This window comes from Sus scrofa, chromosome X (assembly GCF_054392235.1).
Source record: "Sus scrofa isolate SSC_HxYL_T2T_F1_AM1 chromosome X, Sscrofa_HxYL_maternal_Yorkshire_Landrace_v2.0, whole genome shotgun sequence".
NCBI classification, from domain to species: domain Eukaryota; kingdom Metazoa; phylum Chordata; class Mammalia; order Artiodactyla; family Suidae; genus Sus; species Sus scrofa.
This window is the reverse complement of record NC_139401.1, coordinates 108,088,500-108,231,532: the sequence shown is the minus strand read 5'-3', so window position 1 is coordinate 108,231,532 and position 143,033 is coordinate 108,088,500. Positions and strand designations below refer to the sequence as shown.

The 143,033-nt window shown below is 46.5% G+C and overlaps 3 protein-coding genes across 7 annotated transcripts; 1 reads left to right on the top strand and 2 right to left on the bottom strand.

Annotated features, from left to right (window-relative positions):
• Positions 1 to 43,155: 43,155 nt before the first annotated feature.
• SLC25A5 (solute carrier family 25 member 5) lies at positions 43,156 to 46,018 on the bottom strand. Its single transcript, XM_001927440.6, has 4 exons — positions 45,838 to 46,018; positions 44,309 to 44,795; positions 43,929 to 44,069; positions 43,156 to 43,573 (listed from the first exon to the last, which is right to left on the bottom strand). The coding sequence occupies exons 1-4, from the start codon at positions 45,946 to 45,948 to the stop codon at positions 43,416 to 43,418; spliced, it is 897 nt and encodes a 298-aa protein (XP_001927475.1). The 5' UTR covers positions 45,949 to 46,018; the 3' UTR covers positions 43,156 to 43,415.
• A 12,678-nt stretch (positions 46,019 to 58,696) lies between these two features.
• SLC25A43 (solute carrier family 25 member 43) lies at positions 58,697 to 97,041 on the bottom strand. Its single transcript, XM_001927589.5, has 5 exons — positions 96,682 to 97,041; positions 88,212 to 88,453; positions 84,132 to 84,304; positions 61,153 to 61,287; positions 58,697 to 60,290 (listed from the first exon to the last, which is right to left on the bottom strand). The coding sequence occupies exons 1-5, from the start codon at positions 96,954 to 96,956 to the stop codon at positions 60,090 to 60,092; spliced, it is 1,026 nt and encodes a 341-aa protein (XP_001927624.1). The 5' UTR covers positions 96,957 to 97,041; the 3' UTR covers positions 58,697 to 60,089.
• On the top strand, positions 73,655 to 122,383 carry LOC146394767 (large ribosomal subunit protein eL42-like). 5 transcript variants are annotated; one of them, XM_085008316.1, is made up of 4 exons: positions 84,530 to 84,718; positions 91,547 to 91,984; positions 98,615 to 98,680; positions 122,141 to 122,383. In XM_085008316.1, the coding sequence occupies exons 2-4, from the start codon at positions 91,692 to 91,694 to the stop codon at positions 122,247 to 122,249; spliced, it is 468 nt and encodes a 155-aa protein (XP_084864442.1). In that variant the 5' UTR covers positions 84,530 to 84,718; positions 91,547 to 91,691; the 3' UTR covers positions 122,250 to 122,383. The 5 variants fall into 5 exon arrangements, 1 of the variants encoding a protein (XP_084864442.1); XR_014835561.1 differs by lacking the exons at positions 84,530 to 84,718; positions 98,615 to 98,680; positions 122,141 to 122,383 and adding an exon at positions 73,655 to 73,758 and having other exon boundaries at positions 91,547 to 91,682; XR_014835559.1 differs by lacking the exons at positions 84,530 to 84,718; positions 98,615 to 98,680; positions 122,141 to 122,383 and adding an exon at positions 73,656 to 75,761 and having other exon boundaries at positions 91,547 to 92,230.
• The last annotated feature ends 20,650 nt before the right edge of the window (positions 122,384 to 143,033 follow it).

Below are 143,033 nucleotides of genomic sequence, written 5' to 3'. Positions count from 1 at the left end.
CACAATGGGAACTCCCCTATATATTTTTGTTGCTCATTTTGTTTACTGTCTGGCACCCCCACAGTGAGGACAGGGATTTGGGGGGAGGGGACCACTGTTATATCCCAGAGCCTAGTAGTTCCTGGTAACATAGGAGATGCTCAGTAAATACTGGTTGAATGAATGAATGAGATAGACATTTCCTGAGTGCTGACTAGGTCCCAGCCTGTGCCGGACCCTGAGGGTATGATGGAGAAAGATGCAGACCTTGGCCTTGCTCCTCAGGGAGCCCGTTCTCTCTGCAGGAAAAGAGGGACAAGGGAACAGGTCTGTAGGGAGCCCCTGCTGTAATACCCCAGACAGGAGGGAGAACCCTTGCTTGGTCCCTGTGCTCCTGAAACTCCTGATGGCAGCCTCACTCACAGTGGTTTGGTTTCCAACCTTCAGAATAGGAGCTGAAGGACGCCTCACAACCAGAAATGGTTCCCCTCCTGTTTGGCTCCTTTGAACCTGGGCCGGAGGGAGCAACCTGTTGGCTGCTGCTCTGGAGCCCAGCCCTCCCCAGGGAGGGGGGCCGCTCTGGAGCACAGTTCCAGAGTCCCCACCGAGACGGTTGAACTTATCCCCATGGGCTGGAATTGCCTGTCCACAGCCCTGAGGCCATTCTAGAGGGGAAGCACCTTGGAGGCGGGGACCAACCCTGCACTGCTCACTGCTCCATGGCCCAGTCCCTGGACCACGATTGCCACAAAGCGTGGGTGCTTCGGGCCAGACTGAGTTTGAGTCCCAGCTCCACCAGTAACTAGCTGTATAGCTTCAGCCAAGTCATTTAATGTCACTTGTGCTTCAAGCTTTCTGGAAAATGGAGGCAATAGCAGTATCATTCTCATCATGATGGTACAAGAATGGGGTGTGTGTGTGTGTGTGTGTGTGTGTGTGTATTTTTTTTTTTAGGGCAGCACTTGTGGCCTATGGAAGTTCCCAGGCTAGGAGTCAAATTGGAGCTGCAGCTGAGGCCTGCACCACAGCCACAGCAACTCGGGATTTGAGCCACGTCTGTGGCCTGCACCACAGCTCACGGCAGTGCCAGATCCTTAACCCACGGAGCCAGGCCAGGGATCGACTCTATGTCCTCACGGATACTAGTCAGGTTCTTAACCCACTAAGCCACAGTGGGAACTCCCGAAGTGAGTTACTATTTGTAAAGTGCTCAGAACGGTGCCTGGCCTACAGTAAATGCTTGGTAAAATAGATGTATACCAGATACTAGCTGTTGCTCAAAAGAATGAACTGTGGCCGTAGTGGCCGCCACCTGTCCTGGGCTCAAACGTGAATCCCACACCTCTTTGCTGAGAGCTCTGAGCTCTGGGGCAGCGGTAACTGACTGAATCTTGGATAGTGCAGGCCAAACCGCCGCACCCAGCCTGGATGCCCTCAGAGCAGGTTTCCGTCTGTGTCCCCTCGTGTCCTTTCCTGACTCAATCCCCAGTTCTGACCTGTAGCAGTGCTTACAGCACCCTTGGCATCCCTGGTTTTCATCTGCTGTGCAGGGAGCTTGATTTCCCTCCTGCTGTTTTTACATTTAGAACACAGTGCCCTGATTGCTTTGTGAAAAAAATCTTTGAAAAAAATTAAAAAAATTTTAAAAAGCAGTACCTAAAAAAAAAAAAAAAAAAATCTCAGCGCTTTCTTATCACCTCTGGGACAGGGCTGGGCTTGCCCATCAGACGCCTCACTGTGGTGCAGCAGGAGATGACACTGGGCATGATACGGGGAAAATGTGAGGTCACAAGTGTCGGGTCACAGAGCCAGATCTTTCTGAACTTCGGCTGTGAGAGTGTCCCCGGAGCCGCGGACACACCCTCTCCAGAGGAGGCTGGGGGTCTGCGAGCCAGGTGGGGGTCTAGGCCAAGCTACTTCCTGGGAGAAGACTGGCCTATAGCAGAGGTTCTTACCCCAGACTCCACAGGATTCAGGTTGACCTTTAGAGGGCCCTTGAACTCTTTGAAAGTAACAGGTGTACATACATAAGCAGACGGGCACTTTTCTGCATTGGTTTCACTAGATTTTCAGGGGGGACCGTGAGGAGAGAACAAATAGAAATCACTGGTCTAGTCCTCAAGACACGGGAGGCATCATAGCATTTTGGGAAGGGCACAACCTTGCCATCAGACTGCCTATGTTTAGGTGCTGGCTCTCACTGCCTGTGACCTTGGCAAGTCACTTTAGCTCTCTGTGCCTCAACCGCCTCATCTATAAAGTGGGGATAATAGCAGTATAGACACACTTCAGGATATTGTAGGTTTAGATCCACCACCATGAGAAAGCAAATATTGCAATAAAGCAAGTCACATGAATTTTTTGGTTTCCCAGTGCATGTAACAGTTATGTTTACAGCCTATTAAGTGTGCAGTAGCATTACTTCTTAAAAAAAAAAATGTACAGGGAGTTCCCATCATGGCTCAGCGGAAACAAACCTGACTAGTATCCGTGAGGATGCAGGTTTGACCCCTGGCCTCGCTCAGTGGGTTAAGGATCCGGTGTTTCCCTGAGCTGTGGTGTAGGTTGCAGACACGGCTTGGACCCCGAGTTGCTGTGGCTGTGGTTTAGGCCTGTGGCTGCAGCTCCAATGTAACCCCTAACCTGGGAACTTCCATGTGCTGTGTGTGCGGCTCTAAATAAATAATAAAACAATGGTACATACCTTAATGTAAAGACTTTATTGCTAAGAAATCCTATCACCTGAACTTCTAGTGAGTCATAATCTTTTTACAATGGTGACATCAAAGATCACTGATCAGAGATCACCATCACAAATATAATAATAATGAAAAATTTTGGAATATTATGAGTTACCAAAACATGACACAGAGACACGAAGTGAACAAGTACTGTTGGAAAAATGGCACGGATAGACTTGCTTCATTAAGGGTGGCCGCAGACCTTCGATTTCTAAAAAGCAGTGTCTGCAAAGTGCAGTGAAGTGAAGCAGAATAAAATGAGGTCTGCCTGTATGTACTTTATAGGGTTCTTCATAGGAAAAAAATGAGGTCATGAGGGCAAATCCCTCAGTAGACTGTCCGGAGCATGATGAAGCAGGCATTCTCGTCGTACTCTGCACAGGTGTATACTCTGCACCTGCGCATGTGCACCTGAGACTAGAGGCTGAAGGATGGTGAACAGTAGTTGGAGCTCCTGGGATCTGTGCTGATGTCCAGCAGGCTGCTGGAAGGAGCTGTAGGATGATATTTGCGGGAGTGAACCACCCCTGGAGGCTGTGGGCAGCCCCATCTCTCTCCCTAAGTACAGCTGAAATGAGTTCCCTGGTGGCCTAGTGGATAAGGATCTGGCATCACTGCTGTGGCTTCGGTCACTGCTGTGGTGTGGGTTCCATTCCTGGCCCAGGAACTTCTGCATGCTGCAGATGTCGCCAAAACAGGCAAAAAAGTACAGCTGGAAGCAGGACCGACTCCCTTTGTATCTAGAATGATTTTAGGGAGCAGCAAAGCAATGCTGCCCTATTCGTCTGCCATTCTCTGTGTCCTAAAATTTCTACAATTAGAGTCACTAATAGCTTGGGCCAAGGATGTATGCTCAGTGGCAAATCTGTGCAGGGAAGCAGGGTGAGGCCCTGTCACAAATGTTGACTTTGTTCTTAAATTGGGGGTCATTTATTTCCTAGGAACCATATTGCTACTGCCAGTTATAAAAATTGTTGCTACTCACTCATAAGTACTCATGGATGACAAGCTGGTTTCCTGAGTGAGGCATGGTTAGCAGAGTAGCCCGCACTCGAAGCCGAGTGAATTCTCATCCTACCCACTCCCCCTGCTGACGGTACCCTCTCTTTTCTGAGCAGCAAAGCATTGTTTTTGAATGACTATCCATATCATTCCTGTGCGGATTTTAAAAGCCCATTTAATTGGAAAGTGTAATTGTTTTTTTTATTTTTTCCACTCCAGTACCCAACGAGACACCTGTTCTATATTTCATCATTACAGCCACAGTTTTTCCTTTGTTGCTTCATAATTAATTTTCTTTTGAAATGTCCTATATTTTGGATTTGCATACTAATTAGGTTTCATCCTGACGCCTGCCATTTTCATTCATCTGCTCATAGATTAGGGTGGTTTCTTTTCTTTTTCTTTCTTTTTTTTTTTTTTTTTTTTTGTCTCTCTCTCTTTTTAGGGCCACACCTGAGGCAATTGGCCAGAGGTCCAATTGGAGCGGTAGCTGCCAGCCTACGCCAGGGCCACAACAACACGGGATCTGAGCCCATCTGCAACCTACACCACAGCTCACAGCAATGCATCCTTAACCCACTAAGTGAAGCTAGGGATCGAACCTATGTCCTCATGGATGCCAGTCAGGTTCGTTAACTGCTGAGCCACGACAGGAACTCGCAGGGTTTGTTTTCTTTATTGTCAATGCTGAAATAATTTTCTGGTTGGTTTATAATGTTTAAGGTCCACATTGTTTTATTTGCCATTAGCCAGATTATTGCCATTTGCCAGATTTTTGTCATTAGCAGAAGTAACTATTGTAACAAAAATAAGACTTATATACTGAAGTCCTTGAATTTAGGTCTTGTTTAGGAAATAGTTTAGGTAAAGAATTTGTGAATTTAGGAATATAGTTGCATAAAATGTTCCTAAGTAATATAGACGTTTCTTGGTACAAAGTAAATCCGAGGGAAGGAAGACACATAGCTGAGGATGAGAGATCTTGAAATCTGAATGCTATTGAACCTGCCAAAATGATTCCTTCTCTACTTTCCTTTTTTTTTTTTTTAGGGCTGCACCTGCAGCATATGGAGATTCCCAGGCTAGGGGTCGAATTGGAGCTGTAGCCGCCGGCCTACACCACAGCCACAGCAACTCGGGATCCAAACCTTGTCTGCAACCTACGCCACAGCTCATGGCAACACAGGATCCTTAACCCACTGAGCGAGGCCAGGGATAGGACCTGTGTCCTCATGGATACTAGTCAGATTCGTTTCCACTGTGCCACAATGGGAACTCCCTCTGCTTTCTTTTTTCTTCTTCCTTTTTTTTTTTGTTTGTTTGTTTGTTTTTTTAGGGCTGCACCCGCAGCATATGGAGGTTCCCAGGCTAGGGGTCAAATTGGAGCTGTAGCTGCCGGCCCACACCACAGTCGAAGTATCGTGTGATCCACAGCTCATGGCAATGCCGGATCCTTAACCCACTGAGTGAGGCCAAGGATCAAACCTGCGTCCTCATGGATACTAGTCAGATTGGTTTCCACTGAGCCAGGAAGGGAACTCCAAGAGCTCCCTCTACTTTCAACTAAGACTCCACCACCACCTGGCAATCCTACCCTATGTCCCTGGGCAGCTCCTCTTCAGGGTCCGGAAGCAGCCATCCCACCTCCATTCCACTTGCCTTCAGCACCGGACCCCCGCCCACCCCTCTTTTGAGCAGAAGGGCCTGTTTGCATTTTCACAGAGCAAAATTCAGGCCAACAGTGTGAACTCTCCATGAATCCCACTCACAGATCCAACTCAAATGCAATGGCGCCCCCTTCCTCTCTGTAGCGGGCACTGTATGTGCTTCCCTGATCTGTGCCTGCAGCCAGCGGCCCTCAGCTGTCAGACCCCTTTGGGGACTGCCTGAGCTGAAGAGAGCTGCTTTGCCCAAAGGCGCGCCCACTCCCAGGGCAGCCTGTGTCCAATGAATGGCTGATGCGGGGCATAAGGGCCCAGCCCTTGGTCCCAACTCCTGGCTCCAGAGCTTCCCGTGGGCCTGGGTGAGGCCTTCGTCAAACCTGCGTTGCAACCCAAAGTCTTCCTCCTCCAGTACCGCTTCCATTCCTTCCCTTCCGCAGGTGGTGATCCCAAAAGTACCCCCTCAGCATCCTCCTGTGCACGCTGATCTCCAGGCTTCTCAGCAGCCCCAACCAGCAGCGCCCCTACCCCCAACTCCCTCCTCCTGCCCACGGCCGAGACCCGCCTCCCCCGTGTGCTCAGGTCCAGTCCCCTCGCCTCCGTCACCTACACCCTCTCTCTCTCCTCTAGCGTCAGCCTCTCCCTCTCTCTCCATCTTTCCCCTCAGTGTGGACATTTGAACAAACACCCTCAAAAAAACCCTCCTTTGCCACAGGTCTAGCTTCTGTTGTTTCTTCCCCTTCACACTCCAAGCTTCTGGACCCAGCCCATATTTCCACTCTATCTTCTCTCTCTCTCTCTCTCTCTCTCTCTCTCTCTCTCTCTTTCGGCCCCAGCCAAGGCACATGGAAGTTCCCAGGCCAGGCATCCAATCTGAGCTGCAGCTGAGACCTATGCCACAGCAGCAGCAACACCAGATCCTTAACCCACTGGGGATCGAACCAGGGCCTCCCAAGAGACAAGCCGGATCATTAACTCACTGCACCACAGTGGGAACTCCTCCACTCTATCCTATTTGCCTTCTCTGGTGCATCTGGCTCTGTGGGCCATTCTCTCCTCCCTTCATTCCTGGACACGTGGCTCCCCCCGCACTTTCTCTACATTTTTTTTTTTTTTTTGGCTGTGCCCACCACATGTGGAAGTTCCTGGGCCAGGGATCGAACCTGTGCCACAGCTGTAGCCAGAGCCACAGCAATGACAACACTGGTTCCTTAACCTCATGAGCCGCAAGGGAATGCCTCTTTACATTTCTTAAATGCCTGTGAGCTCGAGTCCCATCCTGAGCCCTCTTATTTATCATCCCATTCATCATCTCACTCGTGACCACAACTTCAGCTACCGCTTACATGCTGAAGACGTCCAAATTCATATCTCCAGCCCAGACCTCAGCTGCTGAGTGACAGCACCTTTGTAGCCAACAGGCTGCCAGACATCCCCACCTCCATGTCCCACGAGTACCTCAAACCCAGCGTATCCACAGTGGCATTCGTCTCCCTCCCCTGCCCCAGCCTGGGCCTTCCCTGAGGCCCCGAGCTCAGTGAATGGCACATACCCAGTGATTCAAGCCAGAAACCTGGCCATTCCTTTGGCACGACCTCTCTCCCTTATCACCCAGGCACACTAGCTTCCTTTCTGTTTCTTTTCTCTTTTTTTCTTTTTCTTTTCTTTTTTTTTTTTTTCTTCTTAGGGCTACACCCACGGCATTTGGAAGTTCCCGGGCTAGGGGTTGAATTGGAGCTGGAGCCGCTGGCATAGGCCACAGCAACATGGGATCCGAGCCGCGTCTGTGACCTACACCACAGCTCACGGCAACACTGGATCCTCAACCCGCGGAGCGGGGCCAGGGATCAAACCTGCGTCCTCATGGATAGTAGTCAGATTCATTACTGCTGAGCCCCGACGGAAACTCCAGCCACGTTCTGTTGATTCCGCTTGTTCAAGGGCTCTTGAATCTCTCCCTTATACCCTCCCTGACATCATCCTAGTTCAGGCTCTGAGCTCATATAACCCAAATGACAGCAGCGGCCTCGTCAGCAGTCTCGCTGCCTGGACACCCGGCCCTTCCCTGTGCCACCAGAGCAGCATTGCTTAACGGTGATTCGGATCACGAGCATGACTCTCTGCTGCTAAATGCCCCAGCGGCCCCCATGGCCTTCGGAACGAAGGTAAAAGCTCCTTTAACTGGCATCTCTCTGATCTGGCTGCAGCCTACCCGGCACCCTCAGCCTCCGCCCCACTCCCACACAGCACTTCATTGTTTTGTTTTGTTTTGTTTTGTTTTTCATCTTTTTGTCTTTTCTAGGGCTGCACCCACAGCATATGGAGGTTCCCAGGCTAGGGGAACCTACACCACAGCCACAGCAACGTGGGATCCGAGCCGTGTCTGCTACCTACACCTCAGCTCACGGCAATGCCAGATCCTCAACCCACTGAGCGAGGCCAGGAATCGAACCTGCAACCTCGTGGTTCCTAGTCTGATTCGTTAACCACTGCACCACGACGGGAACTCCCAAGCACTTCATATTCTAACAGCACTGGACCCCTTGAAGAGCTTGGACCATGCCTCCCCCGCTCATCTCCCGGCCTCCTTTGTACATGTCCTTCTGTCTGGAAAGCTGTTTTTACTCTTCCCTCCTCACTCCCCATTTATCCTTCAAGGGTCCTTGCCAGCTTTCCTGACACCCCAAGATGTCTTAGACCCTCTCGCCTTCCCTCCTCTTCGCAGACACCCACTGGACTTCTCACACCTTATTCCGCGCCCCTCTTGCCATGTCTGTCTTTCTACCAGACTAAGTGCCTGGAAGCCAGCAGTTCCAGCCTGTCGTCCCAGTGCACGGCGTGGGGTTTGGCAGTTGGGTGCCCCTCATGAAGGGCTTTGGGGATGAACGCATCAATGAGGCGGGAGGGGGTGGCAGGAGGAGAAAAGAAGCTTCTGGGGAGACAGATGGCAGATGCCCCGTCCCACATTTTGCTCTGACCGAACACCCCGTCTTTGGTCTCTGATGGACCCAGATTATCCCTAGATGCAGGCTGCTTTGGTCCAGAGGCCTGCGGGGTGGCCGTGATCTCTTCGGCTGTCTGTGCCAAGGAAGGAGCACAAGGCAGGCCCATGAGGCCCTTGCCCGCTGCTCAGTAGCCAATCCCACCTGTGTCTGTGGTCCCTGTGGGTCTCTGAGAAGCAGGGCCCCCCACCAAACCCTTTGCTGGCTGACTCTTCCAGAAAGAGGGGAAAGAGAATCCTGACCAGGCTCCCCACTGCTTCTGTGACTATGTTGACACAGAGCAGCGCTTGCCGCCCCAGGATTCCAGGCATGCTGGGACGTCCATGCCTCAGGCTCTGGGGGAGCGGGGCCGAGCCCGGAGCAGCTCTTCCTTTTTATCCCTGTGTGCTAGACAAGTGTGCTCTGTGTGGGCTGTGACATGAAAAAGGTTGCGTCACACTGTTAAACTGTAATCATTCCGGTCAGGGACTGAAAATGTCAGAGTGCCCCCCTGGGGCCATCTGGAATTTATCCATCCACTTCCCCCCAGTTACAGCTTTTATTTATTTATTTATTTATTTGGGTCTCTTTCGGGCCGCACCCGCAGCATATGGAAGTTCCCAGGCTAGGGGTCAAATCAGCGCTGCAGCTGCCGGTCTATACCACGGCCACAGCAACACCGGATGCAAGCTGCATCCCATGATGGGAACGCCTCCTCCAGTTAAAGCTTTTTCTCCAGGTTTAAGTAGGGCGGGTATCTTTGTTTTCTTTCTTTTTTTAAATTTATTTATTTTTTTCCCCGCTGTACAGCATGAGGATCAAGTTATCCCTGTTTTACAGATGAAGAAACTGAGGCACAATGAGGCACGCCTACCTGCTCTAGCACTGGCATAGACAGATCTACCTGGAAGGGGTAGATGGCTTCCCCCAAACAGGAAGATGGGGGAGCACAGCTTGGCTGAGGGCCAAGCCCTCTAAGGCTGCCCAGCAGCTGTGCATTTACACTTTGCCCACCAGAGGTCAGTAGGTTCCATAAGAGCAGAGAGGGGACCTGGAGGTGCCCTGCCATCCAGTGGCAGGTGGAGCCATCGTTCTCCATGAGAGCAGCTCCCTAAAAGGAAAGGCTTCTATTCCCTAAAAGGAAAGACTTCTACCATGGGACTTCCGGGGTGTGCCTTCTCCCTATCAGAGGTTGTGCTGGGCCAAGGGTGTGCCTATCCCAGGAAGGCTGTGAAGTTCCCAGGGGCAGTGGCCTTATCACATGGCTCACCCTCAGGATATGATGAGCCATTGGTAGTGGGTAGTGCCTGTTGGTGGGCCAGGTGACATTATGTGCCATCTGTCATGAAGGCTGCAGCCATCTCCACAGGAATAACTGGGACCAAAAATATCACAAATGTGATATTTGGTGTCTGCTGGGCCAGAAGCTTCCTGGGTGAGGGAGTTTGAGGGTGGGGGAGACTTGAAGACTCACATATAAAGCATCTCCAGGATTTAGAATCAGACAGACTGGGTTTGAATTCTGATCCGTCCTCTTATTAATCATGACCAATGCCACACAACAGAAATTGAAGGAACACTGTAAATCAACTATGATTTAAAAAAATCTTAACACCCAGCAATCCCACTCTTGGGCATATATCCAGACAAAACTTTCCTTGAAAAAGACACATGCACCCACATGTTCATTGCAACACTATTCACAATAGCCAAGATGTGGAAACAACCTAAATGTCCATCGACAGATGAATGGATGAAGAAGATGTGGTACATATATACAACGGAATACTAGTCAGCCATAAAAAAGAACAAAACAATGCCATTTGCAGCAACATGGATGCAACCAGAGACTCTCATACTAAGTGAAGTAAGTCAGAAAGAGAAAGACAAATACCATGTGATACCATTTCTATCTGGAATCTAATATACACCACAAATGAACCTTTCCACCGAAAAGAAACTCATGGACTTGGAGAAGAGACTTGTGGTTGCCAAGGGGGAGGGGGAGGGAGTGGGATGGACTGAGAATTTGGGGTTAGTAGACACAAACTATTGCCTTTGGAATGGATAAGCAATGAGATCCTGCTATACAGCACTGGGAACTATATCTAGTCACTTATGGTGGAGCCTGATAATGTGAGAAAAAGGAATGTATGTGTGTGTGTAAAACTGGGTCACCTTTGTGTACAGTAGAAAATTGACAGAACACTGCATGTAAACCAGTTACGATGGAAAAAATAAAAGTCATTAAAAAATCTTGATTAAAAAAATCATGACCTTGGGCAAGTTATTTAACTTCCCTAAGCCTCGGTCTCATAATTGGTAGCATGGGAAATAATAATACCTGCTTTGCAGGGTTGTTCTGGTGAGTTATTCATTCATTCATTCATTCATTTGACAAATAGCGGAGGTCCTGTCCTAGACTTGCTACGAGGGTCAGGGGATACGGCACTTGGGTTCAATGCCTGGCACATTGTTAGGGTCGAATTAATGATAACTTCCCTCTGAAAGTCAGGCCATGAATTTAGACTCATGGTAGCAGGCAGTTGGAGGCATTCTGAACAGAAGCGTAGCAGGAGAAAACACTATTAGGGAAGCCTCCACTCATCACTGCAGTGCGGAGGCAGGATTGAAAAAGGCCAAGCTTATCATTTCCACAGGGTTATTTTTATTTTATTTTTATTTTTTGCTTTTTTAGTGCCACACCCGCAGCATATGGAGGTTCCCAGGCTAGGGGTCGAATTGGAGCTGTAGCCGCCGGCCTACACCAGAGCCACAGCAACCCCAGATCCGAGCCTCGTCTGCCACCTACACCACAGCTCATGGCAACGCCGGATCCTTAATCCACTGAGCGAGGCCAGGGATCGAAGCTGAGTCTTCATGGATACTAGTCAGATTCATTTTTCCTGCACCACGACAGGAACTCCCATTTCCACAGGGTTATTATGAGCATCATAAAGTACAGGCAGAGCAAGAGGCCAAGGGCTAACTGTCAGGAGTCGAGCCCACATTGCAGTTGGGGACTGGAGGTAGCAGGGGGGCCGGGCTGGGAGGAGGCCTCCTGCCTGCGCTCTGGAAGCTGCAGGGCTTCGTTTTCAGATCACCTTGCCTGTCTTGGGCCAGTGGTTTCAGGATGTGGGCAGAAGGTGTGGGCACACATGTGCAGCAGCAGGGATGGGAACCAGGGTGTTTGAAGGACATGAGAACACGAGGGTAGCAAAAGGCCACCCTGTGGGTGAAGCCCGCATTCCTCTAAGTCAGATGAGGACATCGTGGGATGTAAAGACCCAAACGTCGTCCTTGCGTCCTTCAGTAAACTGTCAGCCATGAATGTATCCAAGCCTTTCAGAAGCTGATGTATTTTTCTTCAGCCTGCCTCACCTACTGGGGTGTTTTCTACACGTTTACTTTCTCCTAAAAAGAATTGCTTTGCTTAAAACCAGACCTCGCCCTTTTTCTGATCTATGAGCCTTCTGCCGCCCTCTCGGTCCCAGGGGAGTGTGTCAGCAGTAGCCCCCAACACAGTGAGGCTGGAGGAGACCCAGGTGACCATCTAGAGTAGCCCCTGTAGGTCATTTTTTACATAAGCCAGCTCACGATCAGAGGTGAAGTGACCCGTCGAAAGTCTCAGGGCTACTAAGTGGCAGGTAGACCTGGAAATCTCCATAGGCTTCTGGTTGGGAGACAGGCCTGTACTTTTCTTCCCACGCTAAGTGGTTTGCCATTTGGGTTGTAATTTTCTTTTTTTTTGTTGTTGTTGTTGTTGTTGCTATTTCTTGGGCCGCTCCCGCGGCATATGGAGGTTCCCAGGCTAGGGGTTGAATCGGAGCTGTAGCCACCGGCCTACGCCAGAGCCACAGCAACGCGGGATCCGAGCCGCGTCTGCAACCTACACCACAGCTCACGGCAACGCCGGATCGTTAACCCACTGAGCAAGGGCAGGGACCGAACCCGCAACCTCATGGTTCCTAGTCGGATTCGTTAACCACTGCGCCACGACGGGAACTCCCGGGTTGTAATTTTCTGAACTTCCCTCGTGGCATGGCCCCTGTTCTCCCCAACCCATCCCTCAGTTTCTTCTCATTCTGTCCATTTGTCAGGTGAAGGCATCAAGCTGGCCAAGGCCAACTTCTGGAGGGTCAGCATCCGGGAAGTAAAGCCCTGAGCCTTCCTATCAGGCACCGACTTGACACGCTGGAGCCGGAGTCCTCTCGGAGCCGGACTCTGGGTGAAGCAAGGAACCAGTGGAGAGGGGAACGTCCAGGCGAAGCAGGGCAGGCCTGGGTCTCCAGTTGGGGCCCTCTCTGGGTGACAGCTCAAGGAAGAAGCTAAGTCAAAGTTAGTTGGCATAGAAGAACCATTCCTTTGTTTTCAAGAACTGACTGAGCCACCTCCTATGTGCCAGGCACTGACCCAGCTCCAAAGAGACCACAGTGAGTGAAAGAGGCAAAGTCTCTACTTTCATGGAGTTTAAAGCCTAGTGAGGTTTTTTGCTTTTTGGGGCTTTTTTTTTTTTTTTTTTTTTTTTGCTTTTTTTTTTAGGGCCACACCCGTGGCATATAGAAGTTCCCAGGCTGGGGGTGGGGGGTATCGAATAGATCGCTGACCCACTGAGCGAGGCCAGGGATGGACCCCACATCCTCAGGGATACTAGTCAGATTTGTTTCCACTGCACCACAGTGGGAACTCCAAGATTTTTTTAAAAGGGTATTTGATTGCATTTTAAAAAAAATACATAGATGTTTTTAGTCATGTGTCTGTCCTCTACCGGGTTTTTGTCAAGGTTAGAGTACCTCTTGGACCTTTGAACCTTGTGTTTCTGGTGCCAAAGTAATTCTGAACCTTGGGCCGAACCAGTGGTATGTTGGTAAATGTTTAACAACCTGCTCTCTGGGGGTGGAATGAGGTGTGTGTGTGTTAATTATAAATTTTACTGATATAAAGGATGTATAGAACACAGATTACACATAGTAAATGATACAGGAGCTCCCACTGTGGCTCAGTGGCTAATGAACACGACTAGCATCCATGAGGACATGGGTTTGATCCCTGGCCTTGCTCAGTGGGTTAAGGATCCAGCATTGCTGTGAGCTGTGGTGTAGGCCAGCGACACAGCTCTGATTGGATCCCTAGCCTGGGAACCTCCATATGCCATGGGTATGGCCCTAAAAAGAAAAAAACCAAACAAACAATAAATGATACAATCTAAAAATGAATTATATTGTTGATATTAATAATATTAACATTATTAATCAGTAGCCAACTGATTTGCACAGAATTCTTTCACTGATTTTTGCCAGACTCTCATATCTGTAACCATCCTGTAGTTGCAAGAGACCAACAAATGTAGTTTTGACATGAAAGTTGGTTGGTATTTTCATTTATGTGTGAAAGAACAAAGATGTGTCAGAACTTCATTAATTTGTCAATAATGTGAATGACTTATTTGCTGAATAGGATAATGGCTTTCAAACACCAGCTCCTGGTTTTTTGGTGATGTTCATAAGGTGACAGTTACAGATGTGGCTGACAGTTGAGTTTAATTTGCATTAGAACCTTTTCTTCCCCTCACTCTCTTAGGTTTAGATAATCAGCAAAATAATAACTCAAACCCTGATTCACAGCATTTACTGATTTCTGAGTTGTAAATACTCCCACCTTGCCTGATTTCTAGCTGCCAACTTCACTGTGGTGTTGTGAAGAGGTGAGACTGCATATCGTTATACTGGATTTCGACCACACAGATGTGATGATAAATAACCTCAAAGGCACAGATAACAGTAATATACTAAAATGATTAGGAAGTGATGAGTTTGGAGGAATTTGTTACCTTAGTTTTTTTTTTTTTTTTTTTAGGGCCACACCCGTGGCATATGGAAGTTTCCAGGCTAGGGGTTGAATCAGAGCTACAGCTGCTGGCCTACACCACAGCCACAGCAACTCAGGGGTCTGAGCTGCATCTGCGACCTACACCATAGTTCCAGGCAATGCTGGAGCTCACAGCAATGCCAGATCCTTAACCCACCGAGTGGGGCCAGGAATCAAACCTTCATCCTCATGGATACTAGTCGGGTTCGTTACTGCTGAGCCACAATGGGAACTCCTACCTTAGTTGTCTTTTTTTTTTTTTTTTGTCTTTTGCCTTTTCTAGGGCTGCTTCTGCGGCATATGGAGGTTCCCAGGCTAGAGGTTGAATCGGAGCTGTAGCCACCGGCCTACACCAGAGCCACAGCGACAAGGGATCCAAGCCTCGTCTGCAACCTACACCACAGCTCACAGCAACGCCAGATCCTTAACCCACTGAGCAAGGGCAGGGACTGAACCCGCAACCTCATGGTTCCTAGTCGGATTCGTTAACCACTGAGCCATGACGGGAACTCCCCTACCTTAGTTTTTAATAGAATTTATTCCATTATAAGTATATATGTCTCTCAACAATAGCTGTGTTTAGCCAGCAGTCCACATTCTGAAAAGGCAGCATTTGCCTCTCACGGACCAGAAGGCGGCGGCTCCAGCATCCCCCAGGCCTGACTGTACTTTCAGGTCCTGAACAACCCTCATTCCTACTCCCACTCTCCTCTGCCATTAAATCAGTCACCCCCAGCCTACAGCTCTGGATTGGGAGCTCCTGGATTCTAGAGCTAACCCTAGCTGCCACCCTGAACGAGGGCCCTGGGGACAGGATTGACAACTGTGACTTTTTCATGGGTGGGTGACCTCTTTCTGCCTGGAAAAGGCATGGAAGAGCGCCAGGGACTCTGGCAGGGACGCTGGAAGGGCTATCTGGCAAGCGCTCAAGCCTCAGGGGAAGAGGAAGGATGCGGGAACGAGGGCAGGGGAACCATGGCCCAGCTTCTGTGTCCTTGGCCCTGCTCCTGGCTGGGCTGTAATTTGCTGTTGAAGGCTTTCCAGAAAGGCTGGGGACCCTGGAGACTGTGGGCTGGGGGGGAGGGGGGCAACCTTTCTCTCCGGCCTCTAGGATGTCAGCCAGAGTCCTGGAAGCGACTCCCGAGGGTGACCCGGGGCTCTCCCTTGGGGTCAACACTCAGAGCTGTTTCCTTTACAGCAGAAGGAAGGGGTGACAGGGGGACTTTGGGTGTGGGGTTGGGCCTCTTGCTGACTGGCTCCGTCTGCTTTGGAATATGAGCCTCTCTCCGGAAAGCCCGCCCCAGCCCTCAGAACCACCCTCTGCCCGCAGGCCACGAACACTCCGTGTCTCCTTTCGGGGCCCATGCACTGGTCGCCGCTCCCTGGTTCACCCTGGGCAACGTAGCAGGCACGACTGCCTCCAGTTGGCACCGAGTTGGGATATTCTGCTGTGATGTCATTGCACGAGTGAGGGTTCTGTGTTTGCACCTAGGCTGGCGGCTCCCCAAGGGCACAGTCCGCAGCCCCACCCCACCAGCCCTCAGCACAGAGACCAGCCCTCAGTGACTGAATGAATCAGTCAGTACGAGCCTGGCTGCCGGTCAAGATTTCTTCCTGTGTGGAGTCCTTTGTGGGAGCTCTCATCTTGTCATCTTGTACCAGGACTGTCCTTTATTATTCCTCACCCTTGGAGTGAAGGGGGGGGATGCCCCAGTCCCCACCCCCATGCACCCACAAGTTTTTACTAGCTCAGATGTTCTCTAACTAGGAAGTTCAGACACCAATTGTTTTTCTTCCAAAGAAGGGGAGAAGTCACCTCTGCCACACAAACCCCCCCAGCTGCTCTCCCCAGGGGTGGGGACGGGAGGGGGTCAGGCCTACCCAGGCCGGGGGAAGTGCTGACTGGGAGCGATTTGCTCTTGGCATCAGCCTTTGAACATCCTGTGCAGCTGAGAGGGCAGTGCTGCCCTCCCTGTAGTACCAGGGAGAGGAGTTGACCAGGGTGAGGCCCAGACACTGGGGGCTCAGCACAGCCTGGAAGGGGGTGTTCAAACTCAGATTTACAAGTGTCCCACCCCCTGCCGAGCGCCCAAGCCCTGCCCCACGCCCACCCCAGCATTCGCACACATCCTCCAGCAGTGCCCTCCGACAATAGCAGTTTTTATTTTTATTTTTTTAGTCTTTTTGCCATTTCTAGGGCCACTCCCATGGCATATGGAGGTTCCCAGGCTAGGGGTCCAATCGGAGATGTAGCCGCCGGCCTACACCAGAGCCACAGTGACAAGGGATCCAAGCCGCGTCTGCAACCTACACCACAGCTCACAGCAACGCCAGATCCTTAACCCACCGAGCAAGGCCAGGGATCAAACCTGCAACCTCATGGTTCCTAGTCAGATTCGTTAACCGCTGAGCCACGATGGGAACTCCTAGCGGTTTTTAAAAGAGGGGAGGCCTTCTGTGTAGTCTGCAGAGAGGCAGGACTCTGGAGTTTCAGTGCTCAGCTGCCAGGGACAATGACTGTTAAGGACCTCTCCGTGCCATCTTCTGTCAGCTTGCCCTGGGCTCAATGACTTTGAGAGTGTCGTGGGTTGGAAGCTCTGGTATCCGTGTGTGTGTGCGAAAATATCAAAACTTCCTAGGGAGTTTCTGTTGTGGCTCAGGGCTAACAGACCTGACTAGTATCCATGAGGATGAGGGTTCAATCCCCGGCCTTGCTCAGTGGGTTAAGGATCCGGCATTGCCGTGAGCTGTGGTGTAGGTCACATACATGGCTGGGATCCCACATTGCTGTGGCTGTGGTGGAGGCCGGCAGCTTCAGCTCCGATTGGACCCCTATCTTGGGAATTTCCACACGCTGGAGATGCAGCCTTAAAAAAGAAAAAAAAAACAAAAAAACAAAAACACCTTTCTGTTTCCACAAGTTCCTGCTGTGGTGCAACAGGATCAGTGGCGTCTTGGGAGCACTAGGACACAGGTTTGATCCCCGTCCCAGCCCCGTGGGTTAAGGATCCAGCATTGCCACAGCTGCGGCATAGGTTGCAGCTGTGGCTTGGATCTGATCCCTGGCTTGGAAACTCCATATGCCGATGGGTGGCCAAAAAGGAAAAAAAACCAAAAAACAACTTTCTGTTTCTAGGCCAGCTTCTGCTCCTGTGCTTCAGACACACACCGCCCTCTCCATTCAAGGGCCTCATGGGCAGCCCCACTTGGCTGTCCCACGGTCCACTGACATTTGATAGTCCCTGCCACACTATCATTCGCTCCTTCCCCCTCAGACCCACAGTCTGAGACCTTTCTCAATACATGGCGCCACCACTCGTCTACGTGGCCGAGTGGGAGACATGGGCGCGCTATCATCCCACATCTCCATATGTCAGGGCCCCAAGTCAGGCCTGTCTGTCCTACACCTTTTGCCTCATCAGCCTGGCCCTGCCCGGCCTGGCAAGACTTGAGGTCAGGCCACCGTCTTCCAGATGTGCAGACACAGCCTCTTGATGTGCGTTCCTGCCTCCAGAGCCCCCATCATCCCCACCCCTTCGTTCCTCCACCTTGTCCATAAACCGGTCCCCAGGAATGTGCCCGAGGCTGCAGGAAGAAGGCCCCGCCTGACCAAACAGGTCTTCCTCTCCAAGTCTCAGGTCCCTGAATGTCCCCCTATTTCAGTCAAGTCTGGGGACATACGCTGGCTTAACATCTACCTCACTCTGGAACACAACCCAGCGGGTCAGGTTTTATCCGACTGACCTCGGATTTTCCTGGACAGAAAGGAAGGGACATGAGGGGAACAGGAAGTTTGGACAGCCTTGAGGAAGTGGGGGGAGGGGAGAAGCCCAGAGAAGGGTAATGCGCATGTGCAAGGGCCAGAGGGGAGTCCCACGCTTTGAGGCAGTGGCTTCCAGAAAAGGAGTGGCTTGGGTCCTGCAGGGACCGCCCAGAGAGAAGACGGCCCTGAGAAAGGGGCCGCCCTGGGGACAGAGAGGACCCAGGCGGTCAGCTCCTGTGGTCACTAGGGACTGTGTGTCCCTCCCAGGGCCTCTGGGTGGGCAGTGGGGTGGGGGGGGTAGCCAGCAGAGATTGCCCTGGGAGTGTGCAGGGGCTTCCTTCCAGAAGGGAGGGCGAAAGCAGGGAGAGGAAATGGAAGATGAGGTAGGAGAAGCAGCTCCGGGTCTCCCTCCTGAGACCTCTGACCTGAGGAGGTTTCTGCTCTGGGTGGATGGGGCCTGAGGCTCAGAGTCTGAAGGAGGCTTTTCGCCTTACTTTCGTGGTAGTTCTTTCCAGAACACGTCTCCCTTCCCCACCCCCATCCTCCCAGCCAGCTGGAGAGACAGTCCCTTGCAGCCACAGCCCTGCCAGCCCCTCCACAGTCCTGCAAGGCCAGGCTGACAAACCCAGGACACCACCCTGCCAATCTTCCAGCAAGGTGACACTACCGGACTCCTCGGGAAGGGGCTACCGCGCTCGTCATCTTTGTACCTCTAGTGTGAAGTGTCCCCCAAACATAACAGGTGCTCAGAAAATTACCCCATGCCTCCCTCTGCTCAGCCTGCAATGTGCCAGTCTTTTCTCCATCTCACATCTCCTCCAAGGCTGAGCCCTTTCCCTGTACTCTGCTGAGAAAACACAATTTACCATCCTTCCCAGCCTTGTTACACACCGCATGTGACAATGATTCCAAGTCTGTAAACTACTGAAAGCTACAAATTAGAAAACAAAACGTGAGTCAACACTGTGGTGCAAGGTCTTTTTCAAAAACGTTATCTGGGGAGTTCCCATTGTGGCTCAGCGGGTTAGGAACCTGACTAGGATCCATAGCATGCAGGGTCAATCCCTGGCCTTGCTCAGTGGGTTAAAGGATCCCGCGTGGCTGTGGAGTAGGCTGGCAGCTGCAGCTCTGATTTAACCCCTCACCTGGGCACTTCCATAGGCCGCGGGTGCGGCCATAAATAACGAATAAATAAATAAACGAAGTATCTGTTGTGTGCATCTCATCGTCCTCAGGCTAAAGTCCAGATTCCAACCGTGATGTTCAGGTCTCTTCAAGATTTGGCTGCTGCCAAATGGGGAGATGTTGGTCAAAGCGTTCGAACTTCCAGGCATGAGTCAGTTCTGAGGATCTAATGTGACTATGGATCACGGTGACTATGGCTAATAACACTGTGCTATGTACTTGAAAGTTGCTAAGAGAGTAGATCTTAAATGTTTCCAGCACAAAGAAGAAATGGTGATTATGCGACGTGACGGAAGCAGTAGCTAACACTTTACAACGTAGAAGTGTGTCAAACCACCCCTTTGTATACCTTAAACTTACACAATATTATATGTCAATTTTGGAGTTCCCGTTGTGGCTCAGTGGTTAACGAATCCGACTAGGAACCATGAGGTTTCAGGTTCAATCCCTGGCCTTGCTCAGAGGGTTAAAGAGCCAGCGTTGCCCTGAGCTGTGGTGTAGGTCGCAGACATGGCTCAGATCTGGCATTGCTGTGGCTCTGGTGTAGGCCGGTGGCTACGGCTCCGATTCAGCCCCTAGCCTGGGAACCTCCATATGCCGCAGGAGTGGCTCTAGAAAAGGCAAAAAGACAAAAAATAAAAAATAAAAACTATATGTCAATTTTATCTCAGTGAAGTCGGGGGTGGGTGGCAGGGGTGGGGGAGAGATCTGGCTACTGCTTTCTTTTCTTTTTGCTTTTTTTTTTTTTTTGGAGGTTGCCGGGCTAGGGGTCGAATCGAAGCTGTAGCCGCCGGCCTACGCCAGAGCCACAGCAATGCCAGATCAAAGCCACGTCTGCAACCTACACCACAGCTCACGGCAATGCCAGATCCTTAACCCACTGAGCAAGGCCCGGGATCGAACCTGCAACCTCATGGTTCCTAGTCGGATTCGTTCCTGCTGCACCACGACGGGAACTCCTGCTTTCATTTCTCACCATTCCTCCACCTCTCGATCCTTTGTGCCAGACACCTGCTTTTTATTCGAAAGTAATTTCAGGGAATTCCCATGATGGCTGAGCTACTACGGGAACTCCTAGGGTCAGGTATTGAATCTAGTTGCTCCTTCTATTTAGCTGTCACCAAACTGGAACATTCCATAGTGTTTGCGCGGGGGGGGGGGGGTCTTTTATTAACTGGTGATTTCTGAAACATATAATTTCCTCTCCTGCTATCGCTTTTAACAGAATGCTCTTCCTATTGTTTGCCTGCGTTTCCTCATGATTAGATTGGGGATATGGGTCTCTTCTGACACACTGCGTAGGTAATATGGTGCCTCATCTGGAGGCGCTCGATGTATGTCTCTCACTGGTGATGTTTATTCTGATCACCAGTTCAAGATGGTGGCCAATTTCTCTACTCTAGAGCTACTTTTAAAGTTCTCCCTTTGGAGTTCCCATTGTAGCGCAGCGGAAACGAATCTGACTAGGAACCATGAGGTTGCAGGTTCGATCCCTGGCCTCGCTCAGTGGGTTAACGATCCAGTGTTGCCATGAGCAGACTTCGGCTCGGATCTGGCGTCTTTGTGGCTTCTGGCCTAGGCCAGCAGCTTTAGCTCTGATTTGACCCCTAGCCTAGAAACCTCCATATGCCATGGGTGTGGCCCTAAAAAGACAAAACAAAACAAGAGTTCTCCCTTCATGTAAGCGGTCTGTGGGGAAACACTTTAAGACCATGCAAATATCCTGCTTCTCAATAAAATCTCCACTAGAGGAGTTCCTGCTGTGGTGCAGTGGGTTAAGGATCCAGCATTGTCTCTGTGGCGGCACGGGTTCAATCCCTGTCCCCGGGAACTTCCATATGCAGCGGGTGCAGCAAAAACAAGAACAAAAACTCCACTAGATTTAGCATCCATTGATGATTATTTTTTTGGGGGGGGACACCCTGGGCATGAAAAAGTTCCTGGTGCCAGGGATGGAACCTGTGCCACAGCAGTGACAACACCAGATCCTTAACCACTAGGTCACCAGGGAACTCCTCCATGATGATTCTTGTCCGATCTAATCTTTACAGTGATAGCCACAAAATGAAAACTTTCCAACGCCCAAACTTCCTCCATTCACATTTACCAGGGTCAACTGTATATATAAAATGTGTGTGTGTGGAGAGATAACTCAAATGATAAAGGAAACAGGATAAATATTCCGTTTTAAAATTTACCACTCCAGGAGTTCCTGTCGTGGCGCAGTGGTTAACGAATCCGACTAGGAACCATGAGGTTGTGGGTTCGGTCCCTGCCCTTGCTCAGTGGGTTAACGATCCGCGGCGTCGCCGTGAGCTGTGGTGTAGGTCGCAGACGCGGCTCGGATCCTGCATTGCTGTGGCCCTGCTGTAGGCCAACGGCTATAGTTCCGATTCGACCCCTAGCCTGGGAACCTCCATATGCTGCGGGAGCAGCCCAAGAAATAGCAAAAAGACAAAAAAAAAAATTTACCACTCCAAATTTAGCCCTTTTGAGCCACTTTTGGTGCACCACACCTGCATAGTACTCTTGGCTAATTCCTATTTATCCTTCAACCTGGGTTGCTGCAATTGGCAGTGCACAACTCCAGGGGGCGCCATCCACACTGTATCCATGCCGAGTGGCAGCAGTGGGTCTTGGTTTGTTTGGGTTTTTTTCAGCTTTCAAACTTTTTATTTATTTTATTTTTTGTTATTTCCCTAATACAATTTTTTTCTACTGTACAGCATGGTGACCCAGTTACACATACATGTATACATTCTTTTTTCTCACATTATCAAGCTCCATCATAAGTAACTAGACATAGTTCCCAGGTCTTGGTTGATTGGAACTTGCTGTCGGAAGCTTTCCCAGATTCCCCAAGTGTTGCTTAGGCATTCCTGCTCTTTGCTTCCAAAGTCTGTCTGCTGACCCCATCAGCATCCTTATCACATAACAGTCTTCTTACTTCTCTGCCTCCCTCACTGGGATATAAGCTCCTCACGGGTAGGACTTTCGCTTTCTTCTCTGCTGTGCCAGGCCCAGAATATGTATTCAGCAAATATCATATCAGTTAAATAGCTGGATCTCATGGATAGTTACACATATGGCTGGCTTCTCAGGACAAGGTCTTTAAGGGCAGGGACCACATTTAATTCGTTTCTGGGAGTTCCCCTTGTAGCTCAGCAGTAACGAACCTGACTAGTATCCATGAGGATTCGGGTTTGATCCCTGGCCTCACTCAGTGGGTAAAGGATCTGGCGTTGCTGTGAGCGGAGGTGTAGATTACAGATACGGCTCAGATCCTGCATTGTTGCGGCTGTGGTGTAGGCTGGCAGCTGCAGCTCTGATTCAGTCCCTATCTTGGGAACTTCCATATGCTGAGGGTGCCGCCCTAAAAAGGTCAAAAAAAAAAAAAAATCCTCTCTGCATCCTCTTCCCCTCCCCGCAGTCTTTGGCACAGGGCCTTGTTCATAATAGGCACTCAATGAACCTTTGCTGAATGAGTCCATCTGTGTATACTGGTTGTTAAGGAAATGCTTTTATTCCCTTTCCACAGAATTGCACTAAGCTCCATGTGGGCAACACCTGGGAACCAGGTGGTGTGCCCTTTGTCCCCGTGTTGTTCTGGCACAGCTAGGCCCAGCCCCACCTGATCACGGGGCACAGGGAATGCAGGTGTAGGTGCTCAGGGTCATTAAGGTTCCTGTCACTTAGTGATGCCAACACCTGAGCGTGCCTCCGAGCGTGACCAAGGACTGTCCAGGAACCATCCTGAGGCCTGAAGCCTTCCCAGATAACAGGCCCTGGCTCCTCCCCTGGAACCTTCCGAGGAGCCCCTGGCTGGACTCTACACCCTCGGCGAGCTGACTCTGGACATCTTTCTGGTGCTAGGTCACTTGGAAGGTATGTGACTCTGTGTCGGGTTGATGCAGAAGCAGGAGACACCTGGCAAGAAGGCCTAGGAGGAGCTGGGCTGACCACTCTGCCCTTTGAAGAGCACGGGGCACCTCTGCTGTCTGCAGCACAGCTTGCCAGTCTGGCAGAATGACCTCTGATGACAGTCTGGACCTCTTGCTCTGTTGCCAAAACAGCACGCGCATTTTTTTTTTTTTGTCTTTTTAGGGCTGCACCTTCGGCATATGGAGGCTCCCAGGCTAGGGGTCCAATCAGAGATACAGCTGCCAGCCTACGCCACAGCCACAGCCACGCCAGATCCGAGCTGCATCTGTGACCTACACCACAGCTCAAGGCAATGCTGGATCCTTAATATGCTGAGCGATGCCGGGGAACCCGCATCCTCACAGATCCTAGTCGGGTTCGTTAACCGCTGAGCCACGACGGGAACTCCCAACACTCACATCTTTGGGGAGGCTGAGCACTGTGCCCAGCTCAGCAGCCAGAGCAACTCTGCCCAGAAGGCCCTGGCTGGGGAAGCTCTCGCGAGGTCTCTGCTCTGCCCTCTAGAGGCACAGAGGGGGCCCTAGAGCAGCCCCAGGCAAAATTCAGTGTAGTGACACAACCCTGCCTTTATACTGGTCTTTTAACCTGGATCCAGGCCATTCTTTAGGTTGTGCTCCCTGTGTAAGACAGTATTCAGCTTTTTCCCAATAGGAAAAAATATTGCACAAAGGAGCCCCATATCGGTAAGTGAAAGCCTTGGAACATACAAGGAATGGCTAAATCCAGGGAAATGGACCTAACACAGGAACCACTAACATTAAGTTTTATTTATTTATTTATTGCCATGCCCACAGCATGTGGAATTTCCCAAGCAAGGGATCGAACCTGTGCCACAGCAGCGAACTGAGCCGCTGCAGCAAAAATGCCAGATCGTAACCCAGTTGGCTGCAAGAGAACTCCTGAAAGTTTCGTTTTTATTTCAAAAGCACATATATACCATTTACCATATGCCAGGAAGTGTTTTAAATGTTGTACAGTCTAACTCATTAAATTCTCAGAATGATTCTTTAAAGTAGGTACAGTTAGGAGTTCCCGTCGTGGCTCAGTGGCTAGGAATCATGAGGTTGTGGGTTCGATCCCTGGCCTTGCTCAGTGGGTTAAGGATCCAGCATTGCAGTGAGCTATGGTGTGGGTTGCAGACATGGCTCAGATCTGGCATTGCTGTGGCTGTGGTGTAGGCCGGCAGCTTCAGCTCTGATTCGATCCTTAGCCTGGGAACCTCCATATGCCTCAGGTGCAGCCCTAGAAGAGGCAAAAAGACAAAAAAAAAAAAAAAAAACCCCAACAACAAAAAAATAAAGTAGGTACAGTTACCATCCCCATTTCCCAGTTGAAGAAATGTAGGCACAGAGAGCTTAAATAAGTTGCCTAAGGTGACACAGCTGGTAGGTGGCAGAGTCAGGACTCCAGCCCAGGTAGTGTGACCTCAGACTCTTCTCTGTACTCTTCTGCCTTGCTGCTTCCCTGGGTCTGCAAACCTTGTGAGAACAGAGCAGGACAAGGAGTGGTCCTTCTCCTCCCCACTTGCCTTTCTTCCTTAGGTGCTTTCATACAAATCAATTGGAGTCCAACCTGGAGTTCCCTGGAGGCCTAGTGGTTAAGGATCTGGCGTTGTCACTGCTGTAGCTGAAGTCACTGCTGTGGCTGAGGTTCAATCCCTGGCCCAGAGAATTTCTGCAGGCCATGGGCATGGACAAAAAAAACAAAAACAAAAACAAAAAACAACAACACTAAAAAACAAGTCGAGTCCATCCTGTCCCCTAGTCACATGACAAGAGAGAAAGAATTCAAATGAGGGCAGTGTCTGGATGCTTGGATGCTTCTGGAAAAGCCAGCTCTGGCAGCAGCTGAGCAATACCACAGTAGTTCAGACTGCATTTTATTTCCTGAGCCAAAATCCTGAGCTGAATGTGCTTAGAGACTCCCCAAAGATGAGCAAGGCATCACAGCCTCTTTAACCCTAGCCTTAGGCAACAAGCACCACCAAGGAGCAGCCAGAGCTAAGTTTTGGCATGACACCAAACAAAGCAGGGAAGAAAAGGAATGCATCAGGATGGTGTTTCCGAGCTTTAATGTTAAAGATAACGAGGTGTTTATAGTAAGCGTGGCCCCAGTGGCCTCTTTGTAAATCTCAGCCCTGAGAAAACACGGCCAGAGCTGTGAGCCCAAATAGGTAACCTGTTGATGAGCCTGTGGAAATATCAACGAGATGGTACAGACACCCAGGCCTGGGAGGAGGCCCACAAACTTTGGGGCGAACAAACGTGCAACCAATACACTCTTGTGCAGGCCTGTGTGTCTGGCACTCTGCTTGGGCGGGGGGGGGGATGGCAGAACACGGGAACAAACATGACCTGGGGGTGGGAAGGGACCGGCTGTGGGAGGGTGGCCATGTTGCCACTGCAAGTCCTTGATGCCTTGGGAATAATGTCACATCAGAGGCCCATGTGACCTGTACACTACCTCCACAAAAAAGAAATGACTGGAGAGGGAGAGGCAAATATGAAGGTGTGTACATGGACAACACAGCAGGATAAGAGCTCACGAGGGCCTGTTTGAAGAGCTTTGGGTTTGGGACAATGGAAGGACCAGGGCATAAAGACTGAATTTGACCATTCTGTCTTGACTTGGGACACAGGCCAGGCTTTAGCCATGACAGTTATTTCTAAGAGGTCTTTTCACCAGGTCCTAGCTACAAAAAAAGACCTGTCTTTTCTAGTCTTTTTTTCCAAACGTGTCACAGGAGGAAACTGCTAACCTGACAAGAAGGTGGAGGCCTGCCCAAGGCAGAGGGATTTTGTCCTTCCCCAGGCTTTGGCCCCCTCGTCCCCACTTCACAAAGATGACTGCGTGGGTAAGAACCATTAGCCTGGCAAATACACAACTGTCCTCTGCTGGGCCTGCCCCCTGGCCCAGAGAAATGTTTCCCCCCACAGGCTGAGAACAAAGGCTGAGAAAGAAGGTTCCCGGGCTTTTCAGGATAACAAATAGACACAGTCCATTTTCTGGTGTGGAATTTTTTTTTTTTTCTGGATTGTATGTTAGTTTTCAATCCTGGTCTTTCTCTCAAATTCCCCCCCCCCCCGCCCCCCGCAGGCTTCCTTTCTCCCGAGCCCAGCGGGTCTGTTGGGGGAAATATGCAATGATGAGCACCAGCTTTAAGGAATGCTTCTGTGGCCCAGGCGCAGGCTCAGGGCTTTACATGCATTACATTTCATACCGTCCTCACGACACCCAAGGAAGAAGGGACTCTGGCTCTTTTCATGTGACTGTTACAGAAACTCAAGCCTCAGAGAGACAAACAGCTAGTAAGTGGTGGTGACCAGACTGTGTGGTTACGAGCCCATAACCGCTTGCACTATAAAGGCCTTTAGAAGTACTTAGCTGTACCGCCTCTCATAAAGTTAATTTTAATATTAGCCTAATCCAACCCTATTTAGGAAAGGAAATATGCTGCCAAAAAATCACTTACGATATCCTCAAGCTAAATATAAAAGGCTTTTCCATTACCTCTTGTTTGGGACAATTTAGTCCCAGGCTTCCCCCCCACCCACCCACCCCCCTCACACACACACCCAGGGCCTAAGTAACCAAGGGCTGTGTGGTGCCTACCACTTGGGCAGACAGGAAATGAGCCCAGCTCTGCTGGCCCTGAGTCAAGCCCTGAAAAAGATCTCCTTATAAAATCATTATGGAAATGAAAGCCTTAGCCCAGGTCCCGGGATTCAAAATGCCAAGAACCTCTTTCCAGTTCACTGCCCCTGGGGTGGGTGGGGAGAGCATTTTGTAGCTGATAAGCTGAAGGTTTTGTGGGTAGAAGCCGACTTCTAGGTCCCATTGGATCCTCACCTTGGAATTGTAGACATGGCTTCAGTGTCTAGAACAGAGAAACTTTCTTTTTTTCGACGGGGGGCGCACACAGAAGTTCCCAGGTTAGGGATCAGGAATCAAACCCGTGCCACTGCAGCGACAATGCTGGATCCTTAACCCGATGAGCCACCAGGGAACTCTAAGGAAACTTTCTGACTCCCTTATTCCATATTCTTGGTTTAGTCCCATGGGGGCTGCCCCTGTAGAGACAGATCCCTGGGCCCCCTCATCCTTGGCTTGCTGTCATGGTTAATTTTGTGTTGACTAGGCCAAGGGGTGCCCTGGAGAGCTGGTAAAACCTTGTTTCTGGGTGCGTCGGTCAGGGTGTCTCCGGAAGAGATGAGCGCTGGAATTGGGATACCAAGTAAAGAAGGTCACCCTCAGAGTGCCCGTTGTAGCTCAGTGGTAACAAATCTGACTAGTATCCATGAGGATGCAGGTTCGATCCCTGGCCTCGCACAGTGGGTTAAGGATCTGGTGTTGCTGTGGCTGTGGTGCAGGTCGGCAGCTGCAGCTCTGATTGGACCCTTAGCCTGGGAACTTCCATATGCTGCACGTGTGACTCTAAAAAATAAAAAATAAAAAAAGGAGGTAATCCTCCCCAATGTAGGTGGCATTATCCAAACCAATGCACTGAGGGCCCAAATAGAACGAAAAGGCAGAAAAGGGGCAAATTTGCTCTTTTTGCTTGAGCTGGACATCCATCTTGTACTGCTCTCGGACACTGGTGCTCCTGGTTCTTGGGCTCTTAGACTTGGACCTGGGCCTATGCCATTGGCCACCTGGCTCTCAGGCCTTCAGACTCGAACTGAGTTACACCACCAGCTTGCAGATGGCAGGCCGTGGGACTTGTTGGCCTTCAAAATCACTGAGCCAATTCTTATCTCTCTCTCTCTATCTCTCTCACACACACTCACATTCTGTTTCTCTGGAGAACCCTAATACACCTGCTCCCACAGATTTGCCTTCCTCTTCCAAATTGCTGAGGCTTGAGAGTTCCCATTGTGGCTCAGCGGTAATAAACACAACTAGTATCCTTGAGGATGTGGGTTCGATCCCTGGCCTTGCTCAGTGAGTTAAGGATCTGGCATTGCCATGGCTGTGGTGTAGGCTGGCAGCTGTAGCTCTGATTCGACCCCTAGCTTAGGCACTTTCATATGCCTCGCGTGCAGCCATAATAAATAAAATAAAATAAAATAAAATAAAATGCTGAGGCTAGTGACCAAGACACTTGTCCAGCAATAATCACCTGAGATGTGCTTTCCTTCACATCCTTTGACTGGCTTCTTCATCCTGAGGTGAGGAATAAGCTGCCTCCCATGTCTGGCCGGCAGCTCCCGCTGCATGGCCCTGACTCAGCTTCTGTCCTTGCCAGTGCAGACCCAGCTGGTCATCGGCTCTTTCCCTCTGCCTGGAATGCCCTCCCCACTCCGCTCTCACAACTCCTGCCTCTTGGCCTTCAACAATTCAGGGTAAAACCCACCTCCTACTTGCCTGCCTCTGTGTCTTCCAAGTTTTTCCTATATTTAATGTGTAGCCCATTGCTTTGTTACTTTATTGTTACTACTAACAATAACAAGGACTCCAGCTACCATTCATTCAGTGCTGCTTGTTAGGCTCACTCTCATTTACGCAGCATATCCTTGAAACCCTACCCACTGGGCAGTGGGTGCTGTTATTAGTTTCCCCATTTTCCAGATGAGGAAACTGAGGCTCTGGGAGGTTAAGTGACTTGCCCTAGGACCTAGAGTTATGAAATGGTAGAGCTGGAATCTGAACCCAAGCCTCTCTGATCTCAGAGACATTCTCTGAACTAATATGGGGTTACATGTTCTCTTCCATTAGATTCAGTTCGTTAAAGGAGTCTTGTCTTTCTTCTGGACTTTCACCTCCTGACACCCAGTCCTGGGCTCTGCTTGGAGTGGGCAGTTGCCCAACTGATCTCAGTTTGCAGGCGCTCTGCTCTTACCATCAGGCTGGCTGGGCATCAGACTCTGCTTCTCTCCGGCCCTGCTAAGGAGATGCAGACAGTGAGGTGGCCAGGAGCTAGAAGCAAGAGGCAGCGCCAAGTGTGAGCAATAACCAACGTGCCCTGTAGCCAGGCAGGGGCTCTGTGGCTTCCTGCTGCTCACCTCCCAGCCACATCACACTCGCACACCTCTGGCAGGGCAGCTCCCGCTACTGAAGCAAAGGAAATGAATGACACCAACGTCCTGTTCATGCTCCTTTGGACCGCTGGGCCACCTATGCTGGTAGATCGCCTTTTAATATCACCGAATTTCCATGGAAATCAGACTCTGCCAGATATCATCTGCCCCCTTGTGGACTGTGCTTTTCTGACATTTTGGGAGAAGAGAGGAAAATAGATGCAATCTCTAAAATTCCTGGAAAAATACCATTGCTGGAAATCTTTTTTCTTTTTCTTTTTCTTTTTTTTTTTTTTTTTGTCTTTTTTAGGGCTGCACCAGCAGCATATGGAGGTTCCCAGGCTAGGGGTCCAATAGGAGCTACAGCTGCTGGCTTATGTCATAGCCACATCAATGGGGGATCCAAACTGCATCTGCCACCTACAGCACCGCTCACGGCAGTGCCGGATCCTTCATCGAACCCGCGTCCCCATGGATATTGACTAGTCAGGTTTGTTACCGCTGAGCCACAATGGGAACTCCTGCCTGGAAATCTTGAAGAGTCTGGGAACTGGTCACCATGACTTTCATTGGCTAGGGACAGCAGAAGCCCTTGTCCTCTGGGTTCTTCTACTCTGTGACTGGGGCTCCAGAAAGCACGGGCTCCTATCTCTTTGCAGTAAAACCCACCTGGCAGGTCTCTGCATCTTTCCGACCTCATACTTGTCTCCTGTTGAGTTGGCTACCATCTCCCAGCAGTCTCCTTTCAAAAATAACAAGCCCCCTTGCTTCTCCCTTGGCCGTGATCCCTTTCCTTCCATCTCCAGTGCCATCGCCCGAGCCTGTTCTAACCCCTCACAGTTGTGGCTGCCGCTGCACCTGCGCTGCAGCCCGCGCCTCACACCACGACTTCACCAATCAGTTGGCACCCCACTTTGCAAGTGAGGCTCCCCGCTGCCTGAAGGGAAGAAAGTTCACAGTCCCCAACCTTCCTCTCAGCCAAACTACTGACCCGATGGCCTACTGTGTACAAAGCACTCCTCGAAACCTGCTCCAGGAGTTCCCGTCGTGGCGCAGTGGTTAACGAATCCGACTAGGAACCATGAGGTTGCGGGTTTGGTCCCTGCCCTTGCTCAGTGGGTTAACGATCCGGCGTTGCCGTGGGCTGTGGTGTAGGTTGCAGACGCGGCTCGGATCCCACATTGCTGTGGCTCTGGCGTAGGCCGGCGGCTACAGCTCCTATTCGACCCCTAGCCTGGGGACCTCCATATGCCGTGGGAGTGGCCCAAGAAATAGCAAAAAAGACAAAAAAAAAAAAAGAAAGAAAAAGAAACCTGCTCTAGCTGCCGGGCTGTGATCCCAATGGCAACAGCCTTCTCTGAGGGCTGCCGCAGGCATTTCATACCTTTTATGTCTTTGACTCGTCGGGACAATGCTGTGAGGTGGGTATTATTATCTGAAGGGAAAATGCGTCTCAGAAATGTCAGACAGCTCTGTGTCCCTCGGGTCTCCGTCTATCTGCTTGTCCTGACTCTTGTGATTTGTGGGGAGCTTTGGTTTCAACTTGGCCAAATTCATTCATCTCCTTCCCTCCCTTTCTCTCCTCCCTCCCCTCCTCCTGTCCTTCCTCCTCTCCCTCCCTCCCTCCCTCCTTCCCTCCACCAATAGTTATTGAGAGCCTGCTGAAACCAAGCAGGGCCTTGTGGGCACCAGCGTACCCAAGCCTTTCTGTGACCCCCAGTTCTTGTTTTTAGGGTATAAACTGCAGCCTCCATGACCCTGAGTTCCAAAGGGCAGGTTCAAACAGTTGCTAATCGGGGAAGGGAGGGGATGCAGAGACCAGGAGGGGCAGTCGAGAGACAATAGTGCAGCTTTGGAGCAGGGTCCTGGTCCCTCCTCAAGGAATAGAGATAACAGTATCTTTGAATTCTCCTGCAGAACTAAAACCCCCAACAAATTCAAGATGTTAATGAAGTGTTCTTTATTTCAGAAAGATCACCAGACCGCTGAACACTGGCTTTGAAAACCCTGCAAGCTCGCCTCTACCCCATCCTTATCTGCAGCCCTATTTTTCACTCCCCAAACTATACAACCACCTCTCGATCTCTCCTAAGTGGGGCACATTCTTTAAGGCATTAGCCTGCTGTGACCCTCCTTTCCCTGGCAAAGCAATAAAGCTTTTTTTTTACTCAAGCCATCCTCTGTCTAGATGGTCTTCCCTGTGTCTCTTTCTCTTCTTTTTCTCTTCTTTCCCACCTCTTTTTTTTTGCCACATCCAAGGCCTGCCTTTCTTTCTTTCCTTCTTTTTGTCTTTCTTTCTGTCTTTCTCTCTTTTATTTATTTAGTCTTTTGTCTTTTTAGGGCCGCACCCGTGGCATATGGAGGTTCCCAGGCTAGAGGTCTAATTGGAGCTGTAGCCACCGGCCTATACCAGAGCCACAGCAGTGCCAGATTCGAGCCATGTCTGTGACCTACGCCACAGCTCACGGCAATGCCGGATCCTTAACCCGCTGAGCGAGGCCAGGGATTGAACCTGCGACCTCATGGTTCCTAGTCGGATTCATTTCCGCTGAGCCATGAGGGGGACTCCTGCTTTTCTTTAATTAACAGTCATCTTTTGATGTTCTGACTAACTGGTCTTTATTGAGAAAACTCCTATATTTCCTCGTTCCTCCCTTACCCTTTCAGAGCAGTTCCTCTGAGCCATCTGAGATGCTGTGTCCTGGGCTTAAGCCGTTGTTGACCAAATAAAGCATAATTCTTAATTTATAGGTTGTGGGGTTTTTTTTCAGTCGACATGTGGATCTTGTCAACTTGAGTATTCACGTCATCACCTGGAAAACATTTTCATCCTCTTCCAGAAGCATTTGCCAGTGCCTACTATGTATTTTTAGCAGTGAAAAGAGTGAAGAGCCTTTGTGGGGCCTCTTAACAAAAAAGCTTTCTTAAATATTTTATCATTTGATTGTCACAAAACGCTACCACTTCCATTTTATTTTTTTGACATAAAATGTAATATAAATTACTTAATAAACAGATATATTCTCCGCATGAAAGTGGAAACACGGTAGGTTTGGCTACAGTATTTGTTGACCTCCCCTACCCCATCCCCCTCTAGACCCCCGTAGAGATACCAATGAAAACACTGGGGCTCAGAGACGTGACACGATGTGCCCAACGTCACATAGCTAGCGTGCAGGAATTTTCTGACTCTAAATCTCATTTCCACTTTTCCACACTACCTCCCATGAAGTTAAGGACCTTGTTTACACCTGTGTCCAAGGTCCCAGCACAGGGCTACAGCAAACGTTTGCATATCGGTGGCCTCGCAAATGATTTTCCTCTGCACCAAGGCACTGCCTCCCAGGGCGGGCTATGGGGTCCTGCCCTGTTAATGAATTCAGGCTCAGGTGGCAACGGACGCCACGCAGGCATCCTGCTAGGCGCCCTTTTTGCCACCTCTGGGCTCTGTGACATCAGAGACACCACCACCCCCCAGTCTCCCTGGGGAGTCATTACAGCGGGATTTCGTAGAGGCAAGTCGCTATGTGACCACCAGTGTGCCAGGGGCCGCGCGTGATGGGGGAAGAAATACAAGCTATGGTATTGTTGTAGAACCAAGACTTCCCAATACATCCGGCACACTTAGCGAACCAGCCCACATATATCCGAGTTCTAAATTATGCAAGCGCAGATGATGCTTTAGGGGATCAGGGGAGGATGCGTGTGGCCGCAATGGTCAGAGCTGTCTTCTTGGCGGAGGTGGGTTGGCCCGAGTTGGCTGGAGGGCAGCCGGCGTGGAGGGCGCCCCACTCTCGCCGCCGGGCAGCGGCGCCGGCAGAGCAGAGAAGCAGGGCGCCCTCTGCAGGCAGCTGCGAGGAGGCGGCTGAGTCTGGCGAGTCGAGTTCGCCATTGGCCGCGGAGGCGGCCTGGGCGCGGCGGGTCCCCCAGCCTGTATCTCTCATCAGGCCTTTCACTTCCAGCGGCTTTCAGTCGCCATCAGGCACACAGCAGCCGCGGTTTCCCCTCGGGGAGTGCCCAGTCCTCCTCTCTCCTAGTTCGCTGTCTTCAGTTGCACCGTGGCGAGAGAAAGCATCTCCCTCTACTACTGCCCCCCCAGCCCCCATCCACAGCAAAGACTATTGTAACCGACACGTCGAGAGCGCCCCCTACAACGTTTCCCTTGAACCCACCCCCCCCAGCATCTAAAGGGATGAACCTGTCAGTCTCCAGAGAGAGCCCCGTGGTCCTTTAACTCTTAAACACATATTCCATTCCCAGCTCTGTTCCATGTGCCTCGCAAGTACTCTCATTCAGTCTGCACTGCGACTCTGTTCTCGACCCCATTTTACAGTTAGCTACACTGAGGCACTGAGAGCTTAGTACCTTGTCCACCGCCTAGCCACCATGCCTGTTCCTCACAGCTGGAAAGGGGCAGAGCCATCCTCCAGCCAACTGTATCAAGGCCTCTCCTGACGCTGCTGACGTTGGGTCTGTCCCCAAACAGGCCAGTGGTTCCCCTCTCCTTCCTCAGGCCTCCCTAATCATTTTCTGGGGACCACACCATCCTGCGCTGTTTCCTGGCCCTTTCTCATTGGGGGGGGTGGGGGTAGGGTGGCTCTGCTTTCAGGGTTTTCAGCTGCAGGTGCAGTATAAGCCTTGCCTCAGTTATCCTCTTCTGCAAAATGGTAAACATAGCAATTGCATCATAAAACAGCTGAAAGGATTAAAGGAGAATCCATACACAATTAGAAGATTTCTTGAGCTCACAATAAAAAGCTCAAGTCATAACAATGGGTGAGCAGTAAGAGACCAAGCCCCTGCGTACCCCAGGGGCTTCCCACCTACCTTCAAGGGACAGAGCAAACCCACTTGCCTTCAGAGCAGATCAAAGAGGGTCGCATTCACTCTGGGGTCCTCATCAGCTTTCAGTGGCTAGGACCGTCTTAGAAGCTGGGAACATCGGGCCCGGGCACAGGAGTATGTCTGGTCTAATCAGCCCTAATAAGTCACGTGGGTGTGCAGTCGGTACAGCTCTGATGGCGGCGTCCTCAGGTGCCCCAGTAACATGCCTGTTCCTCTCCCCTTGGAGTGGCCTGAGTCATCTTGTGTGACAGTCAGTGTTCAGCATTGTCACCATCACAACCAGATACCCATCAGGTACTTAGCATGTGGGGGGATCCGTGTTTGGGGTTCATGATCAAATGGGCAGCATATGCTCACACGATGCCAGGAGGACTTGCTAGGGAGTCATACCAATTTTTTTCACACAGATTTGGGGAGGGGGGTTCCCAAGGTTCTGGCTCTCTAGTTCTCGAGCATGGACGATAAAGCAGACGTACGGGAATCAGGTGATTTCCAAACCTCTGCTGTATCCACAGTCTCTCTCTAAGCCCAGGGGCTGGGCAAACAATAGATGGCCCAGTGCAATTTATGGCTGCAGAATCGTTCCAGGAAATAAGGGCTGGATCCAGTCAAAATTCACGCTTGCAGATCGATAACCAAAGGAACAAAGTCCACACGTTCTTTCCCTGATCCTCTCATTCATCTCTCCCTCCAACGGGCATTTATCACACATCTGCTACATGTTAAGTTCTCTGCTCAGTTAGGAATGTAAAGAGGAATAAGACATAGCCCCTAATGGAGACAGACAAGTAAATACTTTCGTCACCATACACTTAGTTATTTTTTGAATACCTACTATGTGCCAGGCACTGTTCTAGGCACGGGGCTACCACCATGAATTGAACAAACTTATGGAGCCGACGTAAATAGGTTACGGTTCAAAGGAAAGGGCAGCGAGCATTGGCTAGTGAAGTCTGGTAAGGCTCCCAGAGGTGTGATCATAAGTGGGTCTTTTTTTTTTTTTTTTGGCCCCTGGCTGCACCCACAGCATTTAGAAGTTCCCGCGTTGGGGAGCAAATTCAAGCCACAGCTGTGAGCTATGCCACAAGTGGCAGCAATGCCAGATCCTTTATCCCACTGCGCTGAGCTGGGATCTGAACTCTGCCCCCACAGCCACCCGAGCAGCTGAAGTTGGATTCCCAACTCACTGTGCCACAGCGGGAACTCCTTAATGGGTCTTAAAGGACTGTGCCCTGGTGGAGAGGCAGGGAAGGACAGGCGGGAGAGAGGGTGAGTGGGTGGGAGAGTAGCTGCAGACAAAACTGCCTGCCATTCCAGTAAACAATGAAGGTTGCCTGCCATCAAGCCATCAGCCACTGCAGCCGCCCACAGATGGTGCACCCTGAGGGGAATTCAGGATGGAGAAAAACAGGATACTGGCCCTTGATAGTTAAGATGCATATCTAAAGAATGATTTCAGTGAGCCCAGATTCTTACATCTTCCCATACAAAGAAAAGCTCTAAAATCACTAACCCGAGATGTCGTGTGTGTGTGTGTGTGTGTGTGTGTGTGTGTGTGATTAGCAGTCTTTTTTTTTTTTCTCTTTTTAGGGCTGCATGTGGAAGTCCCTGGGCTAGGGGTCAAATTGGAGCTGCAGCTCAACTATGCCACAGCCGCAGCAACTCAGGATCCAAGCTGCATCTGCGACCTATGCAGCAGCTCGCAGCAATGCCAGATCCTTAAGAATCCAACTAATTAAGATACTAGCGGATTCTTAACCCACTGAGCTGCAATAGGAACTCCAGCAGTAATTTTTTTTTTTTTTTTTGCTTTTTAGGGCTGCACTCCTGGCATATGGAGGTTCCCAGGCTAGGGGTCCAATTGGAGCTACAGCTGCCGGCCTACACCACAGCCACAGCAACGCCAGATCCGAGCCGTGTCTGTGACCTACAGCACAGCTCATGGCAACGCCGGATCCTTAACTCACTAAGCGTTGCCGGGGCTTGAACCTGTGCCCTCAAGGATACTAGTCAGTATCCTTTCCACTGAGCCACGATGGGAACTCCTCAAGTAATTATTCTTGAACAATAATCCTTAAACTGGCCAGAATAGTAAATAACGCATACTCTAAAAATGAACTCTGGGGAGATCCCGCTGTGGCACAATGGGATTGGCAGATCGGCAGTAGCTCTGCTGCACCAGGACGTAGGTTCAATTTCTGGCCCCGTACAGCGGGTTAAAGGATCCAGTGTTGCCACGACTGCGGCATAAGTCACAACTGTGGCAGATCGGATCCCTGGCCCAGGAACTCTATATGCCACAGGGCAGCCAAAAATGAAAGGAAAAAAATAAAAAATAAAAATGAACTCTGTAAACAGTGCTCCAGTTATTACAATTTCTATTTAATATTTACCAAGAGGATTTTGTCTGTGGGTATTGAAACTAGCCGGCTTTCATATTTTAATGTTTCATGACTCAAAAGAAAGAATTGAACAGGATTTCCTTGAAATTCTCTTTGAAACCTTCTGTCAAGTCAGACAGCGTCGAGTATGTTACCTCACCTCTCTAAACCTCAGTTTCATCAGCTGTGAAATGGAGCTGATAGTCATACCTACCTCTCAGGGCTGTTGAGAGGATCTGGAGAGTTAATCCTGTTTAGCACAACATCTGGCACATAGGAGGTCAAAATAATTAGCTATGATCCTGATTCTGTAGTTTTAGAGAAATCCCTGGTACTTGGTTGTATCCATCATTTAATCGGTAGAAGCAGGCTTAACTTAAATCCAGTCTGTATCGCTCTAGAAATTCTGAAGAAGGCCACAGCCCTTGGCAGATTTAAGAAATGATATTGGGAGTTCCCGTTGTGGTGTAGGGGAAACAAATCTGACTAGGAACATGAGGTTTCGGGTTTGATCCCTGGCCTCAATCAGTGGGTTGAGGATCCGGCGCTGCCGTGAGCTGTGGTGTAGGCCAGCAGCTGTAGCTCTGATTAGACCCTTAGTCTGGGAACCTGCATATGTCGTGGGTGCAGCCCTAAAAAGACACACACACACACACACACACACAAAAAAAAAAAAAAAAGGAAAAAAAAGAAAAAGAAATGATATTGTAACCCAAACAGGAGAAGTTGATTTCCAATTTTTCTAGTGGACAAGCTGAGGCACTAACCAATGATGAGGTGTGATATGATACAAGACAGACAGACAGGCAAGCACGGAGCTGATGACCAAACTCACATGTTTCTATCCTAATTGGCAAACAGCATGCTTTTACCCAGAAGTCCAGGCACTTTTACCCCCTGACCTTCATTGCTAGGCTGAGCCCATTACGAGACTCAATTTTTACTAAGGGGCTCCAGAGACCTGACTATAATTGCAAAAGTGAAAGGAGATCTTTTGCTTCCAAAGGCCTCAGTGCATCACCTCTCCCCAGAAGCTTCTTTCCCCAGGGAGTCAAGTCACAAACTTGGGTAAGCAGATCTCATGAATTCCTTGAAATACTACAAGAGCAAAGGGAACCCCAGCAATCACCCAGTGCCCCCGGGCAGGCCAGCAGGCAGTGGGGTCTTGGTGTGGGGTGCGAGGCCGAATGGATTCATTTTTGGCCTTTGTTCCCTTGGATAATGAGTGTGGTAAAGTAAGTGCTCTTAGAGTTCAGAATTATTACTCTCACCACATATTCCTCTGCAGTCCCTTCCCCAATTGTCCTTTTCTTTCTTTACAACCTTTGCTTTGTGGGGGGGGGGATTCATTTTCTCTAGGACATGTGGCACTTTCTTGCGACTGTTTTAGAGATCTGTAGGTCAGGGATCAATCCATTACATCAGTCTCCCATGGATGAAGTGAAAATCATTTAAAGCATTCCAATCAAACCATAACAGTTATAATAAATAGCAAAATTGTGTACTGTGGGTCCTGCATTGTTCTAAGCGCTTTGCCCACATTCACCCCTGGAATCTCCACACTAGTCTTTCGAGGTAGGTATTGTTGTACCTACCAGATGGGGAAACAGAGGCGCAAAGCAGTTAAGCAACAGTTGGATAGTCATCAAGTGAGAGAGTTTGGCTCCAAAAGGTCTCCTGAGCCATTCCCGAGCAGGAAGATGGGGAGCCGAGGGGAGTCCGGGACTGGTCACGCCTCTGCCCTGATGGACGGGGCTGCCTCCACATTCCTTCTAGTCCAGCTCCACCAGCAGGAGGCGATGCAGGTTTTGTGGGGGTAACAGTTTATGAGTAGGTAATTTGGGTGCCCTGTTTAAAAAAACCCAAAGGTATCTTCCTTCCAAAAATTTTGCAAAACTGGATGATCAAATGAATATGTTGCTACGGCACAGGCTGGCTCCGAGGCTGAGGCATCGTAAGGTTCACGGTACCTCTCTCTCTGCGTTGAGATGGCTCTGCTCCCTGCCCCGCAGGGCACTGGAGGCTCGTTTAGCCAGAAGAGTTTTTCCCTTTGCACTCCCAAACACGAGGCCCTCGGAAGCTGATCTGTCAGTAGCCATCCAACCTGTCAATAGCCAGCCAACCGACTTTGCCCTGGTTATGTCTTTACGGCCACAACCATCCCCGTTGTGGGAGTGAAAACATTAAAGACGGCGGAAACGTGTCAGGTGATTAGATAGAGCAATCTCGACATATGTAAATCTCGACAGTGCTAAATTTCCTCCCTGGGTTATGAAAGTTGCCCAGGGAAATGCAATCCGTTTTTCATTTGATGGACCATCAAAATGAGACTCCTCTTCGAGGGACAGTCATGGAAAAGCCAGGGATTAATACTCTTTTCATTTAACTCAGTTGTGTCTCCAAAGAGGGTACAGTGAAAGTACTGCCCAATCTGTCACTTGAACATTGTTTATATTTGTTGCTGGGATACCAAAGGCTCTTTTAAGCCTTTGGCTAAGGAGAGCACCATGCATCTGAACTTGTTCACCTGCACTTAAAGCAAATAATGGCTGAAATGATGGGAAAGCTCCTCCAAACATTTTGAGTGGAAAACAAGGCATTTTTTGTGTGTGTCCAGAAATTGCGGCATCCAATATTTGTTGTTCAAATAAATCTCCGCCTGCATACCGAAGTGCACATTACACATAATAAGACAAAGCTTTGAAAAGATAGATGTTAATTATTTTGAGATAAATCAGATTACCTTTGACCCAAACTCCACGCTGCAATTTTGTTGCTCAGCTTCTTGGTCCCGAAATTAATGTAAATCTTTACATTTGTAATTTTACTTGCCAACTCCAACCCACCCACACAGTCTGCAAATGACTGTTCTGAGTCAGAGACTATTCACTTACGACTGTGTTAGATATTTTAAAATGTTCTCAGGAAAGATTAAACCGCCTAATCCTGGTCCTTTCATAGATTCCACTTTATGTAAAAATGATGGAGTCAGAGAACCTCTAAACTGGAAGGGACTTTGGAGGAGAAACTAAGGCTCCGATATGGGAGGGGACTTGCCCCCAGGTCATTCGGTGACCAAAGCTAAAACTGCACAGGAAAAGACCTGGCTTCCTTTTAAGGTTTTAATAAAGGATCACACTTAGAAATCCTTGCTCAGAGTCCAGAAGCTGCCCCTTCCCCATCCTCCTGCCTCTGACAGCATCCGTGAGTCCTGGTACCCCACAGTCTGACACCGCTCTAAAACAAACATGCCATTTTGAATCCAAGCAGTCAGAATATGAATCAGATAAAAAACAAATCAGCTACTCTTACAACCCTATGCATCACATCGGCGGGGCGGGGGAGCGTGTGGCTAGACAAGAAACTGTTCCTAATGGTTATTTTTGAAGAGGGGGATCTGGGATGAGGGAAGGAGGACCAGGAGATGTTTGCTTTTCAGTTTATATCTTTACTGTTCAACTTTGATTACTATGGATAGGTATTAACGGGTTGAAAACCTCAAAGACAAATTAGAAATATTATGCTCATAAACTTCACAGGAGAAAAGAAATTTACCCCAGGAACCCTGACGCTTGAAAATCTATTATCCGCTATAGCAGTACTTTACAATTGTTGTCGACCGAAGTATCCATAATGGCAGAGGAGGCTGAAAGGTACCCCCCGCCCCCGCCCTGGGTCTGAGGGCAGTGCCAGAAAACGGTCCCCGGTACATAAGAACTCTCTTTGCAGCTTTAAAACGCATTCAAACTGTGCAATAGACTCTCTAACATATCCACATCTCTTTTAATACGAAAATAATGGCTTAAATGACTTACCATCCACGACAACTGCCCCTGTGGGGAGACACCCTTGGTTTCTTTCTCCAGCGGTCGGAGCACCGGGAGCACACTGCCTCCAGTGACTGAGCCGAGTGGCCCCTGGAATGGGGAGCGCGGCTGTGTGTGAGCTGACCTGTATTCCGGCTCTCTCACCTGGAATCAGGCTTCACGGATTCTATTAGGCATTGAATAGTAACAAAACAACGGCATAAATTAGGGGGTTGCTAAGATTGTGTACCATCAATGTTCGCATGAGCATAATGGACATAATGAATTCTATAGCACTATCCTGCACAGCTTGGAGAGATTAAAACCACTTTGTCTTTAAATTAAATTTCAAAAATCATTGAACAACAAGAATAGAAAGAAGAGAGAGAGGGAAAAAAAAAAAAACCCTCATCTATGTCAGCCACCCAATTGTCAGAGGCACCACTTGCTTTCTGATCATTAATGCTCGGTCCTAGGTTTATTTTAATAGCTGCCAGCGCAGTGAGTCCACAGCTATTGTAATAACTATAAAGGGGGCTTGGGCTCTCTTGTACTATGGTTTGCAGCCCTCAGTGGAGAGCCTCTTATCCCCTTTCAGGATCAAATTCTCTGCAAAAGACCGAAGCTGAAGTTTATTTTATATAAATGCTCCACAAAATAGTATGTCTAGGCTGTTGCAGAGAAAGAAAAGTGGGTTTGAATTCATTTTTGAGTAGTTCTCTGCTTGGGCAGATCTTCCTTCAACAAAATGGATGCTTAATTATGAAAAAATTCACAGAATTCACAGTAGGGTGCTTACTAGATGCCAGGCGCCACGATGATTGCTCTTCATGCTTTATGTTACTCAATTCTCACTCCCAACATCCCTAGGAAATAGGGCTAGCACATAAAATATCCCCATTTTACAGACGAGGAAACTGAGACCTGGGATTAAGTGACTCGCCCAACACCGTACAACTGAGCAAGCTGCGGAGTCAGGATTCAAATCCAGGTACTAAGATTTCTGGGAGTTGCCGTTGTGGCTCAGTGGGTTAAGGATCCGGTGTTGCCACAAGCTGCGGCATAGGTCACCTGCCAACGCGGCTCAGATCTCGCGTTGCTGTGGCTGTGGCATAGGCTGGCAGCTGCAGCTCCGATTGGACCCCTAGTCTGGGAACTTCCATATGCCATAGGTGCAGCCCTAAAAAAACCCCCCAAAACCCAAAGATATCTGGAGCCCCTGAAATCTTACGTGTCTTAATAATTATTCTAGTTACCATTTATAAAGTGTTAATTATGTATGTTTTATGATAGATGATTTGCTTTTTTTTTTTTTTTTTTTTTTTGCTTTTTAGGGTCTCACCCATGGCATATGGAAGTTTCCAGGCTAGGGGTCGAATCAGAGCTGCAGCTGCTGGCCTATGCCACAGCCACAGCAGTGTGGAATCTGAGCTGGGTGTGGGACCTACACCACAACTCACAGCAATGCCAGATCCTTAACCCACTGAGGCCAGGGATCGAACCAAAATCCTCATGGATACTAGTTGGGTTGGTTAAGCGCTGAGCCACAACAGGAGTTCCTACATAAATTCTTTAATCCTTGCAACAACCCTAGGAGGCAGGCATTATGATTATCTTCATTTTATAGAAGAGGAAAACGAGGCTTAGAGAAACTAAGTAACTTAGGGGCAGAATCCAGGCTTCTCTGATACCAGTAGAGTTTTGGTTAAGTAACTTTGTGTGTGTGTGTGTGTGTGTGTGTGTGTGTGAAGAATTCTCAACAACTAAGCTACACTGTGATTCAGGTGCTTAGCCAAGGGGCCAATAACAAAAAACTCTAGGATCCCCTGGGCATTAATGACTGCTATGCAGATGCTGGCTGGGAGCAGCACTTAAAACACACCAGCATCCGTGATGTTCCTCAGGAATGAGTTTTACCTGTGCAAGCAGATTCCCTTGCCTGTCATTTTCTACTTGGAATGTTGTGGCTTGACAGCCACGTTGCTTTATTCTTCATACAAATCTCAGGTTACAGGCAAAATCCACTGGATTTCTGAAGCCTTATCAAGAGCTACAGAAACTGCAAACACATTCTCATGTGGATCCCAAATAAGGGTTTATTCAAAAGAAACAAATGTCCTCCATTGACTGGGCTTACTCTTAGCATGTTAGGCAAAATGCGGATGCTCCATTTGCTCTTTGTAAAACAAGTTTTGAGGCTGTAAGATGCTCCCTCCATAATCTTTAACAGCAGTGCCATCTCAGCACTGCATAACTGTGCCAGCTCTAATCCTGTTTTGAATGAGATTAAATTGACTTGAGACAGGTGAAGATGGATGAAGGAAGGCAAGTAGATAAAAATTGGTTAAGAATATTTCACAATTCTCTTATTTAAATGAGATGAAATTCATAGAACCACCACTTCATTTTTGGCTGCAGTATGTAGTATGGGATCTCAGTTTCCAAAACAGGGACTGAACCCAGGCCCACAGTGGTGAAAGCACTGAATCCTAACCACTAGACCACCAGGGAACTCCCTAGAACCACTGTTTTAAAGTGAACAATTCAGTTTGTATTTTTTTCTTTTTGGCTGTACCTGTGGCATATAGAAGTTCCTGGGCCAGGGAAGGAACCTGTGCCACAGTAGTGACCCAAGCCACCGCAATGACAATACCAGATCCTTAAACTGCTGCACCATGAGAAGTCTTCAGCTTGTATTTGATTACTAACCACAAGGTAGGAAAGGTGGGCACGTAGCACTTTTTGGAGACAGTGCATCAGCTATGACTGCCTACAGGCAATGGGCCAATGGTTTTTGGATGCTCTGGGCCTGAATTTCTTTTTGCTAATGTATCCGAATATTGAGGAGTCACAAAACCAAGCTATTCTTTGCTAAGCAGATGGCTAAAGATTGGCTCCAGAAGAAAGCTCTTCATCTCAAAAGCTTCTGTAGCGTTTATTAAATTATAAAATATATTTTATATGGAAATAAACCACAAACAAAATTATATCTCAGATATTTTTTATTTCTTCAAATTTGTCATTTATCAGGAGTGACTGAAATAAAAAATATAATTGGGTCCCATCATTATCATGGAAATGGCTTTAAGAGAAAACTGGTCACGTGAGTATTATTGCTTCCCATTTTCAACCAGTACATAGTTGCCATTGATAAATAGACAGCCAACAGTCTGCCAGGAATGCTCAAGATATGTTATATAATACAACATGCCTGTTCACTGAGGGAGAAAAACTAGGAAATAACTTATGTGAACTTCTTGATTTCATCATACAAGACAAGCACAAAAGCACCACCCATGCCTCTGAGGACATTGGACCAGGCGCCCTTGAAAAAGGCTTTGGCTCCTTCGTCACGAGCAATCTTCCTCCAGCAGTCAAGCGTGCCTGTGTACATGATATCAGCTGCAAAGGACAAAGACAAGGCATTGGTGATCCGAGGCTGATGAAAAGTCCTTACGTTTAACTAGACCAAGCTAGAGCCCTACCTCTAAGAGCTAATGTCAGTTTTTAAAAATCCAACACTTAGACATTAGTGGGGGCAATACTGAAATCTTTATATGGTGACTAGAGAACAGGGATACGAGGACCATCAAGCATCCTCATCATAGGCATCCAAGGGGCCCGCTCCAAGGCAACTGTGGAGTAGACACACTCATCAGTGCCATCCGTGATCTCAACAGACTGCATCTTTCCAAGTCAGGCATCGCTAGGTTATGCCCACGCCTCCAGCTTTATATTCTGCTCAAGTGGAACTTACTTCCTTTGCGTCCTGACTGCATCATCATGCGTCGACGTACAGTGTCAAACGGATAGGAAGTCAACCCAGCAACTGCGGTGACGGACTGAGCGATCATCCAGCTGATGAAGATATGAGTATTCTTGGGATCTGGAAGCATTCCTGAGAATAGGAAAGAGACACTTTGACCAGAAAGCAGAGTTTTCCTGGCTGGTTCTCCACATCCCCTACCATCTCATCTTACACAGGGATTGCCCTGGGTGACCTTGGCTTCCTTCAGCAGTTACTTACTTACTTACACACACACACACACAACTTCTGGCTTCCGGAAAATCAGGATGCACAATGATCTTTTCAACCATCTCAGGAGAAGACGGTTTCAAAGCCCGTGGCAAACTTACCCTTTGCGGTGTCATAGATACCGAAGTAGGCAGCTCGGTAGATGATAATACCCTGCACAGACACGTTAAAGCCTTGGTACAGGCCCCTAATCCCGTCAGATTTGTAGATCTTAACCAGGCAGTCGCCGAGGCCTCTGAATTCCCTTTCAGCTCCAGCTTTGCCCACATCAGCGGCTAGACGAGTACGGGCAAAGTCGAGAGGGTACACAAAACACAAGGATGTGGCCCCAGCAGCACCACCTGAGGCCAGATTCCCTGCAAAGTAGCGCCAAAACTGGGTCCTCTTGTCCACACCGCCCAGGAAGATCTGCTTGTATTTATCTTTGAACGCAAAGTTGAGAGCCTGCGTGGGGAAGTATCTGATGACATTGGCCAGGTTACCACGCCAGAAGGACAGGACTCCCTGCTCCTTGGGGATACGAACCACGCAGTCTATGATGCCCTTGTACTGCTTATCTGCAGTGATTTGCTTGCTGGCATGCTGCACCTGACAGGTGAGAAGGAGGCCAACGGGAAGTTATAACCACGGAGAAGGGGAATGGAAAGAGAATGTATCATCTCAATGGACACCCTTAATGGTTAACTGGTCCGCCCCCTCCCCAAATCTAGTCTTCTATGTCACACAAGCTGGACCCTCCTAAACCTCTGACGCTGTCACAGGTGGAAGAGGTGATCTGCACCCTTGGAGGCATTAAGCTTCTACTCCTTTGGGTGGGGAAGGGGCACCCTCAAGCAGATCTGTGACCTTTAGACCTGGGAGAAAGGTCATTTCCTCAGACCCAGGTTCAGAGGCATTAGGGCGAATCCCACGTCGGGCGCGGTCACCTTGGTGACCGTGGCCTACACCTCAGGTTCCCGGAGCGGCTTCCCTCCTGCTCTGCCCCCTCCCTCCTCCCCGGTCTCCCGCAGGTGACCTGTGGGTCACCAGCTCTACGCCCGTGCGGACGCGCCCTCTAGAGCCCAAGCAGGAGAGCGCGCCGCGCAGGACGCCAGGCCGCGGGGACGCGCCGGCGGCTGCGCGGGGGAGGACGCAGGAGGGACACGCGCTTCCCTGCGCCGGCTTCCGGCCCGGTCAGGTCCGAGCGCGGCTGCTGGGCTGCGAGGCCGCTTCACCGGCCGCATGGCCTCCCCCGGACTATTATCTCCTTGCCGCGACCTTGAGGTCTTCGGTAAGGGCAAGTATCCCTCTTTCCAGCGCCGGCTTTCAGGCTTCGCCCTTGACCCCAAGGCCTGGGAGCCAGCCACTCCCGGGCTGCCCTATCCGAGTTCACTGCCTCCGGGATGCCCAGGCCCGGGTCTCCCTACCCCCATCCTCCGCCCCCGACCCCCTCCTAGATCCTGAACTTCTGGTCACTAAAGCACCTCCCCCAAGTTTATCTTTTGGCCCGACCCTGCGGCCAGCCCTGCCCTCACGCTGTCACTTCCCTGAACAGGTCCGGAGGGTTCGCTCTCGCCAGCCCCTGGAGCACCGCTTCCCGCGCGACCCCCTCCCCCCACTTCCTGGTCGGACTCTCAGGTCCCGGAGGTACCTGCAGCAGCAGCTTGACCCGCTCGATGGGCGCTACGGCAGTCTTGGAGATGGCCGCGGCTACTCCACCTGCCAGGAAGTCCTTGGCGAAGGACACGGCAGCATCTGTCATGTTGGAAGGAAAGAGGAGGCGGGCGACTGCGGGAACGGTAAGGAACCGGCTTGGACTCCGAGGCTGCGGGGCGGAGCGAAGCAAATGGCCGATTTATATACGGGGAGCCGGCGCCCCGGCGGTAGGCGTCGGGGGCGGACGCCGAGGCCCTGCGCGCGGGGCGGCGGGGCAGCTGAATGGCTCAGCGCGCGGAGGGAGGAGCGGTGGAGCCGGGCAGGGGCGGTCCTTCGCGCCGCCCGGGCTCGCCCGCAGCACCTGACCGGGCCCGAGGAAGGGCCAGCCCCAGGGAGTACCAGGTCCCGGGGCCCGGAGAGAGGTGGAGGTCCGGGTGGGCCTAGACGAGGGTGAGGCTCGGTATTTTAAGAGGACTTCAAGGGACAAACAAGCAACATCCCCTCCCTAAACTTGGTAGTCAAGATAAATAATATATAATGCAATACTAAAGGAAAAAAAAATAATAACACGTAGACAAACTACTACTCTTCACTGGCTAGTCTCCTGTTTTTGTAAATAAAGTTTACTTGGAGTTCCAGGGCAGAGAGGAGGGCGAGTCAAGTGAGGCAGGGCCTCGCAAGTGCAAGATGGGAGCCTGTCTTTATTCTAAATTTCAAAACATTGTTCATCATAGATTTTTTGCATTACTTTTGATATTTGAAAATAGTGTATTGGGAGTTCCCCGGTGGCCTAGTAGGTTGAGGACCCGACGTTGTCAGTGTTGTGGCTCAGGTCACTGTGATGCTGTGGATTCCATCCCTGGCTGGGGAATTTTTGTAGGCTGGCAGGTGCAGCCAAATAAAAATGAAAAAATGAAAAAATAGTGTGTTAAAAAATCATTTATCACAGAAGTTTCTGTGTGGTGCAGTGAGGTAAGGATCCTGTGTTGCTGCAGATGTGGCATGGGCTATAACTGAGGCACAGGTTCCGTTCCTGGCACGGGAACTTGCACCTGCCTCAGGTGCCACTGAAAGGGGAAAAAATTATTTATCTTGGTTACAGAGTTGTTTGGCATCTGCTTACATTTGGCGCCAAGGCAAGTGCCTCACTCTCCTCTCCTGGCACTGCCCTGGAGCTTGGTGTGTGAAACTAAAGGAAATCGGGGCACAGCAGAGCTGGGACACTGTGAGCATGCCTCAGACCCTAGTTTGCAAATGCAGTTTACCAAAGATCCTGAGGAGAATTGGCAGAGGAGCGTTCAGAGGACTGGGCTGGGGGTGGGGAAATTATTTTAGCCAGAAGCCAAAGATAGAGGTTATACCAGGAAGGTTAAGAGGCTGTATGAACTAGATTGGTCTTTGGGATTGAGTAGATTACCGAACTCCAGAAAAATTTAGAGGAATCCATAAGTTAGATTGATAGCCATTGTGTCCACGGAAAAGTGCTTACTGGAGTTCTCTTGTGGCACAGTGGGTTAGGGATCAAGCATTGTCACTGCAGTGGCTCAGGTAGCTGTTGTGGCGTGGGTTCCATGCCTGGCCCAGGAACTTCCACGTGTTATGGGCACAGCCAAAAAAGAAAAGTGTTTACTGAGCCCCTTACTCCCTGCACTGGGTAAGCACTTGCCATACATGTCCTTACAAACCTACTTGTTAGTTGAGTGCACTCCCTCAGATTCAGAACAGGAGCTGAGAGTGTCATCAAATCATACACACAGCCGTGTTTATAAGCAGAAGGGTAACTGTTGAAAACTCCAACTGCAGCTGAACCTTAGGTGCCCAGCAAACAGCATACATAGGTGGCATACCTCTCACTTTCCTTTCTTGCCCTCTCCCATCTTTTCCAGACCTGCCTGTTAAAGGGCCCAATTCCAGAATTCCTCCAGGAATGTCAGGTCCTTCCTCCAAGTATACTTTGCCATTCATTAATCTTCCCAAGAACCCCAATAATCCGAAGTGAGGAGCACACAGCAAGTGTTCAAGGAAGTGCAATTTTGACACCAGCTTTGTTGATCCTGGGGGGGGGGGTCCTCTTTGACCTGTGTTCCTGAGAGGCCACTCTGTTCTCATTAGCTGATTATAACAGTAATGCGGCTGGATACCGATGTGGTCTTGCTGCGTGGTTTCAGTGATGAGTGTGGTCTCTGAAAGTGATAAGTCTCTACCTCTACTGGTGACAGAATTAACAGCTAGAACAACAACAACAACAAAATCCACGGAGCATTTTATTTAGAGGGAGCTGGTTTTTAGAATGCATTTCCAAATACAATTCAAACCTTTCTACTTTGACCTCTTGACATTCTGATGAATGCCTTTTTATTCAGTTATCAATTACTCTGATCCACCTCACCATCACTTAAGTACCTTTTTCTGTCTTTCAGTGGCTACATCTGCTCTTCCCTTTGAACATGGTGCCCCCACCAAAGTCTATTCCAAGGCTCTTTTACTGTTTCAGGTACCTCCACATCTACTGTTCTGTCAGATTTATCTTTCTCTGCAAAAAGATGATCAAATAATTACATAGAATTTGTCCCTTTTCCATCTTTGGGTGCTTAAGTGTTGTTTTACTGAAGACGAAATACAAGATGTGTCACTTAAAAGCAACTTCATGGAGTTCCCGTCGTGGCGCAGTGGTTAATGAATCCGACTAGGAACCATGAGGTTGTGGGTTCGATCCCTGGCCTCGATCAGTGGGTTAAGGATCCGGCGTTGCCGTGAGCTGTGGTGTAGGTTGCAGACGTGGCTCAGATCCTGCATTGCTGTGGCTGTGGCATAGGCCTGCGGCTACAGCTCTGATTGGACCCCTAGCCTGGGAACCTCCATATGCCACGGGAAGTGGCCCTAGAAAAGGCAAAAATAAAAATAAAATAAAATAAAATAAAGTAAATAAATAAAAGCAACTTCATGCCATGACTTGGTAGTTCACTAGATCAACTGTGAGCTGGAGCACTTCTGGTTGCCTGTGATCAGGTATACTTCAGGGAGTTGGATGTTCTCGAAAGTGTCAAGGTCATGAAAGACAAAGAAAGACTGAGGAACTGTAACAGATTAAAGGAGACTAAGGAGAATGACAGATTAATGCAATGTGTGATCCTCGATTGGATCTTGGACCAGAAAAAGGACATTGGTGGTACTATTGGTGAAATTTGGATACATATCTATAGATTATTTAATAATATTCTACCAATACAATTCTTAGTTACAGTGGTTATGTAAGATGTTAACATGTGGAAAAGCCAAGAGAAGGATACAGGGAAGCTTTTTTAAAATTTTTTATTCTTTATACTGGTTTGGGGGGGGACATTTTTTTGGCCACACCCACAGCATGTAAAAGTTCCTGGGCCAGGGATCAAACCCATGGCACAGCAGTAGCCCAAGCCACTGCAGTGACAATCTCAGTTCTTTTTGTTTGTTTTGTTTTGCTTATTAGGGCCATACCCGTGGCATATGGAGGTTCCCAGGCTAGGGGTTGAATTGGAGCTACAGCTGCCGGCCTACACCACAGCCATAGCAATGCCAGATCTGAGCCGCCTCGCCTGAGTCTTTGACCTACACCACAGCTCACGGCAACGCTGGATCCTTAACCCACTGAGCGAGACCAGGGATTGAACCTGTGTCCTCATGGATGCTAGTTGGATTCGTTTCCACTGTGCCACAATGGGACTCCACAGTCCCAGTTCTTTAACCCAGTGTGCCACAAGGGAACTCCTGGGGGCAATGTTTTTATGTCTGAAAATTAAAAAAAGTTGGAGTTCCCATGTGGCTCAGAGGTAACAAATCCGACTAAAAACCATGAGGATGCAGTTTCTATCCCTGGCCTGGCTCAGTGGGTTAAGGATCTGGTGTTGCCATGAGCTGTGGTGTAGGTCGCAGATGCGGCTCGGATCTGACGTGGCTGTGGCTGTGGTGTAGGCCAGCGGCTACAGCTCTGATTAGACCCCTAGCCTGGAAATCTCCATATGCCTCGGGTGCAGCCCTAAAAAGACAAAAGGCGAAAAAAAAAAAAAAAAAAAGGAAAGAAAAAGAAACTAAAGCTAAGGCAGTGCCTAGTAACTCCCAGAAAAAACAAGGAGGAGGGTCAGAAATGATACTGAAAGCCTCAATTATCTATGGACTAACACACCCAGAGTATGGGTAATAAAGTGGATGTAAAATGTTAATACAAGCAAGGAAACACAATTTTATAGGTATTGTTCAAACTTGGTAGACTGGCATCAGGAAAAGGAAAGGTAAAACCTGGCTCAGAGAAACAGTATGTAGGAGAGCAGAGTAGTCATACATCAAAAAGGTATAACCAGTAATGCAGTGGTGGGAGGGTGAAAAGCACTCTGTGAAAATGAAAGGGAGAAATGAAAGTGTCATTGTGGAAGCAGTCAGGAGACTGCCCAGCCAGATAAAAGCTATGAATAGGACTTCATAAAACCATCACATCTCGAGAAATGGTGATCAGGGACAAAATCTATCTGAATATTGGAGTTCCCGTCATGGCGGAGCGGAAACGAATCTGACCAGGAACCATGAGGTTGTGGGTTCGATCCCTGGCCTCACTCAGTGGGTTAAGGATCCAGCATTGCCGTGAATTGTAGTGTAGGTTGCAGACGAGGCTCGGATCCTGCATTGCTGTGGCTGTGGCGTAGGCTGGCAGCTGTAGCTCCGATTCGACCCCTCGCCTGGGAACCTTCATATGCCGCAAGTGCGGCCCTAAAAAGCAAAAAAAAAAAAAACTGTCTGAATATCTGCTGCATTTCATTATTCTGATAGCAACATATTGGAGAAATTCTGGACTCTCATGCTGATAATTATAGTTCTCAGAAGACTGAAGAAGCAAATGAGGTAAATTGCTAAACTAGGCTTAATCCTGATGATAAATAAGGAAGATCTGGTTAACAAAATGAAAGTGACAAGAATCTTGGGGAATCTGACCAGGACTGACTAGTCTGGATCTGTTAAACAAAAGAATGCTGGGCATAGTCAGGTTAACTAACCTGTGGTGCGCACGCGCGCGCGTTTGTGTGTGTGTGTGTGTGTGTGTGTGTGTGTGTGTGTGTGTGTGTGTGTGTGTGTGAGACTTCAAAAGAATCAGAGAAAAGATAAATACGATCTTATGATCTCTTGGCCAAACTCCAAAGGAGAAAGATAGCTCAAGAGGGCAAGAGATTCCAAAGATAAAATTTAAACCTGTGTAATTTAGAAAAATTCCAGTGAGAAGTTAAAAAGAAAGATATATCTAATAAATTAAGCTGTCCTACCAGATTATTCTCTGATGAGCTCAGATTTTTAAAGTACATGTAATAGAGGACAGAGTGAGGTTTAAACTTCCAAGGACAAAGACCAAAAAGGATCACAAGTTTCTAGGATCTGAGTCAGAAGGGCTAAAGTCCAGAATAAACCCAGGCTTATAAAATGGGAAGGACCACAATAAAGGTTTCTTTTTTTTTGCTTTTTGTCTTTTTAGGGCCACACCCATGGCGTATGGAAGTTCCCAGGCTAGGGGTCCAATTGGAGCTGTAGCTACAGCCACAGCAACACAGGATCCGAGCTGTGCAGCTCACGACAATGCTGGATCCTTAACCCACTGAGCAGGGCCAGGGATTGAACCCATATCCTCATGGATGCTAGTCGGGTTCATTACCGCTGAGCCACAATGGGCACTCCATGGTTTCTAATGCTCTATTTAGTGCAGGGCATTTAAGAATAAGGAGCTAGAGCATGTGTGAGAAAGAACTGAGCGTCTTAGTTGACTGTGAGTTGGCAAGGCCAGAAAATGCTAATGAGTCTTGAATTGGGTCAAGACAATGGTCATGAAATGATCAGGGGACTTGCAGTTCCAATTGGGCCTTGGCTGGCCCGTAAAATTTTGTGCTCATTTCTGGATGCCTTGTTTAAGAGGACATTAACAAACTAGAACGTATTCAAAGAAGGCAGTCAGGAAAGCGAAGTGCCTGTAAATCATGGCACATGAGAAATGGCTGAATGAATGAGAGATATTTTACTGGGAAGGAGCTTTGGGTGAAGGGGGGGAACACATCATAACTGTGTTCATAATTGAAGCACTGTCATGCCGGCGAGAATCGGACATTCTATAATGGAATCAACATCAGCTGGCAGAAGTGTCAGGAAGGGGGACTTCAGCTGAACCAGAAATAACTTTCTAAAATATGAGCTACTCAAAAGCAGAATGGGCTGCTTCATGATGTGGGGAAATGAGTTCCCGTTGTGGCTCAGTGGTTAATGAATCCAACTAGGAACCATGAGGCTACGGGTTCCATCCCTGGCCTTGCTCAGTGGGTTAAGGATCCGGCGTTGCCGTGAGCTGTGGTATAGGTCACAGAAGCGGCTCAGATCCCGCGTTGCTGTGGCTCTGGTGTAGGCCAGTGGCTACAGCTCCAATTCAACCCCTAGCCTGGGAACCTCCATGTGCTGTGGAAGTGGCCCAAGAAATGGCAAAAAGACCAAAAAAAAAAAAAAAAGCCTACAAAAACAAACAAACAAACCAAAAAACCCCATGATGTGGGGAAATGCTTGTCCCTGGAAATGTTAAGAGTTGGGGTGAAATGACCACTTGTTAGGGACACTGTAGATGAGATTGCCATGTTGGTTGGAAAGAATTTTCTGCACCCTGCCAATCCTAAGAATCGATGGCTCTATTCTTTTGTATGTATAAGATTTTATGGATTGAGCATCTGAGTTTGGGAATCTGGGACAAAATTAGAAGAGAGAGGCAATTTGGCCTAGTGGTCAAGAGGGTGGGCTCTAGAGCCAAACTGCTAGAGGTCAGATACTGGCTCTGCCACTTGCAGTCAGGCTTTGGGCGGCTCAGCTTCTCTAAACTTCCATGTTTCCAGGTGTCAAATGGTAATGATAATGGTACCTATACCTGGAAGGACTAGAGGGACAGTTAAGTGAGATAATGTATGTGTAAACAGTGTAGAATATAGTAAGCATTCAATACATGTTAGTTTTTATTTTATTTTATATTTAAAAAAACTTTTTGGAGTTCCCGTAGTGGCACAGTGGTTAATGAATCTGACTAGGAACCATGAGGTTGCAGGTTCGATCCCTGGCCTTGCTCAGTGGGTTAAGGATCCGGCATTGCCGTGAGCTGTGGTGTAGGTTGCAGATGCGGCTCGGATCCCGAGTTGCTGTGGCTCTGGCATAGGCCGGCGGCTATGGCTCCGATTGGACCCCTAGCCTGGGAACCTCCATATGCCACGGGAGCGGCCCTAGAAAAGGCAAAAAGACATAAATAAATAAATAAATAAATAAATAAATAAATAAAAATAATTTTTTTTCAGGAGTTCCCATCGTGGCTCAGTGGAAGCAATCTGACTAGCATCCATGAGGATGCAGATTCAATCCCTGACCTCGCTCAATCAGTTAAGGATCTGGCGTTGCCATGAGCTGTGGCGTAGGTCACAGATGTGGCTCAGATCTGGCATTGCTGTGGCTGTGGCGTGGGCCAGCAGCTGCAGCTCTGATTCAACCCTTAGCCTGGGAACCTCCATATGTCGCTGATGCAGCGCTAAAAGACAAAAGAATTTTTTTTTTTTTTTTTTTTTTGGCTATGCCCATGGCCTGCAGAAGTTCCTGGGCCAGGGATCCAACCCATGCAACAGCAGCGACTCGAGCCACAACAGTGACAATGCCAGATCCTTAGCCTCTAGGCTACCAGGGAATTCCGTTAGATTTTATTAACACTAAGAAAAATACTCAGGTTGACTAACACTGAGTTTTAATGAACAAATCACTCCACCTCTGCTTAAGTAGGGTGGTAAGCCAGGTCTCCCTTCCAGGTAAGGACCCTACCTATAATCCAGTAACCAAATCAGAGACCATTTCAGGAAATTTGGGTCTCTAAGAGATACCCCAGAAAAAGCACTCTCATTTCTTAGACGGGGCTCGAATTTGCAGTGTGGAAGCCTGTAACATCACGTTGTGTTTATGGTGTAATTACTGAGGAGAAAACAGTGTTCCTCGTTTGTTGGCCAATCTTCCTGTCTGTAGTCTCATTTCTATTTCAGCTTCTGGAACAATCTTGCTCACTTCCAGTTTTCTTCACATTGCTTGTTTTGCTCAAGGCACCAGTGTATCCCTTTTGCCAATCCTAAACTCCTCAGTTTAGCATTTGAATCGGATTCCCCCCCCACCACCACCACCTGCAAGGATGTTGTTTCTGGCCCTTTTGGCAGGCTTAGAAAGTGTTTGATGGATCCGGCCCTGGGATAACCGCTTAAAACAGAACAAAATAACAGTCTTATTGAGGTATAATTACATACAATGTACATACGTACAGTTACATATTTAAGGTGTACAACTGGCTTCTCTCACTTGACATCTGTATTTATAGCTATATCTATCTTCCTCAGATTATTCCGTGCTTTTTGTGTAAGTCAGTTCCTTATTGCGAAGTAGCTCCATTGCCTGGCTATATCCCATTTTGTTTAGCCATTCCTCAATTGATAGACATTTGGGTCATTTCCACTTTTTGCCTATCATGAATGACACTGCTGTGAACATTCCTGTACAAACTTTTGTGTGGACATACATTTTCATTTCTCTGGGGTAGATGCCTAGGAGTGGAATTGCTGGGTCATATGGTAACTCTGTGTTGAACCAGTTGAGGAATTGCCAGACTGTTTTCCAAAATGATTTTACCATTTAATACCCCCAACAGCAGGGTACAAGAGTTCTAGTTACTCCACAGCTTGAGGCCCTTCTTTAGCCAACATCTCCCCAGTGTTGTTTCTTCTTGCTTCCTCCTCCCCTAGGAGTTTCTTCCCATCCACTCTTTTGGTGGTCTGTCTCAGTCTCTTGGCTTTAAGTGCCATCTATCTTCTGACTACACCCAAATTTCTACCTCCAGCCATCACTCCCTCCTGAACTCCAGATTTGTCCTGTTTGGCCAGGACAGTCCTGGTTTATGCTTATTAACCTGACATTATTAATGGTGTTCTGGTATATTAATTTCTATTGCTGCTGTAACAAATTACTGCAAACGCAGTGGCTTTTAAGCAACACACACTTATTATCTTATAGTTATGGAGGTCAGGAGTCTGACAGGAGTCTCACTGGACTAAAATCAAGGTGTTTGGCAGGACTGCCTCCCTTTCTCGAGGCTATAGGGGAAGACCTGTTTCTTGGCTCATTCAGGTTGTTGGCTGAATTCAGTTCCTTGTGGTTGTAGGACTGAAGTTCCCATTTCCTTGCTGGTAGTCAGCTGACAGTTATTCTTACCTTCTAAAGGCTACCCCCATTTCTTGGCTCCTGGGCAACTTTGTCTTCACAGTCAGCCAAGTCCTTCCCATGTCCCATTTCTTCTGCCTCTTATTGTAACCTGAGTCTCTCTTCCACCTTCCTCTTCCACTTTATCTGGGCCCACCCAAATAAGCCATGGTAATTTTTCCATCTCTATGTCCTTAACCTTAATCACATCTGCTAAGTCCCTTTTGCCATGTAAGGTAAATAGTCACAGGTTCTTAGGGGTTAGGGTGTGGACCCCCTTGTTGGGGGTCATTATTCTGTCTACCACAACTATTTCAGACAGACATGAAGAGCCTATGCTCCAGCCACCTGTCTACTTGGCTTCTCTACTTGGATATCTCACAAGTACTTCAACTTTGACACGTCCAAAAGAGAACACTGAACTCCTTCCCCACCAAAATTCTGACCCTCACCAGTCTTCCCCACCTTAGCCAATGACAACAGTATTTATCCTGTTAATCAATTCAAAAGTGAAACACCTAGGTGCCCTTCTTGATTTCTTCTTTTGCTCCCTACATCCTGCTGAGTCCAACTCCAAAATTATCTTGAACCCATTCTTTCCTCTCCATCCTTATTGCCACCATTCTAGTCCAAGCCATCACTTCTTACCTGGACTTTGTAATAGTCTCTTTTTTATTTTTATTTTTTATTTAATTAATTATTATTATTATTATTTTTTATCTTTTTGCCTTTTCTAGGGCTGCTTCCTGCGGCACATGGAGGTTCCCAGGCCAGGGGTCGAATTGGAGCTGTAGCCACTGGCCTACGCCAGAGCCACAGCAACACAGGATCTGAGCCACGTCTGCGACCCACACCACAGCTCACGGCAACACCAGATCCTCAACCACTGAGCAAGGCCAGGGATCGAACCCACAATCCCATGGTTCCTAGTCAGATTCGTTAACCACTGCGCCACGATGGGAACTCCAATAGTCTCTTTTTAAAAAAAATTTATTTATTTATTTTTGATTTTTTGGCTACACACCCAGCATGCAGAATTTTCTGGGCCAAGGATAGCGCTCACTCCAGAGCAGTGACAATGCTGGATCCTTAACTACTAGGCCAGCGGGAAACTCCTGGAAGAGTCTCTTCCCACTCACAGCCTTGCTTCCCTCCAATCTGTTATGCACATGGCAGCTGGAGGGGTATTTTAAAAATGAAAATCAGGGAGTTCCCGTCTTGGCTCAGTGGAAATGAATCTGACTGGTATCCATGAGGACTCAGGTTTGATCTCTGGCCTTGTTCAGTGGGTCATGGATCCGGCATTGCTGTAGCTGGAGTGTAGGCCGGCAGCTGCAGCTCCGATTTGACTCCTAGCCTGGGAACCTCCCTATGCCACAGGTGCATGGCATAAAAAGACTAAAAAAAAAAAAAGAAAGAAAAAAGAAAATCAGGTTATATGGTTTCTCTGCATAAAAACCTTCAATGATTCCCCACTGCATTAAAATAATAGAATAAAATCTAACTTCCTACTGTGGCCCAAGTGACCACATATGATCTGACCTTCTCTGCAACCTCATGTCACTAACCACATTGTCACCTCATTGTCACCACACTCTGGCTCTTGCTCACCTCTTTGCTGTTCCCCAAGCCTTTCTCACCACGAGGACCACTTTTGCATCTTCTGGACCCCCTGTCAGGGATGCTATTCTCCCTAGTTCTTCCTGTGGTTGGTTTGTTCTCATTTTTCAGGTCTCATTTCAAATATCACCTCTCATAGTGGCTTTCCCTGGTTCCCTGATTTAAAATATTTCCCTCACCCCCATTAATTCTCTAATGAAGCACCCTATTTATTCCCCTTATAACATTACAATTAAATAGTTTTTTTTTTCTTTTTAGGGCCGCACACACGGCATATGGAGGTTCCCAGGCTAGGGGTCAAATCAGAGCTGTAACCACCAGCCTATGCCTCAGCCATAGCAACTTGGGATCCGAGCTGCTTCTGCGACCTATACCACAGCTCACGGCAACGCTGGATCCTTAACCCACTGAGCGAGGCCAGGGATCGAACTCGAAACCTCATGGATCCTAGTCGGGTTCGTTAACCGTTGAGCGACGACGGGAACTCCTAACGTGGTTAGTTTTTGTAGTGACTGCCACCCTCATTGGAATACGGACAAGGACTCATCTGCCTTGTGTGAGCGTGGTGTGCGAGCAGTTGTTGAATAAATGCGCGGAGCAGTCCTCTCACTCTATTTGCCATTCCTCTTGCTTCCTTCTACCTGTGACACCACGGGACACCCAGCCTTCAACCTTCCCCCTTCCCTCCCTCCAGCCTATTCTTCACTATTATCCTCTCACTTCCTTCGCAACTTCCTTCAAGATTCCTTATGCCTCCCAAACTCCCTGCTCACTAGTAGCCCCCCTCCCCTGCGATTACGCCCTTAATCGCTGATTCAGTCAGTGTACACGAGCCCCCCGGCAATCTTGTTGCTGCTGCATTATCATGCCCTTGCTTGTATTTGCTTTGTAATTACAGTCATGCCATGTATGTAGGTATGTTTTGTTCCTTAAGATTCTAAGTTACTCCTAGGTCAATATTACATCACACTTCTTTATAATCGTCCTAAAGTACCCAGTCCAGGCTGGTGGTGCCCGCTGTCAGCCATAAAGCAGAAAAGTGGAACACTCCCTTCGTACTGCTGAGAAAATGCAAAGAGCTGGAAGTTCATTTTAGGAACAGAACTAGAGTTGTAAAATAATTTTTTACAGCTTTCAGATTTTTTTTAAGCTGTTTACCTTAAGGAAGTAGTTCCCATCATGGCTCAGCAGTTAACGAACCCGACTAGCATCCATGAGGATGTGGGTTCCATCCCTGGTCTCGATCAGTGGGTTAAGGATCCGGCGTTGACGTGAGCTGTGGTGTAGGTCGCAGATTCGGCTTGGATCCCTTGTTGCTGTGGCTGTGGTATAGGCTGGCGGCTGCAGCTCCAATTGGACCCCTAGCCTGGGAACTTCCATATGCCATGGGTGTGGCCCTAAAAAGAGGAAAAAAAAAAGTTGTTTACCTTAAGGAAAATAAAGAGTAACAAACATGAACATTTCACTCTGGATTAAGAATTTGCTACCTTCTAAATTCTAAGAGATTGGATTATAGATGAGATATTCATGTGTGTATTAACTGCTATTCCCCATAAAATACAGTTTGCCCCAGCAGTTGGAAAGATGAGTTGTTTTCATATATGCAAACAGGATAGGTTTCTGAGAGTTTAAAGATTTTAGCCAGTACATCTTTAGCCATAGTTTTCTAACTCAAATTAGTAATAAATGATCAGGGAGTTCCTATTGTGGCTCAGTGGTTAACAAACCCGACTAGCATCTGTGAGTACACGGGTTCTATCCCTGGCCTCACTCAGTGGGTTGAGGATCCGGCATTGCCATGGGCTGTGGTATAGGTTGCAGATGTGGCTCGGATCCCGTGTTGCTGTGGCAGTGGCGTTGGCTGGTGGCTGCGGCTCCAGTTCGACCCCTAGCCTGGGAACTTCCACATGCCATGGTTGTGGCCCTAAAAAGACAAAAAACAAAAAAAAAAGTAATAAATGATCAACACATCATTTTTCTTTGGAAAATTTATTAAGGAAAAATACTTTCAACATACTGTGTGTGTATGTGTGCATAAATTAACAACTTAATATTAGACATATTTTAACACATAGTTACTATTCAGGAGGTACAGTTATATAAACTTGACATAGAATCCTCAATATGGAATAAAGGCAAAATTTGATTTAAAAAAATCTAGCAGAGATGATTAGCCTGAAGCGTTTTTTGTTTAGTTGCATTTCACGCGCGCGTGTGTGTGTGTGTGTGTGTGTGTGTGTGTGTGTGTGAGATGTTCTGTGTGATCCTTTCTAGGCAACTGGGACATGTTGTGAGAATAAGTTGACTAATTTATTTTCAGGGTAGGCTTGCAAAGCAAGTTAAAAGGGCAGAGAATTCAGGCCACTTGAGCTTCACATAACTTCAACTGGCAGAAGGTTTTTTGGGCATAATGAAACAGTCATGGTATAAACTACCTTCCAGAAACACAAAATTCTAAGCCTAGGATGCTTCCAATTTAAATAAAGAAGGGTGGTTCTACTATGACAGTGGTAACTTTTATTTACTGATTTATTTATTTAGCTTTTTAGGGCCGCACCCGCAGCATATGGAGGTTCCCAGGCTAAGGGTTGAATCGGAGCTGAATTGCCGGCCTACACCATAGCCACAGCAACACAGGATCTGAGCTGCATCTGCGACCTACACCACAGCTCACGGCAACACTGATCCTTAACCCACTGAGCGAGGCCAGGGGTAGAACCTGCAACCTCATGGTTCCAAGTCGGATTCGTTTCTGCTGCGCCATGACGGGAACTCTTGACAGTGGTAACTTTTAAATGTTAAATGTTTTCATTTCGTTTCTGAGAAGGCAGCATTTACCCCATGGTGTGTGCACTCAGAAAAAGACAACAAAGATTACGAGTTCCAGAAGGACTGAATGGGAAGGCTGGAGTGAACGTGGGTGAGACTAGGCTGACACGGGTTAGCGCAAGCTGTGAGTCTGTGGCAGGGCTCGCAAGCTGTGAGTCTGTGGCAGGGCTCGTAACGTGGTATCTGCTCGGCCACTTCAACTACATGTTGCTCTGAGGAGTCACGGCGATGTCCTTTCTTTGGTGTGGTGTAAATGGCCTATCTACATCCAGAGTGTAAATTGCACACTTCCTTAGTGCTGGGTTTCGTTATGAAATCTGGTGGGATGCCATCCTGAGACAGTCATGTTGGGAAGCCCTCAGGGGGTGCAGGTGTTCTCGGGGCCATCAGTTTGGAGCTCAGGTACGGCTCAATCTTCTCATCTCCAAAAGCAACAGACAGAAGCACCCTCTCGTCGCTCCATGCATGCACAGTTCTTAGGCTCCACCTATCTCTGCAACACGTCTGCCGACAGCGCACCTCTAGTTCCACTCGATTTTAAAGAGTTGGTTTTTTAGACTTTAATTGTCCAGTTTTGAAGAACTTCTTCAATTCCCGTAATTCCTGGGGCTTCAAACTCTGATCCACCCCTGGGGTCAATTTATAGCTCAGAGGAGACATGATGTAACCGTTTTGGTAAAGACAGATTCTCTTGCAGAACTCAAAGGTGCCAAACATCACTCCAAAATAGGGAACTATCTGTTTAGAAGGAAAATGAAAATCATGTTAAAATCTTAAAATAAAGCTGGCCCAGGGAGGGTTGGGGAGGAGGAATGGCAAAGCTGTTGACGGGCACACCTTGGGGAAGCCTGGGTCTGGGTTAAAATGCATGTAGACAGTCCGACGCTGCCTGTCAACATATGCTTGGGGTTTTTTTTTTGCTTTTTAGGGCCGCACCCACACAGCATATAGAGGTTCCCAGGCAAGGGGTCAAATGGGAGCTGTAGCTGCTGGCCTACACTACAGCCACCGCAACGTGGAATCCGAGCCTCCTATGGGACCCACACCACAGCTCACAGCAATGCTGGATCTTTAACCCACTGAGCGAGGCCAGGGGTCAAACCTGAGTCCTCATGGATACTAGTTGGATTCTCTTCTACTGTGCTACAAAAGGAACTCCCAACACTGTCTGAGTGGAATCATTTATGTTTCGGCTGGTGCAAGGTTAGTCCAGAGTTCTTAACCTTTTTTCCCTCTTTGGTCATGGAGTTCTTTAGGAAAATGATGAAAGTTATGGATTCTTTCCCCAGAGAGATGCACATATGCCTGTGCAGACACATTTTTGCATATAATTTTGGGAGAGGGGGTTAGGGTTCCGTTTAGGAGTCCATGAATCCCCATGTTGGGAACCTCTACACTTTACATGCTCAGCTCCCAGGGAGGGGGTATCAGATGTCCCCACACTGCACAGGGTTCCCCCCACCCCCACCTTCATGACCAGCAGCCAGCCTGCATTCACAGGCTGGAGGAGGTGGTTCCATGCAAACTGTAAGGGGTGCGGCGAAGGCACAGAGCAAGGTGGAATTGGAAGAAGCAGGCAAGCAAGAGACCCCTCTCTCACCTTCAGTAAGTTGGCTGCCAGTCCATTCCAGAGCCCCAGCACTCCCTGGGCTTTCACGATCTGCCGGAAGCAGTCCACTGCTCCTGAGAAGTGGACATCTACTCCTCCCCCATGGGGAAGGTAGGGGCTCTGAGCCTGGCGGGAAAGAGAAGATAGAGTGAGGCGATTTAGTCACCAGGAAATAAAGCTTCTAGCCAAGCAGCCAAGGTCTCAAGTCTGGGGTCTGGATGCAATGTCCTGGCCAAGACAATGACAAAGTATGGCTGCCTTGGGGCTCTACTTGCTCCGCGGGCTGAGAATGAATATTAACAAGCACCATGTTCACATATTTGAGGCGATTTTTTTCTTTTTTGGCCTCCCCGTGCCATATGGAGTTCCCGGGCCAGGGATCAGATTTGAGCTGCAGCTGCCCCCTAAGCTGCAGCTGTGGCAACACTGGATCCTTAACCCACTGTGCCGGGCTGGGGATCGAACCTACATCCCAGTGCTCTCAAGACACCGCCAATCCCATTGCACCACTGCGGGAACTCTTGGTGATTTTTTTTCTTGGAAGGAAGCAGCCATTTGGGACAGACTCAGCTTCACAGTTAACGTTGCCTCTCAACCTATGCCCTCTGGACGTGGCAGACACCTCCTAGGCACTTAAGCTTTTTGTATATGCCTTCTGTTTGCTTGTCTTAACCGACCCCTCCCCTGCAAAGTTCTCAAGTGGGGGCTGTTCCTTCCCCCCATCGCAGATGACACAGGGCGGGGAGCAGAGGGAAGGGTGTTCTTCCCTCCTCCTCTTCCCAGACTCTGACTCTGCCACTCTCATGCCAAAGGGCTCATGCCACTGAACCACACTCCCTGTCGCTGCTCTCAGCTGCTGGCCTCCTGGGCACTTTTCCACATTCACTGAGGCCTGTGACATCTGGTAGCTCCCCCCTTCCACACTCAGCACCATCATAGGGAGCTTCGGCATCTGTAGTCACGAGCCACAGACTTCATCACCACGCCGGTACCATCCTGACAACTGCCAAAATGCCCCATCTCTGAAAGTAACTTTTTTTTGTCCCTTAGAAAAACACTTTTCTTTCTTCCTCTTTCTTTTGTTCGTTCGTTTGTTTTTTTAGGGCTGCACCTGCAGCATATGGAGGTTCCCAGACTAGAGGTCAAATTGGAGCTACAGCTGCCAGCCTACACCACAGCCACAGCAATGCTGGATCTGTAACCCACTGACTGAACGAGGCCAGGGGTCGAACCTGTGTCCTCATGGATTCGTCCTCAGTCGGATTCGTTTCCGCTGAGCCACGACAGGAACTCCCCTAGATGAACATTTTTATGATCAGTTGAAATAACTTTTCAGTATACCATCATCAGTAGCTGACCACATGGAAATTCCTTTGTCCTTCTTGAAATAGCTATGTATTCTGGCTGACTCCACTTCCTCTCTTCCCACCTTCCCACTGCAGTCTGGCATCTGTCTCCATCATTCTGCTTAACTGATTCTGGTCAGGCCTGTATCTTTTCCTTTTCTTTCTTTCTTTCTTTCTTTTTTTTTTTTTTTTTTTTTTTTTTTTTTTTTTTTGTCTTTTTCTAGGGCCGCACCCGCAGCATATGGAGGTTCCCAGGCTAGGGGTCTAATCGGAGCTGTAGCCACCGGCCTACTCCTCAGCCACAGCAACCTGGGATCTGAGCCGCGCCTGCGGCCTACACCACAGCTCACGCTGGATCCTGAACCCACTGAGCAAGGCCAGGGATCGAACTTGTAACCTCACGGTTCCTAGTCGGATTCGTTAACCACTGCGCCACGACGGGAACTCCTGCCTTTCTTTTCTTCAGAGCATTCCCTGACTTTTAATAGTTGGTATAATTATTTATTTTCCTTATTTGTCCACTCCTATCTCCAACTAGCATTTCGCGCTCTGTGGGGAAGGGATTTTCGTCCTCCATCAAGGTGAAGGGTGAACTTTGGGGACAGGGCTTCCCTTTGAGGTATAGTAACAACCAAGCACCGACCAGAGTGTGAGAAACAGAACATGAAATGGACCAGCTTGAGTCTCCAGCCTGGAGTTAGAGGAACCAAAATGGTCAGTGGTCCTTGGTGGATGTCTTACTTTAAAGCGTTGACCTTAGCACTATTCCAGCTCAGCCTCCTTTCCTTCTTGCCGCATGGATAAAGAACTGCTATCAAACTGATGTTAAGCCTCCCTTCCCTGAGGAAGAATCTGCCTAATCACAAGACTTGAAGTTCCTCATGCTACAGTAAGACCGAAATATTGAAAAGAGGAGACTGCGTTCATGCAGGAAGTTAACTGTCTTATTCTGCTCTGCCATCATATTATTGATTTATCTTCTGCTGGGTTCTAGTAAAACTGCAGAAAGCCCCCTACGATTCTGCCTCCTGGGTCCCCTGCCACAACTAAAACAAAAGACACTAACCAAGTGACATGAGTTGTATGACAGGTCCATTATAATCAACTTGTGATAAAGCAGGGGCCATCTATAGTCAATCTTAGGACCTTAACAACCTTCAAATGCCTTTCCTTGACTCCAACTTCACCGCCAAGCCACTGTCAGTGCTCATGTGGACCACCGCAGCAGCTTCCTCAATAGTTTCCTTGGGACATAAAAAGTTTGACACTTCCTGCCTTCTCTCTCTCTAGAGTGGCCAGTGATTAAAAAAAAAAAAATCAGATCTTCTAACTTACCTGCTAAAAATATTTAAATGGTTTTATTTATTTATTTATGCATGCTTTTTTAGGGCTGCACCTGTGGCATATGGAGGTTCCCAGGCTAAGGGTCCAATTGGAGCTACAGCTGCCGGCCTACACCAGAGCCACAGCCACACCAGATTTGAGCTGTGTCTGCGACCTACACCACAGCTCACGGCAACGCCGGATCCTTAACTCACTGAGTGAAGTCAGAGATTGAACCCGCATACTCATGGATGCTAGCCAGATTCGTTTCCACTGAGCCATGATGGGAACTCCAAAATATACATTTCTTCCTGTTGTCTGTAAGCCATAGTGAGAATGTAGTGGTAAATGTATTTAACAGCTGGTCCTGTGGGTGGGGGAAGCCCTGAGTTGTAGCATTTGCTGATTTCAGTGGTATAAATACTCCCACTGTGGCAGATTGTAAGCTGTCAACTGTGAGGTCCACCAGCTCCCAGATTTGCTGCGATTTAAGAGTCAGCTCTCCTGAGCCAGCAGGAGTGGCCGGACCCACTACTTGAAGGCTACGGGCCCTGCGTGATCCGCCCTCGCACATATTTTCTGTTTCATCTTGGGTCATGCTCTTGCTCACGTGCTGCACCTCAGTTGCCCTGGCCTTTCTCTTCTCCTCTGCTCCTGTCCCTCCTCTGAGCCATAGGATCATGGAACCAACTAGCTACTTGACATCTCCGCTTGAAAGTCGAATAAACACCTTGAACTTTATATGTCCCACTTGGAGCTCCACCCCAACCCTGACCGTCTCCAGCTGGCCTCCTGTCAGTCAGTGGCACTGCCATTGACCTACTGGCTCAGGCCAGAAAACCCGAGTCCGCCTTAAGCTCTCTTCATCTCTCACCTTCTATCCCATCTACCACCAGCTAGCTCCAGGGCTCCAGACGTGCGCCAAATCTCTCCACTTCTCTCTCTTCCCACTATCATCATCTTAGTCCAAGCCACCAGCATCGTTCACCTTCCCTCCAATGGCCCCATGCGTGTCTACCTGCCATATTCTCCACATAGCGGCCAGAGTGATATGATCAGGTTATTCCTGGACTTCGGCTCTTCAGGGCCTTCCTGTTGCCCTCCGAATGAAGTCCAGACTCTCTCACCTGCCTTAGCAGGCCCTCCAAGACCTGGCCTCTGCCCACTCCTCCGTCTGACCTCTTACTCCTTCCTGCATTACATTCTGTGATTCAGATACTTTTGGCTCCACTGCCAGCACCTCTCACTGTCTCTCTCTCTTTTTTGGTCGTTTTTAGGGCCACAGTCGTGGCATATGGAGGTTCCCAGGCTAGGGGTCCAATTGAAGCTACAGCTGCCGGCCTGCACCACAGCCACGGCAACTCCAGATCTGAGCCACATCTGCAACCTATGCCACAGCTTGTGGCAATGCCAGATCCTTAACCCACTGAGCGAGGCTAGGGATCGAACCCATATCCTCATGGATACTAGTCGGGTTCTTAACCCATTGAGCCACAGTGGGAACTCCTCACCATCTCTCTCTTGAGTGAGGGCCAGCGTTTCCTTACTACCCCTTGCCTATCCACTGCCCACACCCTCCCAATGGCAGCCAGGTAACATTCAAAACTTATCAGATGCTGTCATTGCTTTACTTAGAAACCATTACCAACCCCCGATTTTCCAAAGAAAAACTTCCAGAAGGAAAGTGTTCCAAAGAAAACTTAACAGAATTCAAAACCCTCTGCCTTTTGGCCCCCACCTATCTTCCCAGGATCATTTTTCACTATCACTTGTGGTGGTTAGTTTCATGTGTTAACTTGGCTAGGCCATGGTACCAGATGGTTGGTTAAATACTGTCTGGATGTTACTGTCAAGGTATTTTGCAGATGAGGTTGACATTTAAATCGATAGACTCTGGGAGTTCCCGTCGTGGCTCAGTGGTTAACGAATCTGACTAGCATCCATGAGGTCGCAGTTTCGATCCCTGGCCTCGATCAGTGGGTTAAGTATCCGGCGTTGCTGTGAGCTGTGGTGTAGGTTGCAGATGCGGCTTGGATCCCGTGTGGCTGTGGCTGTGGTGGTGTAGGCTGGCAGCTGCAGCTCTGATTCAACCCCTGGGAACCTCCAAATGCCACGGGTGTAGCCCTAAAAAGCAAAAACAAACAAACAAACAAACAAAAATCACCGGACTTTGAGTAAAGCAAGTTACCCACCCTTCATAAGGTGGGTGGGCTCCATCCAATTAGTTGAAGGGCCTTAAGAGAAAAAAGACTGAGGTGCCCCAAAAAAGAGGGAATTCTTCCAGCAGTCTGCCTTTGGACTTTAACTGCAACATCTCCAGCCTGGCCTACCTTGCAGATTTCAGACGTGCCAGTCCCCACAATCCTGTGAGCCAAGTCCTTAAAATCAGCATCTCTGGGCTCTGTTTCTCTGGAGGACTTGGACTAATACCTACCCCGATCCCAGGAACCCTACATCAAGCCACACTTATGATTCCTTATTATTGTCTTCTGAATACTATGTATCCTTTTTCTGTTGGGCAAAATCCTAGTCACCCAGGACTAGGTCAGGTCAGATGGCACCTTATCTTGAAACTTTTTTTTTTGGCCACAGTGTGTAGCAGCTTAATGTGGATCTCAGTTCCCAGACCAGGGATTGAACCTGGGCTGCAGTGGTGAAAGTACTGAGTCCTAACCACTAGACCACCAGGGAACTCCCTCTTGAAACTTCTTGCTTCTGCAATTAGAACTGCTTGTTTCCTTGCTCCCTCTTCCCTGTGTCTCTCCCTCCTTTTCTTAAAATCTACCTCTGTTAGCTCCATCACCCAGCTTCAACAATTACCAATATATAGCCAATCTTTTTTCATCTCTACCCCTTGCAAGACATCCTTGTGGTGCAGCAGGTTAAGGATTTGGCGTTGCTGCAGCTGTGGTGCAGGCCTCAGCTGCAGTGTGGGTTCAATCCCTGGCCTGCAAACTCCTCTTCCTTTTCTGTTCTCCCTTAGTCACTGGTTAGACTTCTGCTGTGGTCCAGACTATCTGGTATGAGTTATGTGGATGCAGTATCTGGGCTGGCCGCCGGCAAGTGTATGGGAGCAGGCACTAGGCCTTCTTCACTGCCGTAGCTCTTCAGGGCCCAATACCCCTTCATTGCACATGCCAGGCACTCATTAAATGCAAAAAAAAAAAAAAAAAATGCCCCGCCATGTGAATGTCACCGTAGCTTTTCCCAAATACAGCTCTAACGATGACCAAGCTCAAATAAGCCACATGAATCATCATGAAGTACGAAAATGGCTCATATTTATAGAGTGTTAGGTGTCAGGAACTACCCTGAGCCCTTGAATGTACCAGCCATTTAACCCTCACAGAAGCCTCATGAAATATGTAGTATTATTTTATTAGCCCTATTTTATTTATTTTTGTTTTGTTTTGTTTTGTTTTTGGCTGCTTCTTCGGTAGGTGGAAGTTCCCAGGCCAGGGATTGAATTCACACCACGGCAGCAACCTGAGCCACAACAGTGACTGCCGGATCCTTAGCCAGCTGTACCACAAGGGAACTCCCTGCGCCGCCCCTGCGCACCTTTTTTAAGCCCTATCTTATAGAGGACAAAAGGGAGCCCATGAAGGGACAAACCTCCTAAATCACAGGCCACTTGAGAAAAAGCATCACCTGAATCTGGGTCTGTTGGACTCAGAGTCAAGGTCTGCCCCACTAAGTCACACCATTTCCTGATGCCCACAACTGAGAATACGAACTCAGTCCTGGCCAAACGTTACCACACATCATCGTTGAATGTGAGTGTCGCAGCCTACACACCAAATGAATTCTTTATGCTAAGACTGGAGTTGTGGGTGTGCTAAGAGTAAGTGCCTCTGCAAGTGTCACACTAAAGGCATCCTCAGATCACAGAGGCAAACCCGTATCGCCAGTTGCTGCCAGGACTGAGGATCTCTGTGCCCCCAAAGTTCATACGTTGAAGCCCTAACTCTCATGTGATGGCATTGAAGGTGGGGCCTCTGGGAGGTGACTGGGTGGCGCCCTCATGAATGGGGTCTGTGCCCTTACAAGGAGAGACCCAACAGAGATCCTGTCTCTTACTCCACCGAGGGGAAACACAGTGAGAGAATGCCCATCTGCAAACCAGGAAGACACCAAACCCGTCAACACTTTGATTTTTTTTTTTTTTTTTTTTTAGGGCTGTACCTGCGGCATATGGAGATTCCCAGGCTAGGGGTCTAATAGGAGCTGTAGCCACTGGCCTATACCACAGCCACAGCGATGCCAGATCCAAGCCATGTCTGCAACCTACACCACAGCTCATGGCAACGGATCCTGGACCCACTGGGCGAGGCCAGGGATTGAACTTGCATCCTCATGGATCTTAGTCAGATTCATTTCCACTCAGCCACGATGGGACCTCCTCAACGCCATGATCTTAAATTCACTTCCTAGCTTACAGAACCATGAGAAATAAGTGCTTGTTGTTTAAGCCACCCAGTCTATTGTGTTTGTCAAGGCAGCTCGAACTAAGATACCCCCAAAGGAAGAGGAATGGTAAGGCAGTGCTTCTCAACCGTTAGTTGCATATTAGATGAAGAGAAGCTTCAGAGAAGCTTTTCAAAACCATCAGTGATTGGGATCCACCCCTAGAGATTGCAATTTAAGTGACCGAGGTTGAGGTCTGGACGTCAGCATTGTTGGTGAGCTCCCCAAGTGGGTCTGATAGGCAGACGGGTTGAGAACCACTGGTGGAGGCCCTCCACAGCACAAGGCAGCTCATGGCTCAGACCCGAGCCCACCAGTGTGCCGTTGACACCCAGGGTGCCTGGGGAAGCACACGGGCCCTGAGGCCAGGCTGCTTAGACTGAGACCTCACTTTGCCAGCTCACTAGCTCTGGACTTTGAGCAAATGCCTTGACCTTCCTGAGCCTCAATTTCCTCTTCTGTACAATGGGATAATAATAAACACCTGCTTTATAGGGGTGTTGTCAAAATTGAGTGAAATATGTGTAAAGTGCTCAGAATAGCATCTGACATGTAGTAACCACCACTGTTATCATTATTATTTAGTATTTAAACTTGGAGAAGAGACAAGTATGCCGAAGACTAAACCAAGCCCCTAGACCAGAACTGCCATTTACCCAAACTGTATCTTACTAGTAAAGAGAAACGAAGCATGTCAGGTTACCAGCCCTAAGGCCCTGAACTCAAATCCTCCCTCCACACAAACCCAGGCGACTCTCAGCTGTCACTGTCTAGCTCAGACCTGCGGCTGCCAGGGTGGGCGTGCTGCGTGCTGCAGCAGACATCCTCGGAGAAAAAATGAGAGGAGCCAGGTAGTCCTGGCTCTGCCACTATCTGCATAACCTTGACTGAGTCCTTGAGTTCTCCGAACCTTAGTTGGCCCACATGTCAGGGAAGGAGGCTGGAAGGAACTGACCCTGAAGGCCCTTTCTCGTTGCTCTGATCCATGCTGCTGCTCCTACTCCATAGTCCTTCCTGCCTCCAGGACTTCAAAGCTGCCCATCCCCTGCCTCGCTAAGTCTCTCTTACCGATCAGAATAAGTATCACTTCTCCAGGGACGTCTTCCCAAATCGCCAGCGTACGTCAGGAGCCTAGGAAACACGTAGGTCACCCCGTACTTCTCTTTCACGGTACGGGGCACAGTTTGTAGTGATCTAGTGTATAATTATTTCTTTCGTGTCTATGCTCCCTGCCCCTCCCCCCCACCTCCCAGACTGTAAATACCATGAGGGCAGCGACCCTGTCTTGTTTGTGTTTTTATCCCCCTAATCTCCCTATATGCCTGGCAATCTATATGTGCTTAATACACATAGAAAGAAAGACAGAATGAACTTGCAGTAGATGGAAGGGAAAGATACTTCAAAGCAAAGTGCTTGATTGTTTCTGTGATCAACTCCACAAGAGGCTTTCCAACAGAGGCAGTCTTTTAGGTTGTTCATTCTTTCCATGAGTACTAAAATAAACAATATTCAGGAAGATGTAAAACTCATATATGCTTGACCAAAGCAATCCTACTTCTAGGAATCTATCCTACAGATATATTTGCCCAGGTGGGAAATGATGTGTGCGTTACAAGGATTTTTATTGCATCATTGTTAGCAATGGCAGCAAATTGGAAATTATCTAAGTGTCCATCAATAGGGGGATAGTTTAAGAAATAGTACGTACGTCATTCTATGGAACAATATGGCATCATCAAAAAAATACGTGGCAGGGGTTCCCTTCATGGCACAGCGGACACGAATCCGACTAGGAACCTTGAGGTTGCCGGTTCAATCCCTGGCCTCGCTCAGTGGGTTAAGGATCCGGCATTGCCGTGAGCTGTGGTGTAGGTCGCAGACGCGGCTCGGATCCTGCGTTGCTGTGGCTCTGGCATAGGTCAGTGGCTACATCTCCGAGTGGACCCTAGCCCGGGAACCTTCATATGCCGCAGGTGTGGCCCTAAAAAAAGACAAAAAGACAAAAAAAAAAAAAAAAAAAAAGGCAGCTCCATCTGAACTGATAAGGTACCATCTCCAAGATTCATTTTTAGGTGAAAAAACAGTGTAGATGAGTGTATATAGCATGCTGCTGATTATGTAAAAACAAAAAGAACATAAATGTTCATGTTTATGTGTATCTTTGCATAGACCGCCTTTGGAAAGATTCAGGTAGGAAACTGGTAATATTTTCTCTGCAGAGAACTGGGAGGCCAAGGGACAGAGGTTGAGAAGGCTTTCTTTTCAGCAGACACTCTTTGTCCTTTTTGGACGTTGTATCATATGCATATGTTTCCTATGCAAAAGGTAGAATATTCATCTTGAAAGAGCATTAATCAAGAAAATGAGAAGACAAGCCACAGACTAGGAGAAAAATTGGCAAACGACATATCTGGTAAAGAACTATTATCCAAAATATACAAAGAACCCTTAAAACTCAACAATAAGTAAACAAACCCAGTTAAAACACGGGCCAAAGTCCTTAACAGACACCTCACCAAAGCTATACCAGTGGCAAATAGGCATATGAAAAGATGCTCCACATCATGTTAGCAGGGAAATGGAAATTAAAACAGCAACGAGATACTGCTATACACCAATCAGAATGCCAAAACCCAGAATACTGATAACCACAAATGCTGGTGAGGATGTGGAGCAGCTGGAACATTCACTGCTAGTCGGAATGCAAAATGGTGGAGTTACTTTGGAAGACAGTTTGGTGGTTTCTTACAAAATTAATATACTCTTAGCATGGGAGCTCGCAGTTGCGCTGATTAGATGAGATTTTAGTATTTACCCAAGGGAGGTGAAAACTTAGGTCCACGCAAAAACCTGCACACAGATGATTAAAACAGCTGTCTTCATCTCTGCCAAAGCTTAGAAGCAGCATCCTTCAGCATGTGGATGGATAAACTGTGGGATCCAGATACAGAAATATTATGACGCATGACAAAGAAATGAGCTATCGAGCCACGAAAAGACACAGAGGAAAGTTAAATGTATGTTATTAAGTGAAAGAAGCCAATTTGCAAGCGCTACATACTGTGTGATTCCAACTATTTGACATTCTGGCAAAGGTAAAACTACGGAGAAAGGAAAAAGAGCAGTAGTTTCCAGGGGCTTGGGGGAAAGGATGAATAGGCAGAGCACGAAGGATTTTGAGGGCAGTGAAAATAGTCTGTCTACTATAATGATGGCTATACATCATTATACATTTGTCCAAACCCATAGAATATACAACACTGAGGGTGAGCCCTAAGGTAAACTACAGACTTTGGAGGTTCATTGGTTGTAACCAAGGTGCCACTCTGGTGGGGGACACTGATAATGGGGGAGGCTGTGCAAGTGTGGGGGCGGGGGGTATAAGGAAAGTCTTTGAACTGGAAACTGCTCTAAAAAACCAAAGTCCTAATTTAATTTTTTTTTTTTACCAAATAAAAAGAACATTTAAAAGGAGATACAAAAGAAAAAGAATCTGCTAGTTGGAGCAAACAGGAGCTCAGAAACTTTCACTTGTTACTTGGAAACAACTTTGACCTCCTGTAGCCACAGAGGACATAACCCGAAGACCGAGAGGCATCAGGACGTACATGCGTGGATGGAGGCTTCTGTCTTTTGGCAAATCCCAAATGGTCAAATGAATAAACAAACAGCCAATGGTACCGAAGAAAAAGGACCTTTATGTCCCGTGAGCCACATGGCCTGTTTCCCTTGGCAGAGCCAGGGCCCCAAGAGCTGTCCTCATACAGCTAAGAAGCACACTGGCCCTGCGGTGGGGACATCCACAAGAGTGGCTCTAGGCAACTGTCCCCTGCCCACCCCACATGGCCTACAAGCCACCTCCCACCCTGGCCTTGATCAACTAGCTGCTCAGAAAGCCTGCGATGACGTGGGGGAAGCAAACAAATGCGGCAGGTTGGTATCCTGCTAGGGAAGAGAGAAGGGAAACAGTTCCTGTACGCTGAGCTGGGGTGGGGGCGGAGAGCCCCAAAGCAGAGCCAGGCCAGACTCAGCAAGCAATTGAGATGCATGCAAGTGAGCAGGAAGGAGGCCGTGGGAGGGCATGCAGAGCAGCAGCGGTGCAGAGCCAACTGTTAGTGTCACTTTGATGAGGAGTGAGACTGGGTAGGAAGGGCGAGGGGGAAAGACTTGGAAGATGCCAGTTTTCAGAAGGCAGAGGAACACACAGACATTTGCAGGACCTGCACATGGTGGCCTCTAGGCAAATGCTTGTTAAAGTAACCCAACAAATGCATGGTCAACTCTCCTGCCATCCCTGCTCACCATTATCTACAGACATGGAGGATCTTCTGAGGTTTGGGGCTGCTGGCTCCTTTGTGTGTTTATCGCCAGCATAGGAAACACAGGAACACCCGGACCAGATGTTACAGTTCTAATCAGGCCTCAAGGCCATGCATAGATTTTGAAGAGGTGCTTCAAGAACAATAAAAATAGCACTTCAGTTTTATTGAGTATTTATCACGTGCCCAGCTCTGGATCTGCATTAACCCAATTCGGTCTTTTCTCCATGGAAATACAAGCCAGGCACTAGGCTTCTCCCTGGGTTTCACAGATGAGGAAGATGAGGCTCAGAGAGGCGACATGGCTTACCCAAGTTCATGCAAGAATAAGGGCCCAGGCTGGCACCCAAAGTCCACACTCTGGACCACTGAACTAGGCTGCGCGGGAAAGCTTTAAGAGGCACACAGCTGTCAAAACCAAATGAACACCAGCTACGTGGAAAAAAGGTGAAAACTGGTACTACATTTGTAAAGCTGGCTTGAGGCCAGTGGAGGCATGGGCAAACGCCAGTATTCACGTCCTCCAGACAGCAGCAGCCGCAGAGGGCTGCAGGTCTATCCTGGCTGACAGCAGGACTTTTCTGGGACCTTTCTTTCCCCTTCCCCTACCTCTCCACCCGCCCCCCACCCAATGCTCTGGATGTCAGGGAGGGGGCGGTCCTGTCATCACTGCTGTTTTTGTTTAGCTGGAGCTCAAAGAGGTCTGGTGACCATTTTGATCCCCAGACTTTATCTCTTAGAGGGAGTGAGCCAGCTCAGGTCAGGAGGAAAGGGCAGTGATTTTGCAAGCAGTGGAATTAGGAAGGCCCCTCCCTATACTCTCTCCTTGCCCGCCCTCCAGGGGACAGTCTTGTTTCCATGATCAACAAGTGCCATCCCTAAATTATTTAGGGCGCTCTACACCTTTGGAAAAAACAAAGGGGAGACCTTTCCTTTCCTTCCACCTTAACAGCGATGCTCCAACGCAGCCAGCTGGCCTGAGGGGTGTCCAGACATCCACCTGGGTCTGAAAACCATCCTTTTTTTTTTTTTTTTTCAGAATGCCAAGGCAGTGCTACTGACTTACATAGACGTTGGTCCCCAAAGGGGCCAGCCCCCAAAGTGAGATGATGGCAAGGAGTTGAAAATGCAACAAACTCAAGGTAACAGTCCATCCTCTCTTATGACCTCGAGAGCTCAGAACTCAGCAGGGCCTGTACTTCAGGACCGGCGAGTTGGCTGTGCTGGGGAGATGGCTCTGTTCCCACTGAGAATAGATGCGATGTCAACCGAGAAACCTTGAACTCGGCAGAAACCCTGACACTCGGTTAGTGCTTCCTAGCAAGTGTGATGGGAACAATTTACTTTCCTCTCCCCGGGCTTTGCACCTGCTCTGCCAGGGGCTCGGCGGGCCAGGGGGGCTTTCTTCCCAGTCCGTCCCGGCGGCGGGGCCTATGTGCGGCCAGCCCAAGGTCCGTGGCTGCTGAATGTTCTCTGCTCCTCATTCCAATCTGCTGGCCTCAAGCCTTCCCTTGTCAAGCTGCCAGTAACCAAAGCCAGAGGCCCCCCGCCTCCGTCGACAGCCTGGTTTCCCAAAGAATTTTTTTTGTTTGTTTCTTCCAACTTGAGTTAACCACTCCCTGGCCAAAGCCAGCTTTGTGTCTGTTTCCGAGCGTGCGCGCTGCTGGTTTTTTCAGCTGAGGCTGAGAGCTCACAAGTCTCCAGGTTTGGTTTTCCTGTCCCTCATCCTCTGCTCCCACACCCGGGGAGGGAACTGGAAGAAACTGTCCACCACTTACGTGGCACCTAGGAACAAGCCCCTGTGGTCTAGGTGGATGAAGCATGGGCCTGCTGGAGAGACCTGGGCACAATCCCCCCTTTCCCCCCGCCCTCCGCCGGCTAAGCTGTTGGGCCAGTTACTCAGTCTCTCAGTGCTTTGTTTCCTCACCTAGAAACTAGGAATATTAACGGTATTTATTTCATAGGGTCGATCAAGAGGAGGGGATGGGACAATAAACTGCCTTGTCCACACTAAGTGACCAATCCGTGGTCCTTATGACAGCATTACAATTTCTTATTCCTTTTGTTCCCTCCTCCAGAGGTATTTTGTCCCCATCCTTACCCCTGAGAAAAGCCTCCCCAGCAAAGGAGGGCACAGATTTAGATCCGTCCGTTTAGATCACATTTTACTGCAATCAACAAACTAACGGGTACAAATTCTATGTTGCCGATTTGTCAAGCACTTGCAGGCACTGTACAGAGCGGCAGGAGGTTGCCGTGAAGCAGGGGGTACATCAAAAGGGCTTCGAGGCTCTTTTTTACTCTGTCCTTTTAGCGTATTTACTGATCTTGAAATGCTAACGGCGGGAGCTGAGATACACAGAGCCTGAGTGCTAAGGTAGGAGGTGGGAGATAGCGCATTATCAGAGCGAGGATTGCAGGCAGTTTTCCACAGGGGACAAGCAGAGGTTTCCCTAGGTCAGCAGGCCAGGGAGGGGCAGGCTGCTCTTACCTTCAGCAGAGGTAGGGACGAGCACACCGACTTGGGGTTCACTCAGTGGCAGCTAAGGTTCAGTTCTGTACCCAGAGGGCAGTGAGATCTCAGAAGCCGGCCCTGAACTTCATTCATTTTTTAACAAGTATCAAGTGCCTGCTACAGGAGGCTACGTGCTGTGGGGACACACAGATGTGTAAGACACACGTCCCAAAGGCAAAGAGCTCAAAGTCTAGGAGGTACCACACAGAGAAGCATGTGACATGGGCATGGGAGCAGGAGCAGGAATGAGCCCTGGGCGTTCAGAACGGGGTCACTCCTTCTCCTCAAGGAGGTGGGAGAAGACCTCAGGAGGGGCTCTGACGGGGTGGAGATGCACAGCGGTGGTGTGGAGATGGCAGAAGTGGGGGGCACGTGGAGAAATGCTGTGGGAAATAAAGCAGCTGGGCCAGAGTGCCCGGGCAGGCTCACAGCATCATTTAGACAGGGTTCTTCACCCACAAAGCCCTTGGAACAAAATATGCCTTTGGGGCTGGGGTGGGCGTGAGAGTGACAGAGCACACTGTGAGTTAATGTCGGTTCTCCCACCCCTGAACCCCCTCCCGAGTGGTCTGGAACACCCCCATGTGTGGATCTACAGAGGCGAAGCACCTGCCTTATCCATCATGATAGGTGAGCTCTTTGGGGGGCCGAAAAGCCAACTCCTTTATCAAACAATGGCAACAGATACGCGCAGTTGTAGGTCAGAAGTGACAGCCACGATCAGGCAGATCTCTGCTGAGAGGGCGGCAGATGCTGCGGGCAGAGGTGACAGGAATGTGAAATACACTTATTCTTTAGGGGGATGGGGGACAGGGGTGCAGATCGTTTTGATTGAACTGGAGGCTGGAACAGAGCAGAGGTCAGAAAAAGGCATGCTTTGTTTAGCCCAGGTAGGACCTAACAATGTTTATGTGCCAACGTTGAAGAATTGAGGGATTTTACATACAAATCTAGAATTCAGGTTCCCTTGAAAGTGGCCCCACGTTTCTAAATGGCATCTATCCTTTGAGAAGAGGAACTTGCTGCAGCTTCCCCTGGCCCACTTTATTCCACGCTGCAGTTCATATTTAGATGCTAACCACATTTTGTAAGCACGGTGCAGTTGGCTCAGAATGCATTCCACAGCTTATTCTTTTTTGTCTTTTTGCCTTTTCTAGGGCCGCACCCGTGGCATATGGAGGTTCCCAGGCTAGGGGTTGAATTGGAGCTGCAGCAGCTGCCCACCTACACCACAGCCACAGCAACTCAGGATCTGAGCCACGTCTGCGACCTACACCACAGCTCACGGCAATGCCGGATCCTTAACCCACTGAGCGAGGCCAGGGATCGAACCTGCAACCTCATGGTTCCTAGTCGGCTTCGTAAACCACTGAGCCACAACAGGAACTCCCACAGCTTATTCTTTAGAAGATGAGTGTTGTGCTACTGGGTCTCCCTACTTTTTCTTTTTTTTTTTTTTTTTTTTTTTTTTGTCTTTTGTCTTTGTCTTTGTTGTTGTTGTTATTGTTGCTATTTCTTGGGCCGCTCCCGAGGCATATGGAGGTTCCCAGGCTAGGGGTTGAATCGGAGCTGTAGCCGCCGGCCTACGCCAGAGACACAGCAACGCGGGATCCGAGCCGCGTCTGCAACCTACACCACAGCTCACGGCAACGCCGGATCGTTAACCCACTGAGCAAGGGCAGGGATCGAACCCGCAACCTCATGGTTCCTAGTCGGATTCGTTAACCACTGCGCCACGACGGGAACTCCCCTACTTTTTCTTTTTCTCATTACTTCCAAGTTCTTGCCGGCATCTGATTTTGCAACTCCTAATATAGGGGGCTCTGTGCAACGAGGGTGGCAGAGTTGGTAAGGGCAGCCTGCCAGGCCAAGGGGCTCGGCCTTTATTCTCTCAGGGCCATAAAGGACACAACACAGGCAGATGGTAAGAAAATCGTCTGGCAGAAGCCAATGGGCTGGGTTGGCGGGGACAAAAATGAGTGTTGACCCTGGTGATAAGCTACATGTCAAGTCACTCAGTCGCTGACTGGGTGGACCTGGGCAGGCTGCCGAACCTCTCAGTGCCTCGCTTTTCTTCTCTGTAAAATGGGCCCGATAAGAGTACCCACCTGGCAGGGCGGATGCCAGGATTAAATGAGATAAGGAGCATCAAGCACTTGGCACAGTGCCTGGTACTTGTGATCATTTTTAGAATTAATCCTGAGACCAATTAGAGGATTACTGTAGTCACCTAGGAATGAGCTAGATTAGGGCAGGGACAAAGGCAAAAAGAAAGACTAACGTGGGAGTGTTAGGAATGAAGAAGACCCAGCTGGGTTCCAGGTTGACTGGGAGAGGGGGGCGAGGAAGACTCAAAGACAGCTTCTGGATCTGCAGCCTGGGTCCCTGGGGGAATGGCAGCACTGAAATGGAGCACTTTGGAAGAAGTCAGTTTGACAGATACTAAGTTAGAGGGGACACTGGACAGGTAACCAGCCAATGGCAGTGTCCGGAAAGCAGTGAGAAGTGTGGGATCAGGGTTCGGGAGGTGCGGCTCAGGGCTGAGGATGTGGATTTGAGCAGGAGGAACCAGGGGAGGGGAGGGGCACCCTGAGGGGAATGGCTGAAGCTACAGGCCCAGTTCCGCATCTCGGGCAGGTTCAGCATCTGTTTGAACAGCCGGGGCCTCTTTGTACTCAGGCGCCGTGCGGATTCTGCTCAGTCAGCTGCGCCACTTGGATCCTACCTTTGTCCTTCGTCTTATGTGCTTTTCAGTTCAAATGCTGACCTGGCCTAATCCCACTTGCTTTGTGAGCCCTGATGGGGTCAAAGTCCCCGGGGTAGAATGCAGTAGGCTAACACTTGGTTTTATGTTTGATGAATCGGAGACCTGATATGGGCCACAGGGAGGGGGGCTCAGGCAGAGTTGTGCGGGAACCAAGCTTGTGCCTGCTGCCTCCCTCCTGATCCTCTCAGAAGACCCTTGAGCTTCCAAAGCTCCAGCTTCTCCGCTGCCCCCTAGGTTTTCTGGGCAGTGTATCTCCCTTCGAACCACATGAACTATCCAGAGAACCATGTGCTCAGGACACCCAGGTCCTCATGAAGGGCCCACAGATTAATCAGACGAATTGCTCTCCATCAATATTTTAGCTTTCTGCTTGTTCTCTCAATACAGTAAATGCTGCCAGCCTCTTTGGTCCCAAGCTCTGGGTCAGGTGTGGGAGAGACAAAGGGGAAAAGGCCGTGTGGACCAAGAAGCGCTTGAGGTGAAATGGGCCGAAGTGTGGCCATGGGGATTGGGGCAGGGTGGTCCTGGTGGCCATGAACATGTTACTAGGTGGCGGGGGGACCTGATCCCATTTCTGCACAGGGCTGATCCACCCCCTTCTCACCAGAAACCATCCCATGAAAACATGCACATGCATAATTTATTTACCTCTCCAGTCTCTAGCATGCCAGCCAGGAGCCAGGGTAAGAAAAAGAAAAAGGAATAAAACGAGTGTAAGCACGGTGAAGGAAAGGCTCAGCTGGTTAAACAAGACTTCGAATTATTGTCGTTAGTGTTCAAGAGCGTTCCAACCTGATGTGGCATTAAATGGACAGATTGTGTGTGTATGTGTGTGTCTGGATAGAGCATATTAGGAGAATGAGACATTCAAATTGGCCAGTCAGTGTGGGGCCTGTCCAGCTGGTTGTCCATCCGACACCTGCAGGTGATTTGCTTCCTGATGGGCAGTGGAAGAAGGAAAGCCAATGGGAAGCAAATGTTACCCAGGTCAGAGCAGCCCGGCTGCCCTGCAAAGCTCTCTCCGTATAAATTCTGCTGGCAAACCTTGCCTGCTCCCATGGAGGGAGACTGTTATTAAAGCTCTCTCTTCTTGGAGCTGTTGGATTGAGTGCTTTGCAGAAACAAACAACCACCACAATGGAATTGGGGGTTAGCCTGTTGTTTCTAGGCTCCTCATTCTCCAAACTGAAGATGTATTTTGAGCAGGGATTAGGAGGTTGTACTGGACAGTGATCGAAAACTGCAAGGCTCCCATACCCTCAGGTGGGGCTCATATACGCTCTGTTACTGCAGCGACATCTAATGGCCAGGGAAAGCAGTGCATGAGCAGTCAGTCTGTCTTGGGGGGTTAATTTTTTTTAAGTAGAGCAGACAAGGTATTATTATTTATTAATGACTGTAAAATGACACTTTGGCAGTAACCCTAAGAACTCACTTTCTGTATCTTCGGATGACATTGATATTGTCATTCATAACTGGATGCTGATCACATTTTATGAAAACCATGCAATTGTCTCTGGTTTGTTTTTTTTTTTTACAACCATTGTGACTTTGCACTTATTTTTTAAGCTTCTTGTTGAAGCTCTGTGTAGGCATTATGCAAAAGGTTTCCGTACAAGGGAAAAGATTATTAAATTTGCCCCCCAAATATCCATTTCTGGTGTATAGTAGATTGCTATGCTAAGTATATATTCTAGAATAGAATGTAGTGGTGGCTAGATTTCCCCCAGCAGCCGTCATTGTTCTAGCTCTCAGATGGAGAAAGGAAAGCTAAAAGTTAACAGAGAAGACTGAAACCCCCACCTCCACATTAGATGGCACTGAATTTCATCTGAAACCCTTTGTGATATTGTGATTTAGAACAAGAAATAAATACTTGGTCCTCATCCCCATTTCTGGCCCAGGGCTCCTAGAACTCTCCTAAGTGATGAGAGCAATAAAGGTGTCTTGATATTCATAACAAACCCCTTTCAACCACACCTGAGTTTACGTCAAGGCAGTGACTTTTGGTTGCCAGTAATCTAGTGAGTGAACTGGTTCCCTGGGTTCTGGGAACAAATTCGTCAAATTCAAGGATGAGGTGGGAGAACCTCTAATTTATATTTCAGAAGTGTAGGTGACAACTTGGACCTGAGATTGGCATCTTAAGTGGAGGCAGTCTTGCAGGGCTGAGCTCTTCACCTGTGGGATCTGACGCTGCCTCTGGGTAGACAGAGTCAGAAGTGAGTTGAATCGTAAGACACCCAGCTGGTGTGGGAGACTTGCTTGGTGTGGGGAAAAAATCCCCACACTGGAGTTGGTCCCAGAATCTTCCCCTGTCTCCATCACACCTATGGAACCAGCGGCGGAATCTTCCCCTTTCTCACTGACTACCCTTCCCCAGGCTCAAGCCCCTGGGTTTGGGTAGGCTCGCTATGGGGAAGAAGTGAGCTCACCAAACCTTGAACTCTGCATAAGGAGCACTAAATTATAAGAGGTGGCAGGAAGTGCTGGGGAGATGCCTCTGACTCTGCTAGTTCAGAAAGTGATCCTGCAAGCATGGAAGCCAATGATATAAGCAGCCTTTGTTTCATCCATCTTCTGATGGCCAGCTAAAAGCCCATTCTCACTCCTGATAGGAAGAGAAATCCTTAGGGCTGGGATTTTCTTTTTTCTTTCTTTTTTTTGGGGGGGGCCACACCCGCAGCATATGGAGGTTCCCAGGCTAGGGGTCCAATTGGAGCTACAGCTGCCAGCCTACACCACAGCCACAACAACATGGGATCCAAGCTGCGTCTTCGACCTACACCCCAGCTCACAGCAACGCCAGATCCTTAACCCACTGAGTGAGGCCAGGGATCAAACCTGCAACCTCATGGTTCCTGGTGGAATTCGTTTCCACTGCACCAAGATGGGAACTCCAGGGCTGGGATTTTAAAACTGAATAAAAAGCTTGTAGTATATCATATCTCCTTTCCACTCCACCTCACCCTGAATTTTTACTTTAAGAAGTTATCTGTTTTAGGAAGAGCATAATTACCATATGAAGAAATCAACTTTTCTAAAAGTTGACCATATGAGGTTGCCCTTTGGGTATGTCAAAAAGGTAGGATTGTTGGCAATTTCATATGGTTCAATGTACAGAAAGAAGACTGAAACTAAAGGAGAGGTAGACTGGATTCCTGAATAAAAGAATATTTTACGTAAATTATTCCCAGGATTTAGGTTTAACAGAATTCCAGTCATCATCACAAGGTAATTCTAAAGTTCATCAGGAAGAACGAATGACTGTGAACAATAAAGGAAATGTTTGAAAAGAAGAATGAAGCATGAGGGGGTAGATGCCTTGCCAGACATTAAAAGGTTTTATAAAGCTATAGGAATTGGAATGGTGTGTCACCAGCATGAGGACAGGCTGACAAATTTACAGCTCAGAATACACAGCCCTGAGACAGACCCTAGAACACAGAAACATCCAGGATGTGGTGAAAATTGCAGTACAAAGTAGTGGGGAAAGAGATTATTCCAAAAATGGTGCTTAAACAATTGGTAATCTATTTTTTTAAAGTCAGATGATTAGCTCACGTCACACCCCAAGTAAATTCTAATTTTTTTTCCCTTTTTACAGTCAAACCTGAGGATTATGGAAGTTCCCAGGCTAGGGGTTGAATTGGAGCTGTAGCTGCAGGCTTATACCACAGCTGCAGCAATGCAAGATCCGAGCCACATATGCAACCTGTGCTGCAGCTTGAGGCAATGCCAGAACCTTAACCCACTGAGTGAGGCCAGGGATTGAACCTGCCTCAATCTTCATGGACGCTACGTCAAGTCCTTAACCTGCTGAGCCACAACAGGAACTCCAAATTCTAAATATATTAAACTGTGAAGTGTAAAAATTATTACAAAAATATTTAGAGAACCATATAAGTGTATAGTCATATGATTGTGGGATGGAGTAGGCCTTTCACACAGCAGAGTGAAGGTAGAAACCAAAAGATAGTAATATATATACCTCATATAATTGCATAAAAAGTTAAAAATATGTACAACAGAAACAGCATGAGAAGCCGATGCTGAATTGGGAAAAACGCATGTAGTCTATGATAGAGGATCTTTAACATATACAGACTTCTTACTAATTAGTAAAAAAAAAAAAAAAAAAAAAAAAAAGAATAGCCTAGAAAAATACACAATGGACACAGATAGAAAATTTACAAAGAAATATAAAGGACAAAGTGATAGATGAAAAATATGCAGTCTGCTTATAATCAATGAAATTGAAATGAAAACCATGGGCACCCCCCTGTGGCTCAGCAGGTTAAGGATCCAGCTGTCCTACTGCAGCAGCTCAGGTTGCTGCTGTGGCGCAGGTTGAGTCCCTGGCCCAGGAACTTCCACGTGCCACAGCCGTGGCCAAAAAAACAAAAAACCAGTATGAGAACATTTGTCAGCTATTAGGTTTACAAGGATTTAGAAAGTGAGCATAATTACTGTTAATGGGAATCAAGGAGGCGAACCACCCTCACTGGCTGCTGGTGCAGGTGTAAACTTACGACCTTTCTGGGGTGCAAACCTCATTAACAGCCTTAGCATTATTTTTGTCTTGTGACCTGTATTTCTAGGAATACAGCTAAAGGGTGTCATCACAGATGTGAAAAATAGAAGGGTTTTCACTGCGGTGTTATCACACCAAAGAATTAGAAACAACCTAAATATAAAAAAAAAAAAAAAGAGAGAGAGAGAAATTGCTATTCATGGCACAAGGGAAGCAGAGATGGAAATTATACTGCCACTAACCAAGGAAGGCTTAGGGCTTCCAGAAGCTGGAAGAGACAAAGAAGACTCTTCCCCTCGAGCCTTCGAAAGAGGCATAGCCCTGCCAGCACCTTGATATTAAACTTCTGGCCTCCAGAACTTTTGAGAGGATAAATCTGTTTTTTTTTTTTTTTTTAAATCACGGCACATCCATATGGTGCAATATGATGTGATAATTAGAAAAGATGTTCTCAATATTTGATAGCCTGAGACAATATCGGTTTTATAGTAAGTGAAAAAAGGACACTATTTTTTACATACAGTAGGAATGCAATTTCATGAAAAAATAATTTTCCTTATACACATATTATATATATTTGTGCCCACGCACATATACGCACATATATAGAAGTAAAACTATTGATTGTTATAGTGCATAGGTGTTGGGCCTATGAGGTAATTATTGGTTTCTTTTTTCATAGTTTTCTATATTTCTGAAATTTTCTGTAATCTTTGCACTCCTTTTCTTATTGTGGTAAAACACACATAATGTAACATAAAATTGCTTACTTATAAATACGCATGCACTAAGCAGGCTCTAAACTTGCATCTACACTACAAATATCGTAATGTGACAATTTTTACTTTTTAATTTTTTTAATTAAAAAAAGGGTTTTTTTGCCTTTTAGGGCCACACCCGTGGCACGTGGAAGTTCCCAGGCTAGGGGTCGAATCGGAGCTACAGCTGCCGGCCTACACCACAGACACAGCAACTCAGGATCTGAGCCGTGTCTGCAACCTACACCACAGCTCACGGCAACGCCGAATCCTTAACCAACTGAGCGAGGCCAGGGATTAAACCTGCATCCTCATGGATACTAGTTGGGTTCATTACCGCTGAGCCACAACGGGAACTCCCACTCTGATTTTTCTTTGATCAAAATTGGTTGATTCTAGGCTAAACCAGTTCCTTCCTTTGAGACCTCAGCTATCAAGCTTTTGACTCTATGGTCTGTAGAGAAACCGTGAGTTTTCGTAGGTAACAATTAGGAAAATGCAGGGTCAGTCCCTCTAAGGCACCAACCTGTTTCAAATGCAGTGACTTCCTCAGCAGGGGGACTCGGGGACTTCTGGCCCCTTGTTATGGACCGTTCCCCGCTTACTTTGGTTCTTTCCAATTTGACTGAGATGAGAAGAAGCTATGGAGGCCAAGAGGGCCCTGCCCTGGCTGGCGAGGCCGCAGGGAGAGGTCGGGGGCTGTTTTGATGTAACAGGCGGTGGCAGGAAAGAGGGCCTCCTCTGGAGGCTTCATAAAAGACCCAAGAAAGCAGAGTGACGCAGAAATGCCAGGGAGCGGGGTTTGCAGGTTTTGTGTGAGCAGTCCTGAGCTCCCCGGAAACCTGGCATTGCTCAGGCCCCGTGTTGTTACCCACCCACAAACACTTGGAGGCAGCCCCGCCCCAGACCCGCAAACTGCCGCCCCCAACACAGTCCCTCACCTGCATCTTTCTCTTCACCGTGTCGAAGGGAAAGGAGAGAGTCTGGGTGACCGCAGCCGCCAGGCAGATGTTGGCAAAGTTTTGGAGGAGAGAAAACCGATCTCTGGGTCCGTTCCAGATTTTCTCCAGGTTCATGTAAACTAGAAGCGAGCCAACAGAGAAAGGCAGAGCACCTGAAAGACGAAGGCCAGGGGAAGGCTGTGATGTTTCGGAAATGCTGGCTCGAGAACATACATGCCCGTGGGGAACCCCGGGGAAGTGAACAGGATCAGCTCTAGCTTTGTTAAAGGTCAGCTCCAACCGAAGCAGCAGGACCTTTCTTGGGTGATGATAACATGCTATTTTTTTAAAATATAATTTTGTTATTCTAATTATTTATTTATTTATTGTTTTTTTAGGACTGCACCTGCGGCATACAGAAATTCCTGGGCTAGGCGTCGAATCAGAGCTACGGCGGCCAGCCTACACCACAGCCACAGCAAGGCGGGTTCCGAACTACGTCTGTGACCTACACCACAGCTCATGGCAGTGCCGGATCCTTAACCCCCAGCCTGTCTCCTTTGGAAACCATAAGTTTTTCAATGTCTGTGAGTCAGCATCTGTTCTGCAAAGAAGTTCATTGTGTCCTTTTTTAGATTCCACATGTCAGTGATAGCATTCGATGTTGGTGCCTCACTGTCTGACTGACTTCACTTATCCACATGCTATTTTTTTAAGATTTTTTTTATTACGGTTGATTTACAATGTTCTGTCAATTTCTGCTGTACAGCAAAGTGATGCGGTCATTCATATATATATTCTTTTTTCACATTATGCTCCATCACAAGTAACTAAATATAGCCACTTGTGCTATACAGCAGGATCTCATTGCTTATCATAACATGTTATATTTTGACAGCGATTGTGTCTATGATCAAAATGCAGCAAATGATTCCCTCAAGGTTTGTGTGCTCTGTGGGAATTTTACTTTTAAAAGAACCGTAAACAACTAATGAACTCTAGTTAATGATACGCATGTTGAAGGGTTGAGGGGGGAGGTGTATGGATGTTTGCAACTTACATGGACATCATCGAAAAACATATGACGGATGAATGGCTAGAGGGATGGATAGCTGGGTGATACAGCAAAACGTTAATTGAAGGATCTGTTGTATGCCGAGAATACGTGTATTTCCAGTAACTTTTTTGGGTGTTTGAAGTTTAAGAAAATAGGATCAGAGAAAAAATTGTTCCCATCAAAAAAAGAAAGTTAGCGGGCAGCACTTAAATTTTGGAGACTGGGAGGAACTGATCTCTAGCTGAGAAGGAAACATTCTGTGATAACTAAAAAGTGAGGTAGTTGTGCTGAGGGAAGTCACTTGACCTTGCCTCCAGGAATGAAGTGGCCATATCAGGGCTCAGCTGGCACGCTGCACTGTGTGACAGCCTCACCTTTCTAGGAAACGATGGTAGTTGGCACTTTGAAACTTCCAGAAACATTGGGAGCAATCTTAAGTTTCCACAGGGACTAAGTTTCTCCCTCAAAATGAGATTTAAAAGAGGGGCTGACACTAGTGCGGTTGCTCATCTTTCGAAAATTGTAATATTTATTTAATAAACACATTAAAAATGACATACTGTAGTTCCCTGGTGGCCTAGTGGGTTAAGGATCCTGTGTTGTCACTGCTGTGGCTCAGGTTGCTGCTGTAGTGCCGGTTTGATCCCTGACCTGGGAACTACCACATGCCTCGGGCCCCCCGCCTCCCCTAAAATGATGGACCAAACCTACATTTTTCTTCATTCAGAAAACATCTGTGGAGCTTATGCTATGTGATGGGGGCCCTACGCCAGGTGCCAGGAATATATAGAGGAGTGTTAGGTAGGCTAATTCCTGGAGATGCTCACTGTCTAGTGGGAGAGACAGACAGCTGATCTGTTCCATAATAGGGGGGCTAGACAGAGTGCTTTAGGTACACACGGATCAGAGGGATTAATTTTGCCTGAGGACTTTACAGAAGACAGAACTTTTCAACTGGGTCTTGAGGAATGAGTAGGAGTTCTTCAGACATTGAGAGAGCAAGCAGAGGGAACGGCATGTACAAAGAAAGTGGTTATTTCTGGAGTTCCCGTCGTGGCTCAGTGGTTAACGAATCCGACTAGGAACCATGAGGTTGCGTGATCCATCCCTGGCCTTGCTCAGTGGATTAAGTATCCAGCGTTGCGGTGAGCTGTGGTGGAGGCCGGCGGCTACAGCTCCGATTAGACCCCTAACCTGGGAATCTCCATATGCCTCGGGAGCTGCCCTAGAAAAGGCAAAAAGACCAAAAAAAAAAAAAAAAAAAAAGGCATTTCTGAAAGGTGCACGTATTTCTGGATGATAATGAAGGAGTGCCAGTAGAGGCATGGCAGGAGGTAGGAGGGTCGGGGCCAGGTCTGACGAGCTAGTACACCACCAGGAGTCTGGGCTTTTCCCTGTAGCTCCTACGAGTGAAGGTTTTTAAGGAGGGCAGTGGAAAGAGGTTGGCGAAGTGATCAACTTGCACTCAGAAAGATCACCACACCCTGACAGCAGGGCGCAGGGTGGACTGGGACAGAAGAGACCCAAGACTGGGACCAGGTAGGGGCCTCTGGTAAGTGTCTGCAGGAAAGATGATGACAGAGTGTGACCCGGAGCAGAGACGATGGGGATGGAGGGGGTTGGCGACTTGAGAGTTAAAAGAGGTGAAATCGACAGTACTTGGTGGCTGACATGTGCCTGGAGTGAGAGGAGGAACTGAAGTTGAAGTGATTCTAGGTTTCTTCTGGTTTGGGCCACTAGGTGAATTTCTCATTCATTAGGGACCACAGGCGGGGAGCAGGTATGCGACCTAACATACAGGACATCAGGTTTAGTTTTGACTTTGATGCGCCAAGGGCATCCGGTGAGGGGCTCCAGCAGCAGGCATTTGTACAGCCATTGGGCAGTGGCACAGTGGTTAAGAGAGAGGGCTCTGGGGTTATATTGCTGGGTTCTTTCACTTTCAATCTGTGTGACCCTGGGTAAGTGACTTAGCTTCCCTAAGCATCTATTTCATCTCTAGAAGGAGGCTTAAATGAGGAACTGTATGCAAAGCATTTAGCACAGTGCCTGGCACACACCAAACACACCAGATGTTAGTCTTTGTTATTCTAGAGATGAGATTGGGAGTCATTAGTATAACGATGCTTGTTCAAGCCACTGGCTTAGATGAGGCCACCAGGGAGGGCCTGGAGGGTGAGAAGAAAGCCAAGGAAGGAGCCGGGGGAATAGCAACAGGTAGGGGGCTGTCAGATGAGCCAGATATAAGAAAGAGCTGCAGAAAGGTGGGAAGGACATCTAGGAGACACTGGGGTCCTGGAAGCCAAGTTTCCAGAATAAAGGGTGATCAATCTCATCAAATCTGCAACAAAAGTCAGATAAAAGGCAAAAGGCTACTGGATTGGCAAGTGGGGATCCCTGTGACCTGTGCATGTGGCGCCCTGGCAAAGGTTCCAAAGACTACAGAAGTGACAGTTGCTCCCCTGGCCATGCTCATATGTGTACGGATTCACACAGAGGCTCCTTCCTGCAGTCAGATGGGGTGTGTGGGACTGTCTTCCTAGTCATTTAAGCTGAGCCACCTCCACTCTGTCCTACTCCCTCCCTGGGATGTAACAGGCCAGAGTCTGGACTGGGGTGTGTGGCTATGGAATAGAATGAAGCTAATCCAGGAGTTCCCTGGTGGTCTAGTGGTTAAGGATCCAGTGTTGTCACTGCTGTGGTGCAGGGTTTGATCCCTGGCCCTGGGAACTTCAGCATACCGCACCCGAGGCCAAAAACGAAAAACAAACAAACCAGAAAAAACCACACAAAAGAATGAAGCTAATCGAGGCTATATGATGGACTCCATACGACCTTGAACTTGGTTCAATGGATTTAACTGGTTACAAAGATAAACATTCATATATATATCCCTTGAACTCAGTAAAATGGATTTAAGTGGTTACCAACAAATGAAACAAGTTATACAAGTCACTTGTATATATATATATATATTAAGGAACACAGCCTTTTCTTGAACAAGATGAGAAGTTCCATCTTACCTAAAACAGTAAGGGAAACCCCTCGGTAAAAGGCCAGGAGCCCTTCCTGTTGATAAATAGTAGAAAAAGCATGGAAGATCCCTCTGTAAGATGGTTCCAGCATGTTCTGCACAATTAACCGGGTTTTGATGAGGTCTGTAGGATACGTCACAACGGTGGAAACCATGCCTGCGAGACTCCCAGCCATGACTGAGCGCCACTGGGAAATATGGCCCAGGTCATCCGTGAACAGCACGACAAACCTGGCGGAGAAAATTGGGAGAAAAGCCCAAGGGAATCAATCAGCTATGGATTACGCTAGAGTGCTCTACAGTACTTACCGCAACACTTTCCAGCATTTGGAAATGCCTTACAAAGCGAAAATCGCCATACTAAGGTATTAGGATTCATGAATAACACACTCAGTCCTACTGTGTTTACACAAGTCTAGTCAGCTATAAGGAAGGGATACCCAATGCTCTTACGTCTCTCTACCCAAGTCCTTCCCACTTCATCTTAAACATTTTCCCCTTTTATCCACGTAACTGTCAACTCCGGCTTGCCCGTGGGGTGTTAATGAACTTGCTAAATACCGAACCAGAACGAGCGCCTTTGATTCTGTTGAAACGCGAATGAAATTGCTCCAAAGGATGACTTCGAGCATCCCCGGTAATTACGTTTTTAAAACGTATTGCTTCAATAATTCTAAGAGAAGATGCATCACCCCACCAACTGTCAGGGAAATAACGAATAAAAACAATAACAAGATCCCATTTCTCACTCAGCAGACTGGGAAAGATGAACAAGCCTGGTAATTTCACGTGATGGTGAGAAAGGGTGGAAAGAGCAACGCTCACCCGCTGCTGGTAGAAGTGTAAATTGGTAGGTCACTTTGCAGGATCTAGTAAAATGAAAGAATGCCTACTTTCATCCCAGCAATTCCATTTCTAGGTGCAGATTCTAGAGAAACCCTTGCATGTGTACATGTGAAGACACATGCAGTGCTGTTTGTAAGTGAAGTCGAACAATCTAAATGTCCAATGATTCGGGAATGCATAAATCGTAGAAGAGTCCATACAATGGATACTACAGTTAAAATGAATGAGCTTAGAACTACGTGTTTACATGGAAAAATCATAAAAGCATAAAGTTTGTGTGCAAAGAGCAAGTTGTGGAGTGACCTACAGTTAAGAGAACCATCTGCACTTGTCCCTCTATATCCATGGGTTTCAGCCCCCCACCCCAATGGAGACCAAACTCTGCAGAAGCTCATGTCCCTCATATAAAATGGTGTACTATTTGCTCTCCCATATACTTTAACTCATCTTTAGATTATTTATAATACTTAATACAGTGTAAATGCTAGGTCAATAGTGCTAGAGCATGGCAAATTCAAGTTTTGCTTTTTGGAACTTTCTGGATTTTTCCCCCCAAATATTTTCAGTCTGTGATTGGATGAATCCGTGTATGCAGAACGGGAAGATACAGAGGGCTGACTACATTGAAATCAAGAAACACACCCACGGGAGTTCCCAGTGTGGTGCAGTGGAAACGAATCCGACTAGGATCTACAGGGGTTGGATCCCTGGCCTCGCTCAGTGGTTTAAGGATCCGGCATTGCCATGAGCTGTGGTGTAGGTCACAGGCTCAGCTCGGATCTGGCGTTGCTGTGGCTGTGGTGTAGGCTGGCGGCTACAGCTCTGATTAGACCCCTAGCTTGGGACACTATATGCTGTGGATGTGGCCCTCAAAAAAGACAAAAAATAAAGGGGATAAAATAGACTCCAGGAAGGTGGAGGGTGCATGGGACTGGGAATGAGAATGAAGAGGACTTCAGCTCTATATTTTATTTCTTGTATTAAAAAAAGACACTCAAAATATTTTCTATTTTTTTAAATTTTTTGTTTTGGTCTTTTTAGGGCCGCATCCGTGGCACATGGAGGTTCCCAGGCTAGGGGTCAAATCGGAGCTACAGCTGCCGGCCTACACCACATCCACCGCGACTTGGGATCTGAGCCGCTTCTGCGACCTACACCACAGCTCCCGGCAATGCTGGATCCCTTAACCCACTGAGTGAGGCCAGGGATCAAACCTGCATCCTCACGGATACTAGTCAGATTCGTTTTTGCTAAGCCACAATGGGAACTCATAGAAGTATTTTTTATACCAATTATATTTCATACTGTCAGTTCTGCAGGGTGGGTACATGAGTGTGTGCTAGATTATTCTTTGTGTTTCTCTGCAGCTTTATAATTTAGTGAAAAATGGCTTTGGGTGGACTTTTCCAAATGCAAACTGGAAAGCAGCTCTGTTACAGTCTGCCTCGGCAGAAATTGTTAGAAGGGGACTTTTATGCGGTGCTCATTCCCTGGCCAGGAAGCAAGGGAATTTTATTCATTCATGCTGATGAGGATAAAATAAATAGGGGCTTGGAAACCGGGAAAAAAATAATATATCCTGTTAGAGAGTGGGATAGGCAGAGAGGGAGAGGGATAGTAAGGATTTGAATAAAAGGAAAGTGAAGAGAGCCAGGCTGAAATAAAAGTGTTACATCTTTTTAAAAATGAGAGCATCTCTGGTTCTCTGGCTTTCAGAGCTCCAGTAAGAGGTGCATTGCCTGCTTATTCAGTTTGGAGAGCAGGCTAGGGCCCCGTGCCTGATAAATAAGACAAGAGGGTGTCCAGGTGCCATCACTGAAGGGGTTCTAGGATGGCTCCTTTGCTCCCAAGTAAACACTCACTGATTAAAAATGTCTCCTTCTGGAGTTCCTGTTGTGGCTCAGCAGAAATGAACCTGACTAGTATCCACGAGGACACGGGTTCGATCCCTAGCCCTGCTCAGTGGGTTAAGGACCTGGTGGTGCGGTGAGCTGTGGTGTAGCTTGCAGATGTGGCTTGGATCCCGCATTGCCATGGCTGTGGTGTAGACCAGCAGCTGTAGCTCTGATTCAACCCCTAGCCTGGGAATTTCCACATGCTGCAAGTGCTACCATAAAAAAAAAAAGTCTCCTTCCAGCTGTAGACAAGTCTGGATTTCATTTTGTCAACGTACCTTAACTGCACCAACGGGGACAGTCATTGGCACGAAATAGCTACCTTGTAAAGAGGCAGAAAGCTAATCTGGCATTCACCAGGGGGCCGTGGGCCTCAGTTTTACTGCCTGCACACCTCCTAGTCTTCCCTCCCCTCTCCCCTGGCCAGCTGGAGGGGAGACAGAGGAAGTGGCAACGCTTGGCTGGAGGGGCGGTCTGCAGCAAGCTGGAACAGTCTAGAAGAAGGAGGAGTTTGAGTGCCCAAAGAAACACCATTCCTTCTCATCGCCTCACCCTTATTCCCCACCCCGCTTGCCATTTCCAGGGCTCTAATGCATTCATCACCCAGTCACTGAACATCTAAACCGTGCTGGCATTCTGCCTTTCCACTGAGGCGCGAGCAGAGCAGAGACTGAGAATGTGGACACCGATTTTCCCGTTTTCATCGTGAAGACACCCCTGTTGCAAAGATGGTCAATGTACCTAAAACTCAAAGGACTTTCTGTAAGAAGTGTGGAAAGCATCAGCCTCACAGAGTGACCCAGTATAAGAAGGGCAAGGATTCCCTGTATGCCCAGGGAAAGAGGCGCTATGAGCAGAAGCAGAGTGGCTCTGGCGGGCAAACAAAGCCAATTTTCCAGAAGGCCAAAACCGCAAAGAAGATTGTGCCGAGGCTTGAATGTGTTGAACTCAACTGCAGATCCAAGAGGATGTTGGCCATTAAGAAATGCAAGCATTTTGGAGTTCCCGTCGTGGCGCAATGGTTAGTGAACCTGACTAGGAATCATGAGGTTGCGGGTTTGATCCCTGGCTTTGCTCAGTGGGTTAGGATCCGGTGTTGCCCTGAGCTGTGGTGTAGGTCGCAGATCCGGCTCGGATCCTGCATTGCTGTGGCTCTGGTGCAGGCCTGGTGGCTACGGCTCTGATTAGACCCCTAGCCTGGGGACTTCCATATGCCACAGGAGTGGCCCTAGAAAAGACCAAAAAAAAAAAAAAAGAAAAAAAGAAATGCAAGCATTTTGAACTTGGAGGAGATAAGAAGAGAAAGGGCCAAGTGATCCAGTTCTAAGCTTTGAGAATCTTTTTTTTATCCTATTTTTAAGAGGAAAGTCTTGAAGCCATAGGGAAAAAAACGCCTGTATGAGAATAAATACAGTGATATCCTTAAAAAATAAAAAAACCAACTGCACTAGCATTCAGCCTAAAGCATCAGAGTTCAGCGGCCCTGCCAAAGAGATGACTGATAGGCACAATAGGAGGGGAATTAGGCCCTTGGTTTGCTGAATGACTTGACAAATTAGGAAGAGGAACCCTGTCTTCTATCAGTTTGTTCTATAAAGTAGGGTCTTACTATCAAACATACAAAATTTTAAAAAAAGAACCAAAGAAAATCCTTTCCTCTCAGATTCTTCCTATCTGATAAAGAGACAAAGACTACATATCCTTCCTCTTAGAATCAGAGTCAAGGCAGGCAACCCTGATAGGCCATTGATGATGTCATCCTGGTCCCCACATCTTAAGCGCTTGTCTGATTGGCTGGGGCAGCAGGTTCCCCTTTCCGCTCTTCCTCCCACTCCCACACACTGCACAGAAGCTTTTTCCAGTGAGACTAGATAAGCCGGTGAACAGCAATAACTACTTCCTTTCAGGCACCCAGATATTACACACGTCCTGAATATATATAGTCAGAACTGCCAACACTTCAACCTAACACAGGTTAGCAGCCAACACAAGCTCATGAATTGATTTCACAATAAGGAAATGGTGTTAGTTATGAACAAACTGATGTTTATACAGCTAGACAAACAGTTGTGGCATAAAGTTGGGTGAGGGGGTCTACTTATTTGATGTATTTGAAAGCCATCCATTGTGTTAGGTTTTATTTATTTATTACAAGGACCTAGCTCCTAATAGACTCTACCGAGTAGATTCTTTTAATTTTAATTCCAAGTAAGGAGACACTTTGGCATCACAATGGTGGGCAGAGCCCTGCACTGAGGAGCCAGAAGATCTGGTTTCAAGCTCCAGCTCTGCCATTAATTGTGTTTGTGGACAAATCGCCGAACCATTCCATTTTCGAACATTCCGGATGTTTATGCTTTGTTCAAAATTCATAATCACAGGCTGTACCACTACCCTCTCAACCGCTTTGCATATTCATGGTCAGGAGAGTAGAGGATAATAGGTGTAATGAGGGGCCAAAGATATTGTCTTTATGCAGGAAGGGTGGCACCATCATTCACCAACCACTTTGCCACCTATCACTGAAATATTTCCCTTTTAGTTTCCAGAAAGAAACTAATCTTGCAGGAAAAAATTCTTAGCAAACGTAGCCTGGGTAACTATCTGTTCTTCCTTTCCCACACATCTCCTCTTCTCCATTCCCCCATCACCTGCCTATTTCAGGTGCCCTGAGCCGCCACATGGACTAGTGCAACAGGTTCCTAACTGGTCCTATCACCCCAGTCTTCCTCCTCCCTAGTCATCCTCCCCTGCTATCAGGTGACAATAATTCCTGTTGAATCGCTTTAATCATGGCACTCCCCCCATAAAATATCCCCCCCACCCCCTGCAGCTACCCTTGCATGCTAAGTGAAGTCTAAAATCCTTCACCTGGCCCTCCAAGATCACATTCCGAGCTGCTATTCTGGCTGTAGCTCCCATTTACAGCCGGAGCCACACCTTATGCTCCAGTCACGCTGCATGCCTTCCCACCTCTGTGCCTTTGCTCGTGGCATTGCCTGCCATATTTTTCTCCCCATCTTTGCCAGAAAACTCCTACTCATTCACCCAAGACCAATCGGATGATTTTTCTCCCCTGTGACATCTTCAAGAACCTCCTCCTCCCTCCTCCGGAGAAGCATGAATTTCTACAGCACTTTATCTTTGACAATCGCATGCTACAGACACACCAGTCATATTCTATTGCTCTGTAAGCTCTGGGGCACAGGGACCATGCCCCTTGCCTTGTCCCCAGCATCATGCACACAGTGGGCATTTAATGAATACAAAGAGAAAGGGCATGGGAACTGGGGTCAGAAGGCCAGGTGGGTGTCCGCTCTGTCCCTGATGTGTGATGTGGCCAATCAGAGCCCAACTCTGCATCCGTAAAATGGGCATAATACTTCCTGCACTGTGGACAGGAGTTGTAAAAATCCAACGATGCACACACACACACACACACACAATGGTAACTAAGTAGAGGTGATATGTTAATTAGCTTGATTTGGGTGATCATTTCACGTGTATACATATATCAACACATTTTAGGTTGTACACCTTAAACATGTACCATTTTCTTTTTGGCTGCAGCGTGCAGCGGCTTGGTGTGACACCTCAGTTCCCAGACCCGGGACTGAACCTGGGCCACAGCGGTGAGAGTGGGGAGTTTTAACCACTAGACCACCAGGGAACTCCCAAACATGTACAGTTTTTATATGTCGATGATAACTCAATAAAGCTGTGAAAAATCCAGTGATATGCAGTCAGCCCTCCACATCTGTAGGTTCCACAACCGTGGATTGAAAATACTCAGAAAAAAAATTCGAGAAAGTTCCAAAAAGCAAAACTTGAATTTGCTGCAGTCAACCATGATTTACATAATATTTACATTACATTTACAATTCTTTGCATAATATTTACATTGTAACTAGGTACTATATATAAGGAATCCAGAGCTGATTTAAAGTATACAGGAGGATGTTCACAGGTTATATGCAAATACCTACTGCATTTGATCTGACAGACGTGAACATTTGGGGATTCCAGTGTTGGTGGGGGGAGGGGCGGTGTCCTGGAACCAAGTCTCCCCACCCCCTGCCCCCCCATACCGAGGGATGACTGTATATATTCTAGAAGGTTAGCAGCAAAGCCACAGTACTTGAACCAGCCTTTGAAGTCCTGCCTCCCTCCCCTTGGCACACATTCCAAAGAAAGATTTCCAACCTACTCGGTGGAAAATAGAGTGAAGTGGGGGAAAATTAAGTCGTTAAAACTCAGAGAACTGTTTACAGACTGCAGGCCAGATGTTGCTGAGGGCAAGGGGGCTGAGCAGGAACGTGAGCCTTGATAGAAATGCCTCAGGATCTCAGTACCCTCCCTTCCCCAAGAAGAGCAGGCAACTCTATTCCCAGGCAGAGGTGAAGGCAGGCCTGGAGGACTCAGAGATAAGGAAGATTCCATCGGGCTGGTCAGCTGCCAGGTGAGATATCCAGCTCTGGCCTCCCAGAGCCAAAGGCAAAAGCCTTTGACGCTTAGCTTCCCAGGCCATTGCACCTGGTCAAGACGGTGGGCTGTTTCTCTGAGCTCAGGCCATTCTTTGGGGTTGGCACGGTGCCCACCGGATGAGGAACACAGAAACATCTCAACCTGAAAGTCCATCACTACCACCTCATTCTTTAAGGCTTTGTTTCCAGTTAAAAATGCAAATATCTCTGAGGTCTGAGGAAGCTTTAAGACTCATCCAGGGAGTTCCTGTCGTGGCTCAGGGGTAACGAACCCCACTGGTGTCCATGAGGACGTGGGTTCCATCCCTGGCCTCGCTCAGTGGGTCAAGGATCCGGTGTTGCCTGGAGTGGCGGTGTAGGTCGGCCGTGGCTCGGATCCAACATTGCTGTGGCTGTGGTGTAGTCCCGTAGCTCCAGTTCCAGGAGCCCTAGCCTGGGAACTTACATATGCCGTGAGGGTAGCCCTAAAAAAGGAAAAAACCAAAACAACAAAAACACAAACTCATCCAGTTGTGTTACATCTTTAGAGGTTTTCCTAAGAGGCAGCTGTTTTGGGAGAAGGTGTTAAAAGCCCAAAGAAGGAGGCCAGCGGGCAGCGAGGGATGGGTTGTCTGCAGTTTGGGGAGGGGAAGCTGCAGCCTCTGTTGGACCCTAAAGGCAAGCTTCTTGGGAGGAGGGCAGGACTCCGTGGCTTTTTTGTCGCCATGGATTGGGCTCTCTGCCCCTTATACTAAGTACGTTCTTCTGGGGGCTTTGGTCACACAGACAGAATTCCATACACGCACCTTCAGAAGGGTCACTCTCCTGAGCCAGCCAAGGCAACATGTCCAAATGGGTGGACTGTGGGATGGATTAGGAGGTAACCATCCGGAGATCTCCTCACTCCTTCCCCCCCAATCTCCATGGGCCCCTTTCCACCTCCTCGCCCCTCCCACCCAGTCGGCTTCTCTGGGCCAGAGCTGCGCCCTCACCAAACCGCTCCTGGCGGGGCAGGAACCGCAAGAGAAGGTGAACGACTTGGGGACTGCGCTTTGGGGGCCAGAGAGGTCGCCTTCTGGCCGAAGGGGCTCCCACGCGACCCGGAACCCGGTTGCGGCGCACCGCCAGCCCCGATCCCGGCGCCCGGGTGGCGCAAGGCCGCGAGACCCCGGCGGCGGAACCCCCGCGCCACCCCCGCGGCGGCGGCCTCCCGGGCCCGGGCCCCGCCCCCGCCCCCCCCCAGCCGGGCTCTTACTTGCGGTAGGCGGCCAGCTGCACGGCGCTGCAGGGGAAGAGGCGCAGGCAGGCCACCGCGTTCCCCTTCCAGAGCGCGCGGGGGCCCTCGGCCCGCCACACGCGCAGCCCCGCGGCCCACGGCCCCCGGGCGCGGCCGCGCACGACGCCGACCTGGGCCAGCACGGTGGCGAGCTCCAGCGGCGCGGTGAGGCTGAGGCTCAGCGCCCCCGCCAGCCCCGCGCACAGCAGCCGTTGGCTGCCCGTCAGCCGGCCGTCCCGCCGCCAGGTCGCCATCGCGCGTCCCCGGCCCGAGCCCCGGGCGGCGGCCGATCGCGTGGCTCGGGCCTGGGGCTCCCGGGCTCCCGGGCTCCCGGGCTCCAGGCGCAAGGGGCGGGCCAGGCCCCGCCCGGCGTGGGGCGGACCCGCGGCTCGGACGGGAAGCAGGTCCCCGCCTGGGCCGAGCTGGCCCGAGGCTGAGGCCGCACCGGTTTAAGGTCTGCTCTCGGGCAGGTTTCTGTTTACAGTTGAGAGAGTCTTCGCGTTCTCTCCAGGCCCAGCCCTCTCGATTTCTTGGGTCTAGAATATTCAGCGCCCCCACCCCCTGCCTCGTTTGCCCCCTTTCTCCCTGTCCACGTTCCACTTCGCCCTCTTCCTCCCCTCGCCTCTGCTCTCTTCCCTCCAACCTCTTTTTTTTCTGCCCCAAGAAAAAGCCTTATAGATTTCCCAGTGCAGAAGGGAAAAAAGCCTATAACATACACGTGATATAAGACACGACATGTATTAGGCTTTTCATATATTATCTCGCTTAATCCTCAAAACAGCCCTTAGTAGGTGTGTCCTCAACTGGAGAGGCTGTAGGTGTGGTGGTTAGAACCTGGACTTGGCTCTGCAGTTTACCAGCTGTATGACCTTGGGGAAGTTACTCAACCTCTCTGTGCCTCAGTTGCTTGTGTATAACTTCTTCCTCTCGGGGTTGTGGTGAGGATTAAATGAACAGTGATTCAGGTAAGCACTATAGATGTGTTGGCTATGGTTAGATATTTTTCAGAAGAGGAAACCAAGACAGGGAGATGGACTTGCTCTAGATCACACAGCTGCTAGAGGCAGTCAGGGTTCAAATCTAGGCCAACATCTACTAACAGTGACACTGCAAGTCCTGCTCTGTGACAGCAGAGTGTAACTTGAGCGGGGACATTTTCAGGGGTTCTGTTAGTCAACAGGACAACAGAGGCAAAGAAGGGCTAGGAGTGATTTGGTCAGAGTCCAAGAAGGATTTTGATGAGTTAAAAAAATTCCGCACTTCTCCCTCTTTTCTCTTTTAAAAGAGCCATAGCAATAATAATGATGAAAAGGCGGTCCAACAGTCTGTTAGTATCAGACATCCCAGGTACGCAGTTGCTGTTAGGTTTGTATGTCGTTATTTTCTGCGTTTACTAACATACGGGATGATAAAGGAACCTTTTCTAAAAGGCATTGCGGGGTCTAGATTGAGAGGACTTCCAGTTAGTTACAGAAGCCTTGCTCTGCGCTCAACACTGGGGATGCTCATTTTTCTTGTTTTGTGAATTCTCCCATCTTGCTGTGAGCTCATTTCACGGCTGTGGGAGGTTGGAGAGAGCAGGTTTATGATTCTGAAGATCAGAGGACACCGGACTTTAAGTGGGGATTGAATTGGAATTTGGGGACTACGGAAAAGCAACCTTCAGGTACCAGTTCTGTCCTAAAACCGTCTTGGACAACAGGACTAGATCCTAAAGCTCCTTCAGGGAGCTCTGCCCTGGGAACGGAACAGTTGATGTAATAACCACGTTGTATAGAGACTAACTCCAGGGGGTTGTTTGGGTTTGGTTTGGTTTTAAGGCAGTTTGTGTGAGAGTTTCAACTGCATCCACCTTGGGAACAGATATACCCCTTTCTTTAGCACTGCTGTTCTTTTTTGTCTTCACAAACAGGGTGTTCAGTGAGCCACAGGCAAGAAGAGCCATTTTAGTCTTCACAGCTGGGGGCCCGGAGACATCGTGAGTTGATGATCTATTTTAACCTCAAACGTAAAAATGTATACTTTCTCACAACAGGGACGTCGAACAGTAAAATGAGTAACAGCAAAGTCTTTATTGACTGCCTTCTGCCTTTTTGTAGTAATGTGCTAACATGACAAGGTGTGTTCATATTTTACTCAGCCAGAGTCTAGTTCATCTGCTAAGGATTGGGAGTATTATGTAGGTTGATCTTAAACATAAATCGGTCTCTGAGGGTGCCCTCTATTTGGATTGTGACTTGTAGACTCAAGCTGACTTCACTGCCTCTTTTTCACACTTGTTGAAAAGTCTATGAAGGGCATAGCAAGGATCTCCACCTTTGGAAAAGGCACATGATGTGAAACTAGGGTGCTGTGTTAAAAATAAATGTATAACTTAAAAGAATAGGCAGTAAGTAAAATAATATTGGAAGTGATGTGGTAACATGAGGAGAAAGGGTGGCTGGCAGATTCAAGCCAATAGGCAGCCTCCTGCCCTAGTCAGGCCTTGGGAGATGCTAACAGTTTTTCATTCTCCAATTCTTATTTTTTGTTTCTCTTCTCACTGAGTGAAATCATTTCTCAGTACATTACCTTAGTTTAACTTGCTGATGCTTCTCAGAGTCTAATTTATCTTGCTATTTTATGCCAATATTGATCTCTGCTCTTCGATTTTTCATTTTATTATTTAACCGTATGGAATTTTATAAATTTCAAAAGTGGAATATACTTGTTGTACCAAGGAAAACAGTACGGAAGTGTATTAAAGTTGTCTTTCTGCGCATGCTCTGAGGTAACGTTAGAGCAACCACTGTTAAGAGCTGGGTGTGTGTGTGCATCTTTCCTCATATTTTTTTTTTCAAACCCAGACAAATATTCATTTATGGGGATTTTCCTCTTCCCTCCCTGCTTTCTTTCCTTCTAAGCAAAAAAGAGATAATCCCTCTGGACGGATATTTTTATTTTATTTTATTTTATTTTTTTGTCTTTTTAGGGCCACACCCGCAGCATATGGAGGTTCCCAGGCTAGGGGCCAAATTGGAGCTACAGCTACCAGCCTGTGTCACAGCCACAGCAATGCAGGATCCAAGCCGTGTCTGCAACCTACACCACAGCTCATGGCAACACCGGATCCTTAACCTACTGAGTGAGGTCTGGGATTGAACCTGCATCCCCATGGATGCCAGTCGGGTTCACTAACCACTGAGCCATGACAGGAACTCCTGGAAGGATATTTTTAAAACCCTGATAATCAGATTTTCTCTAGGGAAGAAAACTGGTAGAGGTGGGAACAGAGGTGGAAGGGAGATTGACTTTTGACTATGTGCCCTTTTGTACTGTTTGCAATTTCCCCTTACCAAGGGTATGTATTATCAATTAAAAAAAAAAAAAAAAGCTCTTTCCTCAGAAGTCTCCTTGTGGTGCAGCGGGTTAAGGAGTCCAGTGGTGCCTCAGCTGTGGCGGTTTGATCAATTGCAGTGCAGGTTTAATCCCTGACCCGGACCTTCCACATGCCCTGACTGTGGCCAAAAAAAAAAAAAAAAAAATCTCCGCTCCATTATCAATGTCCCTGAAGCATTCCCATTAGGTGTAGTGTCGTTGGTGACATTTGCCTCGCCTTCCGGGAGATGTTGGTTTTGAAATGTGGAACCACTCTTGGTGAAGTCCTGAATGAAAAAATACCATCTGTTTTCTACTTACATGGTAATTGCATTCTTGGGAAATTCCAAGAATATAAACACTGTGAGAAAAATGTTTTGTCTTCATGACTTAAGCAGAGTTAAGTTTTCAACTCTGATAATTAGAAACAGCTTTTCTACCTACACGGATGCCTGGTGGGATCTTTGAACGCCATGGAGGATGCAGGACAGTCCGGGCCAGGGACAGATCTGCAGCAGCATCCCTGCCCTGCCCATTAAATGCCAGTTGAGTACCCCAAACACGGTGGCACCCCTCCCTCCAGCTTCCAAAAGGCTCTCTAGGAGGCTGTGCCATTCCTTTTGAGAACCACTGCTCTAGCTGCTTCCTCCACTTGCAAAGTTCTTTCCTCAGGTATTTGCATAGCTGGTTCCTTCTTATCCCTCCCAGCTCCGCTTAAATATTATCTCCCGTTGTCGGGCTCACCTGATTATTCAGTCTACACAGCTCCCATCCACTCTACCATAGACAGTTCTCTGTATAGCATTTATCCCTATCTGCTCTTTTTCTTTTTTTGGTTTATCATCTGTTTCTAGCTACCAGAACGTAAGATCCGTGAGGGAAGGGATCTTGTCTCTTGTTCACAGCTGTGCCTGGAACACTGGCTGGCACGTAGTTAGTGCTCAGTAATCATTATTTTAGATGAAGGAAGAAAGATAAGAAGGCAGGAGTGGAGGACATCTCCAGTTCTACCAGCTGGAAAAAATTAGCAAAACATACCAAAATTATTTATTTAGATCTCATCTGTGATAAATAGCAGAAGATTAACTAGATTCACAAGACTGGTGGCTTTATTAATTCCCAGTGAATAGTATCAGCCTTGTCAGAAATTGGATGTTTGCCATTTTAAATTTCCAGCCACATCTGTAGTTCTAAAGTGAACCGTGATATTTGACAGAGACGCTTTGTCCCCAGTCATCATTTTCACCATGTCTTTAGCAGCAGTTTTGGCAAGTGTGTCAACAGTGACTTCAGTCGCTCTAACCTTTGCAGTCAAATATAACACCATGAAGTGTGGCTTCCACAGCTTTTGCAGTTTTCTCCCTTGGCACACTGTGTTTAACTCTAAGCGATGCTTGACTGTCTTTTCCATTCTTCTTTGAAATTTGTGACGATGTTGATGCAGGAAGGTTTCATATCAAAATGTTTGAGCCTTTTCATTCATTCATTCACTCACTCATTTATTCATCCCACGAATGTTTATTGAATACTTTGTATCAGGAGCTATGTTGGGGATATATATTTCACATAATGGAATTGAATTTGCTCTCATTACCAGGCCATGGTAACCCAAATTTCAATGGTTCTTCATGGTAGTCACACAGTACTTTTAGTTTCTTTGCCGCTGGTATTTCATTTTATTTTACTTTATTTTGCCATATTTCATTTCATTTCATCTAATTTCATTTCATTTCATTTTTACCCAGACACTTGCTTTCATATACACATGCCCATAATGCTCTGACCTCTTTGAAATGCTCCAGCAATGCCTTTAGGGGTGAAATCTCACATCAGTATCCAGTTTGGCAGCTCCCCTAATTTGGTATCCAGGAGCCTCTTGTCCTTCAGTGGTACAGTTGACGCCACCTTGGAGTCCTGGCTCTGCTGCTGGTATTTTATAACACTAAGAGATGGTCCATCTGATGGAATGATACATCTCTAACATCTATTTGAAGACCTAGGACTATACTCATTCCTCTTTAATCACCAGCTCCACCTCTACACTTTCCGCAATTTTTTTTCTTTTGGGGCCGTACCTGTGGCATATGGAGGTTCCCAGGCTAGAGGTCGAATCGGAGCTGCAGCCGCTGGCCTACACCACGGCCACAGCAACAGCCAGATCCGAGCTGATTCTGTGACCTACACCACAGCTCACGGCAACGCCAAATCCTCAACCCACTGAGCGAGGCCAGGGATTGAACCTTTGGCCTCATGAATACTCTAGGAGACTCTCTCTCTCTATATATATATATGATTGTTTTAAGTTGTTGGTCTCTTAATTGCAAGTGCATTCCCAGTGTCCTGCATTTGTACCCTCCTCTTCTCATGATTTCTGATTTTAGTAGCATAATTGTGTATGGATGATTTCATATCTTTACTATATATAAGCCTTTACTGGTGAGCCTTGTCATTTGTGGTATTTTTGTTTCTGGTTGCGGCCATTTCTTTTCTGCCTAGAGAAGTTCCTTTAGTATTTGTTGTAAAGCTGGTTTAGTGTTGCTGAATTCTCTTAGCTTTTTCTTATCTATAAAGCTTCTGATTTCTCCTTCAAATCTGAATGAGAACCTTGCTGCGTGAAGTAATCTTGGTTGGAGGTATTTTTCCTTTCATCACATTAAGTATATCATGCTACTCCCTTCTGGCCTGCAGAGTTTCTGCTGAAAAATCTGCCAATAACCTTATTGGGGTTCCCTTGTATGTTATTTGTTTCTTTTCCCTAGCTGCTTTCAATATTTTCTTTGTTTTTAATTTTGGTTCAGTTTGATTAATATGTGTCTTGGAGTGTTCTTCCTTGGGTTTATTTTATATGGTACTTGTTGCACTTCCTGGATTTGAGTGAGTGGTTCCTTTCCCATGTTAGGGAAGTTTTCGGCTATTACCTCTTTGAATATTTTTTTCTGTCCCTTTCTCTCTCTCTCTTCCTTCCAGCACCCCTATAATACGGATGTTGGTGCATTTAATGTTGTCCCAGAGTTCTCTGAGACTTTCTTCATTTGTTTTCAATCTTTTTTCTCTTTTCTGTTCTGCATCCATCATTTCCACTAATCTGTCCTCCACCTCGCTTATTCATTCTTCTGCCTCCTGTATTCTGCTGTTGGCTGCTTCTAATAAATTTTTAATTTCAGTCATTGTATTTTGCATCTCTTCTTGCTTAAGTTTTATATCATGTATCTCTTCACTCAGTGTTTCCTATAAATTATCCGTCTTTGCCTCCAGTTTATTTCCAATGTCTTGCATCATCTTCAGCATCAACAGTCTAAAGTCTTTTTCCTGGAGGCTGAGAATCTGATCACTTAGCTGTTTTTCTGTGGTTTTTTTCCTTTCTCCCTTATCTGAGTTATAGTTCTCTGGCTTTTCATTTTTATAGGTTTTTGGTATGGTGACCTTTTTGCAGACAATAGAGTTGTAGCCTCTCTTACTTCTGGTGTCTGCCCCTCTTGCAGCTGAAGTTGGTACAGGGACTTGCTGTAGGCTTCCTGATGGGAGGTACTGGTGCCTGCCCACTTGTAGGTGGGGCTGATTCCTATCCCCCATCCCTGGTGGGTGGGGCTTTGTCTCTGGGTGAGATTAGAAGCGGCTGTGTGCCTTGGGGGTCTTTAGGCAGCCTGTTTACAGATGGGTGGGGCTGTGATCCCACCTGGATTATTGTTTGGCCTGGAGCTTCTCAGCGTGATGGGTGGGGCTAGATTTTCCCAAAAACCTGGCCACCTCCAGAGAAACATGCTGATGAATATTCCCAAGAGCTTTGCCTCCAGTGCCTTTCCCCCACAACAAGCCACAGTCACCCTCTGTTTTCCCAGGAGGTCCTCCAAGAACTGCAGTCAGGTTTGACCCAGATTCCTATGGAGCCTTTGCTTTGCCCTGTGACCCAGTGCACTTGAAAGTCTGTGTGCGCCTTTCAAGAATGGGGTCTCCATTTCCCCCAGTCCCGTGGAGCTCCTGTGCACAAACCCCACTGGCCTTCAATGCCAGATGCTCCAGGGGCGGGAGGGCTCTTTCTCCCAGTGCCAGATCCCCAGGTGTGGGGATTTGACATTGGGCTCAGAACTTTCACTCCTGTAGGTGAGTCTCTGTGATACAGTTACTTTCCAGTCTGTGGGGGCTTCCCACCCAGGAGGTATGGGGTTGCTTATATCATGTAATTGCCCCTCCTACCTCTTGATGTGGCCTCCTCTTTGTCTTCTGGAGTAGGATATCTTTTTGTAAGTTTCCAGTCTATTTGGCTGAAGGTTGCTCAGCACTTGGTTGTAATTTTGTGGTTTTTATGAGAGAAGTTGAGCTCTAGTCCTTCTATTCGGCCATCTTAATCCCCTCTTCTGGGCCTCATGAATAATAGTCAGATTCGTTTCTGCTGAGCCATGATGGGAACTCCATACTTTTCACAATTTATGTATAGTAAAATTACTTTGTTTTGGTACAGAATTAGTTATGTTTTAGCACAGGCATGTATAGATCTGTGTGACAATGCTATAATCAGGATACAGAACTGCTCTATCAGCCTCCAGAATTCTCATGTGCTGCTCCCCTGTAGTTAAGGACTCCCCTACCCCCAGCTCTGGCAACCATTGGTCTGTCTTCTGTTCTTATAATTTTGCCTTTTGAGAATGTCATATACATGAAAACATATAGCATGTAACCTTTTAAGATGGGTTTTTTTCATTCATTATGATGCCTTTGAAATTCACCCATGTTGAGTTCATCAGTAGTCTCTTCTCTTTTATTGCTGGCTCTTTTTCCATTGTGTGGATGTCCCACAATTTGGTTATCCATTCATCCCTTGGCAAACATTTGGCCTGATTCTAGTTTTTGGCTATTATGAATAAAGCTGCTATGAACATTTGTGTACAGGTACTTGCATGAAAATATCTTTTTTTTTTTTTTTTTTGTCTTTTCTAGGGCCACACCTGCAGCACACAGAGGTTCCCAGGCTAGGGGTCTAATTGGAGCTGTAGCCACCGGCCTACACCACAGCCACAGCAACACAGGATCTGAGTCACAACTGTGACCTATACCGCAGCTCACGGCTATTTTGCATGTAATTTGCATAAAGTTTGTTGCATTTCAAAGATGTCAAAGGGAAATACTGACTAATCAGCTAGATTTCAGAAGACAGAAGTACGTTGGTGGGGGTCCCTGCTGTCTATTCCTTAGCTTTGTTGATCCAGAAAATCAATGTCATTAGTGTACCCTGTGGTGAGCTGATTCAGGGGACTGACTCTTGACAAATACTGGTCACTCCTTCTCAGTCTCCTTTGGTGACTCCACCACCCTTAAATATTGTGAGTGCTCCAGACTCAGTCGTTGAGCCTCTTCTCTATTTATGTATTTTTATTTATTATTTTTTATGGCCTTGCCCATGACATATGGAAGTTCTTGGGCCAGGGGTTGAATCCAAGCCACAGCTGCAACCTATACCACAGCTGTTGCAGCACTGGATCCTTTAGCCCACTGTGCTGGACCAGAGATTGAACTCATGCTTCCTCAGCAACCAAGCCACTGAAGTTGGATTGTTAATTCACTGTGCCACAGTGGGAACTCCAGGACATCTCTTTATTAATTAACTATGAGAAATATGCTAAGCAGACCTGTCTACATGGGATATTCAGGGCACCCTCTTCCCTTTAGAGGAATCTTAATGGGCTTATTACAATGAGAAGTTCAGGAAATATTAGGATATTCTTTGCGGGTAAATGCTATCAACCCATCTTCATTGTTGAACTGTGCCTTCCTATAAGACCTTAATATTCATGGAAGCTGCTTTGGAATCACCCTTGCTTTGGGCTCTTTGGCTCTCTTTTTTTTCTAGTTTTCATGTAGAGGAAACAAGGATAACTTCTAAATTTTGGACCTGAGTAAATGCAATTAAGAGAGCTAGAGAAGGCCATCATGAGAATAATTTAGATTAGAAGTGATGTGAAGGATAAAGTATGAAGGGTGTTATTACTATATATAAAACAGGTAATCAACAAGGACCTACTGAATAGCACACCGAACTCTACTCAATATCCTGTAATAACCTGTATGGAAAAGAATCTGAAAAAGAATGGTTGTATGTATATCTCAACCACTTTGCTGTACACCTGAAACTAACACAACATTGTAAATCAACTATACATCAATCTAAAATAAAAATTAATCTAAAAAATATGAAGGGGAGTTCCCATCATGGCTCACTGGTCAGCAAACCCGACTAGTATCCATGAGGTTGGAAAGTTCAATCCTGGTCTTGCTCAGTGGGTTAAGGATCTGGCATTGCTGTGAGCTGTGATGTAGGTTGCAGACTCGGCTCGGATCTGGCGTTGCTATGGCTGTGGTGTAGGCCGGCAGCTGCAGCTCTGATTGGACTCTTAGCCTGGGAACCTCCATATGCCATGGGAGCAGCCCTAAAATGACAAAAAAAAAAAAAAAAGCATGAAGGATGTTAAAACTGTAGTAAATCCAATTTGAGGGCTTGTTTCAGGTATTCAAGCTGTTGTATCAAAAGCAAGGTCTATTGTGGCAGAAATTGTACACCAGCATCCATGTGCTCCTCTGTATTCCCCTTGGCTTTCCTTTTAGCCAAGTGTGGTTTCGTTCTGGCTGATGGAATGTGAATGGGACTGATAACTGCCACTTCCAGGCCTGGCCCATAGAATAACCCTCATAATTTTTTATGCTAAAACTCTCTGCTGTTGGAGCAGCTGGAAGCAAAGGACTTGAGATGGCAGAGCACATGATGCAAGGAACCTGGATCCCTGAGTTCACCACTTAAAGGAAACGTATCTAGGAAAGTTGTTCACAGAGAAACCATCTCATAGGACTTTGTGTGAATGAGAAATAAACCTTTGTGTTAAGTCAGTGAAATTTCAGGGTTTGTTACCACAGCAGAGTCTAACCTACCCTGTGGCACATCTCCACACTGTTATACACAGGAAAGCCCTCACCACCTGAGCTACACATGGAGATTCAAGAGAAGCACTTAATGCTTGTTAGTTATGTTAAGGATTTTTTTCTCAGCTTTATGAAGAGATGGGCAATGACTATAAATAACTACTTTTGCTCAAGAAAGTCACTGATTTTCATAAAGAAAAGTCATCACTTGACTATTTGAGTTTCAAGAAGAATCTGTGTCTTTCTGGGGGAAAAAAACTTTGATTTGAATGATCATAAGTATGGCAAAGATTGACTTTGAACAACCCAAATTTATGCTTTTATGACAAGCTTCATCAGTATGGTACCATGCAAGAGAAACTGAATGCAATGATTGCAAAAAATATAGCTGTAACACTTATGCTTTAATGGAAATTGTGAGTTTGGGGTATTAAATGGTTTTCATTGTCTGAACCACCTAGTTGTGAATTCAACCAAGGAACTTACTGATAACATTTTGATCATAATGAAGAGACTCTTGAAATGGTTGATTAAGTGTCTTTTGCAAAATTTCTCAAAGTGGATGGCAGTGGTGAGTGGCTAATTGTGCTAATTTGGGTCCTACAGGAAGCAGATGCTAATATGGAGTTAGGAATGCAAGATGTTGATTGGGGATGATGCCTCTGAAAGATAAAAGGACAGGGAAACCTTTAGATCATAATGCAGATCTGACTCCTGTGAAAGGATGAGGGGAGGAAGGGGAATTGGGCAGAGACGCCTTAGGCTGCAAGACAGATGTGACAAAGTTTTGGTCAACCCAGTGGAGAGTTCTGGAGGAAAGATTGCCTGTTAAAAGAATCCAAAGTTAGGCATACATGGAGTTCCTGTCGTGGCTCAGTGGTTAACGAATCCGACTGGAAACCATGAGGTTGCGGGTTCAATCCCTGGCCTTGCTCAGTGGGTTAAGGATCCGGCGTTGCCTTGAGCTGTGGTGTAGTTTGCAGACTCGGCTCGAATCACACGTTGCCGTGGCTGTGGTGTAGGCTAGCAGCTACAGCTCTGATTCGACCCCTAGCCTGGGAACCTCCATATGCTGCGGGAGCAGCCCAAGAAATGGCAAAAAGAGAAAAAAAAAAGTTAGGTATACATGGCCAGGTCCTAGTATTGCTACTATGCTTGCTTATTGGCTATAATCTTCCAAGGGGAAAGCATGGTCTTGTCAAGAACGCTGCAGCTGATCTTGGAAGGTGCTGCAACTGGAAGCTGTCAGCTAACTGCACTCCTTACAGATATATGGCAAATTCCTTTTTTTTAAAATGATAGTTGATTTACAATGTTCTGTCAATTTCTGCTGTACAGCAAAGTGACCCAGTTATACACATGTATACATTCTTTTTCTCACATCGTGTTCCATCACAAGGGATTGGATATAGGTTCCTGTGCTATACAGCAGGAAAATTCTTTATTGAAGGGTGATCCAAGCCATGCACCTCCATGCCTGCCCAGTCTTCCCTTTGTGTTACATGGATTCACTTCTCTAAACTTGTGCATGTTCCTGTGAGCCTCTCTTTCTGAGGGGAAATATAGAAGAGGAGGTTAGTGAAAACTACACTTTGCTGCAGTGGGGCTCAGGGCTTCCACTGATTCTCATCTTTTTCCTTCTCCAATATCCATTCTCTATTCATATTGATTTTCTGCCTGCTTGATCTGTCAATTACTACTAACAAAAGATGTTGAAGTCTCCTACTCTGATAGTGAGTGTATCTATTTCTTCTTTTAGTTTTAGCCTCACTTATTTTGCTGCTCTGTTAGGTGCATATACATACATTCGAGATTGTTACGTCTTCTTGAGAATTGACCACTTTGTCATTACGTAATGCTTCTCTTTATTCTTGATGGTATTCCTTGTTCTGAAGTCTATTTTGTGTGGTAGAAATGCTTTCTTCTGGTGAGTGTTTTCTTACTATACTATTGGTATATTTGTGTCTATTCTTTTTATTTATTTATTTATTTTGCTTTTCAGGGCCGCACCCGTGGCATATGGAAGTTGCCAGGCTAGGGGTCAAATCGGAGATGCAGCCGCCAGTCTATGCCACAGCCACAGCAAAGCGGAATTGGAGCCGTGTCTGTGACCTACACCACTGTTCATGGCAACACCAGATCCTTAACCCACTGAGCAAGTCCAGGGATTGAACCCACATCCTCATGGGTACTAGTCAGGTTTGTTACCCCAGAGCCATGATGGGAGCTCCCTATTGCTTTCATTTTTAATCTACCTGCGTCTTTATATTTAAAGTGGATTTCTTATAGGCAACATATAGTTGGGTCTTTTTTTTTTAGTCTACTTTGACAATTTCTGTCTTTTAATTGGTGCACACAGACCATTCAAATTTAAAGTGATTATTTATTTATTTATTTATTTATTTATTTATTTTGTCTTTTTGCTATTTCTTGGGCCGCTCCCACGGCACATGGAGGTTCCCAGGCTAGGGGTTGAATCAGAGCTGTAGCCACCGGCCTACGCCAGAGCCACAGCAACGCGGGATCCGAGCCGCGTCTGTGACCTACACCACAGCTCACGGCAACGCCGGATCCTTAACCCACCGAGCAAGGGCAGGGACCAAACCCACAACCTCATGTTTCCTAGTCGGATTCGTTAACCACTGCGCCACGACGGGAACTCCTAAAGTGATTATTGATGATAGAGTGATATCTACCATCTTTGTAAATGCTTTTTTTTTTTTCTTTTAATGGCTACACTCACAGGATATAGAAGTTCTTGGGACAGGGATTGAATCTGAACTGCAGGTGTGACTGACGCCACAGCTGCAGCAATGTCAGGCCCTTCTTGGGACAGGGATTGAATCTGAACTGCAGGTGTGACTGACGCCACAGCTGCAGCAATGTCAGGCCCTTTAACCCGCTGCACCAGGCCGGGGATTGAACCTGCACCACTGCAGGGACCTGATTGCTGCAGTCAGATTCTTAACCCACTATGCCACAGTAGGAACTCTGTAACTGTTGCATTTTTTTCTGTTTCCTCCTCACCCTCTTTTTCTGACTTCTATTGTTTCTTTCTTTCTCTTTCTTTCTTTCTTTCTTTCTTTCTTTCTTTCTTTCACTCGTGGCATGTGGAAATTCCTGGGTCAGGGATCGAACCCAAGCCACAGCAGTGACAATGCTGGATTCTTAACCTGCTGAGCCACCAGGGAACTTCTGACTTCTATGGTTTTAACTGAGTTTTAAAAATTTGATTCCATTTTATTTTATCTTAGTATATCAATTTTTTTTTCTTTTTTGGGTGTATTTCTTTACCTTTCTTTCCCTCTCTTAGTATAGTAACCGTTATTTTGACCCTAAAGTTTATTTACTTTTTTAAAAAAATTTTTTTAGTGATCATAACAATCTAATTTCACAGGATTTCCATCCCACAGCCCAAGCACATCCCCCCACCCCCCAAACTGTCTCCTCTGGAGACCATGAGTTTTTCAATGTCTGTGAGTCAGCATCTGTTCTGCAAAGAAGTTCAGTCTGTCCTTTTTTCAGATTCCACATGTCAGTGAAAGCTTTTGATGTTGGTGTCTCATTGTATGGCTGACTTCACTTAGCATGATAATATCTAGGTCCATCCATGTTGCTAAAAATGCCAGTATTTCGTTCCTTTTAATGGCTGAGTAATATTCCATTGTGTATATGTACCACATCTTCTTTATTCACTCCTCTGTCGATGGACATTTAGGTTGTTTCCATGTCTTGGCTATTGCAAAGAGTGCTGCAATGAACATTGGAGTACATGTGTCTTTGTGAGTCGTTGGTTTTCTCTGGATAGATGCCCAGGAGTGGGATTGCTAGATCAAATGGTAATTCTGTTTTTGGTTTCCTGAGGAATCACAGTGGTTGCACCAATTTACAAACCCACCGAGAGTGTACTAGGGTTCCTTTTTCTCCACCCCCTCTCCAGCACTTCTTGTTTGTAGACTTTTGGATGATGGCCATTCTGGCTGGTGTAAGGTGGTATCAAATAGTGGTTTCGATTTGCATGTCTCTAATAATGAGTGATGGTGAACATCTTTTCATGAGTTTTTTGTCCATCTGTATGTCTTCTTTGGAGAACTGTCTGTTGAGATCTTCTGCCCATTTTTTGATGGGGTGGTTTGTTTTTTTGGTATGGAGCGGCAGGAGGTGTTTATAAATTTTGAAGATTAATCCCTTGTCAGTGGATTCACTTGCAAAGCGGACCTAAAGTTTATAATATACATTACAAAGTTTTTAAATTGAAGTATAGTTGATTTACAATGTTGTGTCAATTTCTTCTGTACAGCAAAATGATTCAGTTATACACACATATACATTTATAATATACATTTTTAACTAATCTAAGTCTGCCTTCAAATAATATCATACTTTGGGAGTTTCCGTCATGGCTCAGTGGTAACGAACCTGACTAGCATCCATGAGGACAAGGGTTCGACCTCTGGCCTTGCTCAGTGGGTTAAGGATCTGGTGTTGCCGTGAGCTGTGGTGTAGGTTGCAGATGCAGCTTGGCTCCTGTGTTGCTGTGGCTGTGGCATAGACCAGTAGCTGTACTTCTCATTCAACCCCTGGCCTGGGAACTTTCATATGCTGTGGGTTCAGCCCTAAAAAGCAAAAATAAAAAAAAAAATAAAAAAAAATAAAAAAAGGAAGAAAGAAAGAGAAAAGAAAAAATATTCCTAGCAATTGACTGTTTTCTATCACTGAATAAAATCATTAAAAAAATTGTGGATTAGGGAAATAAAGAAGAGTCCTTCAGGACATCCATTCCGGTACATGGTGGACATGGTCAGTGCTTCCGAACTACATTCATTAGTAATATTAATATTTATGTCACTAACACAGCAGCAGTAATAAAGTACCACAGACTGGATGCAGACATTTACTGTCTTAGAGTCCTAGGGGCTAGTCTGAGATCAAGATATTAGCAGGGTGGGTTTCTCCTGAAGGCTGTGAGAGAGGATGTTTTCCATGCCTCTTTCTTAGCTTCTGGTGGTTTGCAGGCAGTCTTTGGCATTCCTTGGTTTAGAGGTGCATCACTCCAATCCCTGCCTTCATCCTTTATGGCATTTTCCCTCTGTTTCTGTGTCCAAATTTCCCCTTGTTTATTTATTTACTTGCTTTTTAGGGCCAAACCCGCAGCATATGGAAGTTCCCAGGCTGGGGGTTGAATCGGAGCTGCAGCTGCCAGCCTATGCCACAGCCACAGCAATGCAGGATCTGAGCCACATCTGCAACCTGTGCAGCAGCTTGTGGAAACGCCGGATTCTTAACCTTCTGAGCAAAGCCGGGAATTGAACCCACATCCTCATGGATACTGTGTTGGGTTCTTAACCTGCTGAGCCACAACAGGAGCTTAGACAAATTGTATTATTTTATTTTATTTTATTTTGTCTTTTTGTCTTTTCTAGGGCCACACCCTCAGCATATGGAGGTTCCCAGGCTAGGGGTCAAATCGGAGCTGTAGCTGCTGGCCTACACCACAGTCACAGCAACGTGGGATCTGAGCCACATCTGCAACCTACACCACAGCTCATGGCAACGCCGGATCCTTAACCCACTGAGCGAGGCCAGGGATCGAACCCGAAACCTCATGGTTCCTAGTCGGATTTGTTAACCACTGAGCCACAACTGGAACTCCAAGAGGATAATTTTAAAGCCACATATACTTGGATATTTATAATCACGTATCACATGAGTCAAAGAAGAAATTGTACTGGAAACTAGAAAATATTTAGAATTGGATGACAATGGAAAAAGTTCTCATATTAGAAAAGGTGAAAGGCTAAAAAGTAACTTAAGAAGTTAGAAATGAAACAACAAGAAAGTAGAAGGAAAGAATTTCAAAAAGGTAAGAGCAGGAATTAATGAAGGAGTTCCCATAGAGGCTCAGTGGTAATGAACCCGGCTAGTATCCATGAGGATGCAGGTTTGATCCCTGGCCTCGTTCAGTGGGTTAAGGATCCAGTGTTTCGGTGAACTGTGGTGTAGGTCGTAGATGTGGTGTAGGTTGCAGGTGCAGCTTGGATCCCAAGTTGCTGTGGCTATGACATAGGCTGGCAGCTGCAGCTCTGATTCAACCCCTAGCCCAGGAACTTACATATGCCGCAGGTGCAGCCCTAAAAAGACAAAAAGAAAGAAAGAAAAAAAGAAATGAAATAGAACACCAAGCCAAATAAAGAGGAACAACAAAATAGAACACTAGTTTTTTATATGAATATGAAGATGACAAATATACTTGCCAAATATGCCAGGATATGCTTGACCTCGTATTCTTAACCATTATAGATAATTATTCTTGTTAAAGTTCTTGTTTCTTCTCATGTAATTTTATTCTAGTAAATGTTATTGATTAGAGAATTAAATGTGACTTAGCCTTTGTAAATCTATCCCACAAATGCATTTACAAATCAGAAAATAAATGAGCACCTGGTTGTTTGAAAAAGATGAATAAAACACACTACTTTAGCTAGATGAATAAAACAGACAGCTCTCTGGACAAAAGGAGAGAAGGCACAAATAATAAAAATGAAAAATGTGTAAAGCAACTGATACAGTAGGTAGGATATTGAAACTAACAGGAGATCTTTATGAATGTCTTATGCCAATATATTTGAAAACTTAAATGAAATGGATAATTTCATATAAAACTACAATTTGTCATAATTGACTCAGGAAGAAGTGGGAAAACTGAGCAGACACAATTTTTTTAAATGATTTTAATTTTTTCCATCATAATTATTAATAGCATTGAAACTGTCCTTAAAATCTACCAATCAACCAATCATCCAAACAGCCAATAAGCACGATACACAACAACTCACCACACACCCATAGATTGTTGGTTGTATGGGTGAGTTCCAACAAACATTCAAGGAGCGGATCATCTCTATGCTATATAAACTGTTGCAGTAAGAAATAGCAAAAAGACAAAAAGACAAAAAAAAAATTAAAAAAAAAAAAGGAGTTCCTGTCGTGGCGCAGTGGTTAACGAATCCGACTAGGAACCATGAGGTTGCCGGTTCGATCCCTGCCCTTGCTCAGTGGGTTAACGATCCGGCGTTGCTGTGAGCTGTGGTGTAGGTTGCAGACGCGGCTCGGATCCCGCGTTGCTGTGGCTCTGGCGTAGGCCGGCGGTTACAGCTCCGATTCGACCCCTAGCCTGGGAACCTCCATATGCCGCGGAATCGGTCCGAGAAATAGCAAAAAGACAAAAAAAAAAAAAAAAAAAAAAAAAAAAGAAAGAAAAGAAAAAAGAAAGAAAGAAAAAAAAGAAAAATTATAAACTGTTGCAGTAAATCCCCTCCGACTCATTTTATAAGGCTAGCATAACCTCAGTGCCATACCAGGAAAGGCTATTATGAGAGGAAAATTACAGGCTAACTTCATTTATGAGTATACATGCAAAAAATCCAAGATAAAGTATTAGCAATCAGAAACAATATACTAAAAATACATTGTGGCCAAGTTGCATTTATCTTGGTAGTATGAATGTTTTAAGATAAGAAAAATCTATTAAATCGCAATGATATAATAAAGGAGTAAAACTAGCATTTCTAGTTAACCTTGTTCTGTGGGTCCCAGCCTGTATAGCAAGAAAAAGAAAATAAAAAGTATCAAAGATGAAACAAATATTAACAAGATGACCTGATTGTCTACATAGAAAACACAAGAGAATATACAAACTATTGAAATAAATAAGAATGGTTAGCAAGGTTTAAAGATATAAGAGCAATATAAAAAAATCAATAGTGCAGTGATTAGAGCTTACAGAACTAACAAAAACTAAAAGACACTCGGAAAGAAATCTAATAAAATATATGAAAGATCTATATGCAGGAAAGTAGAAATCCTTATTGAATGACCTTAAGAAAAAAAAAAACCTAAGTTAATGGAGGGACAAAAAAAATGTTCATGTATAGGAAAACTTAGTAAGTAGTGGTGTCAAGTCTCCCTACATTCACTTAGAGATTTAATTAAATTCTAATTAAAATTGTAAATAGGAACAAGAATGGCAAAAGCAGCATTAAGCAGCACAATATACCCACCAGATGTTAACGCTTCGTATAAGCTATAGTAATTAAGATGGTGCAGAGAGAAAGAAATAGATCAGTGGAACACTAGAGAGAGCCCAGATACAGACCCACACATAAATGGAAACTTGACACATGACAGTGTGGAAACGAGGAATTATTTAACAGATATTGCTGGAACCATTGGTTATCCATGTGGAAAAAAAGTTTAATTAGATCCTGACTGCACATTGTATACAAAAACAAATGCAAAGTGGTTTTATGACCTAAATGGGATAAGTACTTAAAAACTCTTGGAAGATAACACAGGCAAATCTTGCTCTCTTTCTCTTTTGCCCTCGCCTGTAGCGTGTGGAAGTTCAAGGCTCGAACCTGTGCCACAGCAGTGACAACGATGGATCCTTAACCCGCTGCCCCACAAGAGAACTCCCAGGCAAATGCATTTATGACCTTGTGGTAGAGAAGAATTTCTTAAAGTGCAAATAGATAAGCTTAAGTAAAAGCTTGATAAATTTTCCTACATTAAAATTTAAAAATTTGTTTATAAAGAAATAAATCATGAACAACATTTTAAAAAAAGCAAGCTACAGACTAGGAAAAGATATTTGCAACAGGCTGCTACCACAGACCCTTGGCACCTGACCTTCTGCCTGAAACAATCTTCATCCAAATATATGTTTCATTCTCTCCAGTTCATTAATGCCTCTGTTCAAAAGTTACCTCCTCAGAGAGGCCTGACTCCCTGTTGAAAATAACACCTCTGTCACTTCATCTTCTTCCTGGTTTCTCTTCATAGCACTTATTACTACCTGGCATTCTTTATCTATTTGCTCACTTATTTATCAGCCATCTCTCCATTCCTTGAGAACAGGAGATTTTTTTTTTTTGCTTACTGTCATATGTCTCAGCCTCAAACAATGTTTAGTACATGGCTGAGACATACGACATGTACATGTACTTTTTGAGTGGATAATAAATGAATATAAACGATAAAGGATTAGTATTCAGACCATATAAAGAACTACAGATCAGCTCAAGAACTTTGAACAAATGGCTCAGTAGGAAAATTGTTAAGAGCTATAAATAGGCAATTCACCGAAGAGCACACCTGAAGGGCCAATAAAAATATGGAAAGATGTTTCATATAACTTGCAATCAGGAAAATAAAAAGTTAAACAATAATTTCACATTCAAAAGATTGGCAAAAAGTAAGTCTGAAAATGCCGATTGTCAGGAAGGACTTAAGGAGAGAGGAACTCTCTTCACTGTTAGTTGGAGTATAAATTGGCACAACTGTTCTGGAGAAGAATTTGGAAATATCTAATAAAGATAAACATGCATTTACCATAAGACCCAGAAGTTCTAGATAAATTCACCAGAGATGCTTTTCCATATTTGAGTCAAGTGACTATGAGAATGTTTATAGCAGCATTGCTTTAATAGCAAACAACTGGATATAAACCAAATGTAAATCACCAGTAGAATAGACAAACCATAGTACATTCATAAAATGGGATACTATACAGCAGTAAAAATTAACAAATTACAACCGGTCCTCCATAACCACGGGTTCTGCATCCATGGATTCGACCAACCTCAGGTTGAAAATATTCCAAACAAGATTTCAGAAAGTTCCAAAAAGCAAAACTTGAATTTGGTACACATTAGCGACCATTTGCTTAGCCCTTATATCGTATTTATAGTTATTTACACAGATTTACATTGCATTAGGTATTATATACCTGTATGATTTGAAGTATACGGGAGGATGGGCGTAGGTTACAATACTACACCATTTTATGTAAGGGGCTTGATGGATTTTGGTGTCTATGGAGGAGGGGGTCCTGGAACCAATCCCCTGTGGATACCAAGGAATGACTGTATAACTACACACATCATTGTGGATGAATGTTATAAACACCCAGAGCAAAAGAAGCAAATTGCAGAATACATGTTATATAATTCCATTTAGGTTAAGTTTCAAAACATGGTAAGCTAGTGCCATATATTGTCTATGGAGCGATGGATAGTGGTTTTCTCTAAAGTGGGAGAGAGTGGCATGGGATTAAAAGAGGGTACAACAGGGGGCTTTGACTGTCTGTGTTTTGTTGCTTTACATTCTTTTTTAAAAAAAGTATTATTTTCCTTCATGGTCTATACCAGGAAATTGGCTATAGTTCCCTGTGCTGTACAGTAGGACCTCATTGCTTATCCATGCTAAATGTAACAGTTTGCCTCTGCTAACCCCAAACTCCCTGTCCATTCCACTCCCTCCCCCCTCCCCTTTGGCAACCACAAGTCTATTCTCCAACTGCTTGAAAAAGAAGCAAATATTAACATTTAACAAAGATGAGTGGGTAGTGATAATATCACGACAATTTTATTTTTCCCTTAGCGTGTGCTCGAAATGATTTATTAGATGAAATTGCCATTAATTCGCTATCATCTGTTTTGGGGGGTATGTGTGAGTTAAATGCTTAACCAGCTTGGTAATGCTACTATTTCCCCACCCACATGGCCTCTTTCTGTTTATACTATCCCAGCTTGAGAGCTATTTGCTGAACAGGGATCATACAGTTCTTGAACTTGAATCTCAGCTTAATTTGGGATGGGAGTCAGCCAGCTTTTTATGTAAGGGGCTAGCTAGTAGATATTTTCAGCTTTGTGGGCCACATGGTCTCTGCAGCACCTACTCAAGTTTGCCCTGGTAGCTGGAAAGCAATGCGGTGGGCAGAATTCTAAGATGGTCCTCGAGCTTCCTGGCCCCCGAAGTACACATGCTTTATTCCAGTCATTCAGTTAAACACTAATCCAGGTGCTACTGTGAAGGGATTTTTGGAGATGTAATTAAAGGAGTTCCTGTTGTGGCTCAGCGGGTTAAGACCCCGACATAGTGTCTGTGAGGATGCATGTTCAATCCTGGCCTCGATCAGTGGGTTAAGGATCCAGCATTGCTGTGAGCTGCAGCGTAGGTCAAAGAGGTGGTTTGGATCTGGTGTTGCCTTGGCTGTGGCATAGGTCAGCAGCCACAGCTCTGATTCGACCCCCAGCTTGGGAACTTCCATATGCCCCAGGTGTGGCCATAAAAAGAAGAAAGAAGGAAGGAAGGAAGGAAGGAAGGAAAGAAAGAAAGAAAGAAAGAAAGAAAGAAAGGTAATTAAGGTCCCAAATCAATTGCCCTTAAGACTGTCCTAAGTAGGCTTAACCTAATCGGATGAGGCTTGAAAAGAGATGGAGCTCTTCCCAGTAAAAGGAGAGACTCACTAGAGTCTCTCTTGCTGCCTTTGTTTTTGTTTTTGTTTTGTCTTTTTAGGGCAGCACCCACAGCATGTGGAAGTTCCCTGGCTAGGGGTCAAATTGGAGCTGGAGGCCAACAGCAACACAGGATCTGAGCCACATCCTCATGGATACCACTGAGCAAAGTGGGGATCAAACCCATGTCCTCAGTTGGGTTCATTACCCCTGAGCCACGAAGGGAACTCCTCTCTTGCTGCTTTTGAAGATGGGAGGGCCATGTGGCAAGGAAGGTGGGTGACCTCTAGGAACTGAGAGCAGTCCTGGGCTGATGGCCAGTAACAGAAAGGAGGCTTCAATCTTACAGCTCTAAGGAACTGAAATCTGCCAGCAACCACGTGAGCTTGACAGATGACTTTGAGGCTTGGATGAGGCTGCTGCCGTAGTTGATAGCTTCATTTCAGCCTGGGGAGACCCTGAGCAGAGAACCAACTGAGTCCTGTGGAGACTTCTGACCTATAGAAACTGTGAGGTCATCACCTGGTGTTGTTTTAAGCCACTAAGTTTGGGAGACTTTCTTACACAACAATAGAAAATGACTACAAGTAGCCACTGACCGTGTGCAGATGAATGAGCAAGGGAGGCTGTGTTCCAATACATCTTTATTTATGGGCACTAAAACTTGAATTTCATATAATTTTCATATGTCATGAAATATTTTTCTTTTGATTTTTTTCAGCCATTTAAATATATAAAAACCATTTTTAGCTCATGGGCTATGCAAAAAACCAGTGGTGGGATGAATTTTGGCCCGTGAGTTATACTTGGCAATCTCTGATCTAAGAATTGGTGTGTTTTTCAGTCAAGCCCTCTGAAGTTTTGAAAATTTTTCAGATCTCATAAGAATATGAAAGTGACTCTCTAAAAACATTCTTCAAGGTTTGAAACGTGTTACAGCTTATTTTCTTCTCATGGCATCATAAGCATCATAGCTTTTCTCAAACAAAAGATACATTATAAAAAGCAATTTTCTCTAATGGTCTGTCTCTTCTAAATATCAACTCTGAACTATAACAGCATTTCATTTATACATCAATTTCTAACACCCAACTAGTTTCAAAGGAACATTGCCAAGGATTTAATGAAAATATTGTAGTTATTTATTTATTTTATATCCCCAAAGAAGCATTCTTTATTCTTCTGGTTGTGTGATTCTAATTAGTTGATAAAGATGCATGGCTTTTCTTAAGATATGGTAATTAGTATGGATGTTGCTGTAACAATCTTCTAGTGATTTATGTTTTCTGAATATCTGGTATATCCTGCATTAATTTTTATCGTTTAATGAAATTACTAAATCAGGAATTTAGAATGCTGTGCTTAAGCTTTCTGGAATTAGAAATAGAGATAGGAAAGCAGGCAGGGCCCTTCAACAACAGTTTGAGAGCACAAGATAGTCCTGCTTTGGGAAAACCTTTCTGGGTTAGTTTCCTCGGGCTGCCACTGCAAAGTACCATAAACTGAGCAGCTTAAAGCCATGGAAATGTATTCTCTTACAGTTCTGGAGGGTAGAAGTCTGAAATCAAGGCATCAGCGAGGCCACGCTCCTTCTGGAACCTTCCAGGAAGGATCCTTCCTTCTTTCTCTTCTAGCTTCTGTCTTTTGCTGGCAATCAGCAGCTGGTTGTGTTGCGGGAACTCGGCCTCTGCTCACTGGTGCCAAAGAGAAACGCGGAGACAGAGTTTTGGGTGAAGGAGAAAAAAATAGCTTTATTGCTTTGCCAGGCAAAGGAGGGTCACAGCAGGCTAATGCCTTACAGACTGTGCACCCCCCTGCTTAGGAGAGATTGAGAGGAGGTTTCACAGTTTTGGGAGTGAAAAATAGGGCTGCAGATAAGGATCGGGGTAGAGGCAAGCTTGCAGGGTTTTCAAAGCTGGTGTTCAGTGGTCTGGTGATCTTCTCTCCAGAATAAAAAATGCTTCATTAACATCTTGAATTTGTTGGGGGTTTTAGTTCTGTAGAAGAATTCAAAGATACGGTTATCTCTATTCCTTGAGGAGGGACCAGGATCCTGCTCCAAAGCTGCACTATTGTCTCTCCACTGCCCCTCTCTGGTCTCTGCATCCTCTCCCTTCCCTGATTAGCAACTGTTTGAGCCTACCTTTGGAACTCAGGGAGGGTCGTGGAGACTGAAGTTTATTCCCTAAAAACAAGAAATGGGGAACATAGAAAGGCTTGTGTGTCCAGGAGCCCCACTGGGCCCTGCTCGGTTTCAGTCGGTGTTCTTGGTTTACAGATGCATTGCTCCAATCTCTGCCTTTGTCACTGCGTGGCTGTATTCTCCCTGTGTGTTCCTTTCTTTCTTTCTCCCCCCACCCCAGCCGCACCCATGGCATATGGAAGTTCCCGGGCCAGGGATGGAATCTGAGTTGCACCTTTGACCTATGCTGTGGCAACACCGGATCCTTAACTCACTGCGCCACTGCAGGAGCACCTTTCTTTCTTTCTTTTTTTTTAATGAAAGAAAAGCATGTATTAAAACATTTTGTTCAGAATTCCCTGGTAGCCTGGTGGGTTAAGGATCTGGTGCTGTCACTGCAGTGGCTTGGGTTGGGCTGCTGCTGTGGTGTGGGCTTGATCCCTGGCTGAGGAACTTCCATATGCCGTGGCTGTGGCCAAAACAACAAAAACACAACAGCAACAAAAACAAAACCCCATCTTGGAGTTCCCATAGTGGCTCAGTGGTTAATGAATCTGACTAGCATCCATGGGGACTCAGGTTCGATCCCTGGCCCCGCTCAGTGGGTTAAGGATCCGGCGTTGCCGTGAGCTGTGGTGTAGGTTGCAGATGCGGCTCGGATCTGGCATTGCTGTGGCTGTGGTGTAGGCCGGCAGCAGCAGCTCCCATTGGACCCCTAGCCTGGGAACCTCCGTATGCCACTGGTGCAACCCCTAAAAAAGCAAACAAAACCCCATCTTGTTGGAAATGTTTAAAATTAATGCTCTCTGAACTCTATGGTTTTCTTGAGTTTATAATTTTTGGCTGCTTTTAGTACTCAGGGAAGGTCGTGGAGGCTGAAGCTTATTCCCTAAAAACGAGAAATGGGGGACATAGAAAGGCTTGTGTGCCTAGGAGCTTTTAGTACTACTTCAGAAAAAATAGCATATGGACTAAGACCACCTTCCAGGCACCCGATTAAAAATACTGTATTTAACAATTGGTAGCTCTACTTTCAACTCAGCAACCTAAATTCAAGAAACGGTATTGTGAGCTGGTGTTTGGCACTTACCATCAGCCTCTGTCATGAGCCACTGCAGCTGCAGACCCGCAGCCCCCCTGAGCAGAGCTCAGGGTGGAGACCAGGAGTGAGGCCCTCTGTGCTCTGGGAAAACTGGAAGAACAGGCCTTGAGATAGTCAGATTTTTTTTTTTTGTCTTTTTGCCTTTTCTAGGGCCACTCCCGCGGCATATGGAGATTCCCAGGCTAGGGGTCCAGTCGGAGCAGCAGCCACCAGCCTACGCCAGAGCCACAGCAGCGCGGGATCTGAGCCGCGTCTGCAACCCACACCACAGCTCACGGCAACACCGGATCCTTGACCCACTGAGCAAGGCCAGGGATCGAACCTGCAACCTCATGGTTCCTAGTCAGATTCGTTAACCACTGAGCCATGACAGGAACTCCGATAGTCAGATATTTTTAGGAGAAGATTTTCTGTGCCCAATTCTTGCATCTCCTCATATCTAGAAAACCACTAAAATCCTTCCTGGTGAGGTCTGCTCCTTGTGACTGGTAATGACCTTTAGGAGACCAGCAACAAACTTGTCAAATGTGTGCATGGCTGCACTTCCCCCTCACCTTTATCATATCCTGATATCCTCCCTTTCCTCTTCAGCTCTGAAATACTGCTGCCCGGGCTGTGGTTAAGGGTGAAACAAAGAATGTCATCTGTGAATGCGGTCACTTCCAAGGGTGAGTTTGCCGGCTGTGAAAACTCAGGATAGGGGCCCTGATAGCGGAGGTGCAAATCAAAGGAATGATTTCAGTGAGCTCAGACCTCTTGTGTTCCTGCTCCCTGGCCTTTGTTGCAAAAACTCCTATATATCCTACCCCCCCACACCCCGCCCGCCCTCACCTCCTCAGAGCGGTTTCTCAGGGCTACCTGAGATGCTGTCTCCTGGGCTTAAGTCCTAATTTTGCCCCAAATAAAACTTAACTCTCAACTTTCAGGTTGTACATTTTTTAAAGTCAACAGTGTGATTTTTAGGAGTTCCCTTGTGGCTCAGCTGGTTAAGGATCCGTCGTCGTCCTGGGTTAAGGATCTGGTGTTGTCACTGCAGTGACTTGCTTGCTTGCTGCTGTGGTGCCAGTTTGATACCTGGCTGAGGAGTTTCCATATGTCTCAGGTGCAGCCAAGAGAAAGCAAACAGTGTGATTTTATAAATGTACTACTGTACTAATACAAAGTTCGTTAAAGTCGATTAGAAATTTTCTTTTGTGAATAAAAAGTAGGAAGTCAAAATTTGCAGGCTGCTATAAAATACTTTACACTGCTTGAAACTGCTATCAAATGCCCAAGAAGTCAGAAAAATAAGCCTAAAGAACTTGTTAAAGGTTATTTTCTCAGTCTGAAAATTTCAGGGTAGAAATGTTACTTCACAGTATAGATAGAGTTTAAAAGCGATATCAAGTTGATGATTTTTTTAAAGTATTTTCAGATCACATTGATCTGCATGTTAACTTTGATGCTTAAGAAAGATGTCTCTGGAGTTCCCGTCATGGCTCAGTGGTTAGCGAATCTGACTAGGAACCATGAGGTCGCAGGTTCAATCCCTGGCCTTGCTCAGTGGGTTAAGGATCCGGTGTTGTCATGAGCTGTAGGTTGCAGATTGCAGATGCGGCTCAGATCCCGAGTTGCTGTGGCTCTGGCTTGTAGGCCAGCGGCTACAGCTCTGATTAGGCCCCTAGCCTGTGAACCTCTGTATGCTGCGGGAGCAGCTCTAGAAAAAGGCCAAAAAAAAAAAAAAAAAAAAGAAAGAAAGAAAGATATCTCTAAAATCACAATTAGAAGTGTAAAAATGCAATATATCACTTATTTTATGTGCCTGTTGACTTATTTTCCCAAAGCCAGATGTTTCCATTTTTTTTTTTTTGGGTGTGTGTGTGTCTTTTTAGGGCTGCACTTGCGGCATACGGGAAGTTCCCAGGCTAGGGGTCGAATAGGAGATGCAGCTGCCGGCCTACGCCACAACCACAGCAACTCAGGGTATGAGCTGTCTCTGCGACCTACATCACAGCTCACGGCCGTGCCGGATCCTTAACCCACTGAGCAAGGCCAGGGATCAAACCCTCGTCCTCATGGATACTAGTCGGGTTGTCTGCTGAGCCACGATGGGAACTCCCTTCATGTGTGTTTCTGCATATCTTCTATTCTTCTTATAAGGACATCAGTCATATTGGATCAGGACCCACTCTAATAACCTTATCTTAACTTGATTACATCTGTAAGTATTTCCCCCAAAGTCACACAGGTACCAAGGGTTAGGACTTCAGCCTATCTTTTTGCAGGAAAAAATTCAACTCATTACACTTTCCCAAAGAAAAAGACAAGGCTGTAAGATAGAACCAGAGGTTAGAATAGGAATGATCTTAACATTTTTCTACAATAATCACCTAGTTTTACATTTGGAGAAACTGAGGCATAGAGAGATGAAGAGACTTGCCCAAGGTTGCACAGCTAGACAAGGAGAGAGTTGGGAGTGGAAATCGGATTACTGATTTGGGACAGGCAAGTGTACAAAGTGTGCAAATATGTTTCTGCGTAAGCACCTGAAATATTCAAGGTTGGCCCTAGGAAAAGAGTGGGAATTAGGCAAAGTTTATCTGAGTCTCTCTCATGCCTCCCTCATTCCCCTTGTGCTCCCTGTTGGAAACTCCTTAGCCATACTCTCGTCTCCAGAAAAAGGTGCTATTTACTGAGTGCTTCCTATGTGCTAGGCATTGTGTTAAGTCTTCTGTGGTATCATTTCATTTAATTTTCATAACATAATGGTAAGTGCTATGATGATCACACTTTACAGATGAGGAAACTGAGCCTCAGAGAGGTTAATTAACTTATCCAGAGTCTTACAGCTTGCAAGCGGCCAGGCTAACAGCCACACCCTCGGCATATGGAGGTGCCTAGGCTAGGGGTCCAATCGGAGCTATAGCCTCTGGCCTGCGCCAGAGCCACAGCATCACAGGATCCGAGCTGCGTCTGCGACTGTCCGTCACCACAGCTCACAGCAATGCCGGATCCTTGACCCACTGAGCAAGGCCAGGGATCGAACACCGCAACCTCACGGCTCCTAGTCGGGTTCGTTAACCACTGCGCCACGACGAACTCCTCACGTTCCTAACTACTTTGATGCTCTGCACCTTCGTTCTGGTCACTGACCTCCGCACCACCATATGCTTGCACATCCTTTAGACTTTACCTGAGGACCCTCCCGGAGGTCTCCTTAAGCCCACCTTCCCAGAGAGGGTCCTCCATTTCAAAATCATCCCTTGGACTCTGCCTATTGCCGTGATGAGGTGGTAAAGAAAGAGACCAGCTAACTGTATGAGCAGGGCTTCCAGGGGCCTAGAATCTGTTTCTTAAATTCAAAGATTCAGGAACTCTGTCTTGTTGGCATCCCCAGGAGTGTTCGGGTTGAGGGTCAGAATTCCCCTGCCTAAATTTACCAGGAGTTGATTGCTAATCCAGAATACCAATGTGGGAATTTACACTGAGAAATACGCCTGCCAAGTGTTGCAAATATTGCCAAGAGAGCTGCTCAGAGAGAGCCTTGCCAGGGATCCTTTGGTGAGATTGTCATGCCCACGATCTGGGTCCTGGTTCCCCCCTCCACCTCCCAGGGGACTATGGTGAATGGGGTGGGAGTGCTGGCATAGCCTTGACTTCTGGTAGCAGGGTCCCAGGGGCTGGGTCGTCTCAGGACTTTTCGGCTGCCTGAGGCAGAGAGCCAGGCATGCGTGGGGAAGAGCCAAGTTTCTAGCGGGAGAGCCAACCTCATGAATTGAGTCCAAAGGATGTGGGGGGACAAAAAGGGGAACACGAGGAGGGAGTTCTGTAGCTCAGAAAGATCGGGCTGGCGAAGTGAGAGGAGACTCAGCACCAAAGTCCTGGCTCAGATAGACTCTTTGGATTTGGGCCTGTTGCGAGGTCATCCAGGTGATTCGATCTCAGCTCTGTCCCATGGACTTCGACTTGATCTGATCTTCAGGTTTCCTGGCAGCCTCTGCTGCTGTAAGCCTCACACTCTGGCGCTGGCTCCCAGAAAGGGAGGATTCAGACATTTAGCCACAAATCTGTGGTTTCTGAAGTTCCCTCCACCCCACCCCAAGCTGCCCTGGCAAGACCCTGCCCCACTCTACTCCCTGAATCCATTTGTGATCGAGAAAGAAAATGCAGGGTTCTATGGGTGGGCTTCCACTTTGGCAGTTCAAAAAGTACAGGGAAGGGCACATTCAATTCCATGGTCGGTTCCAAGCGCCAGAAAGGATTTAGGCAAAAGTTTTACAAGAAACATGTTGGAATTTTTTTCAAAGTTGCTTGCTTTTGGCATCATTAGATCCACAATTTGTGCCTCTCTGTCATGGTCTCTCTCACTTTTGGACATTCTTTTTTTTTTTTTTTTTGTCTTTTTGCCTTTTCTAGGGCCGCTCCCGTGGCACATGGAGGTTCCCAGGCTAGGGGTCTAATCGGAGCTGTAGCCACCGGCCTACACCAGAGCTACAGCAACTCAGGATCCGAGCCACGTTTGCGACTTACACTACAGCTCACAGCAATGCTGGATCCTTAACCCACTGAGCAAGGCCAGGGATTGAACCCACAACCTCACAGCTCTGATTAGACCCCTAGCCTGGGAACCTCCATATGCCGGGGGAAGCAGCCCTAGAAAAAAGCAAAAAGACAAAAAAAAAAAAAAAAAAGAAAAAGAAAAAGAAAAAGCTACACAAGGGGGGAGTTCCCGTCATGGCTCAACAGAAACCAATATGACTAGTACTCATGAGGACACAGGTTTGATCTCTGGCCTTGCTCAGTGGGTTAAGGATCTAGCATTGCCGTGAGCTGTGGTGTAGGTCTCAGGCTGCTCAGATCTGGTATTGCTGTGGCTGTGGCATAGGCCAGTGGTTACAGCTTCGATTGGACCCTAGCCTGGGAACCTCCTTAAACCAAGGGTGTGGTCCTAAAAAAAACAAAACAAACAAACAAAAAAGCTACACAAGAAAGCAGGCTGTAACTTCTCTTATAGTAAAGTCATTAATCCTTATGCACTAAGGAAGTTAGAAATGGTGAAAGAGTTTGACCAGATAGTAGAAGCAATATGCAGGGTTCCCTGAAAGCCAACATGTTAAACAGAGGGAGCTGTGCAGATCATTATGCTAGAGAGGACCTTAAGACGATTATCTGAGCACAAGTTTCCCAAAATAATGCCTAAGGCAAAGCAAAGCTGCTTTTTAAAAAAATTTCACAGGTGGAGTTCCCTTGTGGTACATGGGTTAAGGATTCAGCATTGTCCCTGCAGTGGCCGGGTCACTGCTATGGCGCAGGTTTGATCCCTGGCCCAGGAACTTCCACGTGCCACAGGCATGGCCAAAAACCAAAAAACCAAAAACAAACCCTAAACAAACAAAATTACACAGGTAATACATTCTCATCATAAAAGATTCAAACATTCTAAAAGTATACAGAACAAAAGTCCCTGTCTCCCTCCTGCCATCTGAATCCTAGTCCTCTCCTTGGAGGTGAGCGCTGTTATCATTTCAGTAAGCATAATTCCCACTTACCTTCGACTCATTTATGTACATGTAGTGTATGTGTGTTCATGTGAGCATATGACTTTCCTCCATTCCATAAATGGGATTCCATTATGTTTATTGTTTTGCAGCTTATTTTTTGGATTTAGCATTATATTATGAACATCTTTCCACATCAGTACATCTACTTCATTATCCCCCCGCCCCTTTTTTTTGGCCACATCCGCGGCATGCAGAAGTTCCTGGGCTAGGGATGGAACCGGCACCCCAGCAGTGTTTGGAGCCATTGCAGTGACAACGCCAGATCCTTACCTGCTGAACCCCAAGGGAAATCCATCCTACTTCATTTTTTTTTTTTTTTTTTTTTTTTTTGTCTTTTTGTTGTTGTTGTTGTTGCTATTTCTTGGGCCGCTCCCGCGGCATATGGAGGTTCCCACGCTAGGGGTCGAATCGGAGCTGCAGCCACCGGCCTACGCCAGAGCCACAGCAACGCAGGATCCGAGCCGCGTCTGCGACCTACACCACAGCTCACGGCAACGCCGGATCGTTAACCCACTGAGCAAGAGCAGGGACCGAACCCGCAACCTCATGGTTCCTAGTCGGATTCGTTAACCACTGCGCTACGACGGGAACTCCCTACTTCATTATTTTTAATGGCTACTTAGTACTCTGTAACACAGACATATCCTATTTTATTTAATTAGTCTTATGTTAGGTATTTCAGTGGGCTATAGTTGGTGTCTAATACAAACATTGCTGTAATAAATACCCTTGCTATTCATACACATTATATATGCTTTAATATCTAGTAAGACTAATCTCTCTTGCCCCATTATTCTTCCTTTTCATCAGTTTTCTGGTTGTTCTTCCTTGTGTATTTTTCCATACGAACATTAGATAAGCCCCCAAAGTAGACAGTTTTATTGGGATCATGTTAAATCTATAAGTTAACTTAGAAATAATGGGCATAGTTTGATGCTGTGTCTTCCTCTTTGAAAATATGGTATGCCTTTAATTAAAATTTTTTCTTCATTTTTATTTGTTATTATTTATGTATGTATGTATTTTTAGGGCTGCACCCTCAGCATATGGAGGTTCCCAGGCTAGGAGTTGAATCGGAGCTGCGGCTGCCGGCCTACACCACAGCCACGGCAACGCAGGATCCGAGCTGCATCTGCGACCTACATCACAGCTCGTGGCAATGCCGGATCCCTAACCCACCTCATCCTCAAGGATACTAGTCATTTCCACTGAACCACAGCAGGAACTCCTGCCTCAATCTTTTAAAATTGCTGCAGCACATTACACTCTGTGGATATACCATGTGTTTTTTAAAAAGTGCAGTGCCCTGTGACAAGTATTTGGGTATATCCAAATTTTACTATTATAAACCATTTTATAGTAAACATCCTTATAAATAGTGTTACATGAATTATGTGAATTTTTTGTAGGGTAAATTCCTAGCAGGGGAATTTCGGGTGTAGAAAGGTTTTGTGCATTTAGAATTTTGATCAATGTTGCCAAACTACACCCCCAAAGCTTTTAACCAATGGTAAAAAAAGGTGCGTGTTTTTTCAAAAGCTTTTCTATACTAGGGTTATTAATCTTTTTAATATTTGCTGATCTATAGTTTTCATCTATTTCTGAATTAAGGGTCAGGTTGAGCAGCTTTTCATATGTTTGTTGGCCATTTGCAATTGGTCTTCTATGCTTTACCAATTACTTTTTTGGCCATGCCCACAGTGGTGAAAGTTCCTGGGCCAGGGATCAAACCCAAGCCACAGCAGCAACCCAAGCTACTACAGTGACAATGCCAGATCTTATCCCTCTGTGCCGCAAGGGATAGGGATCCAGCTTTATGTTTCTAAATGCCTGTGCTTTACCAATTTTTGTCCTTTACCAACTGGTCTACTTTTGCCTCGTTTTCTCTTATTGATTTATAGCAGTCCTTTTTGTGTTACTAATATTAGTAATTCACTTTTCACATTGGTTGCAAATGTTTTCTCCAATTTTAGGCCTCTTGACTTTTTTGATGATGCGTTTTAGCTATTTATGTGTTTCAAAATTGTACATAGCCAAATGTTTAAATCTTTTTCCTTTTTTGGTTTTGGGATTCCAAGATTGTAAAGATATTCTCTTAAATTTTATTTTACTCCTTGAATTGTTTTATTTTATTTTATTTTGTCTTTTGTCCTTTTTAGGGCCGCACCCATGGCGTATGGAGGTTCCCAGGCTAGGGGTCGAATCAGAGCTGTAGCTGCCAGCCTGCGCCACAGCCACAGCAACGCCAGATCTGAGCCGTGTCTGTGACCTACACCACAGCTCACGGCAACGCCGGATCCTTAACTCACTGAGCAAAGCCAGGGATTGAACCCAAAACCTCATGTTTTTATTTTAAAATTAAAATCTTAACTCCATATTATTTTAAATTTTATTTTACTCCTTGAATTGTTTTATTTTAAAATTGAAATCTTAACTCCAACTGGAATGTATTTTTGTGTAGGAGGTGAGATAGGGATCCAGCTTTATGTTTCTAAATGACTAATGAGTTAAGGATCTCTAGCCTCTAGTGAGAAATTAACTTTAACTAGATGGGAAAAAAGGGAATTTACTGTGAGAATATGGAGTATTTCCCTGAAATCCTAGTTCTGGGATGGGGAGTTTAATTTCCAAAAGGGCTGGTATCTGGGAAGGGAAAGGTGTCAGGAATGCAAAGAGCACTAGTTTCTGGAGTTCTTGTGGCTCCGTGGAAAGGAACCCGACCAGTATCCATGAGGATCCAGGGTTTAATCTCTGGCATCGCTCAGTGTGTTAAGGATCTGGCATTGCTGCGAGCTTCAGTGGGGGTTGCAGATGAGGCTCGGATCTGGCATTGCTGTGGCTGTGGTGTAGGCCGGCAGCTATAGCTCTGATTGGACCCCTAGCCCAGGAACTTCCATATGCCTCATCTGTGGCCTGAAAAAAATAAATAAATAAATAAAAAGAGCCCTAGTTTCTTCCCATCTCTCTTCTCCGCTGCTCTCTGAGCATTGGCTTTGTTCATCCCTCTCTGTGGATTGCCTTTCTCTGCTACTTGGTCCTATGGTGGAGGCCGGCGTTACCAAAGCTCAATGACTAAGGTTTTTAGGTCTCCTCCCTTCAAGATGCCAGCCCTTCAGATTGGAAGAGACTCTGATTGGTTCATCTTGGGTCCAGGGTTCACCTTTGATCCAATCAGCATCGGGGTCACTTAATATAAACATGGCTGATGTGAACTCCATCCTGAAACACTATGAATTGGAATGGAGAAGGTAGAGGTAGCCACTCTCCAGGAGGAACCACTGGGAATTGATTTGGGCAGACATGCCTACTATGCCACTTATCCCAGCGCCTTGTTTGAACAATGTACCTTATTCCCACTAACATCTCTTCCTCTCTCCTGGGTCACTATTTCACACCACATTCACAGCGGCAGGTGAACAGGGTTCAGTTGCCAAAGGAGATTCGCAGGACCCAATGGCAGTGCTTACAAATGTTCAGTTTATTGCAGGAAAAGGAGCCCTCGTGCCCTCTTCTATAAAGGTGGTGGCAGGACACGTTCTCATTCGGACTGGGAGCCAGTGACATGTGCATGGAACACTTCAGAATCGAGGGTCTCAAATGGAGTCTTGGTTAGGGTTTTTGTTTTGTTTGTTTTACCAGTCATAGAGGCATCTTCCAGCCTCAACAGCAGAGCCCTGGGAGGAAGGGGCAGGTGCTACCTTGAGACTAGGTGCAAATCATCAATCTCACTGTTACCAATTCATGATGTGGACCAGCTGTTACAAACCATCTTGCGTCTCCCCAGGCCCATAGTTGCGAAGCAACACTGTGAATCATTATGTTCTGTGCCTTGGTGAGCAGTCAGTACCATGCAGGAACTTTAGTAAAATAGGTCAGACTAATTCTAGACCTACTGGAATTAGCTTCACAGCACACACACTTTGTCCTCTTTTAAACCTCTGCACCCCCTCTTTCATCTTCTCTATTTGCTTCCTATTTCACTGAGAAGATGGGCGCAGTCAAAAGTTCCCTTCATGGCTCAGCGGTTAAGGACCTGACTAGGATCCCTGAGGATGAGGGTTCGATCCCTGGCTTCGCTCCGTGGGTTAAGGATCTGGCATTGCCATGAGCTGTGGTATAGGTCACAGATGTGGCTTGCATCTCGTGTTGCTGTGGCTGTGGTATAGGCTGGCAGCTGTAGCTTCCATTCCACCCCTAGCCTGGGAACTTCCATATGCCGAGGGTGTGGCCGTAAAAAGCTTAAAAAGAAAAGAGAGAGAGAGAAAACTTCCAGGGAGTTCCCTCTGCGGTGCAGTGGGTTCTTTGAAAGTACAAGACATCAAGCCACTTCTCTGCTCAGAATCCTCCAATGGCTTTTCGTCTCATTCTGCATCAAAGATAAAGTCATCACAGTGTCTTACAAGGTCCTATATGATCTGCCACAGGTACCCCCCCAAAGATTACATCATATTCTACTAGTTCTCCTCCCAGCCCTCCGTCCATGCTCACCCCAAATCCAGTCACAATGGATCCTTTGTTGTTTGTTTGTTTGTTTGTTTGTTTCTCTCTTTCTCTCTCTCTCTCTTTCTTTCTTTCTTTCTAAGGCAAGAAATAGATTTATTAAGATAGGACGCTTGTGGGAGATGCGAGTGGGCAGGCAAGGAGGCTCTGCTCCTTTGTTGTTTCTCTAACCTGACAACCACTCTCCTCAGCCACTCAGGATATTGGCCCTCCCTGTTCTTCCAAACCAGAGGTTCTCAGTTTGGGGCCATTTTGGTCCCCAGATGACATTTGGCAACGTTTAGAGACATTTTTGATTGTCACACGTGGGAGGAGGGTAGCTGCCGGCATCCAGTGAGCAGAGGCCAGGGATCCTGCCAAGCATCCTATGATGCACACGGCAGCCTCCCCTACAAGAAAGAATGATTTGACCCAAACTGACAGTGGTGCCCAGGGTGAGAAACCTCACCTTATCCGATCTACTCTTTCCCCAGATGTTGCCATGGGGAGTATCACTTCATGTCTTCACTTTCTGGTCTTTGCTGAAATATCACCTTCTCAGAGACAACTGCTCTGTTTAAAATTGCAGTCTCTCCAGCTCCCATCTCTCTTTGCTGCTTGATTTTTTCCATAGCACTGATCATGGTCTGATTTACTACATATTTTATTTATTGCTTGTTTCCTCCACGAGACTTTAAGCTCCGCTTAAGGAAGAAATTTTGAGTGTTGCATGGCTACATCAGATGTGGCTCAGTAAATATTTGTGGAATGAATGAATGCCCACTCTATCATATAAGATAACCATATTCTCCCACATATTTAAGTCCTTTTCTGTACCCCTTTCTGATCCATTAAACTGACAATTCCTGGCAGTTCCTGTATCACACTTAATCACTGTGGATTTATAATACATTTCACACTATCTGGTAGGATTAATCCCCACTTGTTACCCTTATTTTCCAGATTTGAATGTATTTTATGATGATTTTGTCAACTTCTCCATCTCTACCTCCAGAAAATTCTTTTCTAAAATTTTGGTTGGGTGTGTGCTGGATTTCTAGATCAATTTACGGAGACCTAACATTGTTATAATGTTGACTCTACCTATTTAAGAATAAAATATGGAATTCCTATCATGGCACAGTGGAAATGAATCCGACTAGGAACCATGAGGTTGCGGGCTCGATACCTGGCCTCGCTCAGTGGGTTAAGGATCTGGCATTGCTCTGGTGTAGGCCGGCAGCTGTAGCTCTGATTCGACCCCTAGCCTGGGAACCTCCATATGCCGCGAGTGCAGCCACAAAAAGACAAAAAAAAAAAGAAAAAAAGAAAAAAGGAAGAAGAATAAAATGTCTCCATTTATTGAAGTCTTAGTTTATGTTCCACGGAGTTTTCTTTGTAGAAGTCCTCCTGCTCATTTCTTGTGTAGTCCTAGGTGTCTTATGGTTTTACTACTATTATGAATGAGATAATTTCTTCTATTGTGAGTTGTAACTGGTTATTGATTTTATGTGATAATCTCATAACTGGCCATCTCGGATAGTAAGTATGAGGACAAAAATTTAAATAGAGAATATTCTTTTTCCTAGTTTTGCTTCCCTATCAGGAAGGCTTGAAGTATCTATTTCTGCATTCTATATTTTAACAACTTCACAGTTTCTTGTGATCTGAAAGATATTGAAAACTTTTTTTTTTTTTTGCAGTAATTGAGTCTGGATGCTTTATTTGGCTTTCCTTATTTTGGACACTTAGCGAATTCAAAATTTACCTCGGAAACACCTGCACCACTTTGGGAAAGAAACAAATTGAGGACTCTTTCTTCTGTGGACGGTTGACAGTAATTTTTTGAGTTGACTTGTTAATCATTAAGAAAATTACTGTAACACTCCAGTTTATACTGAAATTCTTTTGTTTCAGCTTGTAGGTTTAAAAGTTCAGCTTGCAGTATTCAAATACTGTGGAAGCCTCTTGATTTAATGGACCGGTTGTGGTTTCTAATCCAAGCAAGGCAAAACCTCTTACCCAAAGAGCTCAGAAAAAAATCCCACGATTAAAAAATATTTTGTAATTGAAGTACTTTATTTCGAGTCTGCTTTATGTATGGAGTGGACTGAAATGCACTCAAACCTAGAAAATGGAATTGCTACCATTTTATGCAATTTGCATGCTGAAAATGTTATATGTGTTTTACAAAAGGGCTGAAAAAGCCCATAATAGGTCATCTTACTTGTGTTTGTTCTCGTCTTTGTTAGAGAAAGCACATGGTCCCATTAGCCTCTGGGTTTTGTGAGGCCAAGTACACAGAAGCATTTATTGAATACACAGAAGTCTCAATTAGGCAGTAGTTTTTGCCAATAATATAAAGAGAAACATCTTGATTAAAGTAGGGGGTGGGGAGGGGCAATTTTGTCCCCATTACAGATGTCTGATTAGCTATGAAAAGAGAACGTGTTCTCTCTAAGCTTTGGGTTAATAATCTTAAAATCTATTTCTGCGGCTCTTATTAAAAAACAATCAGATGTGACATTGAAGGCAGAAACCGCTAAATGAAAACAATGAAAGCTTAGGACACATTACAAAACCAAACCTATAAAAACACCATAAATAAAGTTGCAAGTCAAACAAAATTGGGGGAGAAAATATTTGCAACATATATGATAGGTTTCCGACAAATTGATTAGAATAAAAAGAAGACATGCTCAAACAGAAAAATCAGCAAAGGCTCCAGTTGTAATACAAAAAAAGGAATACTAATGGAAAAAAAACCATGAAAAGCTGTTCTGCTTTACTGGTGATCAAAGACATGCAAATTAAAATAACATTGCTGTTTTAAAAACCTATCAGGGTGGCGAAGATTAAAAGATTATTAGCATCCAGTGCTTTAAACGTGTGGGGAAAGAGTAGTTTTCCTGTATTACTAATGAGAAAGTCAATTGAGGGTATGTGTTAAAACTGAAAATGTTCATACAGTCAACCCTCTATATCCTTGGGGTCGGCATCTGCAGATTCAACCAACTGCAGGTGGAAAATACTTGGAAAAAAACTCCAGAAAATTCTGAAAAGCTAAACTTGAATTCGCTGTGCTCTGGCAACTATTTGCATAGCATTTACATTGTGTTAGGTGTAATAGATAATCTAGAGATGATTTAAAGTATGTGAGAGGATGTGTGCAGGTTACATGTAAATAAATACTACACGATTTTATTTAAGGGATTTGAGCATCTCTGGATTGGTATCTGAAAGAGTCCTGGAACCAATCCCTCATGGATACCAACAGATGACTGTACTCTTATTTAGCAGTTTCAGAATTCAGATATTCATTGTGGCATCATTTATTTATTTTTAAAATTTATTTATTTTGTCTTTTTAGGGCCGCACCTGCAGCGTATGGAAGTTCCCAGGGTAGGGGTCCAGTCGGAGTTGTAGCTGCCAGCCTACACCACAGCCACAGCAGCGCCAGATCCCAGCTGTGTCTGTGACCTACACCACAGCTCACGGCAACGCCGGATCCTTGATCCAATGAGTGAGGCCAGGGATCGAACCTGCGTCCTCATGGATACTAGTCAGATTTGTTTCCACGAGAGGAATGATCGGGAAGGTAAGGTTCAATCTTAGGTGTATCAATTCTCAGTTCTCACATTAGCTGAAATAGGTGATCATTCCTCTCATTTGGAAACGGAGCCACAACAGAAGCTCCTAAATTTATTTTTAAATGATTTTTATTTTATGTTGGAGTTTAGTTGATTTATTGTATTGTGTTAGTTTCAGGTGTACAGCAAAGTGATTCAGTTATACATATATCCATTCTTTTTCAGATTCTTTCTCCTTACTATGGTTATTACAGAACATTGAGTAGAGTTCTCTGTGCTATACAGTAGGTCCTTATTGATTAAGTATTTTATATATAGTAGTGGGTATATGTTAATCCCAAACTCCTAATTCCTCCCCCTGCCATGGTTTCCCCTATGATGATCATAAGATTAGTTTCGAAATATGTGTTTGTTTCTTTTTTTTTTTCTCCAAGCCACCCAGCGGCATATGGAAGTTCCTGGGCCAGAGATCGAATCCGAGCCAGAGCTGCTACCTGCACCACAGATGCAGCAATGTCAGATCCTTAATCCACTGTGCTGGGCTGGGGATTTAACTGGCACCTACACAGATACAAGGCAGATCACTAACCCACAGCAGGAACTCCTTGTTTCTGTTTTATAAATAAGGTATTTTATATCATTTTTATTAGATTCCACATATAAGTGATATCATGATATTTGTCTCTGTCTGATTTACTTCACTCAGTATGATAATCTCTGGGTCCATCCATGTTGCTGCAAATGGCATTATTTCATTCTTTTTTATGGCTGAATAGTATTCCATTGTATATATGTACATTATCTTCTTTATCCATTCCCCCATCGATGGACATTTAGGTTGTTTCCATGTCTTGGCTATTGTAAATAGTGCAGCCATGAACATTGGGGTTGGTGTATCTCTTTGAATTATGGTTTTCTCTGGATGTATGTGGCATTATTTATAATCACCAAGGCTGCCAGCCTCAATATCCCTCCAAAGAGAACTGGATAAAATAAATTATAGTAATCCTTACACTAAACAGCTTTTAAAAATAAAGAAACACATCTGTGTGTGCTAATAGGAAATAATTACAAAGAGCTTTTACTGAGCAAAGTTGCTTCATAAACACCAACAATGACCACTGTCTCTAGCTCTACTCTTTCCATACTCTGACTTACTCCAACCAGCTCTCTTGGCACTTTCTGCTACTTTGACCTCCACAATGGTAAGGTTCAATCCTTGGTCTATCAATTCTCAGTCCGCACATTACTTGAAATATTTGATCATTCCTCTCATTTGGAAACAGTTTTTTCCCTTGGCTTCTGGGACCTCAGCCTCCCCTTTCTCAGTCTCCTTTTTTAAAAAGTTTGATTTTTTAATTGAAGTATATTTGATTTGCAATGCTGTGCGTGTTTCTGCTGTACGGCAAAGTGACCTAGGCATACACACATAGACATTATTTTTCTCATATTATCTTTCATCATGTTCTACCTCCAAAAGATTGAATATAATTCCCTGTGCTATACAGTAGGCCCTCATTGCTTATCTATTCTAAATGCAATAGTTTGCATCTGCTATCCCTAAACTCCCAGTCCATCCCACTCCCTCCCACTCCCTCCCCTCCCTCTTGGCAACCACAAGTTTGTTCTCTATGCCCCTGAGTCTGTTTCTGTTTTGTGGCTAGATTCGCTTGTGCCATATTTTAGATTCCACGTATTAGTGATATCATATGGTGCCATATGGTGTTTGTCTTTCTCTTTCTGATTTACTTCACTCAGTATGGGAATCTCTAGCTCCATCCATGTTGCTGCAAATGACGTTAATTCATTCTTTCTTATGGCTGAGTAGTATTTCATTGTATACATGTACCACATCTTTTTATTTTTTTTTCCTTTTTACCACCATACCTGTGGCACATGGAAGTTCCCATGCTAGGGGTTGAATTGGAGCTGTGGCTGAGGCCTACACCACAGCTACAGCAATACCAGATCTGAGCATCTTCTATGATCTACACCACAGCTTGCAGCAACACTGGATCCTCAACCTGCTGAGCAAGGCCAAGTATCGAACCCACATCCTTATGGACACTATGTCAGGTCCTTAACACGCTAAGCCATGATAGGAACTCCCACATCATCTTAATCCATTCATCTGTCAATGGACATTTTTTTTTTTGTCTTTTGTTTTTTTAGGGCTGCACCAGCAGCACATGGAGGTTCCCAGCTAGGGGTTTAATCGGAGCTACAGCTGCTGGCCTACACCACAGCCACAGCAACGCCAGATCTGAACCACATCTGTGACCTATAGCACAGCTCATGGCAACACCAGATCCTTAATCCACTGAACGAGGCCAGGGATCAAACCTGCGTCCTCATGGTTACTAGTCAGATTCGTTTCCACTGAGCCATGATGAGAACTCCTAGATGGACATTTAGGTTGTTCCCATGATTGGCTATTGTGAATAGTGCTGTGATGAACATAGGGGTACATGTATCTTTTTGAATTATATTTTTGTCTGTATATATGCCCAGGAGTGGGAGAGCTGGATCATATGGTAGTTCTATGTTTAGTTTTCTGAGGAACTGCCATGTTTTCCGTAGTGGAAAGAACCAATTTACATTCCCACCAACAGTAGGAGGGTTCCCTTTTCTCCACACCCTCTCCAGCATTTGTTATTTGTAAACTTATTAATGATAGCCATTCTGACTAGAGTAAGGTGGTACCGCATTGTAGTTTTGATTTGTATTTCTCTAATAATTAGTGATGTTGAACATCTTTTCATTGCTTGTCGGCCATCTGTATATCTTCTTTGGAGAAATGTCTGTTTAGGTCTTTTGCCCATTTTTTGATTGGGTTGTTTATTTTTTGGTTGTTGAGTTGTATGGGTTGTTTGTATATTTTGGAGATTAAGCCCTTACTGGTTGCATTGTTTGCAAAGATTTTCTTCCATTCTGTGAGTTGTCTTTTTTTTTTTTATGGTTTCCTTTGCTGTGCAAAAGCTTTTGAGTTTAATTATCCTAGTGATTTATTTTTGTTCATATTGTCATTATTCTAGGAGGGGGATCAAACAAAATATTGCCACAATTTGTGTCAAAGAGCATTCTGCCTATGTTTTCTTCTGGGAGTTTTATAGTATCTGACCTTACATTTAGGTCTTTAATGAATTTTTTTTTTTTTTTTTGCTATTTCTTGGGCCGCTCCCGCGGCATATGGAGGTTCCCAGGCTAGGGGTCGAATCGGAGCCGTGGCCACCGGCCTACACCAGAGCCACAGCAACGCAGGATCCGAGCCGCGTCTGCGACCTACACCACAGCTCACGGCAACGCCGGATCGTTAACCCACTGAGCAAGGTCGGGGATCTCACCTGCAACCTCATGGTTCCTAGTCGGATTCGTTAACCACTGCGCCACGACGGGAACTCCTAATGAATTTTGAATTTATTTTTGTGCATGGTGCTAGAGAATGTTCTAATTTCATTCTTTTATATGTAGCTGTCCAATTTTCCCAGCACAACTTATTGAAGAGACTGTCTTTCTTCCACTGCATGTTCTTGACTCCTTTGTCATAGATTAGTTGGCCATAGGTGCTTGGGTTTATTTCTGGGCGTTCTATCCTATTCTATTGACCTATATTTCTGTTTTTGTGGCAGTACCATCCTGTTTGGATGACTGTAGCTTTGTAGTAAAGTCTGAAATCAGGAAGCCTGATTCCTTCAGTTTGGCTTTTCTTTTTCAATATTGCTTTGGCTATTTGGGGTCTTTTGTGTTTCCATATAAATTTTAAAATATTTTATTCTAGTTCTGTGAAGAATGTCATTGGTAATTTGATAGGGATTGCATTGAATGTGTAGATTGCCTTGGGTAGTATAGTCATTTTGACAATATTGATTCTTCCAATCCACGAGCATGGTATATCTTTCCTCTCAATTTCCTTAATTCATCCCTCCTCCTCAGCCCAACTCCCTCAGCAATAGAATTTCTTGGGCCTCCTTTCTGCTCCACCTCTCCTTTCTCTCCCTGCTCTATTTCCAGTCTCATGGCTCTATTACCAGTGCTGTTGTCTCCTTAATTTACTTCTTCAGCCAACCCTCTTCTGTTGACTCCAAATGCCAACCTGATCTCTCCTTTCAGCTGTCTAATAGGCATCTTACACATTTCCTGTCCCAAACTGAACTTCTGATTTTCACCCCAAAACTCCTCTTAATCTGCCTTGTTTCAGTAAATGGTGACTCCACTCACCCATCACTGAGGACCCAAACCTGGGCATCATCCTCGACTCCCCGCTTCCCCCCAGTTTAGGACTACCTTTACTGTGAGACAATGAAGCGCCAGAGTCCCTCACTTGCAGCAGCTTCTTACAAGACCTCAACAAGGGGATGACATGGCTACATGCTTTTGTAAAATTTGCAAAAGTAAATATTTCAATTGCCATCAGCTAAGATAGCTATCTCAGAGTTCCCATTGTGGTGCAGCAGAAATGAATCCAACTAGTATCCATGAGGATGTGGGTTCAATCCTTGGCCTTGCTTAGTGGGTTAAGGATCCAGTGTTGCCTTGAGCTGTGGTGTAGATCACAGACATGGCTTGGATCTGGTGTTGCTGTGGCTGTAGTGTAGGCCCACAGCTGTAGCTCTGATTCAACCCCTAGCTTGCGAACTTCCATGCGCCATGGGTGCAGCCCTAAAAAGAAAAAAAAAAAAAAAAGAAAAAAAAACCCAAAAAAAACCAGATAGCTATTTCTTTGTACTCCAGCTTCCCCTCTGTCATTCTTCTTCTCATGGTGAGCTTGGTATTGGGTGGCTGTGGACATTTTTGGGTCTTGTGAAAGGGAAGTTGAATTGGGTTTACATTTATTTGGGGTTTGATCAGATACATTTACATGGCTTGCAGTCACTTCTGTCATTGCTTCCACCTCAGCATGGGAATGGCTCCCAGGAATATTCTTACCTCACACTATGCTGACTAATGGTATAGGGCCAAAGATCCTGTCTCAGTGCTGATGTGTTCCAGCACAAGAGATACATGTAGTTGAGGAGAAATAAGATAGGAACACACAGAGCAGAAAGTAGCCTGTGGAAAATAGTTCCACTCCCTGGCCGTGTAGAACATTGTATGGAGAATTCAGTACTGCCTAGTCAGAATGGGAGTTTTCTTCTTTCACTAAAATACCCAGTAATGTGGCATATGCAGCAACTCTGAATGTACCATCCATTTTTAAAAATTGTGGCATGTGGGATGGAAATCCTGTGAAATCAGATTGTTATGATCATTATACAACTACAGATGTGATAAATTCATTTGAGTAATGAAAAAAAAAGAATAAAAAAATTAAAAAAAGAAAAAAAAGAATAAAAAAATAAGTAAAATAAAAAAATTAAAATTGTGGCAAGAACAATTAACACAGAGTTCCCCCTTTGTGGCTCAGTGGCTAATGAATCTGAATAGGATCCATGAGGATGCAGGTTTGATCCTGGCCTCCCTCAGTGGGTTAAGGATCCGGTGTTTCCATGAGCTGTGGTGCAGGTTGCAGATGTGGCTCGGATCCCCTGTTGCTGTGGCTGTGGCATAGGTCGGTGGCTACAGCTCTGATTCGACCCCTAGCCTGGGAACCTCCATATGCCATGGGTGTGGCCCTAAAAAGCAAAAAATAAAAGTTAAAAAAAAACCGCTTAACATGAGCTCTGCCCTCTTAACAAAATTTTAATACATTTTGTTGATTATAGGTACATCATTGTACAGTACATCTCTAGAAGTGATTCATGTGTATAACTGAAACCTCATACCCATTGAAGAGCAGTTCCTCATTACCCTCTCTCCTCAGCCTCTGGCAACCACTATTCTACTCTCTGCTTCTGAGTTTGACTAATTTAGATACCTCCTATAAGTTGAATCATGCAACATTTTATCTTCTTATGAGTGGCTTGTTTCACTTGGCATAATGTCCTCAAGGTGCATCCATGTTGTAGCATGTGAAAAGATTTCCTTCTTTTTTCATGGCTGAATAATATTCCTCTCTGTGTGTGTGTTTATACACACAATGGAATATTGTGTGTGTGTGTGTGTGTGTGTGTGTATCACATTTTGTTTACACATTCATCTGTCAATGGCCATTTAGGTTGTTTCCATAGCTTGGCTGTGGTGAATAATGCTGCAGTGAATATGGAAGTGTGTATATCTCTTTGAGATCTTGATTTCAATTCTTTTGGATCTTAACCCAGAAGTGAGATCGCTGGATCGTGTGGTAGTTCTATTTTTAATTTTTTGAGGAAACCCCATACTGATTCCATAGTGGTTACAGCATGTTTTTTTAATGTGAGATAGAATTTATCAGAAATCTTATTTTTGCAGAGCACCAGCCTATATAGCAGTACTAGAAATCGTGATTTTGTCTATGTATGAATTTGCCTATTTTATGCATCTTAACATACTGGATCATGTTTTAGTGTATCTGACTCATCTTGTTCTGATGAAGTCTGTTAGTTTCTGATGAAATGGCATATGAAATTATCACGGACACAGGAGCTAGCCTGAAAAAAGGGTGTCTCTCAAAGCCTAGATCGACCCCCACCTAGATCCAGCGCTTCAGCAAACAGTGTTGGCTCCACCATCCACATCTGTACAGAATCTGAGCACCTCTCCTTTGCCTCACTGCCACCACCCTGGTCTCAGCCACCACCATTTTCCACCTGGATTGTTGTGCCGGCCTCCTGATTTTCCTCCCTGCTTCTCCCCTTGCCCTCTGTCAGTCAAGTCTCAATGCAGCAGCCGGAGTAATCTTCTTTAAGCTGAAGCCATATCAGGTCCTTCCTCTGCTCAAAAATCTCCAATGATTTCTATCCTCATTCAGAGTAAAATCCAAAGTCGTTTTTATGGACTTCAGAAACCTGTGTGATCTGTGTCGTCCACACCCCTCTGACCCTCTGTCCTCCTCCTCTCCCCTCGCTTCGTCCCAGGCACCCTGGCTTTTCTCTTTTTCCCTGAACATGCCAAACCTCCTTATGCCTTGGGACCTTGGTTTTGGCTCTCCCCTCTGCCTGGAAAGCTTTTCTTTCAAGATGTCTGCGTGTGAGTTCCCGTTGTGGTTCAGCGGTTAACAAACCCGACTATTATCCATGAGGATGCAAGTTCAATCCCTGGCCTTGCTCAGTGGGTTAACGATCCGGCGTTGCCGTGAGCTGTGGTGTAGGTCACAGACGCGGTTCGGATCCCACATAGGCTGGTGTCTACAGCTCTGATTCAACCCCTAGCTTGGACCTCCATATGCCATGGGTGGGGCTCCAAAAAAGACAAAAAGAAAAAAAAGAAAAAAAAAAAAAGGATGTCTGCATGGCTTGCTCCCTCATTTCTTTCAGGTCTCTTCTCAAATGTCACCTTACCAGTGATGCCTTCCTTAAGTACAGTGAAAACCTCCCCATGACTCATAAGCTCCCTTCTCTGCCTTATTTGTCTATCATTTATCACCATCTGACATAATACATACTCTCCTGATTCTTTTCTCTTTTTTTCTCTCTTTTGTCTTTTTAGGGCCACACCGGCAGCATATAGAGGTTGCCAGGCTAGGGGTCTAATCGGAGCTGTAGCTGTTGGCCTATGTCACAGCCACTGCAACACGGGATCCGAGCCGCGTCTGCAACCGACACCACAGCTCATGGCAATGCCGGATCCTTAACCCACTGAGTGAGGCCAGGGATCGAACCTGCAACCTCATGGTTCCTAGTCGGATTGTTCCACTGCACCACAACAGGAACTCTCCCCTCTCCTGTTTCTTTATTTACTTTCTCCCTCATTAGAAGTAACTTCCACAAGGGGAAGGAGGTTGTTTTGTTCACTAATGTGTTCTCAGCATCTAGACAAGTGTTTGACTTATACCAGACATTCAATAAATATCTGTCAAAT

Excerpts from the sequence above, each read along its gene's own strand:
- SLC25A43 (XM_001927589.5), bottom strand. The coding sequence starts at position 96,956 with ATGGCGACCTGGCGGCGGGACGGCCGGCTGACGGGCAGCCAACGGCTG. Across the intron at positions 88,454-96,681 it reads CAGCTGGCCGCCTACCGCAA|GTTTGTCGTGCTGTTCACGG; the intron begins GTAAGAGCCCGG and ends TTTCTCCGCCAG. Across the intron at positions 84,305-88,211 it reads GGTTTCCCTTACTGTTTTAG|GTGCTCTGCCTTTCTCTGTT; the intron begins GTAAGATGGAAC and ends TTCGTCTTTCAG.
- SLC25A5 (XM_001927440.6), bottom strand. The coding sequence starts at position 45,948 with ATGACAGATGCTGCCGTGTCCTTCGCCAAGGACTTCCTGGCAGGTGGA. Across the intron at positions 44,070-44,308 it reads TATCTATGACACCGCAAAGG|GAATGCTTCCAGATCCCAAG; the intron begins GTAAGTTTGCCA and ends TCCTATTCTCAG. Across the intron at positions 43,574-43,928 it reads GCAGTCAGGACGCAAAGGAA|CTGATATCATGTACACAGGC; the intron begins GTAAGTTCCACT and ends TGTCCTTTGCAG.
- LOC146394767 (XM_085008316.1), top strand. The coding sequence starts at position 91,692 with ATGGTCAATGTACCTAAAACTCAAAGGACTTTCTGTAAGAAGTGTGGA. Across the intron at positions 91,985-98,614 it reads GTTCCCGTCGTGGCGCAATG|GGTGTTCAGTGAGCCACAGG; the intron begins GTTAGTGAACCT and ends CTTCACAAACAG. Across the intron at positions 98,681-122,140 it reads GCTGGGGGCCCGGAGACATC|CTCTGAAATACTGCTGCCCG; the intron begins GTGAGTTGATGA and ends TTTCCTCTTCAG.